Source organism: Elephas maximus, chromosome 13, assembly GCF_024166365.1.
Source record: "Elephas maximus indicus isolate mEleMax1 chromosome 13, mEleMax1 primary haplotype, whole genome shotgun sequence".
In the NCBI taxonomy this organism is placed as follows: domain Eukaryota; kingdom Metazoa; phylum Chordata; class Mammalia; order Proboscidea; family Elephantidae; genus Elephas; species Elephas maximus.
In genome coordinates, this window is record NC_064831.1 from 40,827,069 (window position 1) to 40,971,247 (window position 144,179).

Consider the following 144,179-nt stretch of genomic DNA (forward strand, 5'->3'; position numbering starts at 1 on the left):
ATTTGATATTAGGAACTCTTTTGGTGATAGTGGTATAGCTCTCTGAATTTAGAGGTATAGTCCATCCCGCATGTCCTCACTACAAATTCGCTTTTCAAAAAAAGTCTACAGACAGATTAATGGTATATTGTTTTTCTGTAACTCTCTGGTTGCTCTAACAGAGTCAGGGTAAATTTGAAGAGAAGAAATGCAAACCAGCTTGAGGCAACACTGCCCAATTTGATCAAAACTAAATGCAACCATCGTGGGTTCGAGTTTGGTGGTCCAAAACACTGGAATGTTTCAAAGACGTCTAAAATGCAATGCCAGTGTTGTTTTATTTGGTTTGGGGTTTTCTCTCCCTTTATGTTAAACAGGAGTTTGGAAATCTTGCACAAAAGGCTCACTGTCTATTTTCATAGATGCCTACATACTAAGTAGCCAGTGTTACTGATAAATGAAAACATCAAATAGACATGGACAAAATTTCCACTCATCTACTTCGTGAGGTTAGAGGAAGCTAAGGATGAAACACATCTAATCTTTATTTAGGATCCTACCTAACTCCAGCAGTTCTGTCTGAGGACCTGGATTCTGAGACTTGGAGCTGCTACATAAAACAGAGATTCATCTCGGTCCTCCTGTAGTAACCCATGTAATACTTCTGTCAGGTCCTTTTTGCATCAAGGCAGTTCTCTTTGAAGCTCTACCAGAGATTAAATTTAACACCATCTAGATCTTCTTAAGGAAGGTACAGGAACTATGTACCATCTTTGAACCCTGGAGAAATTTTGCACCATAATCCAGGTTTGAGGAAAGGAAGTTAAGTTCAGAATTCAGGTTTGTGAATTTTACCTTTATAATTCACCAAGACATATTCTTCTAAAAAACTATTTTTAAATGTTTTATTTTGTTTGTTTAGCCCATAGAGCAACATCCAGTCTTGTCAATCAAGACAGACTTCGAACTGCCTCAGCCTGTTAGAAACGTTTCATTAATAACATATGTTTACCATTGAGAGAAGTAGAATTCGTGTGCTAAGATTTTGTCAGTCATTCATTGGAACCCACTGTTAATAGCATACAATGGTTTGTGGTTATGCCACAATTTAACCCAGGTTTAAAAATACAAACTAGAGCCCTGGTGGTCTACTAGGAACAGGGAGTGAGTGAACGTATTGGCTCAACCTGCTTTGTGGTGGGCTGGTGGCTTGTAATGCTTTACAAACTAATCAAATTTATTGACTATGATCCTGAGGAACAAAAAAAATCGCATGCTGGAGTGTGCGTCCTGGACTGCAGTTTGGTGAGGTTCTGAATATTTCAAGGGGGAAGCGAGGCAACTATTTGGCATTCCTTTCCCCAAAAATAAATTAGAAACAGATATCACAGAATACAAGGTTGTTTTTTTTTTTTTTCCCCAGCAGCCTAATAAGGAAAAGAGCTTTTCCTCTGTAGTTTTAATTCTACTGTGTGTTAAGCGTAAGTAAACAGAATTGTTGCACTAGGCTAGATAGGCAGTGAAAACTCTATTAATTCAGTAGTTTGATGGAAAAGCAATTGTTCCAAGTGCAACAGATGAAAAAAAAATCAGTTTTGTGTATACTATCAGTTTATCTTAATAGGACTGTCTGAAGGGTCATTGGGATTAAACACTGCCAGTTATATACGCCCGTATATCATACAGATATTGGAAACACTGGTGGCACAGTGGTTAAGAGCTATGGCTGCTAGCCAAAAGGTTGACAGTTTGAATCCAGCAGTCATTCCTAGGAAACCCTACAGGGCAGTTCTACTCTGTCCTACAGAGTAGATGGTCTTAGCTGGATGGCAGTAGGTTTGTTTTTGGTTTCCTCATACAGATATATAGCCCAGGAATAAAAAATTGCATTCTGCACAGATCTGTGTGTAAAATTTTCTTTAAAATACACCAAACCATAGCTAACTACACTTGTAGGTAGACAATGCTTGTGTTTAATAAGCCTCCCCAGTGCTGCCAAAGCATACTGAACCACAAATAATTGCTGTCAAACAGGAATATGTGTTTATGAAATCCCTTTGTCATGGAAATAACACCATGATGCTAAGCATTTGTGAAATTTTTTATCACTATCACATGCATTTAAAACCAATTTTCCAGGTGCTTATAATGTATACTTTGAAAAATATTTGTATTTCAAAATAAAGCAAGGTCATGTTTAGAGAAAATGCAGCTTATACAGAAATTATGTTAGGCCATGCTTAAATTATCTCTATACACATTCCTAGAGGAGAAATTTGGTACTTTGATACTTTTTTAACAGTTTAAGTTGATTTTCTTTTCTTTTTACCACTTTTGTTTTCAGAAAAAAACTTATTTAAGGAAAAATGTTTACTACTAATAGATCTACTTTCTAAATTTTGAGTGTTTGAAAATGAAGGAGCGCAAGAGACAACATCTGTTATACTCATAACTGTTCCATAGGGTTTTCTTGGCTGTAATCTTTATGGAAGCAGGTTGCCAGGCCTTTCTTCCATGGTGCCACTGGTGGGTTTCAACCACCACTCTTTAGATTAATAGACGAGTGCAAACTCATAACTTAGATTTCCAAAAGCTAAAGTTGACATTCATTTATTCCACAAGTGTAAAATGTGCATGTGCTCTATGTGAAGACATATGCTAGAAGCAATGAAGGCAACAAAGATGGATAAAATTATCTCTGCCTTTGAGAAACCTAGGATTTACAAAGGGCACAAACACCATCTGGTACTTAAGCAAATTTTTAAATATCTGAAAGAATAAAATTTGAGTCTCTTATTTTTATGCATATATGACTCTTGAAGGTATTTCCTCTGGCACTATTTTTATTTTGTTATTTCTAGTAGAACTTTGCACATAACAAAACTTTTTGTAATTAACTAATGGAAAAATCAAAAGGGCCCAGATGGTATTTAGGGCAATTGGGCCTTTCCTCAGGAAATAGGGGAGACAACACACAAAGACGATGAACCTGCAGGCCTGTCGAAGGTGTAAAATAGCTAAATGAACCTTGACATGAGGGCTGAAGGAAAACATTTCTAGAAACTGTGTCCCCTGCTTAAACTCTGACCAGACCACATTGTATTCAACCTTATGCCAACTTCTAGCTGGTCTACTGTAAAACAGTATTTTGAGATTGTAAAAGGCTTAATAATACGACAAGAATATATTTTGCCTTACGAGGAAAATAATAATTTCACCAATCACTTCAGAGCCAAGATTTTTTTTTTTTTTAATACACCTATTTGCAAGATTCCACATAGTAAATTCCATTTGCCAGGGAATGTGTTCGTTTCATTCACATTATTCAAAGAAAGTTGTAATCCACTTTGCTTGTTTGGTTGTTGTTTGTTTTTCCCAAAATAAATCTCACATTGAATTTAAACCAATTCTAGGCATTAAAATAATACTGTCTTATGCTCCAATTTCCTTTAAATAAAAATATCACTGGTTATAGAATCTGACAACTCAGGGCCTGAAAACTCTCATGGGTAAATTTTGGACCTAAAATCGTACCTTTTTGTGCCATCTTCACCGCACTGTTGAAAACTGGAAATGGGTTTTCTGATTTCTTATTTTCAGAAGACTAACAGTTCCCTGAAGGAGCCCATAACTCGTATCACCTTGATGATGGAAACCGTGTATGCCCCTACTAATCATCTTCGCTATGATTTTTCATGTTGTGCAAATCTTTAGATGGAAATTCTTTGATGGAAATAAGCCCTGGTGGGGTAGTGGTTAAGAGCTCGTCTGCTACCCGAAAGGTCGGCAGTTCAAACCCACTCTACGGTGGTAATAACATTTCAAAAATCATACACATCATTTCTATGAGAACCTGGGGCAATTATTGTTTTTTCAGCATTATGATTAGAAAGAGTAATTTATAAAAAGATGTTAAGTGGCTTCTAGGAGTTCGATACCTAGCCTAACAGTGCTGGTTCTATTAATGTGAAGCCACATTGCCTCCTTTTAAACCTTATTCTAGTCTCTTTCTTACCTGATAAACCAAAAAAAAAAAAAACCAAATGTGTTGCAGCCCAGTCTATTCCCACTCATGGCAACACCATATGTCACAGGGTAGAACTGTGCTCCATAAAGTTTTCTTTGCTATAATCTTTATGGAACAGATCAACACGACTTTATTCCCTGGCACCAATGAGTGGGTTTGAACTGTCCACCTTGTGGTTCCTAGCCAGGAACAAACTGAGCTACCCAGAGACACTTCCTACGTAATGTTGTTGTTGTTAAGTACAGTTGAGTTAGTTCTGACTCATAGCAACCCTATGCAAAACAGAATGACACACTGCCCAGCCCTGCACCATTGTCACAATTGTTGCTTTGGTTGAGCCCACTGTTACAGCCACTGTGTCAATCCATCTCATTGAGGGTCTTCCTCTTTTTGGCTGACCCTTTATTTTACCAAGCATGATGCCCTTCTCCAGCGATTGATCCCTTCTGATAGTATGTCCAAAGTATGTGAGATGTGGTCTTGCCATTATGGCTTTGAAGGAGCATTAAGGCTGCACTTCTTCCAAGAAAGACATGCTCATTCTTTTGGCAGTCCTTGGAATACTCAATATTCTTCACCAACACCACAATTTAAAGGCATCAATTCTTCTATGGTTTTCCTCGTTCGTTGTCCAGTTTTTGCATGCATATGAGGCAATTGAAAACACCATGTGTTGGGTCAGGTGTGCCTTAGCGCTCAAGATGACCTCTTTGCTTTTCAACACTTTAAAGAGGTCTTTCGTAGCTGATTTGCCCAATGCAATGCATCTTTTGATGTCTTGACTGCTGCTTCCATGGGTGTTGATTGTGAATCCAAGTAAAATGAAATTCTTGACAACCTAAATCTTTTCTCCATTTGTCATGATGTTGTTTATTGGTCCAGTTGTGAGGATTTTTGTTCTCTTTGTGTTCAAGTGTAATCCATACTGAAGGCTGTGGTCTTTGATCTCCCTCAGTAATTGTTTCAAGTCCTCTTCACTTTCAGCAAGCAAGGTTGTATCATCTGCATAACACAGGTTGTTAATGAGTGTTTCTCCAATCCTGATGTTCCGTTCTTCACAGAGTCCAGCTTCTTGAATTATTTGCTCAGCATCCAGATTGAATAGGTATGGTGAAAGTATACAAGCCTGACACACTCTTTTCCTGACTTTAAACCATGCAGTATACCCTTGTTCTGCTCAAACAGCTGCCTCTTGATCCATGTACAGATTCCTCATGAGCACAATTAAGTGTTTTCTGGAATTCCCATTGTCTGAAATGTTATCCACAATTTGTTATGATCCACATAGTCAATAAAACACGAGTAAACATCTTTCTGGTATTCTCTGCTTTCAGCCAGGATCCATCTGACATCAGCAATGATATCCCTGGTTCCATGTCCTGTTCTGAATCCGGCTTGAATATCTGGCTGCTCCCTGTAGACATACTGCTGCAGCAGCTTTTGAATGATCTTCAGCAAAATTTTGCTTGCATGTAATATTGCTGGATAATTTCTGCATTCAGTTGGATCGCCTTTCTTGGGAATAGGTGTAAATATGGATCTCTTCCAGTCAGTTGGCTGGGTAACTGTCTTCCAAATTTCTTGGCATATACAAGTGAGCACTTCCAGTACTGCATTCATTTGTTGAAAAATCTCGATTGGTATTCCGTCAATTCCCGGAGCCTTGTTTTTCGCCAATGCCTTCAGTGCAGGTTGGACTTACTTCTTCTTCAGTACCATCGGTCCCTGATGATATGTTACCTCCTGAAACGGTTTAACATTGATCAATTCTTTTTCATATAGCAACTCTGTGTATTCCTTACATCTTCTTTTGATGCTTCCTGAGTCGTTTAATATTTTCCCCATAGAATCCTTCAGTATTGCAACTCAAGGTTTAAATTTTTTCTTCAGTTCTTTCAGGTTGACAAATGCTGAGCGTGTTCTTCGTTTTTGGTTTTCTATCTCCAGGTCTTAGCGTATGTCATTATAATACTTAGTCTCCTTGAGCCACCCTTTGAAATCTTCTGTTCAACTTTTTTACTTCATCATTTTTTCCTTTTGCTTTAGCTACTTGATGCTCAAAAGCAAGTTTCAGAGTCCCTTCTGATATCCATTTAGGTCTTTTCTTTCTCTCCTGTCTTTTTAATGGCCTCTTTCTTTCTTCATGTATGATGTCCTTGACGTCATTCCACAACTCACCTGGTTTCCAGTCATTAATGTTTAACTTGTCAAATCTTTTCTTGAGATAGTCTCTAAATTCAGGTGGGATATACTCAACTGAAGCTCATACTTTGGCTCCCCTACCTAACAGCTTTTTTCTAATTGAGATTAAGAACTTCTATTCCTCAAAAGACATTAAGAGAGTAAAAGGAAAAACTTCAGAATGAGAAAAGATAACCACAATACATATGTCACAAAGGACTGTTGTCTAGAACATACAGATAACTCCTACAAACCAGTAAGAAAAACAAAGACAACTCAATGGTGAAATGGGGAAAAGAAATGGGTAAAAGATATAAGAAGGTGCTTTACACAAGAGGATATCCAAATGGCCAGTAAACATAAGGAAATATTCTCAAACTCATTAGTTATCAGGGAAATGCAAATTAAACTGCAATGTAATATCTTTAAACATCCACTGGACTGGCTAAAATGATGTTCTTGTTGGTTCCTACTCATGGTGACCTCATGTGTTGCAGAGTAGAACTGCTCTGTAGGGTTTTCTTGCCTGTAATCTTAGCAGAAGCAGATCATCAGGTCTTTTCTTCCACAGTACCACTGGATGGGTTTGAATCATCAGCCTATAGATTAGCAGTCAAGTGCAAACTCTTTGCACCACTTAGGGACTTTTTGACTAAAATGATAACGACAGAAAATTCCAAGTGTTGACAAAAGATAAGAAGAAACTCAAATTTCCATACGCTACTGGTAATAGTGTGAATTGGTACAACCACTTTGGAAAACTGTTTTGCAGTATCAACTAATTCCCCTATTGGTATAGATCCAACAAAAGTACATAGTTTACCAAAAGATATAACTAGCATATTCATAGCAGTACTATTTGTAATAGCCTCAAACCAGACTTGGTAATACCAAGATGTTGATTAGCAGTAGAATGTACAAATAAATTGTGGCATATTTACTCAGTGGAATTTTATGCAGCAGTTGAGAATGAATGCTTTACAATGGCATGTAACACTACAGAAAAGCTTGCCAATAAAACATTCAGCAAAAGAGGTCAAACACAAAAGAGCATGTGCTGTATGATTCCATACATACAAATTATAAAAATAGACGAAGCTAATCTATGTTGCTAAAAGTCAGGACAGCGGTTAATCTTGTGACGAGAGAAAGGAGTACGAAAGGGTTTCCACGGTGTTGCTTATTTATGTTTGTTTTTTGATATGGATGCTAGTTTGTGTTCAGTTTGTGAAAAATTTGTCAAAATGTACACTTGTGATAAATACACATTTTGACTACGTATTTGGTTTATTTTATATCACTAAGATGTTTTTAATACAGCTTTGTCTTTTCTGTTCATATTGCTTAGGAAAAGAGATGTGATGCGTCGTCTATATTATCATTATAATAATACTGAAAGATGAGTATGATAGCTGACAAAATCCAACATGTGGACTTCAAGTTCATTTCCTTTTTAACCAGCTTTCTTCCTTCATTTTTTTGTTTACTTAATGAAAGGGCAACATTAAACAAACTTTGTCTAATCCCTGAAAACAACATTGTACTGCCTCTCCTGCCTAGATTAGTGTAATTAGCTGGTCCACCATATACTGGCTCCTGCTCAAGGACAGGGCAGAAGTGGAAATCAATCCTAGTGATGAGGGAACTGACAAAGCAGAGAAAGAATATAAATAGTTTCTACCTGTATCCACCCTTTGACACCGAGACAAGGGGAACATCCATGTCCCGTAGAGAGCCCTTAATACGGAGAATCTACCAAATTAATGCTTAATTGGTATGGGCCTACTTCACCTGTATGAAGATGTGTAATAGAAATCAATAAAGTCTTTCGCAGAAATGCAAAGCTTGAGGATAAAAAATTAACATTCTTCTTTTAAAGGTTTATAACAAAAGTAGTATCAGAACCAATGGTACTACAACTATTATTATCTGACCTGAAAACAGGGTTCTGTGTGGGATCCCTAAAAGTTGAGTCCAGGGATCTCAATCAAATTTAATGGAAAGGTATTCGTAGATATTTAACCCATGGAAGCACAAAACTAATGTCATAGATACAAGAGTTGATTTGGCCTGGCTAGACATTTCCTACTATCTTTAAAAGTCTTTATTAACATATTCCTCTCACTCAGCTCTTTTGAATGAATAAGCGGGAATTTATTATTATATCAAAAAATGGTAAAACAGTAGTATTGATTCCTTTTAAGAGATTATTCTTTTAAGAGTACACAAACTTACAAATTAGCAGCTGGAAAAAGAGAAAGTCCTTTTGACACTTCTTCTAGTCCAAAATGACTACAAAATGATTTCAAAATTTCCACCAAATACTCTGCTTCTAAAATATTACTTAAACGTTGTATAAGTGTGGGTAACACTAGATGTTAAAACAAACAAACCCTAAAATTATGATGACGTAACCTAACAGAAGTTTATTTTTCATTCACTTGAAATGTGGGTGTCCCACCTAGGGATGGCAGGTGATTTTTCCTCTATGTGCTGATATAGATACCCAGACTTCTACCATCTTTTGGATCCAGCAACCCTAGGACTTCATCATCACCTACATTAAGCTAGAGGAAAGGGGACAAGTGTAGAAGGTATATTTGCTTCTTAAAAAATCTATTCCGGAAACCACCCGCTCCACTTCTGTTTATAATCCATCATTGAGAACTACTCATGGCTGCCCAAAGGCAAGGAGAGGGGAGTTGGAAATGTAGTTCCTGGCTCGGCAGCCACCTCCAAACTATAATTTCTTGTGACAGAAGGGGTTTGGTGGATATGTAGTCATCTGTTCCGTAATTTTCTTCACCCAACATTGGCAGTGAATTTTAGCATCATATAAGATGATGGATAAACTAAAGCTAAGCATTTCAGTTAAATACGGGAAAGGAAGTTTATTAGGGAAGGGGAGAGGATACAATCATAGATTTTAGGTTGCTCATGATTTTTCTCCCCTACTTAAATATTAAGGTCAAGGGAAATATCTGGAGTAACTTGTTTATTCATTCATTGATGCATTTATATTTATAGAACATCCCTTAAATGCCCACCACTGTATTAGGCTCTGTGGTGAACATAACAGACAAAGTCCTTGCCCTCATGAACTTTACCTTCTAATGTGGGACTCCAAAAAATAAGCAAATATACAAATAAATATATAGTGTCAGGCCGAGGTTAGTGTTAAGAAAAAAGCAGAAGTTAAGGGGATTGTGAATAACAGAATAACAGAAGTCATACTTTTAATAGGAAGGTCAAGGAAGATCTCTGTATTTAACTCAAATTTTTAATATAATAGGCTTTATGGCAGCCCATTCTTAAGTATGAGCTCTCTGTAAGTCAGACATGCATAACCTGGAGACTGCCTATGAAGACTGAATGAAATGAGGGAGTTGTCTTTTAGGATACCTGGGAGGAAAGCAAGGCCTTCAGGTGAAAGCAAGCCTGATTTTTTCCAAGGAAGATCAGAGCATCTGACCCCATCAGAGTAGTGCTGCATGGGCCAGTTCATGCAGAGCTGCTTTGGAAGGAAGCATGGCAGAATGGAAACAGAATGAGATTTGGAGTAAAAAGACATGGTTCAAAAAGAGAGGTTGTCGCTTGTAGCCGGATACTATTTTTGGCAAATTACTAATATATCTGAACCTCTGATCATTCATTCCCAAAATGAAGGGACCCACTTCATTAAGTTTCTATGAGGTTTATATTTGTTGTTGTTGTTTGTTGTTGTCTAGTCAATTCTGATTCATGCTGACCCCATATGGAGAGTAGAACTATTCCATAGGGTTTGGGGAGCAGATCAATAGGCCTGTCTTCCGAGGTGCCTCTAGGCATGTTTGAACCACTAACCTTTTGGCTGGTAGTTGAGTGCTAAACTGTTTACATCACCCAGCCACCTGAAGTTTATATAACACACCCAAATTACTTCCACTATCTGGTACATTGCGAACATTTGTTAAATATCAGTTAGACCTCCTTTTTACATGTAATGCTAGGGTAGTTGTCGTTGTTGGGTGCCATCAAGCAGGTTCTGACTCGTAGTGACCTTATGTACAACAGTACAAAACATTGCCTGGTCCTACGTCATCCTCATAATTGTTGCTATGATAGAGCCCATTGTTGTAGCCACTGTGTCAATCCATCTCATTGAGGGTCTTCCTCTTTTTCACTGACCCTCTATCAAACATGATGTCCTTCTCCAGGGACTGATCCCTGTAAATCTAGGGTAGTAGTGGAAGAAAACCTCTTTTCCCTCTTTTCATTATTCTGCAAGCTGGGTAACTTTCATGTGTTGCTCATTTTAAATTTATGAAATCCTTTTCCCACCCCAAAGAGCCATCCTTGTATCACAATGATAAAGATAATGATGAGGGAGAGTGATCAGTTGTTCTAAAAGAAGATAGGCAGAAATATAGTCACCTTCTTATCTGCAGACCTTTCCTTATTAGTTATGCCATGTTTATACATTTAAGGATTTGGTTGGGAGAAGCCAGAAATCCAGGGCTGTGAACCACCTCCCACCTTGGGTTCATTATTAATTGAATTAATTTAAGCTCTGGGGAAGGATGTTGACTTTTGGAGAAGGCCTGTGAAAAGATGAGATCAGTGTTTAACTTTTCTCTTCTCGGGTTAACCTTTGTGAATTCTTTATCAGCCTTGTGATTAGACCAAGGCCAAGAAATTTCTGTCTTCTCTTGCATCCTGATGGACTCTTTGGTTTATGTTAGAACAAATACATATATATAAAACCACACTGTGCTTGCATTGGAACCAGTCTGTGTCAGCCCACAAACCAGAGTCCAAATACTTTGTGGGCATTGATCTATATGCCATTTTGAGAGTAAAGAACCCCTTCTTTTAGGATATATTTATCATCATAGTATATACAGGTTCTACTAAATTTGTCTTTTTAACTTAGTCTCTTATCAGTAACTCCTCAAGGTATTTCTCCTACTCTATTTTTTTTAGTAAGTCCTTGGCCCCCTGAAACAAAACTCAGTGCTTTCCAACTTCAAGGAAGCACCTAGTTATTCTCAAGAGCACAATACACCACAGGTTACCAGTTGCCATCAAGTCGATTCCTACTCATGGTGACCTCAACTCATGGCAACTCGGTGTGTGTCAGAGTAGAACAGTGCTCCATAAGATTTCCAATGGCTGTTTTTCAGGATCTACAGGCCTTTCTTCCAAGATACCTCTGGGTAGAATTGAACTTCCAATCTTTTGGTTAACAGCTGTTGACGGTCAAGCCTGTTAACCATTTGCACCACACAGACTCGCACACCACAGATTACTAACATTTAAACACTTTCTTTGCACATTGTAGCCACCTACACCCCCCGAGATCTGGTTGTAAATCTCTTCAGTGTCTGCAGCTTTATCATAAAGGAAGCACTTTGAGATATGTTTTTAGAGTTCTTTTGATCAGAATTTATAATCATCTTACTGAAAAAAAAAAAAAAAAACCCTTTGCCATCAAGTTGATTCCAACTCATAGCAACCCTGTAGGATGGAACAGAACTCGCCCATAGGATTTCCGAGGCTGTAACCTTTGCAGAAGCAGACTGCTACTTCTTTCTGCTGCAGAGCAGCTAGCTGGTGGGTTCAAATTGCCAACCTTTCAGTTAGCAGCTGAGTACTTAACCACTGCCCCACCAGGGCTTCCTTATCATCTTACTTGCTCATAGTCAAATTGTCTCTTCCTTTTTCCATAGCCTTTTTTTTTTTTTTTTTTTTTTCGTATCTCCAGATCTCCTGTATTTCAGACACTGAAAAATGTTTTGGTAATTTCAGTTTTTTTTTTTTAACTCACCCATTGAAACACACTGAATTGCAATGTCAGAACCTCAGTGGGACAATCCGAACAACCAGGTTGTCATCTGGACACTCTGGGGACGTTTGGGAACATTGGAATTTTGAAAATTTGAAAGCATTCTAGAACATCTCTGGTCTCTGTGACAGCAAGAGTCCATTCTCATGGAAAGAAAGGAAGCTGTTTCCTAGAGAACAGCTTATGTTTCAGTGGCCTGGAAACCCCTGCCCAGCTGCCTTCCTCTCTCCTGCCCTGACAGCTCCCATCAAGTATTGCCCCTTCCCTTAGCATCTTGCTTCAAGTAAATCCATGCAACGATGCTTTCAGGAGCATCTGCACTCTCTCATGCGGGAAGACAAGCAGAGCGGACATCCTGCAGAAGGAAATACCAGTAAACACTAAAACATTCAGGAAAGACCTTTGTTGGGGCACCTGTAGACACTGCTCAGGACTAAATGAATCCATTAATAGGCCCCATTCCACGCGGCAGGCTATGGAAACTCTGTTACAGCTTCCGAAAACTCCTGCATTACTTTTCACATCTTCAAATGCCAACCTCTGGTGTCTCGGGGCAGGGCCTAGATTTCACAGTGCAGGTAAAAAATAAACATTTGCACCAACCTTCTTTCCAAAACACCTTCAAATTCCTCATGAATCTTGGATTGTAGTACAGTTGACTAAGAAATACTGTGCCTTGTACTTACTAATTAAGACTTTAACAAATATCTGCTAAGCATCGATGAATTTTAAAACTACAAGTTACTTGGAGATTGGCTAGCCTGGGCACAGAGTACCTTTTTACGAAGCAGGCAAATTGAAAAGCAAAAAACATATTGTCATCAACCCGAGAGAGGAGAACTAGTTGCCATTGATTCGTCTCCAGCTCACGGCAACCTCATGTGTGTCAGAGTAAAACTGTGCTCCACGGGTTTTCAATGGCTGGTTTTTCAGAAGCAGATCTCCAGGTCTTTCTTCCAGGGAGTCTTTAGGTGGACTTGAGCTTCCAGTCTTTTTGTTAGCAGCCTAGTGCTTTCCTGTGTGTGCCACCCAAGGTCTCTGTTACAACTTGGGAGCCTAGTTATTACATCTATATTTCCTGCAAAATGCTTATTCTAGGAAATATATGGAACTGTTCAAAAAGAAGCCAAAGTATGATTTCTTAATACTAAATTAATTGCACTAAATTAGTAGGCTACCTCAGTATTTTTTAGTAAAAGGTGTGAGTTTTACTGGAGCATCCCTGGGGTCAATAGCATAGGGCAGAAGTGGGTATGAAGACTGTAACCCCAGCCCAAAGCTTTACTGCAATCTCCTGAGATATTCTAAGCTACAATCATCAGAAAAGTCACACTTAGATTCCTGACCCAAGAATTTGGGTGAGAGAATATACTGTTTGTTGTTTTAAGCTAATATGTTGTGAAGGGATTTTTTGCGCAGCGATAGAAACTGAAGGGCACCCGTGTTTTCAAAAATTTTTCAAGACAACTATTTACACTGGTTTCCTAATGTTCTAGGTGGCATAAGCCATTTGCAATTACCTGGTAACTTAAAGGTTGATGGTTCAAATCCACTCAAAGGCTCCATAGAAAAAAAGGCCTAGTAACCTAGTTCCATGAAGATCATTGCCAAGAAAACCCTGTGTAGTTCTTCTCTGTAACACATGGGATCACCATCAGTCAGGGGTTGGCGACAACAGTGTTCTGTCCTATAGATGTATCATGATTTGACTACATTGTTATGGGATTTCCAGGTTAATTCCAAATTTTTGCTCCTTTAATTAATATTGAAGTATACATTTTTTGCACAGTGTCTATGTCTATAATGAGTTTCTTAGAACAGGCTCTTTGAAGTAAAATCATTGAATCAAAAATATTAGTATTTTCAAATATTAACATTAATATTGATATTTATTGCAAATTGTTTTCCAAAATTATTGCACTAATGAACAGCCCCATTGACTTAAATTTTATTGACACACAAAAGGCAAATCTGAGATATGACTGAATTGTATCTCTGTATAGCATCAAATGTTCTACATTTGATTGCCTTTTATTTTAAATGCTACTCAAGAAAAGACATACGCATCTGTTTATCCATTTTCTTATTGGTTATGCCCAATGATTCAACCTGCCCAATGCAAACTCATTATCTTTCCCACCAAGCTATTCTTTTTTCCTGTTTTTTCTCATTTTAGGAAGTAGTGCCGCCCTTGTCCCAGTCTGCCAGTCCAGAAGCCTGAAAGTCATCCTAGACTATGCCCTTTATCTCGCCCCTTAAGTACACTTTACCCTTTAATTATCTTTACACCTCCTAGGCGGGCAAACACTTAACACCCTTAGCTGCTAATCAAAAGGTTGGAGGTTCGAGCCCACCTAGAGGTTCCTTGGAAGAAAGACCTAGCGATCTACTTTTGAAAAACGAGTCACTGAAAACCCTGTGGAGCACAGTTCTACTCTGACACACGTGGGGTCTCTATGAGTTGGAATAGACGCAACTGCAAAAGGTTTGGTTTCCTTTCCAGCCCCACTGCTACTACTTTAGTGCAAACCTTGGTCAGCTCTCTTTGGATTGTCCTCCCTGTCTTTATTCTCAATCTTTTCTTACCCATTGCTCTACTTTGCCACAATGGATATGTTTTTCTGGGAAGAACTAATAACAATTTGATTGCATTCAGCTTTAATTCCTTATCGTCTCTACTTTTATTGTTTTTGTTTTTGTTAATTGCTGTGAGTTGATTTCAACCATGGAAACCCCATGTGTGCAGAGTAGAACTGCTCTATAGGGTTTTCAAGGCTGTGACTTTTCAGAAGCAGATCACCAGACCTATCTTTCAAGGCACCTCTGGGTGAGTTCAAACTGCCAGTCTTTTGGCTAGTAATCACTTAACTGTTTGCACCATCCAGGGAACATAAACAATGTAATGTTCAATATTTTATGTGCAAAGATCATCAATAATTTCATGTAAAAGCCATTTGGACAAATTATACCCGCTGACAGTGGCAAGGCACGAACTTCAATGACCATGTCAATGAACCATCCAAGATGACTCTGGAATTAGGGAAACAAGCCTAGGTAGTGTCAGAACAAAATCCACCCTGAGGGAGGAGAATCATTCCTTCTTCCACATCTCTCAAAACTTGCACTTTCCTTGGGGATTTGTTTTGTCTTCCTATGGGAAACTCTCTCACCCCTCCAGGTAGATTTCACAGTAGATATGGCACAGACCACAGGACAGGCGGCAAAACGTAGGAGCCCCAGAGTTAAGTGTAAACAACGGGGAAAAGTAACACATTGAAGTTGGCTCATCATTTTCCCCACGTCTTTTAGCAGTTGCATACGCTCAAATGAATTCTACAGATATATATCGTTTTTAATGCAGCTTCTGAATGATTGGGTATAATAAAATATATTTTAAAATGATGCCTTCCCCAGTGCTAAAAACAAATAGTATGTTTTAAGTTTTATGGGCACAAAGACAATTTTCACAGTTCAGGAAGATGCACCTTCCAGGATGCAGGCGGTTTCTACTTAGTGTAACGTGACTATTCTTTTAAGAGACATTCAAAGAGCGTATGAGATGCGATTTCCATTTTGTTTGGTTCTTGTTATCTAAGCAGTCATTTTTCACTCTCAGTTAAAATTAGCACAGAACATTCTTCAGGATAGCCTCTGCATTCCTGACATATTTCCACGAAGGGTCCCTGGTTGGAGGCTCCTACCCTCACGACAGAGTATTTTTGCAAGCATTGTATTAATGCTGTTATTCATCCTCATAGCCATTTATTATGTGTCAAATATGGTGTTAAAAACTTTACCTATATTCTCATTTCACCTTCATACCATTATTATTATCTTTATCTCCTAGATGAAGAAATTGAAGCTCATAGTTTGAGCAAGTTGACCAAAGTCACAAAGTAAGGGGAAAAAACAGGCTGGTTTGACCCTAAAGTCTCTCAGTCTTGATGCTATTTCTTCTCTTGTGGCTCACTGCCTTGTAATTCCATATCAGACTGACTTATGACCTTGATTCTTCTAAGATATCGTAGCCTCAAACAAGTCACTGCACATTAGGACCGCGATTTATGAAGAACACCCCCGCATAGTATTAACTTGGATTTAGGGAACTCCAGTTGTTTCCTGTTCGCAGGAGAGAACTGTATATATTCTATGCTCTGTGGCTTATATGCTCAATTTCTATTTTTAGTGCCCCCTCACAGGTACACCACAATATTTCTCCCAGGGCACTCAATTCTCAGGGTCTAATCCTGAAGGGGAGCCCTGGTGGTGCAGTGGTTAAGAGCTTGGCTGCTAATCACGAGGCCGGCAGTTTGAATCCTCTGGCTGCTCCTTGGAAACTCTGTTGGAATCAACTCAACAGCAGTGGGTTAACCCTGAAGGGGCATCAGCTTTTGCCAGGGTGGATCTATGGCTTAACCCATACAACCCGAAATTTTATGGCACAAGCAAGTGGGAACTTCAGTACTAGGCTTCTGCTCCCCCAAACTAGGAGCCTTTTGCAGGCCTGTTTGTGGTATTTGTCTAGTTGTAGGTATCTAATACATACATCCTTCAAAATAAACTACATTTGACAAAAGTCTTCCGTTCCTTAAAGTAATTAAGATCACAGTCTATCTTTGATTGCTTATGTGGTAGAGAGTTCACTGCCTATATTTTCCTTCTTGCCTTTCTTTCTCTTGCTCCTGCCACCCCTAATCCTTGTTTTTCTTACCTAACTTTGGAGCATTTTGGTGTTCAGAGGTAGAAAGATGGCAGTTATCTAAATAATAAAGTCAGTTCCTTATTAATTATTATAAATTTGTTCTTGGAGGGAAAATAGATATTCTCTTAAATTTGATGCCATATTATCTGGTAGAATACCTATTGCAATTCTAGGCCATCTATTTTGCTGGCTGAAGTTCCCAAAAAGAACTAAATGCACACCAAGATGACATTGATAATAGTGGTTTAAGATAACATTGATAATAGTGGACGTTTGATTAGCCCTTTGTAATTTACAAGGCTCTTTTACAAATATTAAGTCATTTAATTCTACAACAACCTTTTGTGGAAGAAAGCAAACTTTTATTAAATACTTACTGTATTATAAACCAGATGTATGTGCGTGCTTCACTTTTAGACTCTTGCATAGTCTTCACAACAGCTTTTCAAGGCATGGATTATCTCCACTTCACAGATGATGAAACTGAGGTTCCAAAAGATTAAATATCTTGCAGTAGGATTCTAGCCAAGAGTATCGAGACCCAGCATCCAGTGCCTCCCCCTGTGCTGCCTCTGACACTCCGGTCTATGAACGTCATCACCAGCATCATATTCAAAGCCACGGTAGCCTTGTTGTTCTTATCTGCCATCGAGTTGGCTTTGACTCATGGTGACCTTATGCGCAACAGAATATAATGGTATCTGGTCCTGTGCCATCTGCGTGATTGGTGGCATGTTTGAGTCCATTGTGGCTATTGTGTCAATCTATCTAATTGAGGGTTTTTCTTGTTCTTTGTTGGCCTTCTACCAGCCACAATGTTCTTTTCTAGTGATTGGTCTTTCCTGATGACATGTCCTACGGTAGCCTTAGCCTGTACCATGTAACTAATTCTTCTAGTACCAGCTTTTATGTAGAGACTTAAATATTTGTATCCACATCACCATAATGTCTCGATAACTGTTGCAGGAGCGAGACCTTCTATCTCTACATAGAAGACTTTTTATTCTGCTTCATAGTGGTTTCTCAAGCCCACAGGTAACCAAGTACACGTGTGCGTCGCTGTTGAGATTCTACGTCCACCAACCATACTGGATTCATACTTTGGTAAGATCAGACTTACTCAAAAGGTACTTTGACCTTTTCCAGATAACCTGAAAGGTGAAGCATACTTTTTGTTTCTTTCTGGGATAGGCTGGAAAAGGACGGAAACAGTAGCATGAACTGCCCTGGACACCTTGCCCGTGATCAAGTGTAACAGAAACTTGCTGTTTTCTGTAATACACGGAAATTCACTTTGCAGGCATAGAAAAAGGAAGGTAACTAGGTGAGTACACTATCAAAGAAGAGAGAAATGGTACATGCATGGTACCACTGAATTTAAAAATCTATTAAAAAAAAAAAGTACCCTTGTAGAAAAAAATTTTATATTCAATACAAAACTAATTCTATTCTTTTCAAAATGATATGTGTCTGTTGTTGTTAGCTGCCTTAGAGTTGGCCCTCGACTCAGGGAAAGGGCACATTTGTGATTCATAGGGTTTTCATTGGCTTATTTTTTGAATTAGATTGCCAGGCTTTTCTTCCTAGTCTTCTTATCTGAAAGCTCCACTGAAATCTGTTCAATACCATAGCAATATGTGAGCCTCCACTGACACACAGTGGTGGCTGTGCACAAAGTACATTGGCCAGGTGTCCAACCCAGGTGTCCTGCATGGAAGGTGAGAATACTGCCACTGAACCACCAATACAAGTGTCTCATTTTGTGCCACTGGGTAGATCCCAAGCCATAACGACCCTATAAACCAAAAAACCAAACCCACTGCTATCGAGTCGATTCTGACTCATAGCGACCCTATAGGACAGTGTAGAACTGCCCCACAGAGTTTCCAAGGAGCGCCTGGTGGACTTGAACTGCAGACCTTTTGGTTAGCAGCCGCAGCACTTAACCACTAGGCCACCAGGGTTTCCTAGTGACCCTATAGGACACAGTAAAACTTCCCTATAGGATTTCTTTTTTTTAATCTTTAGGGGAGCAGATCACCTGGTCTTTTCTTCCGTGGAGCCACACTAGGTGAGTTTGAACTGCTGAACTTTTTGTTAGAACTGGGCTCTTAACCATTGCACCACTAGGGCTCCATATGCACGTGTATAGGTACTTAATTATTAAATGACATTGTCTTTAGGATAATCAGAATAATAGCCTCTTAAATCTGAAGTGTAATAAGAGTAAAATACAAACGAGTGTTTAAGGTATGGTTCTGAATCACTTTATAAATAAAAATCCAGACAGGAGTTTCTAGCAGACTTTGGAATACATAGTCTATGAACCTCCATAAAAGAGCCTCCTTTCAGATATAAGATCTCCAACATTAGAAATCTTATGCAAATATTTCCTTTAAGGTAACAGCTATTTCATTTCATGGTAATAGTTTTTAGGACATCGTTAAGTACTTGTAATCTGCAGTTTGGCATTTAACTAAACCTTTCACACGAATCATACAACGGGTACCCAAAAGTATGTTTCCAAATGTGTCTCCTAAGATACACTGGAAAATGTGACTTTTATTTACAACTTAATAAATAACTCGCTGATGTGAAGTGTTTTAAGTACGAAAATGTGCTACTTTAAACAAAGTAGTGAAAATACAAAATGCGCTGTGTCTAGTTGTTTTCACTTCTTTTAGGGTTTAGATTTTCTTTGCCTGCCTGTCTGATTTAACTTAAAAAAAAAAAAAAAAACTTATGGGAAGTAGGAACCTTGGCTACTTCAAAGTTAACCAAGATCAAAGTCAAACGAAGTCCCCTGAATAAGGAACAAGCCTGAATGCAAAATGCATCACGTTGATATTGGCTTGAAATCTCCTGTGCCAAAGCCCTAACCTTGGACTTGTCAGGTAGTCTTTATGGAAAAGAACGGTTTGCTTAGTTTATCCAGGAGATCATTCAAACACAGGCTCATCTACATGCCCAGGTAATTAGGTATTGTTGAAATACTGAAAATGTGAGGATTCTCACCTATTACATCTTTGTCCTCTGGATTAAATTCCTGACAAATATACACCTTCCACACAACTACATCTTGTTTAATTACGGAAACCTCATCTCTTGATATGAATTCTCCCTCCCTCAAATGTGAGCATACTAAACCAAAAAAAAAAATAAAATAAAAGAAAGAAAGAAAAGCCCAACCTGTTGCCATCAAGTTGATTCCGACTCAGAGCGACCCTCTAGCACTGAACTTAGTTCTCATATCTTTCTATCGCTGCTTGAAGAGCCCTTTGAAGTAAGGAAGACAGTTTCTTGGAATGTTTGGAGGATTCCAGTCTAGTGTTTGAATCTTTCCCACGTTTCCATAGTTTAAGGATCTAGTGTATTTGGGCTTTTGTTGAATTCAAAAAATGCAGGATTATGAACATTGGAAACGGTAGTGTGGTCTGTTATTCAAAAGATCCGATGGGTGTTCTTGAATGTTCTGCTTCATTGAAGCCCTCATACACCACACATGTTACCAGTAAAGACACAACCTTTTTTCCTTGAAATGGTCCATGCTGTTTCATTTGAAACGGTGTGTGCTGCCTCTGGGTGTTCTGTGGTTCTGTCTCAACAACATTACTCAGAAGTCACATTCAGCAGGTATCAGCCAATAAGCCCTTTGGTATCAGAGAGGAAATAAATCACATTCTCCAGAAATAGCCATCTGTTTTGAATAGCCCCATAGATAGATGGCTGTCTGTTTCATGGAATATTTAATGTTAGAAAAAAATAGTCCAAACAGTTTACTCTCCTTAAGACTAAGAAGCAAGAGGGCTTCCAGTAAATGCTTAAAACTGCATAACAGGAGAGGCCAGAAACATCCCTCTGTGACTCTCAAAAGAAAAAGGAAAAACAAAAACAAAAACAAAGCAAAACAAGGAACCACTAATAATCCCTATGACTTTGCTGACCTCTAGCGATCATAAGGGAAAATAGTTTTGTTTTGTTTTCTCCTAGAAGAGCATGATCTACAAAGTCAGAACTTAAATATTTGTTTTGTACTTTTTTCTACTCATTCTTTAAAAAAAAAAAACTGTCACAGATTTCTTATCAGTAAATGACAACGTATTTTCATGATAGCAAATGTAATAAGCAAAAACAGAAAATGTTATTATTTGAGAATGTATCCTTTTCAGTCTTTTTTGCTATGAATTTGTGTATATACAGTAGGTTTCCACAAGAGTGGGAGTATACAAAGCATATTATTTTGCAACCTGTGTTGGTTTTTAACAGTAGATGGTGAATATCTTTCCATGTTATTACATATCCTTCTACCATAATATTTTTACTGGCCACTTAAGAGTTTGTCTTAATTTATCTAAACATTTCTCTATTACTGGTTATGTAGGTTATTTTTGAAGCCCTGGTAGCATTTAACATTAAGCTGAAGATCATTGCTGTCAAGTTGATTCCAAGTCATATCAACCTTATAGGACAGAGTAGAACTACCGCACCGCACAGGGTTTCCAAGGAGCAGCTAGTGGATTCGAACCACCGACCTTTTGGTTAGCAGCCAAGCTCTTAACCCCTGCACCACCAAGGCTCCAAGATGAAGTCTTAGAGGGGAGTTTTTTGGTTCAAAAAATACATATTACCAAATTGCCAGATAATTCTGTAAAACAAATGGTCAGCCAGATATTATTACCAGGATTTATGTCAAATGAAAACAGTGTCATCCAAAGGGAGCATGTGGTAAACTGGAAACTCTTTGGCAGTCTACGTACAAAGCATAGCTACTTCCCAACTACCCAGGTATTCCTTGAGGAAACTGCAGCTAAAGAGGGAACCAAGAATACCCAAAAAAAGCTATAGTGTGTGAGCTGTATGATAACCCTGGTCAATTAATTCAAGGTGATGCCGCTTGAAAAAAAAAAAAAAACGGATTGTTAGAGAGTTATCAAGTTCCAAGGAACTCTATTTGGTAAACCCATATAAATATATGGCTTCCACTGTTGCAACTTCTAACCCTAACAAGGTCTCCATTCACTAGATAGCAGCTAAAGGTTATATGCAGAGAGTGCTTCCTGAAGGTTTAACTATTTTGCATGGTTTTTGCACAGGGTAAATACAAAGTTCCTCTTTTCTTCTGTTAATAAGATAATACTCGGGTAAAGTTTGCCATATGGAGTAAGCAGGAAGAAGAGAACTTCTGGACATGTTTTTTTCAGTTACCAAAGTAAGAGTAGCACATTCTCAAATACTTGCTAAATGTAGAAATTAAATTTCCTGACTATTCTGTTCTATGAGTTTACACTGTCAAAGAGATGTATCAGCAACTGCCTTAACAGTCTCCCAAGAGTACAAGAAGCCTATCTCCTTACCAGTCTCCCAACAGTACGAGAAGCCTATGTCCTTAACAGTCTCCCAACAGTACAAGAAGCCTATCTCCTTACCAGTCTCCCAACAGCACAAGAAGCCTCTCTCCTTACCAGTCTCCCAACAGTACAAGAAGCCTATCTCCTTACCAGTCTCCCAACAGCACAAGAATACAGATGCCACAAAGATAACGATGCTTTTATTAGAAGACGTAGGCTAAATGTGAGCACCATGGCTCTAAGGTATGGCATCACCACTGACATCCTGCCTTCTGCAGCATGAAAAATCAGTAAAACCAGTTGGTGTGGAGTCAACTCCTACTCTTGGAGGCCCCACGTTTGTCAAAATAGAACTGTGATCCGTAGAGTTTTCGATGGCTGATTTTTCAGAAGTAGATCACCAAACCTTTCTTCCAAGGCACCTCTGAGTGGGCTCAAACCTTTAACCTTTTGAGAGTGCGTTAACCATTTGCGCAACATAGGGACTCTTCTACTGCATTAAATTAAACCAAAAACCCGTTACTGTCGAGTTGATTTCAACTCATAGTGACCCTGCAGGAGAGAGTAGAACTGCCCCATAGGGCTTCCAAAGAGTGGCTGGTGGATTTGAACTGCCAACCCTCTTGGTTAACAGCCATAGTTGGTCGCGGCTCTTAGCCACTTCACCCCCAGGGCTCCTTCTAATTAAGGAACTAATTAAGATTATTTGATTGCAAACAAAATAAACCAGTACTGGCTAATTTAAGCCAAAACAATAATAAATTAATAAACAAAAAGAGCAGTTCAAAGAATCCAGAAAGAAGCTACTAAAGGCTAGTATCTTCAGGCCTGGTTAGGAAGAAGCGGCTCAAACCATGTTCTGTCTATGGGTCTCTCTATTCAAAAGACCATGTGGAATATACACAGGCATCTCCTTCAGTTCTGCTCATCCAAAGCAAATACTCTGCATAGAGCCAAAGTAATTTCTACTTACTGAACAGTACATATTAGCAAAGTGAGGCCTTTATTTTGTACCTTAAAGTTCTCTCCAGGTATATATGATGTCACTTAGCTGTCACATTGATAGTCTTATGTCTTTTGGAGAATAACTTTTAGGTTATTATTTCTAGGTCTAATTTCCTGGAGGCATGTGTGTTTGTTTTGTCCTTCTTTTACCAGCTTTGGTATTTTGCAGAGTAATTAAACAAATCTATAATATTTGACCACCACTCACCTGTCAGTTTGTCACTTTGTGGTGGCTTGGATGTTGCAGAAGGTATGCCACCAGTATTTCAAATACCAAGATGGATGGGTTTCAGTGGGGCTTTCAGACTAAATCAGATTAGGAAGAAAGGTCTGGCAGTCTACTTCCAAAAATTAGACAATGAAAATCCTGTGGATCACAAGATACATTGTCTGATACAGTTCTAGAAGATAAGGCCCCTAGGTTGGAAGGCACTTAAGATACACAGCAGCCATACCAATGGACTTGAGCATCCCAACAATCATGAAAATGGCACCTATGGAAAGACCTCACTGGCAGGGGTGGGGGCACTGCCGGCAAACAGATGCAGGAGACACGCATTATTTGCATAAAAATGCGGTACATTCCCGAACCTGGTTTTACTTTTTATGACATCGGATCTTCTTGAATAGTCTTTTAAGCTATATTTAGCATCAGTCACAATTTTTGTATTGAAAGCAGTGCACTAGAAACATTACCATAATGACTCTTAATAAGCCATATGGACTAACAGGATATGAGACTGGGAGCAGAGTGATTAACCGAGTATTTGCAAACGCCTTCTTCCATCATTTCTTACTGCAAGACTATTTTTACTATGAAGAAAGACATCAGAATTTTCCAGTCATTTCTTCTCCTTACCCTTAGGTCCAGGATCTGAGTGGAATGCCCAAATAAGAAGGGTGCTGGCCTTGTCTACTGTCACATTTTATGAAGGAAAAAACAACAACAAAAAACCCAGCCCTGGTGGTGAGGCTGAACCACATAAATGAGAAACAGATTTGTGCACTATGCTTTTGCTCCAAGCCACAGAAGGCCAGCATTATCCTTTGGCATATTTTTAAGGCCAAAGGGTAATTGAATCCCTTCTACCCTAGACAGATAGTAAAAAAAAAAAAAAACCAGCAGGGCTTGTCTGGAAGAGACAGTTCAGGCTCACATCTCATTTATGGGAGTGTGGAGGAAGGACTGAGGGGCATATTTAGGATTGTGCTCAATATCCCCATATGATTAGCCATGCACAAAAGAGCCCCTTTAGTCATTTGAAGCCAAATTATCTGCAGTAGCTTCAGTGAGTGTGGTCCCCACGGTCTTCAGTCCTGTCATGTAAGCTTGTAAAGCTGCCTATCTTGGTCTCTGGCCAGTTCAGCTTAGCCTCAGTCTTTGCTGAATTCTGTTAATAATCCCCTAATTAGATACATCAAGGCCTGTCCTAATTAAGACTCTTTTGGTTACAAGTATCCCAAACCCACTTCAAAATAGCTTAATAGAACAAGAGAATTGATTGGAAGGACATTGGCACACCGGACAGATTCCAGGCGTCAGAAAGGGTGGGAACCCAGGCAGTTCAATGGAGTGCAGGAGATTTTTGCAGATGTTCACCCGGAAATTGCATCATTAGTGGGGCTTAGCTTTCAACTCCCAGTCTTCTGTCTTTCTCAACAAAATACTCCCCAGAAGAGAATCAGATGAGCTCAGGTTGGATCGGGAGTCCATGCCTGAGCTAATCAGCCATGGTCCAAATCAGGGACCATGTAATAAATTAAATGTCTACAGAGTATCCAACCCTGAAGGGGAAGGAAGTACTCCAAGAAAAGAGATGGGTCTGGGCAAAAGGTAGCTCTTATTAGGCCCCAGCTGGATGCAAGGAAGAAACCTGGCACTTACTTAGGTAGATATGGCCTGGGCCACCTATATATCTCTGGTTCCCAAAGCTGGGCTTAGAGACAATCTGGGGCCTGCGCATCCAGTCTGAGGGAACTGCAAACCTAGCCTAACCATATTCCTGCCCAGCAACACCTCTGTGTAGAAAACCCATGACTGTTGCATTTCTTTCTCCAGTCCAGACTCCTCTCCCAAGTGCCGAATTCAATAATCCATCTTCCTACTAGGTTGTTCCAGAGAATCCTCAGACTCAGCATATTCAGAATGAAACTTGTGATCTTCCTTCACAAAATTGGCTTGCTCCTGGAATTTCCTGTCTCAATAAATAAGATCACTCCTTCCCCTGTCGTGCAAGCTGGAAACCTCGAAAGCAACTTTTATCCTCCCTCCCTCCCTCATCCCCCTTACCCAATTAAATAACCAATCAATATTAATTTCTAATTAGTATTCTTGAATCTATTCACTTAACTTCACAATAGCTACTTAACGTCAAATATTTGACTTTAATATTAACTCGATTTCTGCTAAGACCTTTTTACTGCTTTCCTTGTCTCCATTGTTTGTTACCTCTTAGTGTCTGCTCTCTATCTTATAAACAGTATGGCACTACCCTGCTGCAGACCCTCCAACAACTTATCAATCGCTCATGAGATGAAGCCCCACATCCTGACATGGCTTATGATCTCACTGACCACAGCCTTTAGCCTCATCTGTCACAACTGCCCTCACCTCTCACTCTATTTCCCAGCCATAGCAAGTCAATTTCATTCCACTGAACAGTATGCACCTATCCCAGGGCACAGAGAGAGGTCTGTATTCATAAATCTCTTCAGCTACTCTTGCATGCAACTAAGGAACAATGTCGTAATTTTAGTATTTGAGCTATTCCTGGCTCTCTGAAAACAACAAAAAAAAACCAAACCTGTTGCTCTCGAGTCCATTCTGACTCATAGCAATCCTACAGGACAGAGTAGAGCTGCCCTGTACGGTTTCCAAGGAGCGCCTGGTGGGTTCAAACTGTCAACATTTTGGTTAGTAGCCGTAGGCACCAGGGTTTCCCTGGCCTTTCTACACCATGCTAAAGAACATTTCATCACACTGTCTAGTCCAGCAGGAGGCAGTATAGCTTACAAGGTATATATCTAAGCTTTGGAGACAGACTGACTGGGTTCAAATCCTGACCCTACCACATGCTAATGGAATGGTACTTACCTCATAGAATCCTGATGGGGATTAATATATTACCCACAAGAAGTAATTAGTACAATGCCCGACAGTTACTAATCAATACATTTTAATTAATATCATGGGTTTGTCAGAAAAAAACAGTAACAATATAATGGGCATCTCACTGTATTATAATATGAACCTAAATCTATTGTCTTTGGGGTCAGCCGGCTCTCAGCACCAAAAAAGGAAAAATAAAGAGATTCTGCTTTTTATAGTCCCAGAGCTTTGGAAAATACCACCAGTTTCTTTGAGTCAATTTTTAGTTTTTAACGAATTGGAAGTTGATCACTAAAAATGATCTGTGGCTATTGCTCATTGGTCATTTGAAACATATGATATAATTGCTCTTCCAGATTTGGTATATTGGGGAAAAGGGTGGGGATATCAGCAAAAATTTTCTGGAATTGTTACCTGTTATTGGCTGGCATCATACGCAGGCATGAGAGGCAATTGGGAGTTAAAATTACACTGGGGGTCTTCTACTTCTGAATAGGACATAACAGGTTGTGGCAGGTCATCCCTTCTGCTAAAACAAAGAAAAAAAATGGCATATTATATCTTTAAAGACATCTAAGAGCTATAGTGGAGTCCCTGGATGGCAAAAATGGTCCACACATTCCATTATTAACCAAAAGGTTGGTGGTTCAAGTTTACCCAGAGGCTCCTCAGAAGTCCTGGTGATTCACTTCCAAAAAAACAGTAACCGAACACCCAGTAGACCCCAGTTCTACTTTGACACACGTGGGGTTATCACGAGTCAGAGTCGACTCAAGGCCAGCTGGCTGAGCTACAGAAATAAAGACAAGGATACATTAACATTCCAGAGAAGAAGACACCCTTGTTAGGTGAACTGACAATTGCCAGCCATTTCCTTTCCCTGGAAGAACTTGCCTGTTCACTGATTTCATTTCTAGGGATATTAGTAGATTCTGCACAAGACAATTTTAAAGGAGAAAGAAAAATTGTCAGAGTTTTGGTGGTTAGTCAGAGATCGTTACAAAACTAGAGGATCCTCAAACACAAAGCCTGTTTTCCCCGCAGGACATTTCCTAAGTGTTGGGCTAAGCTCAATGTTATATGTGTGTGTATGCACTCATACATATATATGTATATACATATATACATATTGTGTATAATATTTTCCTGCTTCTTTGTTCATATAGTTTTTGTTATATCAAGCCATCCTTTTAGGCATGCAAAAAAACAGGAAAATGTGACAATCAGGAATTTTTTAAAAAATAGATGTTAAACAGGATGGCAAGGCTGAGTCTCACATACTTTGGACATGTTATCAGGAGAGCCCAATCCCCTGAGAAGGGCAACCTGCTTGGTAAATTACAGGGTCAGCGAAAAAAGAGGCAGACCCTCAATGAGATGGATTGATACAATGGCTGCAACCATGGGCTCAAGCATAACAACGTTCGTGAGGGTGGCGCAGGACCGGACAGTGTTTCATTCTGTTGTATACAGGGTCGCTATGAGTTGTAACCAACTTGACAGCACCTGACAACAACAACAAACAAGATGATCCAGATATTGGAGTTAGCAAAGACATTAAAATAGCTAGAATTAGTACTTTCAAGAAAACAGGTGAAAAGGTACATAAAGCAAATTAAAATAAGCAGAATTTTAACTGTGAATCTGAACCTGTAAAAAGAATGAAATGTGCATTATGAATTGAAAAATGCAGTATCATAACCTAAGAACTCATGGTATAGGTTTAACAGCAGACTAGATATAGCAGAAGACAGGGTTATAAGAGGTCATTAGATATTATCCAGATTGAAGCACAGTAAGAAAAAAAAAAAAAGAATGAGGGAAAAAAAAATAGAACAGACGTATATGAGTAGCAGAGACAAAGAGCAACACTTCATTATGATGAAAGGGCCATTCAACAGTAAGGCAACTTTTCCTAAATGCACATAATGACATACCTTAAAAATATATGAGAAAAAAATTTTTAAATTTTTTAAAAAAATTTTATTGAACTTTAGATGAAGGTTTACAGAACTAGTTTCTCATCAAACAGTCAGGTTACACATTGTTCTAAGACACTGGTTAACAGCCCCACGACATGTCAACACTCTCCCTTCTCAACCCTGGGTTCCCTATTACCAGCAATCCTATTCCCTCCTACCTTCCAGTCCCTGCCCCAGGGCTGGTGCACCCCTTTAGTCTTGTTTTGTTCCACTGGTCTGTTCAATCTTTGGCTGAAGGGTGAACCTCAGGAGTGACCTCATTAGTGAGCTGAAAGGGTGTCTGGGGTCCATACTGTCAGGGTTTCTCCAGTCTCTCTCGGGCCAGCAAGTCTGGTCTTTCTTTTTGAGTTAGAATTTTGTTCCACATTTTTCTAGCTCTGTCTCTGGGTCCTCTATTTTAATCCCTGTCAGAGCAGTCAGTGGTGGTAGCCGGACACCATCTAGTTGTAAGGGACTCAGTCTGGTAGGGGCCATGGTAAATGTGGTTCATTAGTCCTTTGGACTAATCTTTCCTTTTTTTTTTTTTTTAAGAGAAGAAATAGATCCACGGTTGTAGGTGGATATTTAGGACACTCCTTTCAGTTAATGATAGAAAAGCAGGCAAAATATTAATAAGAGCATTTTAAATTTTTTGAAAAACAGGAATAACTAATGACCTAATTTACATATACAGAATATTACATAAAATCCTACACAAATTCAGAAAATTAAAAAATATTTTATAATTAATTTTATGAGGCTGGCATTACCATGTTACCAAAAACTGACAAAGAGATTAAAAGGGAAGTTACAAGCCATTATCTGTTGTAAATAAAAAGTGCAGAAACCTTTAAAAAATATTACAATACTGAATCCAACTATATATAAAAAATGATAACATACCATGTCAAGATTGGCTTTATTTTAGTAAGAAAAAATTTTTAATTCAAATGTAAATTGATATAAATTCATCAAATTAAATGCAAAGTATCATTGCAACAAATGTAGAAAAAGCATTTCATAAATTTAACAACCTTTCATGATAAAAACATTCAGAAACTAAGAATAAAACTTTCTTATTTGATAAAGTATACCTACGATAAAAGCCTACAGATAATGGCATATTAAAATATTGAATCCTTTACTCCAACAATTAATTTTATGTACTATTTGGTATTTTACTGGAGGTCTTATCCAGTGCAACAAGCAATATACACACATATACATGTATATGTGTGTATATGAATATGTGTATATATGTGTATATGCATGTGGGTGTGGATGTGTGAATATGTTTGGCAATATCTGCAGATGACAAGATTATATACATGGAGAGCACAAAAGACTCTACAAAAACAACTAGAATTAATATGTGAATTTTAGCAAAGTCACTAGATATAAGATCAAAATAAAAATCAATTGTATTTCCATCTATATAATAACAATGAAAAATTGCAAACTTAAATTTTAAAAACAATTTGGAATAGCATAAATCTAATTTGTGATGAGCAAGACTTCTATGCTAATTATTATAAAACACCGTGGAGAGAAATTAAAGAAGATCACAATATATGGAGAGAGTGTATTCATGGATGGAAAAATACAATATTAAAATATATTTCTTCCCCAAATGATTTATAGATTCCGTGCATCCCCAAGAGATTGTTTCTATAGAAGCAGACAAGCTAATTCTAACATTACTATGGAAAAGGCCATCCCCTCTCACCAAAACGATGAAAAATAGCCAAGGCAATAGTGAAAAAGAAAAAAATGAAAGAACGAGGAGACTGACACTACAACGAAGCTATAGAATCAGAACCATACGGTACTGTCACAAGGAGAGAAAAATCAATACATGAAACAGAATGGAGTCCAGAAAACACCTATATACGTGGTCGCTTGATTACAACAAATCTCCATAGACAATTCAGTGGGGAATGGGTAGTCTTTTCAGTAAAAGATGGCCTTTTCCACAAAGGCTGCTGGATCCCTTGGATAAATACAGTAACATAAAAGAAAGATCTACTGAGCCAAGAAAGAAAAAAAAACCTGAATGAGTCTCCCAGACCTTATGTAGAAGGAGAAAAAAGCGGTACACAAAAAAGTTCATAATGAATCATTTGATTTATATGAAGTTGAAGTAAAGGCCTAACTAATTTATTAGAAGCGTTAGATGTCAAAATAGTGATTACCTCAGTATAGGGGTAGGGATTGACTGCAAAGGAGCAAGACAGAAATTTCTGGGGGTGTTGGAAATGTTCTATATCTTGATGCGATGGATGGTTATACACATTTATGTGTGTATGTGTGTGTGTAAGTGTACATATGTATATATAGTAATGGGTCGAATAGTGTCCCCCCAAAATTCATAAATGCCTGAACCTCAGAATGTGCCCCTACTTGAAAAGAAAATCTTTGCAGAAGTAATTAGTTAAGATGATGTCATACTGGATTAGGCCCTAAATCCAGTAACTTCGTGTCCTTATAAGAAGAGAAGAAGACATACAGAGACAGAGAGCAGAATACCGTGTGAAGACAGAGACAGAGATTGGAGCGATGTCTCTAGAAATCAAGGGACACCAAGGATTGCTGGCAACCATCAGGATCTAGGAGAGAGGCATTGAGAAAATTCCCCTTCAAAACTTCTAGAAGCAACCAATCCTGTTGACATCTTGATTTCAGACTCCTAGCCTCCAGAAGTTTGAGAGAACACATTTCTGTTGTTTTAAGCCACCAAGTTTGTAGTAATTTGTTATGGCAGCAAAAGGAAATGAGTATATAAATATACACATACACATATACCTACGAACCATCAAATTATACACTTAAGATTTGTGTAGCACTATCTCAAAAAATAACTCCTTCTCAGACATTACTATATATTTGTTCATTATCTTTTGCTGATACCCCATTACCGTCTAGTTGATTCGGATTCTTAGTGATCCTACAGGACAGAGTAGAATGGGCCCATTGGATTTCCAAGGCTATAAACTTTATCAAAACAGACTGTCACATCTTTCTCCCTTTGATCGTCTGGTGGGTTCGAACCACAGATCTTTCGGTTAGCAATCAAGTTCCTGTTTAAGCACTCAGCTGCCAACTGAAAGGTCGGTGGTTCAAACCCGCCAGCCACATCTGAGGAGAAAGATGTGGCGGTCTGCTTCCATAAAGATTTACGGCCTAGGAAACCTATGAGGCAGTTCTACTTGCTGATACGTTGTTGTCAGGTGCTGTTGAGTCAGTTCTGACTCATAGTGACCTCATGTGCAACAGAATGAAACAGTGCCCTGTCCTGCACTATCCTCAAAATCATTGTTATGCTTGAGCCCGTTGGCAGGCTGTGTCAATCCATCTTGTTGAGGGCCTTCCTCTTTTTCACTGACCTCTACTTTACCAAGTATGATGTCCTTCTCCAGGGACTGGCCCCTCCTGATGACATGTCCAAAGTATGTGAAACAAAGTCTCGCCATCCTTGCTTCAAAGGAACATGCTAGCTGTACTTCCTCCAAGACAGATTTGTTCATTCTTCTGACAGTCTGTGGTGTATTCAATATTTTTCACCAATGCCAAAATTCAAAGGCATCAGTTTTTCTTTGGCCTTCTTTATTCCAGCTTTCTCCAGCTTTCATGTGTATATGAGACTATTGAAAGCACCATGGCTTGGCCGATATAAAAAAAAAAAAAATTTTTTTTTATATACTTCCCCCAATATTTCTTCATGCACAGAATGAAGGCCACATCTTTGTTTACAAAGGCAAAGGGCAAAGTGGATTGACATCCTAGACATTGAAAAAGGCAAATGTGTACATTTGTGTTTTTGTGCATGTCCTTCTGGAATTTCAAACAGTTTTGCAAACTCCTACAATGCTCTCTCTCTGTTGCAAACCATTACTCATGCTGCTTTCCAAGCCTGAGATGCTCCTTCTTCTACCTTGACCTGAACACTCATCTTTTAGGTCTTAGACATAGCTTGCTCTGGAAAAACTTTAAATAACACCAAGTCAGAGAGAGGTATCCTTCTTATTTGCCCCCTTATTATCCTGTACCAAACAAACAGCAACAACAACAACAAACACCAAACCCATTGCCATCAAGCTGATTTTGACTCATAGCAGCCTTATAGAACAGAGTAAAATTGCCCCATAGGGTTTCCAAGGAGCACCTGGTGGATTCGAACTGCCAACCTCTTGGTTAGCACCCATAGCTGTTAACCACTACAACCACCAGGGTTTCCTTTTTTACCCTGTGCTCACTGCTATACGTCTCTTGATACTCAATATTGCAAGTGTCTTTTTACTTATCTGTCTCCCAAGTAAGCTGTAAGTTCCTGAGGGGTTGGGAGGAAGACATTTTGAGTTGCTGGAAATGTGTCTCCAGAACCTGGCACATTCAGCATTTGTGGGATGATTAAATAAATGAGGAACTACCTGGACCCACCAATTCTTAACAGAAAGGTCATTCATGGTACCTGATCCCAGCAGGTCAGCACAGTGGAACCAGAAGTGACCCGAAGCAGTTGTTTGCTGCTTCTGTCACCATTTAGTGATGACAGTTTTTGACTTCTTGGGCATCAATGAGCACCCCTCCAACACACATCACAACATTATACTTGTAAAGAAAAGGAACTGGGACCTGAGCTGAATTTAGTTCTAAAAGACCTTGATCATGTCTCCTAGCTATCTAAGTTGGATTCACAAAATCAGAGATGGAAAGGAGCTACTAGTATACTATAAATGAATGTGGTCGCTTGCATTATTGCTCTCAGTGACTTACTGGCCTTTCTGTAAGCATTTTATAAATCCTCCCCATTGCCGTATGACCTGCAGGACTTCCCTTTGGAGGAAGAATACTTCCTTGTCCTATTGATATCTCCTTCGCCTGTGATTTTCTTTGGCCAAAGAACGTGAGCAGAAGTGACACATACTGTGTCTGAGCAGACACGTTTGGAGCCATTGTCTCATTTGGCCATCTTTCCTTTCCTTCTGCAACAAGAACAGCATAATCCAAATGGGGATTGCTCCTTCAGCCTGGATCCTGGAACACAGCCCCTCTGTAGCTATCACAGATGAAATGTAACGTGAGCACGAAATGAACAAGTGCTGCTGTAAGCCAGTGAAGGCTTGAGGTTTCATCACAGTATATCTTAGCCTAAGCTGGCTGATGCGAAGATCAGGTGGAGAACTTGGGTAACTCAAGCAAACCTGCCTGTCCCAAGGGACCGCCAATCCGCAGCTCCAATGTATTGTTGCCATGTGGAAACAGAAACCAGGTCTTCCTGTTGTTTAAGAGAAGCCTGAAATCCTGATTTTTAATTAAAATACATCTTCCTTTAATGGTTGGCAATTAGATCAATATTGGTTAAAAAAACACTTCTGGCCTAATCAAGTAACACATTTGCAATCTCTTATTTACCCCCTAGTTTCCTCAGCTATAAAATTAGAATGATAATATTTGTTCCACCTCTCTAACACAGTTATTTTGAGCATCAGATTTGTCTAACCATGTGTCTGGTGGTAGTTGTTTTCTAAATGATAAAAAAAAAAAAAAAAGGAACAAAGGAAAGTCCTGAAAGAAGTTTGTTCACCCTGGCAAAGGAGGTTGGTCATTCCCAAGGTGACAAGTACCAAGGAGACCAGTGGTACAAACTACTATGTTTCAACCTTCTTGTCCCTCCCCATTTTCCAATGCTCCATACAAAGCATAAAAAATCAAATTTCTCCACTGGTTGATCAGACTAACACTCAACCATCTTTGGGAATAGTTGGGCCTGAAATAGTTGAGGGATAAGTAAGTTGACAAGAGCAACAATTGCCGGTCATGAAATGGGTCAAATTCAGTTCTATGTTGGTCACACCAAGTTGACTTTCCTAGCTTGCCACATTGTACCCCATTCTTCTCCTTGACTTTGTCATAGCAGTGATTCATCCAGTGATAATAAGAAAAAATACCCCAAGGACATATCGTACCAAGAGATTGGGATAAGGTTGCTATGTTTGTTTAAACGTCTCAATCATATCTGTTTTGCTTTAGGCACAGATTCAAAATTTTCTGAAGTTATGTCTATTTTTCTACACATTTGTGCTATAAATCTCACAGATGGGATTTCATCATGATGATCCTGAATGTGAGTTTCCATAGGAATATAAGAAAGATTGGGGAAATGCCTGAAAGGGAAAAGTGTAATGTGATCAATATACGTATGTTTTTTTCTGTTATGCCACTAGGGGTCACCGTGTAGTTTTACTTCCACACACCCGATGTGTGACTCTGGGTCTGACTTCCAGTTTACACATTGAGGACCCTTCTGATTCTTTAATGTGGCCTGGCTGGTGTCAGCATGTCATCCTGAAGGAAGTTACAAATACATCCTGGACAAGCTCATTTCCCACCCCTAAGGTTAAGACTTAACAAGTCCTCCCAAGTGACCTCATCCGAAGCATTCATTTATTTCTTGCAGCCTCACAGACATGCAGGCAGCCCCTATGTAAGATGGTCGCCATCACTGATGACGGGAGTTTCCTGACTGCTGCTCAGCCTCTGTAGGACATACTGGCAGATGCTGGGACTGCAGTAGGGAGGCAGAACCTACAGACACAGAGCAACATGGCCATGCAGGACATCCTGAGACAGAAATCAAATGAACTGGCATGCGTAAAGGCTATAGGAGTTCTAAGAATGATTCGGAAGGAAAATGCAAGGTCACATGAGGTAAAGTGTTCTGTCAGAGACCAAGAGGGTATGAAATCTGGATTTTAGGCTGATTTTCTTTTACTCCTTTCTGCCTTAGGGAGGGACCCCCATACTGGAGGAAACCTGATTCAAGGATATAATAGAAAATACAAACCAAACCCATTGCCATCGAGTGTATTCTGACTCATAGTGAAGCTGTAGAACAGAGTAAAACTGCCCCATAGGGTTTCCATGGAGCAGCTGGTGGATTCGAATTGCCAACCAGGAGATATATATATATTAGTTTCCACTCTCAGGACTGCCTGAGAGAAGCTGCCTCCCTTTGGACTGCCATATTCATATGTCCTTCATGATTTCACAAATCTGTATTGACTCTCAACTGAGTTCCAAGCACTCAATGGTAAATAAGAGTCACAGACAAGGTGTGCCCGCTTAGCATTTTATAGTCCGGTGCCCCACTTGAGACATTCAGCTGATTAGAACGCAGTATGGCAAGTCTTCTGATAAGTGAAGAAGAGCAGAAAATGTGAGTACAGAGCTGGGACCCCTGGCCCAGACATAGGGAGTCAGGGAAGACTTTCTGGAAGAACTATTCTTTGAGACACAAAGGAAAGTAAGTGTGCTCCAGGCAGATGTAACACAGCCCAGGGGGGCAAAAATATCAAGTAGAATTTTATTTTTGTATATAAAGTTTTGAATCTTGCTGTTTTCCATTTACCCATTTTATCCTGAGTCACCATTTGTTAAATATTTTGGAAAGCATGGTTTTAATATCTGCCCAATATAGCCACAACAATGAACTCGAGCTTATTGACAATCATAAAGATGGTGCAGAGCCCAGCAACGTCTTGTTCTGTCATACATGTGGTAGCCATGAGTCGGAGCCAACTCGACCGCAATGAACAACAACAATATTCCATTGTGAGAATAGTGATTAATTTATTTCCCCATTGTCCTACTGTTGGACGTTGTCTCAAAAGGATTCAGCATTTTTAAGGCTCATGCTAATGGCTTTCCCCTAATCATTTGTACTAATGTGAAATCATTCTTTATTGCACTAAATTCCTTTTATTTGGTTGTCTCTTAATAATTTCTGCAATCCAGCCTGATATCCAGCCACAGAAAATACTCAACTTATGAAAGGTATGGATTTACCAAATATTAATCAAATATAACTATACATTTTGCATTTGTTTTGGATGAATTGGCAGGGATTTTTTTTTTTTTTTTTTTAAGAGAGCTCTAGCATTTTGGGGCTTTAAGATGTTTGCACTGCCCCTCAGATTGTTCCATCTATACCCCTCAATCTCTATATCCCCCAAATCTACCTCTCAGTTCCTGATATTTATCTCTGTCTTTCCTCCAGTAAATGACATTCCCCTCTCTGGCCCTGTTTCCTAAAATTGCAAACAACAGCTTCATAAATAGTTTTGAAAACACACACACACACACATTTTGGGTAAATGTGTAAATACAGTGTTGTTGTTGTTAGATGTCGTCAAGTTGGTTCCAACTCATAGTGACCCTAGGTACCAGTCCTGTGCCGTCCTTAAAATCATTTTTATGTTTGAGCCCATTGTTGCAGCCACCGTGTCAGTCCATCTCGTTGAGTGTATTCCTTTCTTTTGTTGATCCTTTCCTTTACCAAGGATGATGTCCTTCTCCAGGAACACTGGTCTCTTCTGATAACATGTCCAAAGTATGTGAGACGAAATCTCACTATCCTTGCTGTACTTTTTCCAGGACAGATTTGTTTGTTCTTCTGGCAGTCCATGGTATATTCAATATTCTTCATCAACACTATAATTCAAAGGCATCAATTTTTTTTCAGTGTTCCTTATTCATTGTTTAGCTTTTGCACGCATATAAGGTGACTGAAAACATCAGGGCTTGAGTCAGGTGCACCTTAGACCTCAAACGAATATCTTTGCTTTTTAACACTTTAAAGAAGTCTTTTGCAGCAGATTTCCCCAATGCAATACACCATTTGATTTCTTGACTGCTGATTCCAGGGGCTTTGATTGTAGATCTAAGTGAGATGAAATCCTTTACAACATCAGTCTTTTCTCCATTTATCATGATGTTGCTTATTGGTGCAGTTGTGAGGATTTTTGTTTTCTTTATGTTGAGGTATAACCCATACTGAAGGCTGTGGTTTTTGATCTTCATCAGTAAGCACTTCAAGTCCTCTTCACTTTCAGCAAACAAGGTTGTGTCATCTGCATATCAAAGGTTGTTTATGAACATTCTCCCAATCCTGATGCCATGTTCTTCTTCATATAGTTCAGTTTCTTGGGTTATTTGCTCAGCATACAGATTGAATATGTATGGTGAAAGGACACAACCCTGATGCACACCTTTCTTGGCTTTAAATCATGCAGTATTCCCTTGTTTTGTTCAAATGACTCCCTCTTTGTCTAAGTACACATTCCTCATGAGCACAATTAAGAGTTCTGGAATTTCTATTCCTTTCAATGCTATCCATAAATTGTTATGATCCACACAGTGAAATGTCTTTGCATAGTCAATAAAACACAGGTGAACATCTTTCTGGTATTCTCTGCTTTCACCGAAGATCTGCCTGACATCAGCAATGATATCCCTTATTCCATGTCCTCTTCTGAGTTTGGCCTGATTCCAAACTTTTTTTTTTTTTGCTTTCAAAACTTAGAGCACTGAAATGGTAGTGGAAATTCTCAAATAAATTTCTTTCACGTATTACAAGTCACTTTCATCTTGAACCACAAGAGTCTCCACATTAAAAACGAGAAAGTTCTTAGCTCCACAGCAGTGACCTCAATCTGGCTTATGCCCTGGCCTCGGGCTTTCCTTGTCTGATTCTTGTTTGTCCAATGGGACAGATCCTGACTCTACTCCCTTGCAATGCCTACTTAATGTATGTAAAGTAAATTTAATACATAACAGCCAGTTCCTTGAACTGAAGATTTTATTTTAACACTTTAATAGATGGAGTAAAGCAGCTATCCATGTATCGTTATTGACAGGCATTTAGCAACTTTGCATAATTTATAGTGCCGCTTATGCTTATCAACAGATGGCAGCTTCAGGAAACTGGGCCTGAAAGATATGCAGCATCTAGACTGGGGCCAGAGACTGACAGCTTTGGTTGCCTTGGTGGTTTTCTTGTACCAACCTTTGCGAACCAACTCATGATCTCAAAATGTGTGAAAAAGTAGTAATTGTATTACTATACAAGTGAATTTTTTTTTTTTTTTTTTTTAGCTCGATGCTGTTATATTGGGCATAAGAATATAAGCTAAAATATTAATTCCCCTTTTTGGTTCTAGCTTACTTAACTAAATAAGTAAATGAGGAGTAATTATCCTAGATCCCAGGCTGCTGGCTAGGTTTTATTGTGACTGAGCTAGCAAGGAAGGCGGGGGCTGGGAATTGGTAAATGGGAGCTGAGTAATTGTGACCTGACCAGTTTTCCAGCCTGAGCAGCGTGCTTCAAATCCATGCCCAGCTAGGAGTAAGAGAATTTTACAAATATGATGAGAAACATCTTTGTGTGGATAAAAATATTGCTTTGTTTGAATTACAGTGAGATTAACTTCCAATTTCAAGACTAATTAATGAAGATGATGATAGGTATCTGGTCCTCAGTTTTCAAAAACTCTAATTTCCTACTTTTCCTGCCAGAAAGGCACAAGCCACAAACATAAGCTCTGAAGCAGTGGGGGAGTGGTTTCTCCCCTGCTGTGGGTCCATTTACAGGAGAAATAAAAAGCAGCTTTTGTGGGCTGAGGTGCTATGTGGCTTGGGAAGAAACCTAAATTGATTTAATAAAATAGAGAAATAATACAGGGGTATTATTAAATTGTATTAATTGCTATCTTTGGCCTCTTCCTGAGAATATTATGGCTAATATCCTCTAAAATGTGGTATATATGTGTTAGAAATGTTAGTGCTTGGAACACAGATAAGGAGCAGGTAGTTACTTGAAATGTATTTAATCCCTCAGACATTGCTCTAATCAAAGTATTTCAAGTAAAAGAGAGAAGAGTATTCTAAAGGCGTATCTGGGTGCTTTTGTTCCATCATTCACACCTTTACCAATGATCTAGCAAGCACTCTGTGAGAGACAGAGAAGAGATCCATAATTTTCTGAGCTACTCTAGGAGATAAAATAATGTAATGGTTAAGATCTCCGGCCTGAGGCACAGACAGAACTGAGTTCAAATCCTGGATCCAGCCCTTAAATGAAAAACCCGTACTTACCATCTCTTCACTTCAAGGTCCTTATCTGAAAAAACGGGGCTAATGTTGGTACTACTTCATAGTAAGAGCATAAGGATTGAATGTGGTAATTAATGGAATGAACTTGCTCCAGTGCCTGGCATATAGTGAAAAAAAAGTACTATATAAGTATTAGCTATGATAGTAGTTGCTGACTATTGAACAAACCTAGGGATGTGATCCGTGATTTCTGATAAGTCAAGGAGAAGAGGAAAATTATAGGAAAACAGAAGACTGACAGAGCTATTATAATTTTTTAAAATAGAAAACTATGAAGACATTTAGAGAAAACAAATGGGCAGGGAGGAGGGAAAGATAGTGTAATATTTAAGTAAGTCCAAAAATTTGTAGCACTATTAGAAACAAGAGAAAAAAGGTATCCCTTGTTTGTTCCAAAGAACAAATTGGTGACCTCTCAGTCAGAATTAGACATACCACACACTTTTTTGTGGGGAGACACAATATTTGAAAGATCTTTGTGTAACTTAGAGCATCCCAACATTTGGAAAGGGTTCCTGGAAAAGAAAAAATGTTCATGGCTCCAACTGCTCAAGCAGACAGTGGATAAGGTCTTAAATGACGTTTGATGAGGATCTCATTGAGGCCGTATGACTCAGAAGGCTACAGTGGCCTTCACTGTGCTGCTGTTAACTATCATCTTTGCATCTTCTGAGGACCTCCAAGGAAACTACTTTGATATGGCTACTTTACAGAATAATAGAAAGATGTGAGAGGAGCTTTTTACCCTTTACTCATTAGTTAAGGAAGAGAACCTGGAAAGTAGTTAAATATCTTTGGCTATGGCGGAAAAAAAAGAAAAACATTTTGCGCTCTCCACAAACCAAAAAAAAAAAAAAAACCCAAAACTCATTGCTGTAGAGTCGATTCTGACTCATAGCAACCGTATAGGACAGAGTAGAACTGCCCCATAGGTCTTCCAAGGAGTGGATGATGGATCCAAACTGCCAACTTTTTGGTTAGCAGCTGGCCACTTAACCACTGCACCACCAAGGCTCCTGCTTTCTAAAAAAACCCCAATATTTCTAATAGATTGTGTCCTCCAAATGGAGCATAAGTTTTTTTGTTGCTGTTGTTTTTTTAATTGTACTTTAGATGAAGGTTTAGAGAACAAGCTAGCTTCTCATTGAACAGTACACACATCGTCTTATGATATTGGTTGACAACCCCATGACATGTCAACACTGTCCCTTCTCAACCTTGGGTTCCCTATTACCAACTTTTCTGTTCCCTCCTGCCTTCTAGTCCTTGCCCTTGGGGTGGTGCTCCCTTTTAGTCTCGTTTTGTTTTATGGGCTTGTCTAATCTTTGAATGAAAGATGAACCTCAGAAGTGAGCTAAAAGGGTGTCCGGAGGCTGGAGGGTAAGTTTGTTGGAAAATTATTTGATTCCCAATCCCTGAATTCATCCATTCGTTTGTTCATTTCCTAATTATGTGCAGGTGCAGAACCAGGCACCGAGGGCACAGCAGTGAGACAAATGAACCCTCCACTATCATGGAGGATACATTCTGGGTGGATAGGGGTGGGTGGTGGGAAGGAACAGAAAGAATGGAAAAATAGGTAAATTATTAAAACAAGGGCAGACAGCAAAAAAAAAAAAAAAAAAAAAAAAGCAAGAAACTAAAACCAAATAAGGTGATCAGCATGAAAGAAGAAGTCTGCTTTGGAAAAGGGTGGTAGGAAAGTTTTCTCCAAATAAGCAGCATTTAAGCTGAGAGCTGAACAATGAGGTGAAGCCAAGCTGACACAATCTGGGAAAGGTCACTGTGGGCTGAGGGAACAGCAAGGGCAAAAGCTTAGTGTTTTCAAGGATGAGCTGAAGCCCAATGTAGTTAGAGCATGGTGAATGAGGTAATGAGGGACTGGATGCCATATCTATATGTGTATGTCCACCATGGGTCTGTCAGTTTGTCGTACTACGGTGGTTTGTGTATTTCAAATACCAGTAGGGTCGCCCTTGTTGAACAGGTTTTAGCAGGGCTTCCAGACTAAGATAGACTAGGAAGAAGGACCAACCTGGCAATCTACTTCTGAAAAATTTGGCCACTGAAAACCTTATGAAATGCAGGGGAATATTGTCTGAGATAGCACTGGCAGATGTGCCCTTCAGGTTGGAAGGCACTCAAAATATGACTGGGGAAGAGCTGCCTCCTCAAACGAAAGTCAACCATAATGACATGGATGGAGTCAAGCTTTTGGGACGTTCATTTGCTGATGTGGCATGACTCAAAATGAGAAGAAACAGTTGCAAAAATCCATTACTAATTAAAACATGGAATGTATGAAATATGAATCTAGGAAGATTGGAAATCATCAAAAAGGAAACAGAATACATAAACATTGATATCCTAGGCATTAGTGACCTGAAATAGATTGTATTGGCCATTTTGAGTTAAACAATCATATGGTGCACTATGCCAGGAACAACAAATTACAGAGGAATGACGTGGCATTCATTGTCGAAAAGAACATTTCAAAATCTGTCCTGAAGTATAACACTGGCAGTGATAGGATAATATCCATACACCAACAAGGAAGACCAGTTTTATTCAAATTTGCCCACCAACCACTAATGCCAAAGATGAGAAAATGGAAGATTTTTACCAACTTCTGCAGTATGAAATTGATCAAACATGCAATTAAGATGCATTGATAATTACTGGTTATTGAAGTGGGAAAGTTGGAAACAAAGAAGGGATGGTAGTTGGAAAATATGGCCTTGGTTATGGAAATGATGCCAGAGATCACATGACAGAATTTTGCATGACCAATGACTTCTACACTGCAAATGCCTTTTTTGAACAACATAAATGGCAGCTATACACATCAACCTCATAAAATGTAAAACACAGGAATCAGATCAACTACATTTATGGAAAGAGATAATGGAAAAGCTCAATATCATCAGTCAGAATAAGGCCAGGGGTGACTACAGAACAGACCATCAGCTGCTCATATGCCAGCTCAAGTTGAAGCTGAAGAAAATTGAAAGAAGTCCACCAGAGCCAAAATATGAACTTGAGTATATCCCACCTGAATTTGGAGACCATCTCAAGAATAGATTTGACACATTGAACACTAATGACTGAAGACCAGATGAGTTGTGGGAAGACATCAAGGACATCATACATGAAGAAAGCAAAAGGTCATTAAAAACACAGGAAAGAAAAAAAAAAAAGATGAAAATGGATGCCAGAAGAGAGCCTGAAACTTGGCCTTGAAGATAGAGTAGCTAAAGTGAATGGAAGGAATGTGAAGTGAAAGAGCTGAACAGATTTCAAAGGGCAGCTCAAGAAGACAAAGTAAAGCATTATACTGAAATGTGCAAAAACCTGGAGTTAGAAACCAAAAGGGAAGAACACGCTCGGCATTTCTCAAGCTGAAAGAACTGAAGAAAAAATTCAAGCCTCTAGCTGCAATTCTGAAGGATTCTATAGGGCCACTATGAGTTGGAATCAACTCGATGGCAACAAGTTTGATTTTTTTTTTTTTTGTTATGGGCAAAGTATTGAGTGGTGCAGGAAGCATCAGAAGCAGATGGAAGGAATACACAGAGTCACTGTACCAAAAAGAACTGGTTGACATGTAACCATTTCAGGAGGTAGCATATGATCAAGAATCTATGGTATTGAAGAAAGAAGTCCAAGCTGCACTGTGCTCATGAAGAGCCTGTACATAGACCAAGAGGGGATATGGAGTGGTTTAAAATAAAAAAAGTTGTGTGTCAGGGTTGTATCTTTCTACTATGCTTATTCAATCTATATAATGAGCAAATAATCTGAGAACCCAGGCTATATGAATAAGAATAGGGCATCAGGATTAGAGGAAGCCTCGTTAACAACCAGTGATATGCAGATGACACAAGGTTACTTTCTGAAAGTGAAGAGGTTTTGAAGCACTTACTGATGAAGACCAAAGACCACAGCCTTCAGTGTGGATTACACCTCAGCATAAAGAAAACAAAAATCCTCACAACTGGGTCAATAAATAATATCATGATAAATGGAGAAAATATTGATTTTTTTTTTCATTTTACTTGGATCCACAATCAACGCCCATGGAAGCAGCAGTCAAGAAATTAAACAATGTATATTGCATTGGATAAGTCTGCTACAAAAGATCTCTTTAAGTGTAAAAAGCAAAGATGTCACTTTGAGGACTAAGGAGCACCTGACCCAAACTATAGTATTTTCAATTACCGCATATGCATGCAAAAGATGGACGGTGAATAAGCAAGACTGAAGAAGAATTGATGCATTTAAATTATAGTATTGGAGAAGATTACTGAATACACCTTGGACTGCCAGAAGAACAAACAAATCTTTCTTGCAAGAGAAGTACAGCCAGAATGCTCCTTAGAAGTGAGGATGGTGAGACTTTGTCTCACATACTTTGGGCATGTTATCAGGAGAAAGCAGTCCCTGGAGAAAGGCATTATGCTTGCTAATGTAGAGGTTCACTGAAAAAGAGAAAGATCTTCAATGAGATGGACTGACACAGTGGCTGCAACAATGGGCTCAAGCACACGATCTTGAGGACAGTGCAGTACCAGGCAGTGTTTCATTCTGTCGTACATGGGGTTGCTATGAGTGGGAACCGACTTGATGGCACCTAGGAACAAGAACAACCCTTTGAAGTTATCATTTATTTCCCAATCATGATTATACTTAAAAATCAAAATAAAACAAATAAAAAACACAAAATATAAATAGTACAGCTATTCTAGACAACTGGGAAGGTAGATCATAAAGGTGAAATTGCACCATGCCAGAAGTGAGAATTTGTCTCTTAGAGGTTTTCCTGAGCTATTCGGTTGAGTATATTGTTGTTGTTAGGTGCCATTTAGTCACTTTTAACACATAGCCACTCTACGTACAACAGAACGAAATACTGCCCAGTCTTCACAATTGTTAGTATACTTGAACTCATTGTTGCAGCCGCTTTGTCAATCCATCTTGTTGAGAGTCTTCCCCTTAGTCACCGACCCTCTACTTTACCAAGCATGATGTCCTTCTCCAGGGATTGGCTCCTCCTGATAACATATCCATAGTATGTGAGACAAAGTCTCGCCATTTTGGCTACTAAGGAACGTTCTAGCTGTACTTCTCCCAAGACAGATCTGTTCTTTCTTCTTGTAAAACCAAACCAAACCAGTTGCTATCAAGTCAATTCCAACCCATAGTGACCCTAAAGGACAGAGTAGAACTGCCAGATAGGGTTTCCAAGGAGCACCTGGTATGTTCCAACTGCTGACCTCTTGGTTAGCAGCCATAGCTCTTAACCACTATGCCACCAGGGCTTCTTTTCTTCTTGCTGTACATGACATATTCAGTGTTCTTTGCCAACACCATAATTCAAAGGCATCAATTCTTCTTTGGTTTTCCTTATTCATTGTCCAGCTTTCACATGGATATGAGGAGATTGAAAACACCATGGCTTGGGTCAGGCACACCTTAGTTCTTAAAGTGACTTCTTTGCTTTTTCATATTTTAAAGAGGTCTTCTGCACAGATTTCCCAAGTGCAATGAATGAATCATTTAGTTTCTTGCCTGCTGCTTCCCTGGGCGTTGATTGTGAATCCAAGTAAAATGAAATCCTTGACGACTTCAATCTTTTCTCCACTTATCATGATGTTGCTTATTGATCTGTCAAGAATAGACCTCGAAAACATTTTGTCAGGGAATTTATCAATGTCACTTCAAAACGAGTGTATGAGAATGAAGAAACCTATAATGAAATTTGTCTTCTTTGATTTATGGCTAAAAAGAAGTATAAACCAATCCCTTGTGATTATGAGGAAGACAATTTTTCAGATCTTCTCAGTGTGTATTTTTTGCCTCCATGATCATTTCATAATTGGAGAAAACTGGTAAAATTTCTCACTGTGATTGTATTTCTGCTAATTTCTTTTTTTTTTCTTTATGCTTTGTTTCTTTTTGCAATGTTATTAGAATATAATTCTCCATATTTACTTGCCTATTATTGTGTAACTCATCCCTTAATAATATAAATTTATCCTCTATGTTCCTTTTAGTATCTTTTGCCTTGTATTCTACTCTAATATCAATATTGTGGTTCTTGTCTCATATTTCTTTTATTTGTCTAATATTATGTTTACTCACCTTACATTTTCATGTTATTTTTATACATATATTTTATTTTTACAAATGGTTATTTTCAATTATTTGTGTTCCTTGTGTAGTAGCATATATTTGTTGTCTTTTCACCTTCTGTTTTAACTCAATATAAATTTCTTGTCTTTTAATCTGGAATTTTAATACATATGCATTAAATTTAATATATATGCATATGGATTCACAATTGGTATTTAGTATCTCATTTCTGTTATCTTTATTCTATACTTTTTTTTTTTAATGTGATTTCTTGTTTCTGGTCTTTTAATATATGTACTATATTTTATTTGCCCTTGTCCTCTTATGTTTTTCGAAAGACATATAACATGCTTGTAGCTATTCCCTTGGCTACCTTTATGTTTTTAAAAGCATTCAGTACTCCCAAACCATTTCAATGGCACAGCACACATAGGAAATCTAAATGCTTTTATGCACCCTATGCAAGTTGGATAAGGTTACTTTAGGCTGAAGGCTACTGGCCTTGAGTGGATTTCTGGTGTGTCATGAGCTATTGATTTCCTTGGCCCTTCTAGAAACCAAGTATTTAGATAGAGTGTAGGCAGGTGTATCAATCTCAAGACAATTGTCAGGTCTGATACTGCAACTCATTGCACACTAAGGCACACGTGCACACACACACACACAAAGCAAAATTCCACTAAATAATATCTGTCCTTACTGTGTGTGATGCACTTAAATGTACTTTCTTCTGTTTTATACAATTAAATTTTTTAACATCAGTGATGCCCAGTGAACTGATTCCTTAGCTCTCAAATGCAGGAATTCCCAAACTTGTCTTTATGTTAGAATCATCTAAGGAGCTCTAAAAAGTACTTATGACTGGGTTCCACATCAAGACATTCTAATGGGACTAACACAGTGGTTAGCAAACAATAGCCAATGGACCCAACCCAGCCCACTGCCTGGTTTCAAACAGCTTGCCAGTTACAAATGGCTTTTACATTTTTAAACGTTTTTAAAAATCCAAAACAAGAATATTTTTTGACATGTGAAAATTATATGAATTTCAAATTCTAGTGTCCATAATGAAGTATCATTGGAACGCAGCCATACTCATTCACTTATGCTTTGGTTTACATATAGTCTCTGGCTTCTTTTGCACTATTATAACAGAATTAGTTGCAATAGAGACCCTATGGTCCACCAAACTTAAAATGTTTATTCTCTGTCCCTTTATAGAAAGTTTGCCAACCCTTGCACTAATGGATCACAACCTCAGTTTTAGACTGAGAATTTTTAAGCTAAATTTCAGTGGGCTTCCATCTTAATTCCCCAGGGCTTGTCGTAATAAACTACCACAATGCAGGTGACTTTAAGGACAAGAAATTTATTTTCTCACAATTCTGGAGACTAAAAGTCCAAATCAGCATTTTGGCCATGTCAGTTCCTCCTGGGGGCTTTGAGAGGAGAACTATTCCATGCTGGTAATCCTTTGCATTCCTCTGGTACTTATAGATTCATCTGCCTCAGTCACCACATGGCGTCTGTCTTCCTCTCGGTGTAACTCCCTGTTTATAAGAACAGAGAGAGAAACCACTCAGAAGGGATTAGGACTCCCCTACTCTTGTATGACATCATTAACTTAACTGATAACATCTGGCGGGGGGAACACTCTATATCCCCAAACAAGGTTACATTCACAGGTTGAGGGCTTAGAACTTCTAAAATGTCTACTCGATGGCACAATTCAATCCATAACAGCTTCCTTAAAGCTGCTCCAGAGTAGTGGTGGACTCAGGGTGATAGGCTCTAGGCTGGTAACCCAACTTTCACCAGAGCCACCCCCCTTTTGTCTCCTTCACACATTGATATATTTACACTTAGAATGTGAATACGAAGAAAACCAAGAACAAACCCATTGCCATCGAGTCGATTCTGACTCATAGCAACCCTATAGGACAGAGTAGACCTGCCCCATAGAGTTTCTGAGGAGTGCCTGGAGGATTTGAACTGCTGACCTTTTGGTTAACAGCCATAGCACTTAACCACTACACCACCTGGGTTTCCAAATGTGCATACAGTTACATCAAATTTGGAAGAGAGGGGGTCTTTAAGACAAAACCACAAGAAATACCAACATTGAAGATGGGAAAAGGCACATGTCACTTCTCACAAAAATGAGGCTTGAAAACAAATTTAATTGTCTTCCGAAGCTGTTCAAGCCCAGGAGAAGATTAATATAAGAACCCTAGAAAATGTAAGCATCCATCTCAAAAACCAGGAAAATGAAATGTATGTATGTTAATCTAGTCCAGAACAGCAATTCTCACTGCTAGCAACACATTAAGACTCAATGCTTGTGTGCCACAGGTGATTCTAATAGTCAAGAAGGAGAATGACTGGTCTACCATCGAGATAATCCTGAGAAACTTAACGTATTTCCACTGTCGTTTATTTGTGGTTGTTTCAACCACAGACAGAAAATTTCAGTGGTCTGAGAACTTTTGAGATAAAGTTCTCATTTTTAATCAAAATAGTTTCCATCCTTCCCTGCTTTCTTAAGCCTAAACTTAATGTGTGTAGAGGTCTCAGCTAGATAAAGGCCAATATCCTAAATAAAAACTGGTGACCTAAAGTAAGTAAAATCCATTCTGTTCTGAGGATTCTCCAATAGGTAGGAGTAACAGGATTGGAAGATTCTTCCCTGGAAAAAGTGAGATTTCAGTGAACAAATTGTTACTCTCCAGAAACATCCATCCTCCCATAACGTGGTTACACTACTGAAGGTCACCCTGCAACTCTGTTAGACAGACAACACTCTCATCCTCAGGCTGAGCACGAGGTGAATTACTACTTTTACATCTTTTAGTTAGCCCTGATTTCCTCTCCCATCTCACAGTTCAGCCTTCTCCTCTTAAGTGGACCAAAATATCCCTTATTTTCTATGCTGAAGAATGCGCAAAGGCAGGAGTTGTGGACTTGCCTGAGAGTTAGTTGCCCCATCATTGGATGAGAATTTACTCTTCTGAATGAATCTTATTTGGTGCTCTCAATATTGTTATTCTGCAAAAAAATAGATAATGGTAAAACCCATTAACATCAAGTCTGACTTATCCCAGCCCTATAGGACAGACTAGAACTGCCACACAGGGTTTCTCAGGAGCAGATGGTAGATTTGAACTGCCGACCTTCTGGTTAGCAGCCACATTCTTAACCACTGCACCATCATGGTAGAATGTGGCAGATAGTTTTGCACTCAAATAGATGTGAATTCAAAATCTAGCTTAGTCACCAGCTAGGTGACCTTGGGCAAGTTAGACAATGCTTCTGATCTTCGGTTTTTTCCTTTACAAGTAATAATTAATATATAATAATATGCCCTCAGAGACCTTTGTTCTGAAGATGGCAAGAGAGGATGCCTGGAATGTAGGAAGTGCACACTAAATGCTGGTTATGAATGTTATCTTTAGACATGTAATTTTCCATGAGTTTGGAATTGCGAAGGACCTTAGAAGACATATGTTTCATTGCTCTCATATTACAGGTGAGAAAACTGAAGCCCAGATAAGTTCAGTGACTTGCTCAGCTCTCCCAGCCAATTGGTAGCAAATACAGGACTAAAACTGCAATCTCCCTTTTCACAGTTCAGCCTTATCCTACTGAACAGTAGACAGAAAAATCTGCTTTCTGTCTGTCTGTATTTGTTGTCAGCCCCTGACTCATGGAGACTGCATGCACAATGGGGCAAAATGCTGCTCAGTCCTGCACCATCCCCATGATCAACTGTGATGGGACTGTTGTGATCCATAGGCTTTTATTGACTGAGTTTTTAAAGTAGATTGCCAGGCCATTCTTTCTCATCCATTTTAGTCCAGAAGCTTCACTGAAACCTGTTCAGTATCAGAACAAGCCTCCAGTGACAAACAGGTAGTGGCTGCACATAAGATGCATTGGCCAGGAATCAAACTCAGATCTCCCACGTGGAAAGTGAAAATTCTACCAATGCCCCTCCATCAGTCGAGGCTGAAGAATACACAGTGACTGAGATTATGGACTGATCTTTCTCTGTATCCATCCTGCCTTAGCCATGGTTTGGGACAACAAAGATGACCAATAATGAGCAGTGCACAGTCAAAAAGTACATGTTTCCTGAAGGAAGCTACTATCCTCTTAGACCACAGCAGCTTCAAGGCAGGCTCCATGAAAAACTGTTCTCCACCAAGATAGAAAGGCAAAAATGTGACCAATTAGCTTCATGGGAACTGCCAAGCCATTGCCACTCTGTAGGTGAGAACAAACTAGACCACTGGCAATGGACATCTGCCCTCAATTGCACCAGTTAGCAGTCCATGCTCTTCTTTAAGAGCTATCAACTGGAGAGTTGAAAAAAAGAAAAAAAGTACCATTAGTGTTTTGAGTATAAAACGCTAATCCCAAATGTTATCAGACAAAGCACTCTATCTTTAAAAAATTCATTTTTTAAAAAATTGTAATTGGTTGCTTTGGCTTAATAAAACCCTCCCCAAAAAAAGAAATAAAAATGGTAACAGAAGGCATGTGACTCTGACTACAAAATTATAGCCTGACCCAGACTGAGCTTGGCAATCCTTTGGACAAAAATCGAACTATTTCCCTTTAAAAAATTGCTTCATGGTAATAGCTTTCTCCAAACATCATTTGGCACAGGCAGATTCCCTTTATACCTTTGTTCTGTGTAAGATGATAAGATGTGGGAGAAGAGGCATAGAGTTGGAAGTCAGCCGATGTGAGTTTTTGTCCTAAATTTACTAATTACTGTGCAGAACTTCTGTAAATAAGTTGATCAGTCAATTTTCATAGTCATCACAGGGTGAAAATGTATAGCACATAGAAAAATGTAGTTTTCCACCTTGGAAACCATTTAAGGCATTTCATATAAAGGGTATATCCTTGTTAAGAGTTTGCTTTGGCAAGATAAGCCTTCGCCTGTCTACTGAAAATCGGGAGGGAACCCAAACCAAACTCAGCCCCTGCAAGAGCTGACTTTATCACACGTTAGGAGCTCAGCTATTGGGATATTTGGCATAAAGCAAAATTGCAGGGTATTTGTCCAGCACCTCATTTTACTTTTGTTCTTTCTAATAACATTTCATGTTAGAAATGCCAACTGTTTGGGAAAGTGTTATAGTTAAGTGGGTGGAGTGTAGAGCAGAGAAGTAGACGACTGGGGTTCTAATCCCCACTCTATCCCTAATGTATTATGGGGCAAGAAGTCTCTCCACCTTGTTGGTAGAAAGAGAACAGTGGTAGGAGCCCTCTCATGATCACCCTCCTATCACACCAACATCATACACAGAATGGTGGCGTTTTTGTTGACCAAGAGGTCAAAGCAATGAAGATAAAAGATGATAGAGGTGAAATGTTTTCAAACACTTCAGATGCCATGTAAGTATAAGCTGTGAGAAGATGTTACCATGCAATTTTGGAAGATTTAATTTTCTAGATGGTGTATCAATTCATTCAACATTCCCCAAACCTAAATTTATATGATTCTGTTCAAGTCACGAATATGTAATTTGTGCAAAGTACCACATAGCAAATGCCATTTTAGCATCTGAAGATTGAAAAAACATTTTTTTTTTAACCAGGAGTTGAGACCTCGTTAATCTGACAGTCTTTCTATCTTTATTTTATACTAATTTGCCACTTGAGTTTTAAACTCTTGCCAATCGGAGAGACTTAGCAAATTTATCTGCTAGCTGTGCCCCATCCTCCACATGAATATCCGTTATACTTTCTTTTCTCCATTTGTTAGTCCATACTATTCCTTCATCTTAAACCCATCCCCCAACAGCTCCACCTAAAACTCTACCCGTCCTTCGAGGTTCAGCCAGTGATTCATTGCAAGTGGGCATGGGATAAGGACTTCAGAGCACTTTTTCAGAGCCTGATGCAGCTAAGCAAATGTGCTGTGCTAGCTCAAGCTCCCTACATTCTTTAGTAATCAGATGCTGGGTACAGCATTCATAATAACTCAATACACTTCACTGAGGGAGAGGGGTGGAGCTTTTCAGGTGTAGTCTGAACGTGTTTCTGTTAAAAACAAAGAACAGTTGCTGTCAAGTCAGCTCTGACTCTTGTCAACCCCATGTGTATCAGAGTAGAGCTTTGCTCCATAGGGTTTTCACTGGCTAATTTTTCAGAAGTAGATCTCCAGCCCTTTTTTCTGAGCCATCTTGGGTGTACTCAAATCCCCAACATTTTGGTTACCAGTTGAGCACTTAAATCATTTGTACCACCCAGGGACTCAACATTCATGCCAGAAGGATTAAGAATATGGCCCATATGTCAGTATCACTAGAACAGAAAATAGTTTATCTTAGGGGTTATAACAAGGGGACACTGAAGGCTAAAAGACATACCTAAGTAATATAAGAAGTGGGTGTCAAAAAATTTTCAAAATTGAGTCTACGTGATTATTATTAAAGTTCTAGCTTGTAGGATGTTGGGAATTTCAAGGAATTTAATTGCCCCTTTTTGTGTACGGTGCACCCTGATGCTCTCTGACTGATATGCTAAAACATCAAAGAAATCTTGCTGTCAAGATCTCAACCCTGTGGTGAAATCTTGGAGGAGAGTGATATTGGGAGTCAGTAGAATTAAGTTTATCTGTTCTGTTCCTTATCAGTTCTTTTAATCTGAGCCAATCATTGAATTTTTACGATATCAAATTTGTTATCTGTAAAATAAGGAGGTTGGATTAGATAGTCTTTAAGTATAAAAATGGTGGGGCAGGGCCTCTGACTTCCTCTAACTTCACAAGAGGGAAGGAAAATTAAGATCAACAGCCCAAGGCTGATTTATATGAGGTGGAAGTCAGACATACCTCCTCTTTCTACCATTTTTACCAATTCTGATACCACCTATCCCTCCCACAGCCCCCTCTACTTCTTCGCTGAGTTTGATAATTCATTGCAGTGGCCACACAGAGCTCACAGATCATACTCACAGTTACGGGGTTTATTAGGGAAGTAACAGGTTACAATTTAGGTTTAGGAATGCTCAGAATGCAGTTCTTCAATCAAGACAGTCCCTTCAGTTGTGCTGCAAGTGCGTTTCTCTCTGGCCTTCAGCCCCTTGGCCCCTAAGCCAGACCTCTGCCCTGCTCTGGCAAGTGTTACAAAGCTCTTTTAGCTCAGCTGATAAGTGCCCAGAGGCACCCTGCTCCACCACTAAGCCTCAGCCCTAAGGCACTCAGCTTTAGCTTCATGGGTCAGCAAACCCAGCTCCACCAAGAGCCCAGAGGCACCCTAATCTGCAGGCAAGCCTCCTGGCCTAAGGCATTCAAGTTTCTAGCTCCATGTGCTGGGAAGCACACCATGCCGTTTCCTGTCTGTCTCCTGCTGCTGTTTCTCTGCCACTGCTTCTCACCTTCTCTCTCGGTCTCCTGGTACCAGGAGCTTCTCAGCACAGGGGTCCCAGTTCTGCAGGATGTACTCCACTCCTGGGTCTTCTATCTTGGTGGTGGTAAGACCCTCTCCTCTCTGCCTCTGGGATGACTCATTGTAAGCCTAGTAGGATGGCAAAAATGACCAATCCCCTAGTTGTGGTCCATATACCTTATTTGCATGGTCCCACCCCCACAAGGGTGCCATGCAGCATATTTGCATTATTGCCAAGCTCTACAATCCCTTTGATGGGCCACAAGCACCTCATTTGCATCTCACCCAGTCACTTGGTGGGAGTTACAAAGACTATGGCTAGGAGGGCCATGTTAAGTAATTCACTGCACCACAGGCCACCCCCTGGCTCTTCTAGCCATTGGCCCTTTCATACTTGAAAGATTACCCCCTCTCAATCATTTTACCAGCTCAAAGCTGTCATTAACAATTAGTATTTCAGTAGGACAAAGAGTCCTCAGGGTGAGGCTACTCAGGTACCAACCATTCAGGTTTGCTGTTAGTGTCCATCTGGCCTGGTCAAGTTCTCCGAAAGTCGTATCAGTTTCACCCTCTCTGGCCTCTGATAAAATTTAACAGAGAGAAGGTTATTCCCTTGCTCTGAGTCTCTCTTGAGGTATCAGCATAGCAAAACTTTTAAGAGACTTTTGGTTCAGCCACTGTACTTCAATCCAGCAGTGCCTCCCTTTAGTCCACGCTTTTAAGTTACTGCTTCTACAATTACACATTTTACCGTCACAATTAATCCTGTTAATAATCAACACTCACAACTGAGTCATGTAATACTATCAACATCTTCCCCCACCCTCTCTTCCCCAGACCCATCGGGAAAAGAGGAATCTATTCAGTTGGGATCCTTCTTGTCCCCCTCATTTTGAGCATAAGTGAGACAGATAGGGTTAACTGTGCTGGCAGAACAAAAGAGCTGTTAAAAAATTACCCTCTAGAAGTTGGGTAAACAGGAACCACACCCATCAATGTGAGATAAGGTTGAAACAACCCGTGAGTTATTATCTCCTTCTTAGTGTTTTTCTAGTTCGTTCCCCCTTTACAGGCTCCCGCATGTGTATAAGAACAAAGTGTGACTGCTGTTTAACCTTCTGTAGCCCTCCGAAGATGGCGATGTAGTAGCAAAGATCAGTGTACTTGCGCTATATCCCATAATAAGTGTTGCCAAGGGCTGCCAAGAGGACTCTATCTTGAATATCAGCGGGTTCCATCTTGGATTCCAGATGCGCCCACAACCTAATTAGCATGCACTGCCATTCTGAGAAGTACCTGTCCCTTGAAAGATGACCACTAAATATTCATTACTCTGTTGTCTCCACCAAACCCATATAAACCCTAGCCTTGCTTTCCTTTTTGAGTCAGCCTTTTAGAGAGGCTTAGACTCCTGCTGACTCCTTTTGCTTAACTCAAGCAAAATTAAGCTTTCTGAAGATAAACTTTGTCTTTCACGTGTATTTTTACTCTGGAAAAGACAGGACCCTTCATGTCAGATTGGCAATTGGTAACATAAGTACACCCACAAAAAAGTGTAAGTCGGCCACTTCATGCCTTTATCTCCCCCCATTTTAGATAGTCAATGTTTAAATTGCCTGTCACAATCAAACCAGTACTCAGAGGAGACAAGTATGTTGCTTGGTGAAGAATCTTCTGTTCCAATTAGAACTTTAAGCATGCGCTTCCATAAGCAAAGTCTAGTCCAGAGCAAGCCATCGAACTGCAGCAATTTACACGAGTTTACCATGTCAAACATCTATCTCTTCATTCAGTTGGGTTCTGGTCAGCTCATCCCTAGCCATTCAAGCTAGGTCACAATGGGTATATACCAGCCATAGGCTTGGGAGTTCACACACACCTCCCAGGACTTCAGAGCACCCAAACCCTTCTCTCTCTCTCATCCCTAGTCCCCATGGTCTAGGTCAATGGTGCCAACGGAAAGTGGCCAAACTCAGCCCCTCTCTTCATTGCTGCACCTCCCCCACTTCCACTCATTAAGCGGACCCAGGTGGTAACCACAAATGAGCATACCAGGCTGTCTACTCACATGCTCCCTTTAACTTCCAGCCCTGGAAGGGTTTTTTTTTTTTTTTTTTCCTTTGATGAGCACTGACATTTCCTGCCTCAATGCATCCAGCAGTAAACCAATTGCTCAAAATTTTAAAAAAGCAAGAGTCACTTTTTTTTCTGCAGGCCCTTCCTTCAAAAGCAAATTTCCTGTTTTCTAGGTGGTTCTGCATGCCTTTTCAAATGCAAATTTTCTGACTGAAGTATTCTGGGTGGGGCTCATATTTTCTACATAAGCCCCTGTTTTAGTCATCTAGTGCTGCTGTAACAGAAATACCACAAGTGGACGGCTTTAACAAAGAGAGATTTATTTTCTTACAGTCTAGTAGGCTAGAAGCCCAAATTCAGGGTGTCAGCTCCAGAGGAAGGCTTTTTCTCTCTGTCTGCTCTGGAAGAAGGTCCTTCTCATCAAGCTTACCCTGGACTTGGAGCTTCTCTGAACAGTAACCCCAGGTCCAAAGGAAATGGTTCTGCTCCAGGTGCTTCTTTCTTGGTGGTATGAGATCTCCTCCCAACTTTCTGCTCACTTCTCTTTCCTTTTAGCTCTTGTAAGGTTAAAAGTGGTGCAGGCCACAACCCAGGCAAACTCCCTTTACATTGAATCAGGGATGTGACCTTAGTAGGGGTGTTACAATTCCACCCTAATCCTCTGTAACATAAAATTACAATCACAAAATGGAAGACAACCACATAATACTGGGAATATGGCCTAACCAAGTTGACAGATATTTTGGGGGAAACAATTCAATCCATGACAGCCACCAGCACAGGGCTACCTATTCAAACCAACAACCTGTGTTTCCCTCAGGCAAATCCTAGCTACTGTTTTAGTAAATCCAATCAGATATTGGCTGAAGGCAGAGTTATGCACTCTCTGTAATCTATAATACCTAATATTCATTTCTACCATACATTTAAGTTTGTTTTACAACACTAGGTAGGAGAAACATTCAATATCCAGAGTGCATTCAGATAAACAGATAAACACTTTTTAAACATTCCAGTTTTTTATTCTCTATACCTTAACTATCTTTCCATTCATAGGTATATGGCCATGGACCTCAGGCTGGCTGGAACCAGAAGTCCCTGGCCCCCTATCAATCATCCAATTTAACTGGTTTGGCCCTTTCCCTGAGTGACTCCAAATGTCGCCTTTCTTCCCTCAGCTGCAGGATAACACTTCTTTCCTTTCAGCCATTACAGGTAACAACAACAAAAGTAACCATGTAACAATCAAACATAACAATATTTAAATTGACTTTTAATCTGTGAATAGTGTAAAACAGACTTTTTCAAGGCAGAATTTAGCTATGGAAGGCTAGGGGCCCTGTACACAAAGAAACCCCAAGTACAGAAAGAGAGACTCTACTCATGTCCTAGTCTGTGAGGGTTGAGGCAAACTGCCTGTTGTTTAGTGGTTCTAAATTTGCTTGGATACTTTCTACCCAGTTTACTCAACTGAAGATTCTACTGTAAAAAGCCCTATTTAACAACCACTTATTCACTTTTTTTTTTGTTTTATTCACAGAAGTTTTGCAACAGATGTCTATTGGCTGATTAGGGCCATAAGAGCCTGGGAGAGCCAGATAGCCATGTGGGCTGTCATTGCCAAGCATAGCATTTGGACATCCTTGGTGGTTGTTGGGGGAGCGTACTGTGGGATTTTCATGTCCTTACCTTGAATTTTGAAAATGACATAAGCTCCTCAGGATGTACAAAGAGATATTTCTTTGGTTACTCCTGTCAGGTAAGAAGTGACTTTTTTTCAACCAGATGCTGATTCATTTCATTTCAGGCTATTGCTAAAATTCTTTATATTGCTCCATATGAATCTATGTGGGAATAATTAACAAGTTCTTTAAAGTTTAACTAAATATTAGAAAATATAAAAGCCTAATTATGAGTCAGAACTGTTGCCCTTTAAAGCTAAAAGTGTTTTATAAACCATGGATTTTCGGTAACAAGTCCCAGGGCATTTTAGTTTCCTCTAAGCAAGGTAATTCCTTGTCTGAAAAGGAATAAGTTTATTTTTTCGGAAAATGGAAGAAAAACTAATTGCAAAAAAAGCCATTGTATAGCTAGGTACAGCTATTAGACTGTTGGAAGAAAGGACATTCAAAAACTTTTTTTTTTAATCAGATTGTTCTTAGGGCATTTATATTTTTATTTACTTGCTCTGTTTGTGGCTTTAGTCTGTGATTAGAAAATGCATCAAAAAACTAAATCTGCAGAATTAAAACAAATGTCCCTAAGAATGTAGGTGGCAAATTTTAATCTCAAATCAACTAGGCCAAATCATTTTTTGAAGTGTCTAAGTAGAAAATGCATAGACAGTCTTGGATACTTTTGGAAATTAACTCAAGAATTTGTTCCTGTAAGCAATGTGCTGTACTCGGTGTTAGATATGCTCAAGTTCCGGTTATGGCTTAGAGCTTTCCCTAAAACCAAGGGTAGAAAGCATGTACACCGGAGTTGGAAAGAGGGGTACTATGGTCTAACTTTAGATGGATTTTAAGGTCAATGTCAGAGCGCATGAGTCCTGCTCTGTAAACTTGGGTGCGTCTTTTTTTTTTCTTCTCTTTGGGCTTCAGCCTCTACTTCAGAAAAAAAATGTCTACCAGATGATCCTTTCCTGGGAGGAATAGTTGCTGGAGAAGAAAGAAGTCTATTTATTTGCTAGAGGATTACACTTGTTTGATAAAGTTCAGAACTTAGTTGAATGAGCTCTCTTAAGAATTTTCTCAAGTTTATACAAATTTGCATGTAATGGTAAATTTGCTTATATTTTGAAATTTTATGTACGTATGTATATTTGCAAATTTGCTTATATACTTATAATTTGCTTATAAAAACCAAACCCAAACCCAGTGCCATCATACAGGTAAAAAAAAATTTTTTTTCACCCATATCTCTCTTCTCTGACTTTGTTTAAAGTAAAAAGCATTAAAGTGCCAGTTTTAAGAGATGTTAGAGCCTATTGCTGGGCCTTTGCCATACCCTTTTCGCTACTTGCTATCATTTTCTGTCTCTGTAGGCCCTTTGGCTACAGGTGTTCTCCAGCAAATGCAATACGGAGACGTGATAAGGGCTACCTCTAAGGAGGAGTGACTCGTTGGCAGAGGGACTACTTGGCCGCCCTTGAGCACAAGATAGGATCCTTTTATGAAGAGCACATAGTATGGGCATGCTCTTTTTCCCAACATCATTCTCCATACTGTTGACAGTGAGTTTCCCAAAATGAAAGTCTGATTAAAATTACTTCCTGATTTTTCTTTGCCTTAAGGACAAAAGTCCAGATTCCATGACATGGCACAGAACATATGGTGCTTCGCTACTTCTTCAGCCTTTTCCCATTCCTCTATTCCTCTCCTTCTCACATCTTATGTTGCAACCACCTAGATAGTGGCAGTCCCCCTGCTTGCAGTGATGTCTCAAAGTGGAGGCCATTGCTGGCACTGCTGACTCTGTATCTAAGTGCCCACACAGCCTATCTGGTGAATACCTAAACTTCTTTCAAGATAAGTTCAAGGAACAGCTCTTCAAGTCTTTCTACCTCTTCCTCCATTAAGTAGAATTGACCACAACCTCCTTTGCGCCTTCACTTTCACCCCAGAAAACCCAGTACCATTGGGTCGATTCTGACTCAAAGCGACCCTATAGGATAGAGTAGAACTGCCCCATAGAGTTTCCAAGGAGCACCTGGCAGATTCGAACTGCCCACCCTTTGGTTAGCAGCCGTAGCACTTAATCACTATGCCACCAGGGTTTCCTCACTTTCACCATCACCATGAAATACTTTATTATACATAGATTAAATATTTGTGTTGTCCTATTAAACTGGAATTTTTTTAAAGACAAGACAGTGAATTATTTGTCATTGCATTCATAAAACATAGCACATAGTAGGTATTATGAATTGAATCCTGTACCCCCAAAATATGTGTCAACTTGGCTAGGCCATGATTCCCAGTATTGTGTGATTGTCAACCATTTTGTCATTTGATTTGATTTTCATCTGTGTTGTAAACCCAATCTCTATGATGTTAATGAGGCAGGGTTAGAAGCAGTTATGTTAATGAGGCAGGACTCAATCTACAAGATTAGATTGTACCTTGAGTCAATTTCTTTTCTAAGATACAAAAGAGAGAAGCAAGTAGAGAGACAAGGGGGACTCATACCACCAAGAAATGAAAGCAAGGAGATTAACGCATCCTTTGGGCTCAGGGTCCCTGCTCCTCAACCAAGGGAAGATTGATGACAAAAACCTTCCCCCAAAGCCTACAGAGGGATAAAGCCTTTCCCTGGAGCTGGCACTCTGAATTCAGGTTTCTAGGCTCCTAGTCTGTGAAAAGCCATCCGCTTGTGGTATTTCTGTTAGAGCAGTGTTAGAGAACTAAGACAGTAATCAAAAACCAAACCAAACCTGTTGTTGTGGAGTCCATTCTGACTCGCAGCGACCCTATATAAGCAAACAAAAATCAAACCCGTTGCCAGTAGAGTCAATTCCGACTCATAGCGACCCTGTAGGTCTGAATAGAACTGCCCCTTAGAGTTTCCAAGGAATGCCTGGTGTATTTGAACAGCTGACCTTTCTTGGTTAGCAGCCATAGCACTTAACCACTATGCCACCAGGGTTTCCGCGACCCTATATAGACCTGCTAAAAACTTTTGTAATTGAATGAACAAATGAATGAATATTCAAGACCCTCAGTAAAACCATCAAGGCCAAAAGAACACATATCTTCCAAAGAGACAAAAATAAAATCCTAAGATTTTACTAAGCCTTGGTCCTACCATGCTAAGCACTGGAGACTTTGTGGAAGTTTTATTCTGTATCTAATTTGGAAGTACCAAGGACGACCTCGCAAAGGAAGCGACATTTAAACTGAGACGTAAAAAAAGTTAGCTAGTCAAAGATAGGGCGAGAGATACTTTAGGCAGAGGGAAGATTAGACACAAAGATCTGGGCATGGAAAAGTGTATGATGCATTCAAGGAATCAAGAGGTGGCTAGCATGGCTGCAGCCCCCGGAGGGAGAGGAGAGTGGGAAGCAATGAGGGTGGGGATGGACACTGGGGCTGCACTGTGCAGGGTCTTGTAGGTGTTCACAAAAATGAGTGTGATACCATCCCATGGACTGAACACACTTCCTAAGGGACCCTTGTAGAATTTCAACTCAGGTAGCTCCTCTTGTCCTGCTGGAACAATCAAGAAACCTGAAGGAGGAATATTTGTAGTAACAACCACAACTCTTAGTCTCAGAAAACTTTTAACATTTTAACTCCTTTAAGACCTATAAACTTTAAGTTTGGTGTATTTCTTTTTCACTTTTAGATTCTTCTGCTTGTAAAAGCACGTACTCATTGTTGAAAATAATTTCTGTTGATGCACGTGTTTGCCACGTGGCTTGCCTAATTCATCGTTATTTTCCCAATTAGGTGAAATCTGAAAACTCACCTAGTTCTTTCTCCAGAATAATATGCCCAAAAAGTTATAACTATTAATGTTTCACTGAACACTTATTATGTATAAAGCACTGTTCTAAAGCTGTGGAAATACAACACGAGGTAGTCCTGGGGATCTTGGATCCCTGGAAATAAGTTTTGTGTTTCAGAAGAGCTCATTTGGAATCCATAAAGATTATAAAGGTGTGTCTTAAACGGAAATGAATTACACTGGATTTAATGGTGTAAAGAGGAAATGGAGGATAAAAGCAAGGAATCGAAGTGAGGAATGAAAGTGATGACTGGGGCCAGGGCCCCAGGTGCCTTTTCCAGTGAGATTTCTGTGTAGCTGAACCTTAGGCTCACCCCAAGTTTTTGTTAAATTCCTATAACATGTTTCTGGCCATTGACACTCCTTAAACTATTTTTACTAGATTTTTTATTAGCTGTTTTCATAACACTTATATAGACAGATTTTACTCAGATTGTGCACCTTTTTAAAAAAACAGTGGAGAGTCCATATTCCATTTTCTAGGAATAAGGTAGAGCTCCTATCTGACATTTTCTAAAAGATAATAGATTATTTTGTATTCATTAGTTATCCTTTTTTTATAGCTTTTACATACTTTTATTGGTTTAACAAAAACATTTCTTTCTAAAATTCTAATATTAATATTTGATGAACCTGACATGAGATTATTGCTTAAAAGAATCCTTGGTGGTCAGTGGTTAAGAGCTCAGCTGCTAACCAAAAGATTGGCAGTTCAAATCCACCAGCTGCTCCTTGGAAACCTTATGGGGCAGTTCTACTCTGTCCATAGAGTTGCCATGAGTCCTAATTGACCAAATAGCAACGGGTTTAGCTTGTTTGGTTTTACTATTAAAAACACTTGTTCATCTGTTATCTTAAAAACTATTACACCAAAGTGTAGAAAAAGAACTTAGAGACGTTAATTAGTTATTTTGCATACAATTAAGTTAATATATATAATTTAGTTAATTGTTTACATACATGTGAGGGAATTAGCTGGTTAGCTGAGTCAAGGAACAAGGTGAATATACGATTTAGAAAAGAGTGTATAACATCATAGACAATTTTGGAACATAAAACTTGTCTGCACAATTTGAGGGTAAATAAGTAGTTGGCAGATGGCAAAATGAGGTCATGGCTTTCTGTCCTTGAGTAGACTGACCAGAGGTGTCAAAGAAGACATTTTCAGTTGTTTTGTGGATTCTCCAGGAAGCCTTGATCATTTAGCTGAGTAGCAAATGTGACAGCTGTCTCTGAGTAATGTCTGCAGGCATCCTTACCTCCCTACTCCATCATACGTGGGCATCATTTCCTTCAAGAGAATGTCTCAGAGAGAATGATCAGAGATACATTCACAGAGTTGAGTACACACGTTTATCTCAGAATCATTTATAACTCTTGGAAGAGTGAAAATAACATGAAGGTTCAAAGTAGGAGATTGATAAATAAACAGTAAATAAAGGTACATTCATAAAATGGAATACTATGAGGCCATTAAAAATCTTGTTGTAGAATACAATTCAACAACGTGGGCGTGCCCACAGTATATTAAACAGGTAATCAGGATGTAAGCACTATTGATACATATTTAAACACGGTAATCCCATACTTAAATGTAATAGCTAAAAATTTCAATGGCTATATACCAAAATGTTTATCTTTGTCTAGTTGGATTATAGATGACTCTTTGTGCTTTCTTCTATTCCCAAATTTCCTTCACTGAATCTATTTTACTTTTCTAATGAAAAAATCTCTTACTGATTTTAAATTCATAAGACACTTAATGAGATCTAAGGGGGATATATGAGAATGCATGTCTGTATTCATATTCGTGTGCATATATTTTTACATTAAAGAAAAACCATGATCTAGAATTAGTTATATAGCTTGATTTTCTTAGCCAGTAACTTAGACTCTTACATTTCTAAGATAACTTGGAAGTTCTACTATTGAAAGAGAAAAAAGAATTATAGATGGGAAACATTAGAACTGACTCACCCCCTTTCAAGCTAGAAAAAAAAAAATTGAATTTAACACTATTTTTGTTCAATTTTTTTTGTTATTGTACTTCAGATAAAAGTTTACAGGACAGACTAGCTTCTCATTAAATTGTTAGCACATGTATTGTTTTATGACATTAGGTATCAACCCCACAACATGTCAACACTCTCCCTTCTCAACCTGGGGTTCCTCATTAACAGCTTACCTGTCCTTTCCTGCCTTCTAGTCCTTACCCCTGGGCTAGTGTGCCCCTTTAGTCTCATTTTGTTTTATGGGCCTGTCTAATCTTGGCTGAAGAGTGAACTGCAAGAATGACTTCATTAGTGAGCTAAAAGGGTACCCGGGGACCATACTCTCAGGCTTTCTCCAATCTCTGTCAGGCCAGCAAGCCTGGTCTTTTGTGAGTTAGGATTTTGTTCTACATTTTTCTCCAGCTCTGTCCGGGACCCTCTATTATGATCCCTGTCAGAGTAGTCAGTGGTGTTAGCCAGGCACCATCTAGTTGTATTGGACTCAGTCTGGTGGAGGACATGGTAGTTGTGGTCCATTAGTCCTTTGGACTAATCTTTCCCTTATGTCTTTGGTTTTCTTCATTCTCCCTTGCTCCCAAAGAGCTGACACCAGTAGAGTATCTTAGAAGGCTGCTCACAGGCTTTTAAGAGCCCAGATACTACTCAACAAAGTAGAACGTAGAGTATTTTCTTTATAAACTATTTTATGCCAATTGAGCTAGATGTTCCCCAAGACCATGCTCCCCACAGTCCTCAGCCTAGTAATTCAGTCCCTCAGGGAGTTTGATGTGTCTATGGAGCTTCTATGACCTTGCCTTGTACAAGTTGTACTGGCTTCCTCAGTATTGTGTACTGTCTTATCCTTCACCAAAGTTACCACATATCATCTATTTAGTGTTCTTCCATCCCACTCCTCCCCTCCTTCGTAACAATCAAAGATTGTTTCTTTTTGTGTATAAACCTCTTCAAGAGTTTTTATAATAGTAGTCTTAGTCTCATAAAATATTTACCCTTTTGTGGTTGACTTATCTCACTCAGCATAATGCCCTCTAGATACATCCATGTTGTGAGATACTTCAAGGATTCATCATTGTTCTTTATAGTTGCGTAGTATTCCATTGTGTGTATGTACCAGAGTTTGTTTATCCATTCATCTGTTGATGGGCATCTAGGTTGTTTCCATCTTTTTGCTCTTGTGAACAACACTGCAACGAACACAGGTGTGCATATGTCTATTTGTGTGACGGCTCTTATTTCTCTAGGATATATTCCTAGGAATAGTATTGCTGGATCATATGGTATTTCTATTTCTGGATTTCTAAGGAAGCACCATATCATTTTCCGAAATACTTGTACCTTTTTGCATTCCCACCAGCAGTGCATAAGAGTTCGAATCTACCCACAGCCTCTACAACATTTATTTTTTTGTTTTTTTGGTTTGCACTTGTAGTGCCAAGGTGAGATGGCATCTCATTGTGGTTTTGATTTGCATTTCTCTAATGGCTAGTGATCACAAGCATTTCCTCATGTGTCTGTTGGCCACTTCAATGTCTTTGGTGAACTGTCTGTTCATTTCCTTTGCCCATTTTTTAATTGGATTATTTGTCTTTTTGTTGTAGAAGTGTTGGATTTTCCTGTAGATTTAGAGATTAGACCTTTAACAGATTTGTCATAAACAAAATTTTTTTCCCAGTCCGTAGGTTCTCTTTTTACTCTTTTGTTGGAGTCTTTTGATGGGTATAAATGTTTAATTTTTAGAAGATCCCAGTAATCTAGCTTACCTTCTGGAGTTTGTGTGTTGTTAGTTATGGTCTGTATCCTATTAATGCTGTGTATTAGGGCCTCTAGCATTGATTCTTTTTTTTTTTCTATGATCTTTATAGTTTTTAAGGGTTTATATTTAACTCTTTGATCCATTTTGAAATAGTTTTTGTGTATGGTGTGAGGTATGGATCCTGTTTCATTTTTTTGCAAATGGACATCCAGTTTTGCTGGCACCATTTGCTTAAAAGGCTTTTTTCGGGAGGAGAAGTTGCCGGGAGACAGCGACTGGTTTTGGAGCCGGGAGTGCAGCATCCCAGGCAGGGAACCTTGGCGCGGGGCTTTGGACTGGGCGCAGGGGAGCTGAGCACCACATCTTGTGATGGTGCAAACACAGGGCGCAGCCCTACCCCCCTGAACTGACCCCAGGAGAGGGCCCACCTGGTCCACGCCGGCGGTGCAGCGACGCGGCTGGTGAGAGGAGAAATCCCCGGGAGGCAGCGACTCGTTTTTGAGCCGGGAGTGCAACGTCCCAGCCAGGGAACCTTGACGCTGGGCTTTGGACTGGCAGCGGAGGAACTGACCGTGGCTTTTGCGGGCCTGACCCTCGGGGGCAATCTCTACCCAGCCAGCACACATAGGCGACACGCCCCTCGGGAATCTCAGATAAAATAGTCATCCCAAGCAAGATATAACTTTGTCTATATTCGGGGGTGCTACTCTCTCCTGTTTTTCTGAACCCTCCCCTCCCCTTCCCAGGAGGCTTCATTAACATTGGAATTTCCTGAACCAGACCGAGAACTGCTCCGCGGTTTTTCTTTTCCTTTTTTTAGGTCTTTTCCTAACCCATTCTTCCAGCCTGAGAGAAGAAACCACAAAAAACCCATGGACCAAAAATCCTTCCCTAATTGGACTAAAAACACAAACCAGCTCCAGCCAAGTATATGTGATCCACAGTCTCCGGCTTTCAACCCTACAGGGAACAAGAGAGCTATTATAATGCAAAGGCATTCCTGATAGGGATCTAACTGCATTTTTTTTTTTAGCGGATTTACTGAAAAAACAAGTTTCCCAGGTCTGATATCTCTGCGTATTCAACAGAGCCCTCACTGACCCACAACAGGGAACTGAGGGCTGAAGCTCCCCCCGGACCACCTAGCCTCCTGCCTTAGGGGTCTAAGGAGGGTGACACCTACCAATCTGTAGAGGTACTTGCATTGGGGGCCTAAGGCACAGCTGCAGAGCCCACCCACCAAGGTGCTTTAGGAATAGAGACACACCTACCTCACTGACACTTGGGGGAAGCCTGTCAGCATCCTGCCCCCACCCCCCCGGAGGATGAACCCCAGCTGCTACTAGAATCTGGTGCACACAACTATCACCACTACTTCTCAAGGTAGATAGGTGATAGGGTGCATCACACACTTGATGACCTAAAATCAGATTCTACTCAAGAATAGTGAATGGACTCAGGCATATATATCTGGTAACCGCCCAAACCAGCTGGTAATAGGTCATAAGTAAGTCAAGGGCTACAACAATCAAGACAGCACAATCTAGTAGCCCATCCACGTATATTGAAAGAAAACAAAACAAGATAAGATTCAGTGAGCAAATACAGAATAAATCACTACAATATCTTAGTGATGGCTTGGAGACAGCAGTCGATATCAAACCACATAAAGAAGCAGACCATGACAGCTTCTACAACCCCCCAAACAAAAGAATCAAAATCTTTCCCAAATGAAGATACAATCCTGGAATTATCAGATACAGAATATAAAAAACTAATTTACAGAATGCTTCAAGACATCAGGGATGACCTCAGAAATGAAATAATGCAATCTGCAGAAAAAGCCAAGGAACACACTGATAAAACAGTTGAAGAACTCAAAAAGATTATTCAAGAACATAGTGGAAAAATTAATAAGTTGCAAGAATCCATAGAGAGACAGCATGCAGAAATCCAAAAGATTAACAATAAAATTACAGAATTAGACAACGCAATAGGAAGTCAGAGGAGCAGACTCGAGCAATTAGAATGCAGACTGGGACATCTGGAGGACCAGGGAATTAACACCAACATAGCTGAAAAAAAATCACATAAAAGAATTAAAAAAAATGAAGAAACCCCAAGAATCATGTGGGACTCTATCAAGACGGATAACTTGCGTGTGATTGGAGTCCCAGAACAGGGAGGGAGGACAGAAAACACAGATAGAATAGTTGAAGATCTGCTGACAGAAAACTTCCCTGACATCATGAAAGACGAAAGGATATCTATCCAAGATGCTCATCGAACCCCATTTAAGATTGATCCAAAAAGAAAAACACCAAGATATATTATCATCAAACTTGCCAAAACCAAAGATGAAGAGAAAATTTTAAAAGCAGCCAGGGAGAAAAGAAAGGTCTCCTACAAGGGAGAATCAATAAGAATAAGTTCAGACTACTCATCAGAAACCATGCAGGCAAGAAGGCAATGGGATGACATATACAGAGCACTGAAGGAGAAAAACTGCCAGCCAAGGATCATATATCCAGCAAAACTCTCTCTGAAATATGAAGGCGAAATTAAGATATTTACAGATAAACACAAGCTTAGAGAATTTGCAAAAACCAAACCAAAGCTACAGGAAATACTAAAGGAAATTGTTTGGTCAAAAAACCGATAATATCAGATACCAGCACAACACAAGGTCACAGATCAGGACATCCTGATATCAACTCAAATAGGGAAATCACAAAAACAAATTAAGATTAATTAAAAAGAAATGCTCAAAAGAAGGAATCATTGAAGTCAATATGTAAAAGATCACAATAAAAAGAGGGACTAAATACAGGTGGCATAGAACTGCCATATGGAGAGGGATACAAGGCAATATAGGACAATACAAGTTAGGTTTTTACTTAGAAAAATAGGGGTAAATATTAAGGTAACCACAAAGAGGTATAACAACTCCATAACTCAAAATAAAAACCAAGAAAAACATAACAACTCAGGAAACATAAAGTCAAATACTATGAAAATGAGGAACACACAATTTACAAAGAAAAACATCTCAGCACAAAAAAGTAAGTGGAAAAATGAAATTGTCAACAACACACATAAAAAGGCATCAAAATGACAACACTAAACACATACTTATCTATAATTACGCTGAATGTAAATGGACTAAATGCACCAATAAAGAGACAGAGAGTCCCAGACTGGATAAAGAAACACGATCCATCTATATGCTGCCTACAAGAGACACACCTTAGACTTAGAGACATAAACAAACTAAAACTCAAAGGATAGAAAAAAATATATCAAGCAAACAATAAGCAAAAAAGAAGACGAGTAGCAATATTAATTTCTGACAAAATAGACTTTAAACTTAAATCCACCACAAAGGATAAAGAAGGACACTACATAATGATAAAAGGGACAATTGACCAGGAAGATATAACCATATTAAAAAGTTATGCACCCAATGACAGGGCTGCAAGATACATAAATCAAATTTTAACAGGACTGAAAAGTGAGATAGACACCTCTACAATTATAGTAGGAGACTTCAACACACCACTTTCGGAGAAGGACAGGACATACAGTAAGAAGCTCAATAGAGACACGGAAGACCTACTTACAACAATCAACCAACTTGACCTCATTGACTTATACAGAACTCTCCACCCAACTGCTGCAAAGTATACTTTTTTTTCTAGTGCACATGGAACATTCTCTAGAATAGACCACATATTAGGTCATAAAACAAACCTTTGCAGAGTCCAAAACATCGAAATATTACAAAGCATCTTCTCAGACCACAAGGTCATAAAAGTGGAAATCAATAACAGAAAAATTACGGAAAAGAAATCAAATACTTGGAAACTGAACAATACTCTCCTGAAAAAAGACTGGGTTATAGAAGACATCAAGGAGAAAATAAGGAAACTCATAGAATGCAACGAGAATGAAAATACTTCCTATCAAAACCTCTGGGACACAGCCAAAGCAGTGCTCAGAGGCCAATTTATATCGATAAATGCACACATACAAAAAGAAGAAAGAGCCAAAATCAGAGAACTGTCCCTACAACTTGAACAAATAGAAAGTGAGCAACAAAAGAATCCATCAGGCACCAGAAGAAAACAAATAATAAAAATTAGAGCTGAACTAAATGAGTTAGAGAACAGAAAAACAATTGAAAGAATCAACAAAGCCAAAAGCTGGTTCTTTGAAAAAAATAACAAAATTGATAAACCATTGGCCAGACTGACTAAAGAAATACAGGAAAGGAAACAAATAACCCGAATAAGAAACAAGATGGGCCACATCACAACAGACCCAACTGAAATTAAAGAATCCTATCAGATTATTACAAAAAATTGTACTCTAACAAATTTGCAAACCTAGAAGAAATGGATGAATTCCTGGAAAAACACTACCTACCTAAACTAACACAATCAGAAGTAGAACAACTAAATAGACCCATAACAAAAAAAAGAGATTGAAACGGTAATCAAAAAACTCCCAACAAAAAAAACCCCGGGCCTGGATGGCTTTACTGCAGAGTTCTACCAAACTTTCAGACAAGAGTTAACACCACTACTACTAAAAGTATTTCAAAGCATAGAAAATGACGGAATACTACCTAACTCATTCTATGAAGCCACCATTTCCCTGATACCAAAACCAGGTAAAGACATCACAAAAAAAGAAAATTACAGACCTATATACCTCATGAACATAGATGTAAAAACTCAACAAAATTCTAGGCAATAGCATTCCAGAACGTATCAAAAAATTAATCCACCATGACCAAGTGGGATTTATACCAGGTATGCAAGGCTGGTTTGATATTAGAAAAACCATTAATGTAATCCACCATATAAATAAAACAAAAGACAAAAACCACATGATCTTATCAATTGATGCAGAAAAGGCATTTGACAAAGTCCAACACCCATTTAGGATAAAAACTCTCACCAAAATAGGAATTGAAGGAAAATTCCTCAACATAATAAAGGGCATCTATACAAAGCCAAAAGCCAACATCACTCTAAATGGAGAGAGCCTGAAAACATTTCCCTTGAGAATGGGAACCAGACAAGGATGCCCTTTATCACTGCTCTTATTCAACATTGTGCTAGAGGTCCTAGCCAGAGCAATTAGGCTAGACAAAGAAATAAAGGGCATCCGGATTGGCAAGGAGGAAGTCAAATTATCTCTATTTGCAGATGACATGATCTTATACACAGAAATCCCTAAGGAATCCTCCAGAAAACTACTGAAACTAATAGAAGAGTTTGGCAGAGTCTCAGGTTATAAGATAAACATACAAAAATCACTTGGATTCCTCTACATCAACAAAAAGAACATCGAAGAGGAAATAACCAAATCAATACCATTCACAGTAGCCCCCAAGAAGATAAAATACTTAGGAATAAATCTTACCAAAGATGTAAAAGACCTATACAAAGAAAACTACAAAGTACTACTGCGAGAAACTAAAAAGGACCTACTTAAGTGGAAAAACATACCTTGCTCATGGATAGGAAGACTTAACATAGTAAAAATGTCTATTCTACCAAAAGCCATCTATACATACAATGCACTTCCGATCCAAATTCCAATGTCATTTTTTAATGTGATGAACAAACAAATCACCAACTTCGTATGGAAAGGAAAGAAGCCTCAGATAAGCAAAGCATTACTGAAAAAGAAGAAGAAAGTGGGAGGCCTCACTCTACCTGATTTCAGAACCTATTATACAGCCACGGTAGTCAAAACAGCCTGGTACTGGTACAACAACAGACACACAGACCAATGGAACAGAATTGAGAACCCAGATATATATCCATCCACATATGAGCAACTGATATTTGACAAAGGACCAGTGTCAGTTAATTGGGGAAAAGATAGTCTTTTGAACAAATGGTGCTGGCATAACTGGATATCCATTTGCAAAAGAATGAAACAGGACCCATACCTCACACCATGCACAAAAACTAACTCCAAGTGGATCAAAGACCCAAACATAAAGACTAAAACGATAAAGATCATTGAAGAAAAAATAGGGACAACCTTAGGAGCCCTAATACAAGGCATAAACAGAATACAAAACATTACCAAAAATGACGAAGAGAAACCAGATAACTGTGAGCTCCTAAAAATCAAATACTTGTGCTCATCTAAAGACTTCACCAAAAGAGTAAAAAGACCACCTACAGAATGGGAAAGAATTTTCAGCTATGACATCTCCGACCAGTGCCTGATCTCTAAAATCTATATGATTCTGTCAAAACTCAACCACAAAAAGACAAACAACCCAATCAAGAAGTGGGCAAAGGATATGAACACGCACTTCACTAAAGAAGATATTCAGGCAGCTAACAGATACATGAGAAAATGCTCTCGATCATTAGCCATTAGAGAAATGCAGATTAAAACTACGATGAGATTCCATCTCACTCCAACAAGGCTGGCATTAATCCAAAAAACACAAAAGAATAAATGTTGGAGAGGCTGCGGAGAGATTGGAACTCTTATACACTGCTGGTGGGAATGTAAAATGGTACAACCACTTTGGAAATCTATCTGGCATTTTCTTAAAAAGTTAGAAATAGAAGTACCATACAACCCAGAAATCCCACTCCTCGGAATATACCCTAGAGAAATAAGAGCCTTCACACAAACAGATATATGCACACCCATGTTTATTGCAGCTCTGTTTACAATAGCAAAAAGTTGGAGCAACCAAGGTGTCCATCAACAGATGAATGGTTAAATAAATTGTGGTATATTCACACAATAGAATACTACGCAATGGTAAAGACAGTGACAAATCTGTGAAACATTTCATTACATGGAGGAACCTGGAAGGCATTATGCTGAGCGAAATTAGTCAGAGGCAAAAGGACAAATATTGTATAAGACCACCATTATAAGATCTTGAGAAGTAGTATAAACTGAGAATACATTTTTTTGTGGTTATGAGGGGGGGAGGGAGGGAGGGAGAGAGTTTTTTCTGATTAGTTAGTAGATAAGAACTGCTTTAGGTGAGGGGAAGGAGAATACTCAATACATGGAAGGTCAGCTCAACTGGACTGGACCAAAAGCAAAGAAGTTTCCGGGATAAACTGAATGCTTCAAAGGTCAGCGGAGCAAGGGCGGGGGTCTGAGGACCATGGTTTAAGGGGACTTCTAAGTCAATTGGCATAATAAACTCTATTATGAAAACATTCTGCATCCCACTTTGAAATGCGGCATCTGGGGTCTTAAATGCTAACAAGCGGCCATCTAAGATGCATCAATTGGTCTCAACCCACCTGGAGCAAAGGAAAAGGAAGAACACCAAGGCCACATGACAACTAAGAGCCCAAGAGACAGAAAGGGCCACATGAACCAGAGACCTACATCATCCTGAGACCAGAAGAACTAGTTGGTGCCCGGCCACAATCGATGACTGCCCTGACAGGGAGCACAACAGAGAACCCCTGAGGGAGCAGGAGATCAGTGGGATGCAGACCCCAAATTCTCACAAAAAGACCATACTTAATGGTCTGACTGAGACTAAGGAATGCCGGCCGTCATGGTCCTCAAACCTTCTGTTGGCCCAGGACAGGAACCATTCCCGAAGACAACTCATCAGACATGAAAGGGACTGGACAGTGGGTAGGAGAGAGATGCTGATGAAGAGTGAGCTATTTGTATCAGGTGGACACTTGAGACTGTGTTGGCATCTCCTGTCTGGAGGGGGGATGGGAGGATAGAGAGAGTTGGAAGCTGGCAAAATTGTCACGAGAGGAGAGACTGGAAGGGCTGACTCATTAGGGGGAGAGCAAGTGGGAGTACGGAGTAAGGTGTATATAAACTTATATGTGACAGTCTGACTTGATTGATAAACATTCACTTGAAGCTCAATAAAAGTTAATTAAGAAATGTAATAAAAAAAAGTCTTTTTTCTCCATTTGATGGACTTTTGGCTTTTGCAGAAGATCAGGTGACCATAAATGGATAGATTTACTTCTGGGTGTGGTTCTGTTCCATTGGTCAATGTATCTGTCATTGTACCAGTACCAGGCTGTTTTGACTAAAAAAGAAAACCATAGATATATTGTAGGTTCTGAGGTTGGATAGTGCGAGCCGTCCTATTTTATTCCTCTTCTTCAATAGTGCTTTACTTCTCTGGGGCTTGTGCCCTTCCCATATAAAGATAATCTTTAGTTTTTCCATTTCTTCAGAGAATGTTGTTGGTATGTAGATCAGAATTACTTTGTATTTGTAGATTGCTTTGGGTAGAATTGAGATTTTCACAACGTTTAGTCCACCTATCCATAAGCATGGTATTTTTTCCATTTATGTAGTTCTCTTTTGGTTTCTTACAGCAGTGTTTTGTAAGTTTCTTTGTATGGGTGTTTTATATCTGTGGTTAGATTTATTCCTAAATATTTTCTTTTTTTAGGAGCTATTGTAAACGGTATTGTTTTCCTGATTTGCTTTTCGTCATTCTCTTTTTTCTTGTATAGGAATCTAACTGATTTTTGTATGTTTACCTTGTGTCCTACTCCCCTGCTGAATCTTTCTATTAGTTACAGCAGTTTTCTTGTGGAGTCTTTTGGCTTTTCTATGTATAGTATCATATCCCCAGCAAATAGGGACAGTTTTACTTCTTCCTTACTGACCCTGGTGGGGTAGTGGTTAAATGCTATGGCTGCTAACCAAGAGGTCAGCAGTTCGAATCCACCAGGTGCTCCTTGGAAACTCTATGGGGGAGTTCTACTCTGTCCTGTAGGGTGGCTCTGAGTCAATTGACTTGATGGCAACAGGTTTGGCTTTTTTTTTTTTTTTTTAACCAATTTGGATTCCCTTTATTTCTTTTTATTGTCTTATGGCTCTAGCTAGAACTTCAAGCACAATGTTAAATAGGAGTGGTGATAAAGGGCATCCTTGTTTGTTCCTATTCTCAATGGGAATGTTTTCAGCTTCTCTGCATTAAGAATGATGTTGGCTGTTGGTTTTGTATAGACGCCCTTTATCATGTTGAGGAATTTTCCTTCTATACCTATTTTATTGAGAGTTTTTATCAGGAATGGGTATTAGACTTTATCTAATGCCTTTTCTGTGTCAATTGAAATGATCATGTGATTCTTTTCTTTCCTTTTATTTATGTGGTGGATTACGTTGATTGATTTTCTAATGTTGAACCATCCTTGCATACCTGGTACGAATCCTACTTGGTCGTGGCTAGAATTTTGTTGAGAATATTTGCATCTATATTCATGAGAGATATTGGTCTGTAATTTTTTTTTTTTTTTTTTTTTTGGTGTCTTTGCCTGGTTTTGGTACCAGAATTATGCTGGCTTCATAGAATGAGTTTGGAAGTATTCCTTTTTTTTCTGTGTACTGAAATAGTTTGAGTAGTCCTGGTGTCAGCTCTTCTCTGAATGTTTGGTAGAATTCTCCAGTGAAGCCATCTGGGCCAGGGCTTTTTTTGTTGGGAGTTTTTATTATTATTATTATCTTTTCAGTCTCTTGTTATGGGTATGTTCAGATTTTCAACATCATTATGTGTTAGTTTGGGTAAGTAGTATGTTTCTAGAAATTTGTCCGTTTCCTTTAGGTTTTCAAATTTGTTGGAGTATATTTTTTCATAATACTCTGTTATGATCGTTTTTATTTCGGTTGTGTCTGTTGTAATGTCTATTTCTTTTCTTATTTGGGTTATTTGAGTCCTCTCCTGTTTTCCTTTTGTCAGTTTGGCCAATGGATTGTCAATTTTGTTGATCCTTTCAAAGAACCAACTTTTGGTTTTGTTGATTCTTTTTATTGTTTTTCTATGCTCTATTTCATTTATTTCTGCTCTGATCTTTATTATTTCCTTTCTTCTGGTGCCTGTGGGCTTCTTTTGCTGTTCTCTTTCTATTTGTTTGAGCTGTGTAGCTAATGTTTTTATTTTGTCCTTTTCTTCTTTTTTGATGTGTGCATCTGTTGCTGTAAATTGACCTCTGAGCACTGCTTTTACTGTTTCAAAGATTTTGGTATGATGTGTTATCATTCTCGTTTGATTACAGGAATTTTTTTTACTCCATCTTTGATTTCTTCTATTACCCAGTGGTTTTTAAGCAGGGTCTTATTCAGTTTCCATGTAGTTGATTTTTTTGTTCCTTGCTCTTCCTGTTATTAATTTCTACTTTGATGATGTTGTGATCAGAGAAGACACTTTGTATTAACTCAGTGTTTTGGATTTTGTTGAAGCTTGTTTTGTGGCTTAAGATGTGGTATATTCTGGAGAACCTTCCATGTGTGTTTGAAATGAATGTCTATTTTGCAACTGTTGAGTGGAGTGTTCTATATATGTCTGTGAGTTCAAGTTGGCTGATTGTGGCCTTTAGATCTTCTGTATCTTTGCTGAGTTTCTTTCTAGATGTTCTGTCCTTTACTGAAAGTCATGTGTTGACGTTTCCTACTATTGTGGAGCTGTCAGTTTCTCTTATCAGGATTGTTAGAATTTATTTTATGTATTTTGGAGCCATGTCATTGGGTGTGTAGATATTTAAAAGGGTTATGTCTTCATGATGAATTGTCCCTTTAGTCACTATATAGTGCCCTTCTTTGTCTTTTATGGTGGATTTTGTTTTAAAGTCTATTTTATCTGAGATTAGTATTGCTACTCCTGCTCCTTTTTGGTAGCTGTTTGATTTCCATCCTTTGATTTTTAATAAATTTATGTCTTTGTTTCTAAGGTGTGTCTCTTGTAGACAGCATATTGGTGGATCCTATTTTTTCTTTCCATTCTGTCACTATCTGTCTCTTTATGTGTGCATCTAGGCCATTTACATTCAGTGTAATTATTGATAGGTATGAGTTTATTGCTGTCATTTTGTAGTGCTTTTGTGTGTGTGTGTGTGGTTCTAGCATTTTCTTTGTTCCTCTTACTCTCCTCTGCTGAGTCCCTTTTGTTTGTGGATTTCTTTTTCATTTCTTTTGTTTTTGTAGCTTTTGTTTTTATTGAGGCTTTGTTTTTCTTCTTTATTTTGAAGAGTAGGTTTGTTAACTTTTTTTGTTGTTACCTTGAAATTTACCCTTCTCTTCCTAGGTTTAAAAAAAAAAAAAAACTAGACCAGTCTATTATTACTTGGTATCACCCTGCCTTCCTCTCCATTAGGAAGTTCTATACCTATACCGTTTACTCCGTTTTATTGCTCTGACATTGTTGTCATTTACAGATTAACCTCTCTGGTCCCCTGTTGCAATTGTTTTGGTTTTGGATAGCCCTTGAGAGTTCACTTCCTAGGTTTGCATCTGGCTGGTACAATCTTGCATCCTAGATTCAGGCTCTGCTCTGATGTTGTTTGTTCTCAGACTGGAGGACTCCCTTTAATAATTCTTGTAAGTTTGGTTTAGTTTTTATATATTCCCTTAATTTCTATTTATCTGGAAATGGAAACCCTGGTGGTGTAGTGGTTAAGTGTTATGGCTGCTAATCAAAGGGTCAGCAGTTCAAATCCGCCAGGCACTCCTTGGAAACTCTATGGGGCAGTTCTACTCTGTCCTAATAGGGTCTCTATGAGTCGGAATCGACTCGATGGCACCGGGTTTGGCTTTTAGTCCTAATTTCACCACCAAATTTGAATGAAAGTTTTGCAGGCTATATTATTCTTGGTTGGCAATTTTTGTCTTTCAAGGTTTTATATATCATCCCATTGCCTTCTTTCCTGCATGGTTTCTGCCAAATAATCAGAACTTAGTCTTATTGTTTCTCCTCTGTATGTGACTTTTTGTTTTTCTCAAGCTGCACACAGAATTTTTTCTTTGGCTTTAGCGAGTGTGATTGTGATATGCCTTGGTGTTTCTCTTTTTGAGTCTATGGTATACGAGGTTCATTGAGCTTCTTGGATGGTCAGCTTTTCATCATTCATGGTATTAGGGACGTTTTCTGTCAGCAATTCTTCACTGATCCTTTCTGTGTTTTCCATTTTCTTTCCTGCTCTGGTACTCTGATCACTTGCAGATTTTTGCTTTTGATTGTATCCCACAAAATTCTCAGGGTTTCTTCATTTTTCTTCATTCTTTTTTCTGTTTTTTCCTCAGAGTTATAGCCAAGTGTTTGTCTTCAATTTCCCTGATTCTGTCTTCCATCATTTCAAACCTGCTCTTCAGCCCTTCTATGACACTGTCCATTTCTGAAATCTTATTGCTTATCTTTTGGATTTCTAATTGTTGTTTTTGTATGATTTCTAGTTGTAAATTTATTTTGGCATTTTGTTCCTGTATTACTTTCCTGAATTGTTGTCTTTTTCTGTCTGTATTTTCCATGAATTTGTCTGCCTTTTTCACAAATTTGTCTATTTTTTCCTCATTTTTATCTGCTTTTTGCTTCAACTCTTGGATTACTCTGAATATTAGAGATTTGAATTCCCTGTCAGGTAGTTTTAGTGCCTTTTCTTCTGCTGGAAAGTCACCTGGTGTTTTATGTTGGATGCCTACTGGAAACATCCTGTCCTTTTTTTGTATATATATTTTGATATTGTCTGTTGTCTTCAGCGCATTCAGTAGTTTTTTTTTTTTTTCCTTTATTTATTGATTGTAGATTTGTTTGTTTCGTCCTGCCTCTTTGTTTCATTTGGTTATGTCTGAGCAGGTAGGCTGTGCATTCTTTGTTGTTTGCTCACCTGTGGGCATGATACTTTTCACCTCCTTGTAATGGACAGGACCAGTTGCTCAGCTATGGTGCAACAGAGCAGATCCAGCTGAAGGAGAGAGGCCGGGATAAGTTGTTTGTGGCACGTACTGGGCCAACAGGGCAGGCCAGGAATCAGTGTAGGGCAGGTTCCAGTAGGCTGTGCCTGTGCTACTAACCCCAGTGCCATCGAATCTACTACGAAGTAAAATGTTCAGCACAAGGTGCAGATAGGCAGGCAGGAGCAGGAAGGTTGTGATGGGTGAAGCTGTGTAGGTATAAGAAAGAAGAGAAATAGTACAGAGAGATGGGAGCCTAAAAAAAAAAAGCAAAAAAATTGCTGAGTGAGCCTGCCATTGGAGTGGAGAGATGAGACACCAAAAAATGACAAAAAAGAAAATCAACAACAACAACAAAAAAAAATTTAAAAGTGCCCCCAAGGATCACACCAATGACAGGCAAAGTGGCTCCCAGGCCTTGGGGCACAGCGAGCCTAGAATGGGAGGAGACACAGTACCAGGTATCCAGGAGTCCAGAGTAGAAGGAAATTAGAGAGAGGTGAGAAACTGATAAGTGAAGAAAAGTAGAAAGGAAAAAAAAAGAAAGAAAGAAATGCCCCTAGGTATCCCACTGATGATCAGGGAAGTGGCTCCCAGTCCTTAGGGCACAGCCCATCTAGCAGGTGCAGAAATGGCACACAGCACTAGGTATTCAGGAGGCAGGAAAAGATGGAAAGTAGAGAGAGACCAGAAAATGAGAAACAAGGAAAATAGAAAAATAAAGAAATCCCCCCAGGGATCCCACTGACTTTGCTTTGCAGACGAGGGAAGTAGGTCCCAAGCCACGTAGTACAGCCCATCTAGAAGAGGCAGAGATGGCACACAGTGTTAGGTAATCAAGAGACAGGAAAAGAAGGTAAATAGAGAAAGACAAGAAATGAAGAAAAAGAAAACAAACAAACAAACATAACAAACAAAAAGTCCCCAGGGATCCCACTGATGTGGCAGCACTGACCAGGGATGCAGTTCCCCAGCCAAGCAGCACTTCACAACCTATCAAGAAGAAGAAGAGATGGCACACAGAGCCAGGTGTTCAAGAGGAAGGTAGGACAGGAGATGAGAGAGAAGAAACCAAAAGAAGCCAAAAAAAAGCAACATTAGCAACAAAGAAATGGCACTGAAGGAGCCAGCCACTGTGGACCAGGCAAATCCAAACAGCAAGGATTTGGCACCTCCTGGCTGAAAGACTGTAGCCTGCCAGGAAGTAGCAGAGGCCAAGCAGGGGCAAGAAGGGGGGGGGGGCAGGGAACGCATGTATTGCTGGTTCCAGGTGCTCTGTCTCCTTCTGGGAGCTCTGTGAAGGTGCTTTCCTGTATTCGCTGTCCACTGATCTCCAGTAGGAGTCCAAGATGATGAATCCAAGCTACATTAGCTGATAATGGATCTCCATTCCATGGTTCTCTTCGCTCTTTGTTCTCTGTCACTTTCTTATTCCATTCAGTGCCTGGTTGAGGGTTGAGTTCTCTATCTCTTCACTTGATGCTTAGGGTTCCAGGACTGATGTTTGTTTTACTTAGTTTTTTGAGTCTTTGCTGTGGGAGGAACAGTGTGGTGCTTCTGTCTATAGTGCCATGTTGGCTCCACCTCCTATTTTTATTTAATTTTTATTGGGGAAATAGGATTGTACCTAAGACATAAAAATAGGAGGCATGGGGTAGAACTTAGTCCTATATAATCCCCATCAGCTTCTACCTTATTTTAACATGGATAATTTGGCAAAATTATGTAAATGCCATGCAAATGAAGCTTCAAGTTACCATTTTATAAGAATGATCACAATAATAGCCAACATGAATGCAACGCTCACTATGTGTCAAGTACTATACTAGCTGATATATATATGTGTGTGATTGTGTGTGTGTGTGAGACGCTTATTTACACATATGTAAGGGAATCAGCTGGTAGGCTGAACTGAGAAACAAGGTGGATATAATATGTAATTTATAAGAGAGGATATAACATTGCAGACAGTTTTGCAACATGAATCTTATCTGTTCATTTTGGGGATAAGCAAATTCTTGTCATACATATATACGGCATATAGAGAGAGAGATGTACATGTCTATATATATAAAAGATACACATATATATGGCATTAATTTGTTAATGTATTTATGTATATTTGCTGAACCTCAAAATTCCTGTCATCAGGTTTCTGTTTAAAAATTCTTATTCATATATTATCTTAAAAACCATTACATCTAAATGTCCAAGAACAAGAGGAATTAGTTATGTACATATGTGTATGTGTATATGTTTTGCAGATGAGGAAGCTAAGGCACATTTTCCTCATCTGTAAGCTCCTCCTATGGAGAAATTATAGAGCTACCGCTGGGAGGGATGTGGAATAAATTTGCCTTTAGTGAGGTGCTTTATGCTCTGCTTAGTCAGCTCATTCTTGACCCCATTCTCAACTTCTGTTCCATACAGGTTTTATTTCATCTCAGATCCGTACTGATGCCCTGAGTCAAGAAGAAACTTTTGTTACTGGAGGCCAAACCTTTCCAGGTTTATTCTGTATTTTAAAATAGCTTCTCTGGAATCATTGTTATGATACTACTGCAGTTAATGGGTACTCTGATTGTGGGAAAATTGTGACAAATACTGAGAAATGTAAACTGAATGAGTAGACACAGTCCCTACTCCAGAGAAATTCTCACCACACAGAAAAATCATAAACAATCTAGTAAAACACATAAATGCTGAATGTGACTGTGAGCTTACAGAGATCCTATGTGTGATGGTGAGTAAATCTTGTGGTCAGACTGACATGGGCTCAGACCTGGACTAGTCTTCTTCCCAGCTGCTGAACCTGGGTGAATTTTTCCACCAGACTTCTGCCCCCTTAATTGTAAAATGAGGTCAATAATACTCACTCATCATCCTCGCCAGATGGAACACACAGAAATCATATTGACTACATCTGTGGAAAGAGACAATGGAAAACCTCAATATCATCAGTCAGAACAAGGCCAGGGGCAGACTGTGAAACAGACCATCAATTGCTCATATGCAAGCTGAAGCTGAAACTGAAGAAAATCAGAGCAAGTCCATGAGACCCAAAAATATGACCTTGAGTATATCCCACCTGAATTTAGAGACCATCTCAACAATAGATTTGACACATCGAACACTAGTGACCGAAGACCAGAAGAGTTGTGGAATGACGTCAAGGACACCATCCACGAAGAAAGCAAGAGGTCACTGAAAAGGCAGGAAAGAAAGAAAAGACCAAGATGGATGTCAGAGGAGACTCTGAAACTTGCTCTTGAGCCTCGAGCAGCTAAAGCAAAAGGAAGAATTGATGAAGTAAAAGAACTGAACAGAAGATTTCAAAGGGCCTCTCGAGAAGACAAAGTAAAGTATTATAGTGACATGTGCAAAGAGCTGGAGATGGAAAACTAAAAGGGAAGAACATGTTCGGTGTTTCTCAAGCTGAAAGAACTGAAGAAAAAATTCAAGCCTTGAGTTGCAATAGTGAAGGATTCCATGGGGAAAATATTAAATGATGCAGGAAGCATCAGAAGAAGATGGAAGGAGTACATAGAGTCATTATACCAAAAAGAATTAGTCGATAGTCAACCATTTCAAGAGGTGGCACATGATCAGGAACCGATGGTACTAAAGGAAGAAGTCCAAGCTGCTCGGAAGGCATCGGCAAAAAACAAGGTTACAGGAATTGATGGGATATCAATTGAGATGTTTCAACAAACAGATGCAACGCTGGAGGTGCTCACTCGTCTATGCCAAGAAATACGGAAGACAGCTTCCTGGCCAACTGACTGGAAGAGATCCATATTTATGCCTATTCCTAAGAAATGTGATCCAACCAAATGTGGAAATTATAGAACAATATCATTAATATCACACACAAGCAAAATTTTGCTGAAGATCATTCAAAAATGGCTGCAGCAGTATATCAACAGGGAACTGCCAGAAATTCAGGCTGGTTTCAGAAGAGGACATGGAACCAGGGATATCATTGCTGATGTCAGATGGATCCTGGCTGAAAGCAGAGAATACCAGAAGGATGTTTACCTGTGTTTTATTGACTATGCAAAGGCATTCGACTGTGTGGATCATAACAAACTCTGGATAACACTGCGAAGAACGGGAATTCCAGAACACTTAATTGTGCTCATGAGGAACCTTTACATAGATCAAGAGGCGGGTGTTCAGACAGAACAAGGGGATACCGATTGGTTTAAAGTCAGGAAAGGCGTGTGTCAGGGTTGTATTCTTTCACCATACCTATTTAATCTGTATGCTGAACAAATAATATGAGAAGCTGGACTATATGAAGAAGAATGGGGAATCAGGATTGGAGGAAGACTCATTAACAACCTGCATTATGCAGATGACACAACCTTGCTTGCTGAAAGTGAAGAGGACTTGAAGCACTTACTAATGAAGATCAAAGACCACAGCCTTCAGTATGGATTACACCTCAACATAAAGAAAACAAAAATCCTCCCAACTGGACCAATGAGCAACATCATGATAGAAGGAGAAAAGATTGAAGTTGTCACGGATTTCATTTTACTTCGATCCTCAATCAACAGCCACGTAAACAGTGGCCAAGAAATCAGAAGACGCATTGCACTGGGTAATCTTAGACTGGAGACAGCAGCTCTTACATTTCTATGACAACTCTGAAGTTCTGCTATTGAAAGAGAGAAAAGGGTTATGGATGGGGGACCTTAGAATTGACTCACCCTCTTTCAAGGAAAAAAAAATGAATTTGAGGGTACATTTGTTTAATGTTTATTGAGGAAATAAGATTGTACCTAGGACATAGAGATAGAAGGTATGGGGTAAAATTTCATCCTACATAATCCCCATCGGCTTCCACCTAACTTTAAAATGGACACTTTCCCAAAATTATGTAAAATGCCATGTCAATCCAGCTTCAAGTCATCCCTTTGTGAAAAGGATCACAATAATAGCCAACACAAATGTAATGCTCACTGTGTGCCAAGTACTGTACTACCTGATATATATACATATATTTATGTATATTAGTGTGATACTTGTTTACATACATTTGAGGAAATCAGCTGGTAGGCTGAACCAAGGAATAAGGTGAACATAATATAGAATTTATAAGAAAGGATATAACATTGCAGACTGTTTTAGAACATGAAATTTATCTACTTATTTGGGGGATAAACAAATTCTTGCCATGTATATATATGTGTGTGAGTACGTATATGTATATAGGAAACACTGTTGGCATCGTGGTTAAGTGCTAGGGCTGCTAACAGAAAGGTCAGCAGTTCGAATCCACCAGGTTCTCCATGGAAACTCAATGGGGCAGTTCTACGCTGTCCTATAGGGTCGCTATGAGTCAGAATCGACTCGATGGCCACGGGTTTATTTGGATACTTGTATTTTTTTTTTTATGTTTGTATGTATGTATATATTAATATTTGCTGAAACTCAAAAGGCCTGTCATCATGTTATTGGTGAAAAATACTTATTCTTATATTATCTTAAAAACTATTACACCTAAATGGAAAAGAAACATTTAGTTACATACATATACGTGTGTGTGTGTGTGTGTGTGTGTGTACATTTTGCAGCCGAAGAAACCATCTGTAAGCTCTTCCTATGTAGAAATTTTAGAGCTACCACTGGGACGTACAAAATATTGGCATAAATTTACATAAATTTGTCTTTAATGATGTGCTTTATGGTCTGGTTAGTCACCTCATTCTTGACCATATTCTCAATTTCTGTTCCACACAGTTCCTGTTTTCTCGTGGAGCACATCTGCTAATAAACCTACTAATACTGCAGAAGCTTCTTCTGCTCCTGCACCCCTGTTCACCACATGTTTGTTCTGTATTTTAAAATAGCTTCTCTGGAGTCACTGTTATGATACAACTGCATTTAATGAGTGGGTTATCACTGTAGGCAAACTGTGACAAACACTGGGAAATAGAAGCTGAGTGAGGAGACACAGTCCCTACTCCAGAGAAATTCTCACCACACAGAGAAATTCTAAACAGTCTAGCAAAGCACATAAATGGTGAATGTGACTGTGAAATGGCCAGTGAGCTTACTAGGATCTTATGTGTGATGGTGAGGAAGGCTTGTGGTCACACTGACGTGGGTTCAGGCCTGGACTGGGTTCTTTCTCAGCTATCGAGCCTGGATGAATTTTTCCACCAGACTTCTGCCTCCTTAACTGTAAAATAGGCCCAATAATACTCACATCACAGTGTTTCTCTCAGGATTAAATAAGAAGATGTATGTAAAACTGCCTAACTCAATAAATTATTAAGTTATCACTTAATGAACCAAGTAAGTGATAACTATAGGGCAAGCTGGGTGCTGAGATAAGGGTGGGATCAGGCAAATTCACTGTCTCTCTGTTGTTTTTCTAGAGAGATGTCATGAGAGGAGCTGGCTGAAAGTAGAAAGGGAGAGAATCTTTTGGAGGTGGGGCTTAGGGAAGATGTTGCAAGTTTAAAATAAATCCTAAGAGAAGACTTGAAGTGGCTATAAGCTAACAGACATATTGAGAAAATGTATTGAGATAAATGGAAGAAACAGATTTTAAGAAGGACGGAAACCAAGGGAAGAAAATTAGATTAAGTGCTTGGGACTACTTATAAGGCTTCTGGATCCAACTAGATGATCTAATTTTCAAAGTAAATTCAATGTGAAGTCGACATGATAGTGTCAAACCAGAAGGCATTTTAGGGACGACTCTGGACCCACACTTCCCAAAAGAGCTAGGTATCACAATCTTCTTTTTTCCCAAAGGGATACCAAAGCACAAAGAAGTTAGGTAACTTGCCCAAGGCCACACAACTTCTAAAAGGCATTCTTATGACTGAAACCCACAGCTGTGTTACTCCAAACCGTGCAGCTACCTACCGCCACAGAAAAGGAGAAGACAAGTCCCAACTAACCTTTACACATAGCTCCAAAAGAATGACATGAAACATAATAGAGTCCTTGACTGATACAATGTACTCAGATATGGTGTTTAAAATAATTAAATTCAAGATATACTTATGGATTTTGTAGTGAGAGTGCTTCATGATGTAAAATGGCGTGTTGATACAGCAGAAATGTCAGAACTGAACTGATGAGGGGAAGGGTAACTCTGGTGGAGCATTAAGGCCATACTAGAAACTTGTGCAGACAGGAGATTCAGTGGGACTGTTGACCAAAGCTTGGCTGAGACACAACAAGGGTTTGGATTCAGACAGTGACTGTGGCATAAATCTGGAAAATTGACAGCAACATGACACCTTTTCAGATTGGACTGGAGCCTATGTAGTATGATGGCTCAATGTGTCTCCTTTCTTCTCACTATTTTTAGTTTTTCAAATATACACTGCTTGTAGTGGAAGTAGATAGGTGATTCTTCCAACGTTTTCTCATATCCTCCCCCTTAGTTAATGAGATGCTTTACTGATTTCTGACTAAAGAACACGTATCGAGTATTTGAAAGTCAATATTGGCATTACTAAGGATAAGACTGACATATTACATAGTAAATTTTACTAGCATATTCTTGAAGGTTGACCAATAACTCCAAAAACACTGATAAGAAAAAGTATCACTGCTACCACCCAAAAAAAATCTAATTCCAAAGGTTTTTTGTTTTGTTTTGTTTTTGTTATGTGCAATCGAGTCAGTTCCAACTCATAGTGACCCTATGTACAATAATAGAATGAAACACTGCCCAGTCCTTACTTCCAAGGAACACTGTGGCTGTACTTCTTCCAAGACAGAGTTGTTCATTATTCTAGCAGTCCATGGTATATTCAATTTTTTTCACCAATACCATAACTCAAGGGCATCAATTTTATTTTGGTCTTCCTTATTCATTGCCCTACTTTCATACACATATGAGGCAATTGAAAATACCATGGCTTGGGTCAGGCACACCTTAGTCCTCAAAGTGGCGTCTTTGCTTTTCAACACATCAAAGACATACCCCATTTTTCTGACTTTCTTTTGAAATGTTGTTTTGTGTTTTTTAGGAGTAAAACGACAGGTTGTCGACATTTTCTCAGAACCAGGTTTGTTTATATTTGACATGGAATGACAGTCATTCCATGTCAAATACGCATTGCTAGTTAAAAAAAAAGCCTCAATTTTAAAAACAGAAGAGAATATGTAGTTGGCTTTAGTTGCACAAAATTGTAAAGGCAAACAAAATACCCCGTTTTTAAAATTAAAATAGGCGTTTCTTATACTCTTCAACATTCTGGAATAAATATATAATTCCATAATTATTTTCCTTTTAAGTGAGTTTTTTAGTTTTTTTTTTTTAACAAACCATGGATACTTAAGAAAAGTCTCTTAAGAACTTACGAAACTATGCAACTCTCTTCTTCCCCACTGTAAAGAAATCAAAGAGTTTAAAACTGTCTAATTGGTGTCATCATATCAAAAATAAGTGCAGACCATTCAGGCCTCAGTCCCGACTCATTTTTGTCCCTGCACTAGCACTACCAGTTCGGGGCTGTCTTCATAACCTGCCATAGGTGGTGACGGTCACTTTCCCTTTCAGGGCTTTAGTCAATTGATGTGCTCATTTACTAGTTAGCATTCTAGTCCTTCCTTCACACCTGCCCTGTGTCCATGCTTCACCCAGGAAAAGTGAACTGTAGAACTGAATCACTATTCAAAAGTTATAGCTAAGTGGACAGGAAGGCTGGATAATACCAGTGGGAGGAAAAGACACATTTATGTTTTTTTTTTAATTAATAATAAGGCTTTTAAATAGAAATTAATTGATATAAATATTAATCAGTATTAATTTAATTAAATGACATTCACTTAATATAAATATAAATTAATAGGACCTTTTTTTTTTTTCTACCTGTGTGTATAGACTTCCATTCTATTTACTTCATTTGAAAGCATTACAGGCATGCTACGAATATGTAGAGAGGACTGGTAACTTAATTGATTAAAATTTTGTTTCATTCTCAACATGTAAAAGATTTGAAAAACATTTTTAGTGACTATATTATAACAAATTATGGACAATATTGCAAAGAATGGGAATTCTAGAACACTTAGTCGTGCTCTTGGGAAACCGGTACATCGACTAAGAGGCAGTTGTTTGAACAGAACAAGAGAAAACTGAAGGTTTAAAATCAGGAAATGTGTGTGTCAGCGTTGTATCCTTGCATCATACTTATTCAATCCATATGCTGAGCAAATAATCTGAGAAGCTGGGATTTATGAAGAAGAATGCAGCATCAGGATTGGAGGAAGACTCATTAACAACCTTAGATATGCTGATGACACAACCTTGCTTGCTCAAACTGAAGAGGACTTGAAGCACTTACTGAGGAAGATCAAAGACTACAGCTTTCAGTATGGATTATACCCCCACTCAAAAAAAACCAAAAATCCTTACAACTGGACCAATAAGCAACATCATGATAAATGGAGAAAAGATTGAAGTTGACAAGGATTTCATTTCACCTGGATCCACAATCAACACCCATGGAAGCAGCAGTCAAGAAATCAAAGACCGTATTGCATTGGGCAAGTCTGCTGCAAAAGACCTCTTTATAGCGTTAGAAAGCAAAGATGCCACTTTGAGGACTATGGTGCACCTGACCCATGCCACGGTATTTTCAATCTTCTCATATGCATGTGAAAGCTGAACAATGAATAAGGAAGACAGAAGAAGGATTGATGCTTTTGTACTGTGATGTTGGTGAAGAATATTGAATATACCTTGGACTGCCAGAAGAACAAACAAATCTGTCTTGGAAGTAGTACAGCCAGAATGCTCCTTAGAAATGAGGATGGTGAGACTTTGTCTCACATGCTTTGGACATGTTACCAGAAGGGATTAGTCCCTGGAGAAGGACATCATGCTTGGTAAAGTAGAGGATCCTCAAAAGAGAGGAAACCCTTAACGAGATGGATTGACACAGTGGCTGCTACAGTGGGCTCAAACATAGCAAAGATTGTGAGGATGGTGCAGGACTAGGCAGTGTTTCAGTCTACTGTACATAGGGTTGCTATGAGTGAGACCAGACTCAACGGCACCTGACAACAACAACAATATTATAAAACATGCATTAAGATGCACCCCAATGCTCTCTGACTGATACGCTAAAACGTCAAAGAAATCTTGCTGTCAAGATCTCAACCCTGCAATGATATTTTGGAAGAAGGAATAATATTGGGAGTCGGTACAATTATGTATTGGTTCAGTTCCTTACCAGTTAGTTCTCTTAATCTGAGCTGATCATTGAATTTTTGTGATATCAAATTTCCTATCTGTAAAATAAAGAAGTTGGATTAGATATACTGTAAGTGAAATTCGAGGCTCAAAGCATATTCTGAATTAAACAGGACAATATTTAAATTGACTTTTAACCTGCTAATGATGCAAATAGGCTTTTTGAAAGCTGATTTACCTACAGAATGCTAAAGGGATCTGTGCACAAAGAAACATCAAGTGCCAAAGAAGAAAGACCCAACTCTTTTTTTTTTTTAATTTTTATTGTGCTTTAAGTGAAAGTTTACAAATCAAGTCAGACTCTCACACAAAAACTTATATACACCTTGCTACGTACTGCCAGTTCCTCTCCCCCTAATGAGACAGACAGCCCGCTCTCTCCCTCCACTCTCTCTTTTCGTGTCCATTTCGCCAGCTTCTAACCCCCTCTACCCTCTCATCTCCCCTCCAGGAAGGAGATGCCAACATAGTCTCAAGCGTCTACCTGATCCAAGAAGCTCACTCCTCACCAGCATCCCTCTCTAACCCATTGCCTAGTCCAATCCCTGTCTGAAGAGTTGGCTTTGGGAATGGTTCCTGTCCTGGGCCAACAGAAGGTCTGTGAGCCATGACCGCTGGGGTCCTTCTAGTCTCAGTCAGACCATTAAGTCTGGTCTTTATACGAGAATTTGGGGTCTGCATCCCACTGCTCTCCTGCTCCCTCAGGGGTTCTCTGTTGTATTCCCTGTCAGGGCAATCATCGGTTGTAGCTAGGCACCATCTAGTTCTTATGGTCTCAGGATGATGTAGTCCCTGGCTCATGTGGCCCTTTCTGTCTCTTGGGCTTGTAATCGTCTTGCGTCCTTGGTGTTCTTCATTCTCCTTTGATCCAGGTGGGTTGAGACCAATTGATACATTTTAGATGGCCACTTGCTAGGGCTTAAGACCCCAGACACCACTCTCCAAAGTGGGATGCAGAATGTTTTCTTAACAGATTTTATTATGCCAATTGACTTGGATGAAAAGACCCAACTCTTGATCTAGTCTCTAAGAGTTGAGGCAAACTATGTCAGCTGTTCAGTAGTTCTAAATTTGCTTGGCTACTTTCTACCCAGTTAAGTACGGAAGATTCTACTGTAAAAAGCCCTGTTTAACATCCACTGATTCTCAGAAATTTTGCAACTTTGCATAGCTGACTGTGCCTACAGATGTCTATTGGCTGATTAGGGCCATAGGAGCCTGGGAGGGCCAGATAGACATGTGGGCTGTCTTGTCAAGTATAGCATTTACACATCCTTGGTAGTTGTTGGGGGAACGTATTGTGGGATTTCATATCCTTACCTTGAATTTTGAAAGTAACATAAGCACCTGAGGATGTACAAAGAGATATTTCTTTTGTTACTCCTGTCAGGTAAGTGATTTTTTTCAACTAGATGCTGGTTCATTTAATTTGAGCTTATTGGTAAAATTCTTTGTATTGCTCCACATGAATCTTTGTGGGGCTAATTAACAAGTTCTTTAAATTTATAGTATTAGAAAATATAAAAGCTTACTTGTGAGGTCAGAACTATTTTGTCTTTTAAAGCTGACATGGACTTTTAATAACAAGCCTTCATGCTCTCTTTCCTCTGAGCAAGGAAATTTCTTGTTTAGATGCAGTAAGTTTACTTATTTTTTCAGGAAATGGAAGAAAAACTGATTGTGAAAAAAGTCATTTTATAGGCTAGCTACAGTTATCAGATTGTTGGAAGAAATGACGCTTAAAAACTTTCTTTAACCAAAATTTTCTTAGAACGTTTATGTAGTCATTTACTTGCCCTGTTTGTGGTCTTAGTTGACTGTGATGAGAAAACTGCAGCAAAGTAACTAAACCTTTGCCATCGAGTCTACTCCGACTCATAGAGACCCTATAGGACAGAGTAGAACTGCCCTATAGGGTTTCCACGGAGTGGATGCTGGATTTGAACTGCCGACTTTTTGGTTAGCAGCAGAGCTTTTAACTACTACACCACCAGGGTTCTATTAAAGTAACTGAATCTGCAGAATTAAAGCAAATATCTCTAAGAATGTAGGTGACAGATTTCAAACTCAAAACAACTGGGCCAACATTCAGTTTTTGAAGGGTCTAAGTAGAAAACGCACAGGATAAAGTGTATGCAATTTTGGAAATTGACTCAAAAACTTTGTTCCTCTAAGCATTGTGCTGTACTCAGTGTTAGACATGCTCAGGTTTTGGTTATGGTTTAGAGCTTTCCCTAAAAGTAAGGGTGGAAGAGAGCATGTACACCTGGGTTGGAAAGAGGGGTACTATGGTCTAACTTCGGATGGATTTGAGGCCAAAGTCAGAAAGTGAGTCCAGCTCTGTAAACTTGGGCACTTTTTTTTTTTTTAAATCTCGTTGGGTTTCAGCCTCTCCTTCTTCAGAACAAAATTTCCAGTAGACAGTTCTTTCCTGTGAGGAATAGTTGTTGAGAAGAAAGAAGTCTACTAATTTGCTAGAGGATTAGAGGGTTAGATTTGTTTGATACAGCTTAAAATTTATTTTAGTGAGCTCTCTTAAGAATTTTTACAGGTTTATGCAAATTTGCATGTAATGGTAAACTTGCTTATATTTTGAAATTATATATATGTAAATATATATATGCATGTATGTATATGTAAATTTACTTAAAAGCTTATAATTTGCTTACACAGGTAAAATGTTTTTTTCACCTCTTCTTCTCTGACTTTGTTTAAAAGAAAAAGCATTGAAGTGCCAGTTTTGAGAAGGGTTAGAACCTATTTCTGGGCCTTTGCCAAACCCTTTTCTCTACTTGCTATCATTTTCTGTCTCTGTAAGCCCTTTGGCTACAGGCGTCCTCCGGTAAATGCAATGTGGAGAAGTGATAAGGACCTAGGCAGAGGAACTACTTGACTCAGCCACTCTTGAGCGCAAGATGGGATGGGTTCTCTTTTGAAGAGCACGTAGTATCGGCATGCCCTTTTTTCCCCACATCATCCTCCATACTATTGACAGTCAGTTTCCCAAAGTGAAAATCTGGTTCAAACTGCTTTCTGATTTTCCATTGCCTTTTTTTTTTTTTAAGGACAAAAGTCCAGATTCCATACCATGGCACCGAACATATGGTGCTTCGCTACTTCTTCAGCCTTTTCCCATTTCTCTATTCCTCTCCTTCTCACATCTAATGTTGCAACCACCTAGATAGTGGCAGTCCCCCTGCTTGCAGTGATGTCTCAAAGTGGAGGACATTGCTGGCACTGCTGACTCTGTATCTAAGTGCCCACACAGCCTACCTGGTGAATACCTAAACTTCTTTCAAGATAAGTTCAAAGAAATCTCAACAGGCCTGTCTCTCTTCCTCCATTAAGTAGATTTGACCACTGCCTCCTATGCCTCCACTTCCACCATCATCCTAAAATACTCTATTACACATACATTAAATATTTGTGTCTTTATACTAAACTGGATTTTTTAAAAAGACAATGAATTGCTTATCATTGCATTCATATTACATAGCACACAGTACATACCCATTGCTGTCGAGTCAATTCCAACTCATAGTGACCCTACAGGACAGAATAGGGTTTCCAAGGAGCAGCTGGTAAATTGGATTCGAACTGTCAACCTTTTGGTTAGCAGTTTTAACGCTTAACCACTGTGCCGCCAGAGCTCCATGTAGAAGGCAAGATAAAAGCTTTCGTAATTGAATGAATATTCAAGACTATCAGTAACCATCAAGGCCAACAGAACACATATCTTCCAGACAGTCAAAAACAAAATCCTAAGATTTTATTAAGCCTTGGTCGTACCTTGCTAAGCACTGTGGACAGTGTGCAAGTTTTATTCTAAATCTAATCTGGGAGTACCAAGGATGACTTCACAAAAGAAGTGACATTTAAACTGAGACCTAAAAAAAAGAGTTAGTTAGGCAGAGATGGGGGAGAAATACTTTAGGCAGAGGGAAGATTAGACACAAAGATCTGAGCATGGAAAAAGTATGATGCATTTGAGGAATCAAGAGGTGGCTAGGATGGCCAGAGCCCCAGGGAGAGTGGGAAGCAATGAGGGTAGGGAGGGACGCTGGGGCTGGACCATGCAGGGTCCCCTAGGTGTTCACAAAAATGAGTGTGGCACATCCCATGGACTGAACACACCTGCCTAAACCGACCTCTGTGGAATTCCAACTCAGGTAGCTCCTTGCGTCCTGCTGGAACAATCAGGAAACCTGGAGGAGGAAGAGTATTGTAGTAACAGCCACGACTGTCAGTCTCAGTAAACTTTTAACATTTTAACTCCTTTAATGCTTATAAACTTTATGTTTGGTGTATTTCTTTTTCACTTTTAGATTCTTTTCTCCTGCTTGTAAACACTTTCTGTTGATGCATGTGTTTCAACATCATTGCAATCCTTCTGTACATGCCACTTTGCCACGTGGCTTGCCTAATTCATCGTTATTTTCCCAATTAGGTGCAATCTGAAAACTCACCTAGTTCTTTCTCCAGAATAATTTGCCCAAACATTTATAACGATTAATGTTTCATTGAACACTTATTATGTATAAAGCACTGTTCTAATGCTGTGGACATACAACATCAGCTAGTCCTGGGGATCTTGGAGCTCTGGAAATAAATGTTATATTTTAGAAGAGCCCTGTTGTTATCCATGAGGATTATAAAGGTGTGCTGTAACTGGAGGCGAATTACACTGAATTTAATGCTGTAAAGAAGGAATGGAAGATAAAAGCAAGGAATAGAACTGATGACCAGGACCAAGAGAAGAGAGCTCTAGGTGCCTTTTCCAGTGAGAGTTCTGTGTAGCTGAACCTTAGGCTCATCTCAAGTTTTTGTTAAATACCTATAACACACTTCTGGCAGTTAACACTTCTTGCTTATTTTTATTATTTATTTTATTAGCTGTTTTCATAACACATAGATAGACATATTTTATTCAGATTACACTTTTTAAAAATGCAAATAGATAACCTATACTCCATTATCTATGGATAAGGTAGAGCTGACATTTTCTAAAAGACAAATTATTTTTGTTCATTAGTTATATTTTTTAAATAATTTTTGCATATTTTTATTGGTTAATGAAAATATTTCTTTCCAAAATTCTAATCTTAATATTTGCTGAACATCAAATATCATGAGGTTATTGTTTAAAAAGGGCCTTGGTGGCACAGTGGCTGAGAGTTAAGCTGCTAACCAAAAGGTCAGCAATTTGAATCCACCAGCCACTCCCTGGAAACATTATGGGGCAGTTCTATTCTGTCCTGTGGGGTCACTGTGAGTTAGAATCAACTCAATGGCAAGGAGTTTGGTTTGTTTGTTTAAAAAAATTTCTTCTATTATCTTAAAAACTATTACAACTCTGTATCCATAAAGGCCTTAGGGACATTGATCAGTTATTTGCATGCTATTTACTTAATATGTGTAATTTAGTTAATTGTTTACATCCTTGTGAAGGAATTAGCTGGTAAGCTGAGTCAAGGAACAAGGTGAATACAGCATTTATAAAAGAGGATATAACATTGTAGACAATTTTGGAACATAAATCTTGCCTGTACAATTTGAGGGTAGACTAGTAGCTGGCAGATGGCAGAAAGATAGACTGTGGCTTTCTGTCCTTGAGTGGATTGACCAGAGGTGTCAAAGAAGACATTTTCAGTTGTTCGTGGATTCTTTAGGAAGCCTTTGAGCATTTAGCTAAGAACCAAATGTGACAACTGTCTCTGAGTAATGTCTGCAGGCATCCTTACCTCCCTACTCCATCATACGTGGGCATCATTTCCTTCAGGAGAATGTCACAGAGAGAATGATCAGAGATACATTCACAGCATTTAGTACACACATGTTTATCTCAGAACCATTTATTACTCTCAGAAGAGTGAAAATAATATGAAGGTTCAAGGTAGGAGACTTATAAACAAACTATAAATAAATAAACAAACTATAAAATGGCATACAATGAAGCCATTAAAAATCTTGTCATAGAATGCTATTCAACAACATGGGTGTGTCCATGGTATATTAAACAGATAATCAGGATGTAAGCACTACTGATACATATTTAAACACGGTAATCCCATACTTAAATATAATAGCTAAAATGGCTATATACCAAAATGTTAAAAGTGTTTATCTTTGGATACTTGGATTATAGATGATTCTATGTGCTTTCTTCTATTCCCAAATGTCCTTCATTGAATCTATTTCACCTTTGTAATGAAAAAATCTCTTAGCACTTTTTAAAATAAGTTGTAATCCACTTAATGAGATCTAAGAAAGATATATGAGAATACATATCTGTATACATATTTGTGTGCATATATTTTTATAGTAAAGAATGACCAGGATCTGAAATTAGTTGTATAGATTGGTTTTCTTAGCCAGTAATCTTAGACTGGAGACAGCAGCTCTTACATTTCTATGACAACTCTGAAGTTCTGCTATTGAAAGAGAGAAAAGGGTTATGGATGGGGAACCTTAGAATTGACTCACCCTCTTTCAAGCTAGGAAAAAAAAAATGAATTTCATGGTATTTTTGTTTAATTTTTATTGAGGAAATAAGATTGTACCTAGGACATAGAGATAGAAGGTATGGGGTAAAATTTCATCCTACATAATCCCCATCGGCTTCCACCTAACTTTAAAATGGACACTTTCCCAAAATTATGTAAAATGCCATTCCAGTCCAGCTTCAAGTCATCCCTTTGTGAAAAGGATCACAATAATAGCCAACATAAATGTAATGCTCACTGTGTGCCAAGTACTGTACTAGCTGATATGTATATATATATATTTATATATATTAGTGTGATACTTGTTTACATACATTTGAAGAAATCAGCTGGTAGGCTGAACCAAGGAATAAGGTGAACATAATATAGAATTTATAAGAAAGGATATAACATTGCAGACTGTTTTGGAACATGAAATTTATCTACTTATTTGGGGGATAAACAAATTCTTGCCATGTATATATATGTGTGTGAGTACATATATGTATATAGGAAACACTGTTGGCATCGTGGTTGAGTGCTAGGGCTGCTAACAGAAAGGTCAGCAGTTCAAATCCACCAGGTTCTCCATGGAAACTCAATGGGGCAGTTCTATGCTGTCCTATAGGGTCGCTATGAGTCAGAATCGACTCGATGGCCACGGGTTTATTTGGATACTTGTATGTTTTTTTTTTTTTATGTTTGTATGTATGTATATATTAATATTTGCTGAAACTCAAAAGGTCTGTCATCATGTTATTGTTGAAAAATACTTATTCTTATATTATCTTAAAAACCATTACACCTAAATGGAAAAGAAACATATAGTTACATACATATACGTGTGTGTGTGTGTGTGTGTGTGTGTGTGTACATTTTGCAGCTGAAGAAACCATCTGTAAGCTCTTCCTATGTAGAAATTTTAGAGCTACCACTGGGACGTACAAAATATTGGCATAAATTTACATAAATTTGTCTTTAATGATGTGCTTTATGGTCTGGTTAGTCACCTCATTCTTGACCACATTCTCAATTTCTGTTCCATACAGGTCCTGTTTTCTCACAAAACACAACTGAGGCAGGTTCTACTGATACACCTATTAAACCTACAGAAGCTTCTTCTGCTCCTACACCCCTGTTCACCACAGGTTTGTTCTGTATTTTAAAATAGCTTCTCTGAAATCACTGTTATGATACAACTGCATTTAATGGGTGGGTTATCACTGTAGGCAAACTGTGACAAACACTGGGAAATGGAAGCTGAGTGAGGAGACACAGTCCCTACTCCAGAGAAATTCTCACCACACAGAGAAATTCTAAACAGTCTAGCAAAGCACATAAATGGTGAATGTGACTGTGAAATGGCCAGTGAGCTTACTAGGATCTTATGTGTGATGGTGAGGAAGGCTTGTGGTCACACTGACGTGGGCTCAGGCCTGGACTGGGTTCTTTCTCAGCTATCGAGCCTGGATGAATTTTTCCACCAGACTTCTGCCTCCTTAACTGTAAAATAGGCCCAATAATACTCACATCACAGTGTTTCTCTCAGGATTAAATAAGAAGATGTATGTAAAACTGCCTAACTCAATAAATTATTAAGTTATCACTTAATGAACCAAGTAAGTGATAACTATAGGGCAAGCTGGGTGCTGAGATAAGGGTGGGATCAGGCAAATTCACTGTCTCTCTGTTGTTTTTCTAGAGAGATGTCATGAGAGGAGCTGGCTGAAAGTAGAAAGGGAGAGAATCTTTTGGAGGTGGGGCTTAGGGAAGATGTTGCAAGTTTAAAATAAATCCTAAGAGAAGACTTGAAGTGGCTATAAGCTAACAGACATATTGAGAAAATGTATTGAGATAAATGGAAGAAACAGATTTTAAGAAGGACGGAAACCAAGGGAAGAAAATTAGATTAAGTGCTTGGGACTACTTATAAGGCTTCTGGATCCAACTAGATGATCTAATTTTCAAAGTAAATTCAATGTGAAGTCGACATGATAGTGTCAAACCAGAAGGCATTTTAGGGACGACTCTGGACCCACACTTCCCAAATGGTACAAATAATTTACACACTTGTTTTTACCCATTATCTAATTCTATCCTCTCAACACATAAAGAGCTAGGTATCACAATCTTCTTTTTTCCCAAAGGGATACCAAAGCACAAAGAAGTTAGGTAACTTGCCCAAGGCCACACAACTTCTAAAAGGCATTCTTATGACTGAAACCCACAGCTGTGTTACTCCAAACCGTGCAGCTACCTACCGCCACAGAAAAGGAGAAGACAAGTCCCAACTAACCTTTACACATAGCTCCAAAAGAATGACATGAAACATAATAGAGTCCTTGACTGATACAATGTACTCAGATATGGTGTTTAAAATAATTAAATTCAAGATATACTTATGGATTTTGTAGTGAGAGTGCTTCATGATGTAAAATGGCGTGTTGATACAGCAGAAATGTCAGAACTGAACTGATGAGGGGAAGGGTAACTCTGGTGGAGCTTTAAGGCCATACTAGAAACTTGTGCAGACAGGAGATTCAGTGGGACTGTTGACCAAAGCTTGGCTGAGACACAACAAGGGTTTGGATTCAGACAGTGACTGTGGCATAAATCTGGAAAATTGACAGCAACATGACACCTTTTCAGATTGGACTGGAGCCTATGTAGTATGATGGCTCAATGTGTCTCCTTTCTTCTCACTATTTTTAGTTTTTCAAATATACACTGCTTGTAGTGGAAGTAGATAGGTGATTCTTCCAACGTTTTCTCATATCCTCCCCCTTAGTTAATGAGATGCTTTACTGATTTCTGACCAAAGAACATGTATCCAGTATTTGAAAGTCAATATTGGCATTACTAAGGATAAAAAAAAAAAAAAGGATAAGACTGACATATTACCTAGTAAATTTTACTAGCATACTCTTGAAGGTTGACCAATAACTCCAAAAACACTGATAAGAAAAAGTACCACCACTATCCCCCCAAAAAAATCTAATTCCAAAGTTTTTTTGTTTTGTTTTTGTTATGTGCCTTCAATTTAGTTCTGACTCATAGTGACCCTATGTACAATAAAATGAAACACTGCCCAGTCCCACACCATTCTCACAATCCTTGCTATGTTTGAGTCTATTGTTGCAGTCACTATGTCAATCCATCTCGTCAAGGGTCTTTCTCTTTTTTGCTGACCCTCTACCTTACTAAGCATGATGTCCTTCTCCAGGAACTGGTCCCTCCTGATAACATGTTTGAAGTATGTGAGACAAAGTCTCACCATCTTTCCTTCCAAGGAATGCTTTGGCTATACTTCTTCCAAAACAGACGAGTTCATTATTCTAGCAGTCCAGGTTCAATATTTTCACCAACACCATAATTCAAAGGCATCAATTTTATTTTGGTCTTCCTTATTCATTATCCAACTTTCATACACATATGAGGTGATTGAAAATACCATAGCTTGGGCCAGGCACACCTTAGTCCTCAAAGTGACATCTTTGCTTTTCAACACATTAAAGACATACCCCATTTTTCTGACTTTCTTTTGAAATGTTGTTTTTTTTTTTTAGAAGCAAGACGACAGATTGCCCACATTTTCTCTGAACCAGGTATGTTTATATTTGACATGGTACGGCAGTCATTCCATTTTAAATATGCATTGCTAGTTAAAAAAAAAAAAAAGCCTCAATTTTAAAAACAAGAGCATATGTTGTTGGCTTTAGTTGCACAAAATTGTAAAGGCAAACAAAATACGCTGTTTTTAAAACTAAAATAGTCATTTCTTATTCTCTTAAACATTCCAGAATAGGAATATATAATTCAATAATTATTTTTCTTTTAAGTCAGTTTTTTTTTTTAGCTTTCTAACTAATCACGGATGCTTAAGAAAAGTCCTTTAAGAACTTATGAAACAATGCAACTTTCTTCTTCCCCACTGTAAAGAAACTAAGGAGCTTAAAAGCATCTAATTTGTCTCATAAAAAGACCAGACTTAATGGTCTGACTGAGGCTAGAAGGTCCCCAGAGGTCATGGCCCCCAGATCTTCTGTTAGCCCAAGGCAGGAACCATTCCGAAGGCCAGCTCTTCAGGCAGGGATTGGACTGGACTAAGGGATAGAAAATGACACTGGTGAGGAGTGAGCTTCTTGGATCAAGTAGACACATGAGACTGTGGGCAGCTCCAGTCTGGAGGGGAGATGAGAGAGCAGAGGGGATCAGAAGCTGGCTGAACGGACATGAAAATAGAGGGAGGAGAGAAGGAGTGCGCTGTCTCATTGGGGGGAGAGCAACTAGGAGTACATAGCAAGGTGTACATAAATTTTTGTATGAGAGACTGACTTTATTTGTAAACTTTCACTTAAAGCACAATTAAAAAAAAAAAAAAAGAAGTGTCTAATTAGTTGGCACCATATCAAAAATAAGTGCAGACCATTCAGGCCTCAGTCCTGACTCATTTTTGTCCCTGCACTAGCACTACCAGTTCAGGGCTGTCTTCATAACCTGCCATAGGTGGTGACGGTCACTTTCCCTTTCAGGTGCAGCTGCAGACCTGCCTTTAGTCAACTGATGTGCTCATTTACTAGTTAGCACTCTAGTCCTCCCTTCACACCTGTCCTGTGACCATGCTTCACCCAGGAAAAGTGGCCTATAGAACTGAATCACTGTTCAAAAGTTATAGCTAAGTGGCCAGGAAGGCTGGATAATACCAGTGGGAGGAAAAGCTAACTTCACTTTTTTTTTTTAATTAATAATAGCGCTTTTAAATAGAAATTAATTGATATAAACATTAATTAGACATTAAAAAAACATTAATTGGTATTAATTTAATTAAATGACATTCACTTAATAATATACATATAAATTAATAGGACATTTTACCTGTATGTGTAGACTTCCATTCTATTTACTTCATTTTGAAAACATTACAGACATGCTATGAATATGCAGAGAGTACCAGTAACTTAACTCATTAACATTTCGTTTCGTTCTCAACATGTAAAAGATTTGAAAAACATTTTTAGTGACTGTATTATAAACTATGCAGTAAGATGCTAAGGAAAGTACACAAGCTTGGAATGTTGGTGTCCTGGATTATAGTTATCACTCTACCTCCAACTGGCTATCTGACCTAGGCTAAGTAAGTTAACCTCACTAGGCTTCTTTTCCTCGTCTGTAAACAGTTTATACCAGTTTACTTCCAAATTTATGATTCTATGATCTAATACTCTTTTGTACATTAGGACATTATTTTCTGTCATAATTTTCAAACTATGTAGGAGTTTATGAGTTTTTTCTATATCACAGTAGAATCTCCACATAGTTACTTGGCATCGGAACCCTTGGGTCTTAGTTCTGTCATTAACGAGTCATGTGACCTTGGACAAAAGACTTCAGCACTCAAAGTTTGGTTTTCCACATGGTTACTGTGAAAGATTCAGTTTTTTAATGGATAAATATACATAAAATAATGTATATTTTATAAAAAGACAAGACGATAGTACCTTCATTTTTCCTGTATTATTTTTCAGTCGATTGTGGTAGTTTATTTGACACTTTTGTTATTTTCTGCTTTCTTTTTCTCCCAAAGAGATAACAGCCATTGTTTTCGGGGTGATGGCTGTTATTGTTGGAATTATACTCTCCGTTGCTTACGGTGTTGGCTTACTGAGAAGGGTGAGAATTCAATTTTTAATTTCTCTTTAAGTTATTCATGTGAATAGCTCTATAAGGAGCCTTACTCTTTTGTGTTCAATTAGATGCAAAAAGAAAAAAAGATCTGCATAAAACTCAATCATTTTCAACCGGATACATAGAAGTCACTGAGTTACTCTCACAGAATTTTTGTTTGCATTTACCCAATAAACCAAAAAAAAAAAAAAAAACCTGCTGCCATCGAGTCCATTCTGACTATAGGACAGAGCAGAACTACTCCATACAGTTTCCAAGGAGTGCCTGGTGGATTTGAACTGCTGACCTTTTGGTTAGCAGCTGTAGCTCTTAACCACTACGCCACCAGGGTTTCCTATCCAAGAAAAGGGAATCTCAAATATAAATATGGTAAGAGATCACACTTTTATTTATATCTATCCATTTCTTCAAGAAAGATCCCCCAAAGTGTTTATCTAACTTGATTAAATAGATTTTGATGGATACTGGTAAAACAGCCAAATTTCTACTCTATTCACCCTCTGTTCTGGATCTCTTTGTGATCCCCCCCACACCATAACCACTAAATACATTGTTTTAAAAGGCTTATTAATCATGCTTCAATGGTGGGCCCATAAAACAAGAATAACAGAAAAATCTACACTAAGTTGTTTTGTCTCTTTTGTTTTTCAACTACTTTTGTCAGGTGACTTCTATAATCATCCAAACTTTTGATATAGTGCTATTACTCCATGTAAATGTGTTTTATTTAAATAATACCTTAACAAAAGTGAAGTGATTGAGTATGTATGCCATTATATACGAGAGATTTTGTTGGGACTTGAGTAAAAAATGTGTCCTCCCATCTAAAGAGTAAATATTGGAGAAAAATCTCCTTCTTGTGTTTGGGTATACATGGCAATTGAGTTAGCTTCTTGATCAATATTCTGAAATCTGAAAATGGCAATGAAATACTAAGTTGGCAAAATTCAGAGAAGATTTTCTAAACATAGATACATATATAGATACAGATATTTAGAAGAATTAAGAATTTGGTCACGGTCAACGTGTCTAAAAGATCTTACCCTCCTTTTTTTTTTTTCAATTAATCTTAGCTATTTGTCACAGCAGGGAAATATATGAGAAGTCCCATTTTGGGAGTAATAATTCACCTGCTGAAACACCAAATGCTATTTAGAAATACAAATACATGTTTAAATCTATGAAATAGTGACTTCTTCAAAAAACATTCTACAAAGTGAATTACATCTGAAAGAAAAATTATAACTTTTGAAAAAATATTTTTAATCTGAGTCATTTTTCTTCTTAGTGCCTTAAGTTTGAAAAATTGTGTATTAATATTTTTCTGGTTTTTATTCGTAGAAAACATCACACGAATCAAAATCGCAATCGTCAGTTGACACAGGTGCCACTTTACATTCTGTTGAAACAGGAAATTCAGGTTGGTGTTAACATTCTCACTGTACTTTACCTTTTTGGAAGGGAAATAAATGATGTGTTACTTCTTTCTGCATTCTGGGAGGTGAGGAATACTCAACTGAGATTCGTTTATGTTCCATTTCATCAATACTACCTTAATCCCATTTTTCATTTTTACATGAACATTAGTCTGTAGCACAGTAAAATTCTTCCTTAGGATAATTTTTTTTAAAAAGTTTTTTTTTTGTTTTTTGTTTTTTTTTTAGGTAAAACAAGTGCTATAAGTTAAAAAGAAAATCAAGTTCTTCTGTGTGCTCCTTATTTTTCAAACTGCAACATGATGTGTATACCTTAGAATAGGTATAGTTTAAGAGCTTGGTAGATGGTCAGCGAAAAGGAGGAAGACACTCAGTGAGATTCATTGACACAGTGACTGCAACAACGGGCTCAAGCATAGCAGTGACTGTGAGGATGGTGCAGGGTAGGTCAGTGTTTCGTTCTGTGGTACATAGGGTCACTATGAGTTGGAACTGACTCAACGGCACCTAACAACAATGACAACATAGTTTAAGAGCCCTGGATTTGGAGCCAGACCTGGATTTGAATCCATGCTCCAACACTCACTAGCTGTATAACCTTGAGAAAGCTACTAAAATTCTTTACAACAGAGGTGATAATACTGTGCTCTCATAGAGTTTAATGAGGATTAAACAAGCTCCTTCAGGTCAGCATACAGGACTGTTCATTGTCATAGTAAGTTCTCATGCCCTTTAGCTGTTACCGACATTACAATTCTGTTCCCAACTGACCTCCTCTGCATACAGCTGGTCAGTCATCCAGCCTCCTTTCATTTCCACCCCCAGGTGCTGAGTAGATACACAACAGGTGGAGGACTGCAGGTATGTTTTGTACATCCAAAACAGTATTGATATACGTGAGCATTTATTACTATCTTTAAGAAATGGAAAATTTTTACATAAAAAAAATCAGATCTCAGCAGGCTCTTGGGAAAAAAAAATGTAAAATCTGACAATGCCAAGAGCCTCCATATTAGCATGAGAGAAATTCACAAGAACTGAGTGGCTCTGCACCTCTAGCACATCTCCTCCAATTCTATTTAGCTTTTCTTTTTCTTTTTTAAAACATAGCCAACTTCATTTATGTCATTCCTTATGGCCCCCATATACCTTCACTAACTGAGTTCCTGCTGGACTTTGCCTGAAGCATAAACCTAGGTGTTCAGGAGATGGCCACAAAGAACGAGTCTCTGGAATGGGTCTTATTGTTCAAGCAAAAGGAGTGCATTCTGTTCTATGGGATTTTTGTAAGGACCTGGTTCTGCCTACTACAAAACCAACTGAAGATTTTACCAATAATTACCAGGAATCATGACAGAACTAAGGTCCTGTACATTTCCAGATTTCACTGTTAATCCTGGACCAAACACATATCATCAAAGGACTTGCTAGGTTTTCTAGACTTTAAACCCATTAACCTGTTGCCATCAAGTAAATTCTGACTCATAGCGCCCCTATAGGATGGAATAGAACTGCCTTATAGGGTTTCCAAGGAGTGGCTGGTGGATTTGAACTGCAGACCTTTTGGTTAGCAGCCAAGCTCTTAACCACTGTGCCACCAGGGCTTCTAACAGACTGAAGCAGATAGGAAAACCTTCTGGAGATGGAATCACTTGGGGATAGTATTGAAGGACAAATACAGGCAACCCAGGGCAAAGTGGTTACAGTTAGAAGGACAAGGCAGTTCCAGGCAGAAGGGCCGCGGGACAAAGACGTGGAAGAAGACAGAATACAGCATACCTGAAGAGTTATGTGCACTTCCACCTTAACAGGATTAATACTTCATTTCTCTGCTCGTGTCTCAAGTACATATAACCCAAAAATCCAAACCGAGCCCATTGTCATTGAGCCAATTCCTACTCATAGTGACCCTATAGGGCAGAGTAGAACTGCCCCATAGAGTTCCCAAGGAGCACCGGGTGGATTCAAACTGCCAGCCTCTTGGTTGGTAGTCATAGCTCTTAACCACTATACCACCAGGGTTTCCGGTAAAGGCAGTGGAAATTCAGATGAATGGATTTTAGATTCATTTCATTCCATATTTCTACAAATGAAGTTGTTAAGTGTTTTAGTAAGTCAGTGAAATGAGGTTATAAAATCTGACCCTACCTCACTGGAAATGCAGGCAGACACATATGGTAAAAAGGTGCTTTTAGTCCTATTTTTATAGACTACTGTTCTCAAGTCATTTACAAGCCAAAGGCACTAAGAGATTAGAGTTAACAGTGCCATCTCAACAAGAACTAGAGACGTTAGTGTATGATTAAAGTTTCAATTTCTTTAAGCTCCTTGAATCTGCACATGATTTAAGTTTGGTGGGAGGTGAGAATAAATGAATGTGAGTCTGCTGCCCACTGTGGCAGCCACATATGACCCCGCCAGCCCGTGTCTCCCAGAAGATTGGTTGGGATGCACCCTCCCTGTGATACTCAATAAAAGAAAACTGGAAAGGGCTCTGCTTCAATGAGAGGAAAGGTGCTCTCCATGCCTTCCATATACTCTGTGAGGGTAACGTAAATCCAGTCCTCCAACCAAGAAAGGTGGAGAGTAGGGTTTGAATGGTGAGATAAGCCTGGTGCTCTTTTCTTAGAATCAAAGAGGAATTTAGCAGGAATAGTTTCTGTTCAGGTTTCTCTTTTCTTCTGTACAAGACAAAAAGTTTTATCTTAAGAGATATTACAAACTGGGGAGCTTGCCTTAAAGGCCAGCATGCATACTTCATCCAAGTTGCTTATCATTCAGTGCCTTGGCATTGCATTCTGCCTCTATGCAAGTTCTCTGTTAGCCTCTCTCTTCACAGAATCTAGGACCAGGGCAATAAGTTTCTTCCTTGCCTGAGGTTTTTAGGTTTGCTGAGAAAATCTGTATCTGTCTCTACACAAAACTCCCTGGAGCTAATCTGAAAGGAGATTCTTTTTATTTCCTAAAAGTTATATTCAAGGGCAACTCCATAAGGATGTAGAATTTTAAAGTTTACTCATGCATTAATTAGCTTTGTGTTTAAATACAACTATTCCTCATACTACTGTTCCTGTTTTTTCTTTTATCCCTATAATTCTTCTACAGAATAAAAACCAATGATAATCTGCTCACCGCACCAAATTTTGGAAGAAGTCTAAGAAGGCAGGAAGACTTCAGTCAAGTAAAAAATGAACATGTAAATTGGACATTCCAATAAATTTTATACCTGCCTAAGCTGTACAATTTCAGGGTGCAGGTTTCATCATAATGGGTTCCAGTGACTCAACAATAAAAAAAATGTGTCTGCTCATTAATATTTCAAGATTAAAAAAAAAAAAACTACTATTTCCTTGCAGGCTTGCTTTTGTGTTTTGGCATAATTTTTATAATTCATTAATTGCAAATTGTAATCCAAAACTGCACCTGGTCCCACCATCCATAGTTCTTGAAGACTGACTTATTCTATTGTATTGTATTTTCAAGGTTGTATTTAGGTGAACTCTAACCTAGATTTTCGTTTTGAACTTTGGAGTCTGTTTTCATTTTGTTCTAAATAAACTAAGAGGACCCTGAAGTCCTGTCATTTCTTTCATTGCTGAATAGGCAAGATATGCTATTTTGCTAGTAATGATATTTCACTCACAGTAATAAAGCTTAACGAGCCCTGGTGGTGCAGTGATTAAAGCCCTTGACTGATAACCTAAAGGTCAGCAGTTTGAACCCACCAGGTGCTCCACAGGAGAAAGATGCAACAGTCTGCTCTTGTAAAGATTACAGCCTTGAAAGTCCTATGGGGGCAGCTCCACTCTATCCTACAGGGTCACTACGAGTCAGAATTGACTCGACAGCAATGTGTTAATAAAGCTTATGCTTGAAAATCCCGTGTGTGTGTGTGTCCAAACAAAAAAAATCCACACTCATTGCCTTTGAGTTGATTCCAACTCATAGCTACCCTATAGGACAAAGTAGAACTACCCCATAGGGTTGCCAAGCAGCTGCTGGTAGATTCGGACTGCCGACAGCAGCCGTAGCTCTTAATCACTACACCAACAGGGCTCCATATATATACAAGTATTATTGCACCCATATTCATCATTTAATTGCATAAATCAAAACAAAATTTTTTTCCCTTCAAATAGTGAGGTGTTACATATGTTTGGCAGTAGAGGATCAACTCCTTCAGGACATTGACTGATGTGTTGTGTCCTACTGAAAGAATTATTTACATAAGTGCTCAGGGTATCCTGAGAAAGCAAAGAATTCATAACCTTCCCTTACAGAAGAAACTAAGTAGCGATGACTGCAACAAGATATGCAAACTTACATGCAGGTGAATATTTTAATAAGTCGCTTTGTGTTCTCAATTAAACTTCCTAATCTATCTGGTCCCATTTTCTTTTCTATTAACAAAACTTTGGAAATAAGTCCAAATTATATAAAAGAAATTTCTATGTATATGAGTCTAAAACTGTGAAGCTATAGAATACCCTCCACTCAATTGTAGTAAAACTTAAAAAGCAGTATTTAAACAAGAAATTACCTTCCTGTGATACTCTATTTCCAATTTCATATGAATCCATGTGGCTTTCCATTGTCATGTAATAGTTAATAATACTATTCACATACTTGGGTCTGGCAGTTTATATTTATTTTTTTATTGTTATAAAAGTATAATTAACACAACATTTGCAAATTTAAAAATCTAAATATCTTCTTGCAAGTTCAGAGAATATTTTTGCAATAGCTAAATTGGCTATTTAAAATAAGAAATGAGAACAAAAAACAACAGCACATCGCTGTTGATGTATGTTTTAAAACATATATAACATTATTATTAGGTTAATTTAATCAAATGAATTATCCAGGCACCAACAAAATTTTAAATGTAGGTCTTTTCAATAAAATATGTTGAACCAAGAGAGAACATGAGACTAAGCTTGTCTCTAAAATAATTTGCAAGTCAAAGGCTTTAAGATATTAGAATGAATGTGTCATGTCAACAAGAACTAGAGAATTTGGAGAATAATTAAAGTATGAATTGCTTCAACCTCCTTGAACTTTTCTAGGCATTTTTGCTGTGCTTCTACCTATGTACTTTGCACATTTAAATTTACTGCTTGTGGGAAGGAATAACCTTTACTCTCTTCTTATTTTCATAATTAAATCAGAAAAAAAAGGTAATAAAAAAATGACCCCATGGAGGTTCATGTTGAATTTCTTAAAGTCTGACACTGGAATAGGAGTGGATGAACCTGATTAGAAAATGTATCTCCATTCCTGGGTGCTCGTGTTGGTGTAAGCAAAAGCTTTTAACAGGATATTGGGCTGTTACTTGCTCTTTAGCATGCTATGGGAGTACTGGTGGTTCAGTGGTAGGCTTCTCACCTTCCACGTCAGAGAGCTAAGTTCAATTCCTGGCCACCTTTGATCTGCCAGTGGAGGCTTGCATGTTGCTATGAAGTTGAACAAGTTTCAATGGAGCTCCCAGACCTTCATGGAAGAAGAAGAAAGGCCTCGCAATCTACTTCCAAAAATCCCCCAATAAAAATCCTATGATCAGAACAGTTCAATCTGCATTTTGTCTGGCAGCCAACAATAGCACGCTATATATCTTTCTATAACCAGAAAAAGCAGAATGTATAATTGAGATACAAAATGAAAACCGATCATTAAGGAGAGGTGGAACTTTTAAATATTGAAATGCATCACATTAGTAGAGATTCCTTGCCATCCTTTGAAGACTTCCTATATCCAACTTCTTGAACTGTATTTCTTTATTCCATAGAAACCAATACTGTATTTCAGCTTCTCTAGGTTCCATTTATCTGTAAAAATCTGCATATCATAGCTACGATAACAGGTTGCTGTGGATTGAATTGTATTCCCCAAAAATATCTATCAGCTTGGCTAGGTCATGATTCCCAGGACTGTATGATTGTCTAGCATTCTGTCATTTGATTTCCCAGTGTGTGATAAATCCTATCTCTATGATGTAATGAGATGGATTAGCTGCAGTTACATTGATGAGATCTACAAGATTAGACAGTGTCTTAAGCCAATCTCTTTTGAGATGTAAAAGAGTGAAGTTAGCAGAGAGACAGAGGCACCGCATACCACCAAGAAAACAACACCAGAAGCAGAGCTTCCTTTGGACCTGGGGCTCCTAAGCAGAGAAGCTCCTAGACCAGAGAAAGATTGACAACAAGGACCTTTCTTCAGAGCTTACAGAGGAATCCTTTCTCTAGAGCTGACACCCTGAATTTTGACTTCTAGCCTACTAAGACTGAGATAAAATAAATTTCCTTTGTTAAAGCCATCCACTTATGGTATTCCTGTTAAAGCAACACTAGATGACTAAGACACAGGTTTTTTTGCTTTTTAACTAGGTTTGATTTTTAGGTAGCATCTAAATTTTCTGACTTCAATTCCTTTGCTACCACAGAGAGTATAATCCTTAATCTGGGCAGTAATCTGTGGAAATTCAGACCATGCACTAAACAAACAAACTCACTTTTTAATTTCTTTCTCTGAAACAAAGATATGTTAAACTTTTATCTCAGCATTGAAAACATTTACTGCATAAGGTATCAAACCAGATTTGGGATTTCTATTTTTCCCTTAATTTCAACTCTTGTCTTTTTCTTTTGAGTTGTAGGTATTCAAGTTGTACCTGGGTGTATGGTTTCCCAGCTCGGCCCTATGTCTCCCAGCCTCCTCTATGTGACTTCAGTGTGTTGCAAACTAAAATGATGGATGCAACTTCAGGATCATTTCTTTAAAGACAAGCTGCTTGCCCTGGATTTCCCCATTCTACTTTTCATTAATTGGAAACAATCTCCTTACAGGGAAGCCATATACAGGCATAGCTTGTAGGTATTTCAGGTTTAGTTCCAAACCACTGCAACAAAGCAAATATCACAATAAATCAAGACACATGAATTTCTTGGTTTCCCAGTACATATAAAAGTTATGTTTAGGAGGCAGGGCCAAGATGGTGGAATAGCCAGGTGCTTCTGGCAATTCTTCTTACAATAAAGACAGGAAAAACAAGTGAAATGATTATGTTTATGACAAGCTAGGCGCCCTGAACATCAAAGGCAAAGTCAGAAAACAGACTGAGTGTCAGGAGGAGGAAGAGGCAGTTCAGAAGCAGAGAGGAGTTACTGGACCCGAATTGCAGGGATCCCTCAGGAACTATTCCCAGGAGCAGATACGGCAGTGGTAATAGCGTTCGGCACACTTTCCTCAGGGAGAAAGAGCCAGCCGCACAGCCTACTCACACCTCTGGAACCAGAGAAGGATAGCGCTCTCGGCCATAGCTAAGCACTTTCATACATTTTACTGGGCTCCCCACGCCCAAGCAAGCTTCAGTGGCTGTTGATGTCCTTGGGCCTGAGATAGGTCCTGTTGAGCACTCAGAGCCATTCTCCTGGCCTTGGAGCAAAGAATAAATTCACAATTGGAGAAAAAGATAATTTGCCAGCTCCACAAATAGGGGAAGCTCAGGACAGAAGTGGCTGCTGCCCAAGTATAAATGGTCCATGGGCTTTGAATACATTTCCCCCCTGCATGGACCTATGTGGGCCTATTTCAGGAGAATAGGCCCTTGTTGGCAGACTGCAAGAGTTTCAGCTGTGCAGTGGAGAGGTGGGTGTTTGATATTTGACACTACTTTTTTTTTTTTTTTTTTTTGCCTATTAAACAGGATCCTCACCTACCCACATGAGGGACACAAGGACTGGTGGCTCCACTCAGGTCACACAGCCACCCATGACAAGGGTCCAAGGATAACTGGTACCTCCCAGTCCTTACAACCGAAAGCATTGGGTGCTCATGGTCTGTCTGCAGAATGCACTCACCTGTATCCTCTAGGGAACAAGGACGAGCTTTCCTCACAGACACTCCGGGGATGGTTCTTAGCCCCCTGACTTGTTCAGGGCATGACACCCAGCTGCAGCCAGATACTGGTACCTATGCTAATCACCCTACCCCTCTAACACTGTAGGACAGAGCCTATAACACATACTTGATGACCAATTACCTGGACACCTGAGCTGAATTCATACAAGAAAAGTGAATGGAATCCTAGACTGATATACCTGATAAAAGCAATACTCATCTGGTGGCAGGACGTCAGAGCTTCAAAGGTAAAAATAATCAAGCTGGCTCACTCACTCAAGGAATGCATTTAGGCATATCAAAACAAAACAAATCAAGAAGCTAGGATACAGTAAGAAAACATAAAATAAGCTAATACAATAACTTATAGATGGCTCAGAGACAACAGTCAATATCAAGTCACATAAAGAAACAGACCATGGTAACCTCAACAAGCTCTCAAAACAAAGAATCAAGGGATCTTCTGGATGAAGGTGCCTTCCTAGAATTAGTGGATGCAGAATTCAAAAGAATAATATACAGAACTCTTCAAGACCTCAGAAAAAAGACTAGGAAGAAAATCAGGCAATATGCAGAACTAGCCAAGGAACACAGAGATGAAACAGTTGAAGAAATGAAAAATCTTATTCAAGAACATAATGGAAAATTTAATAAGCTGCAAGAATCCATAGAGAGAGAGCAATCAGAAATTCAGAAGATAAACAATAGAATTACAGAAATAGACAACTCAATAGAAAGTCAGAGGAGCAAAATTGGGCAAGTGGAAGTCAGAATTTCTGAATTTGAAGATAAAGCGCTTAGCACCAAAATATTTGAAGAAAAATCAGATAAAATGATTTTAAAAAATGAAGAAAACTTAAGAATGATGAGGGACTCTATCGAGAGAAATAACCTATGAGTGATTGGAGTACCAGAACAGGGAGGGATAACAGAAAATACAGAGAGAATTGTTGAAGATTTGTTGGCAGAAAAATTCTCTGATATTGTGAAAGACGAGAAGATATCTATCCAGGATGCTCATCGAACTCTACATAAGGTAGATTTTAAAAGAAAGTCACCAAGACATATTATGATCAAACTTGCCAAAACCAAAGATAAAGAGAGAATTCTAAGAGCAGCTAGAGATAAATAAAAAGCCACCTACAAAGGAGAGTCAATAAGTTCGGACTACTCAGCAGAAACCATGCAGGCAAGAAGACAATGGGATGACTTATATAAAGCATTGATGGAAAAAATTGCCAGCCAAGAATCATATATCCAGCAAAACTGTCTCTGAAATATAAAGGTGAAATTAGGACATTTCCAGATAAGCAGAAGTTTAGGGAATTTGTAAAAACTGAACCAAAACTACAAGAAATACTAAACGGGGTTCTTTGGTTAGAAAATCAATAATATCAGGTATCAACACAAGACTACTGGATGGAGCAATCAGAAGTCAACCCACACAGGAAAATTCAAAAAAATAAATCAAGGTAAACAAAACATTCAAAACAGGGAAACAGCAATGTTATTATGTAAAAGGCAACAACATTAAAATACAAAAGAGGGAATAAGAAATGTAGCCATAGATCTTTCATATGGAGAGAAAGACAAGGCGATATAAAGAAACAAAAGTTAGGTTTAACTCAGAAAAATACAGGTAAATATTAAGGTAACCACAAAGGAGGCTAACTATCCTACTAAAAAAAAAAAAATACTCAGCAGAAAAAAAATCAACAACACAAAATAAGAGGCAAAGACAATATATAAAGATTAATGAGCACAAAAAACTAAGTGGGAAAAAGAAATTGTCAACAACACACAAAAAAAAGACATTGAAATGACAGCACTAAACTCGCACCTATCTATAATTATGCCGAATGTAAGTGGGCTAAATACACCAATAAAGAGACAGAGAGTGGCAGAATGGATTAAAAAACACAATTCATGTATATGCTGCCTACAAGAGACACACCTTAGGCTTAGAGACACAAACAAACTAAAATTCAAAGGATGGAAAAAATATATCAAGCAAACAACAATCAAAAAAGAGCAGGAGTGGTAATATTAATTTCTGACAAAATAGACTTTAAAGTTAAGTCCATCATAAAGGATAAGGAACGACACTCTATAATGATTAAAGGGACAATTTTTTATACCAGGAGGATATAACCATATAAATATTTATGTACCCAATGACAGGGCTGCAAGAGACATAAAACAAACGCTATCAGCATTGAAAAGTGAGATAGACAGCTCCACAATAATAGTAGGAGACTTCAACACACTGCTTTCAGTGAAGGACGGGACATCCAGAAAGAAGCTCAATAAAGATACGGAAGATCTCAATACCACAATCAACCAACTTGACCTCATAGACATGTACAGAACACTCCACCCAACAGCAACCAAGTATACTTTCTTTTCTAGTGCACATGGAACATTCTCTAGAATAGACCACATATTAGGTCATAAAGCAAGCCTTAGCAGAATCCAAAATGCTGAAATATTACAAAGCATATTCTCTGACCATAAAGCCATAAAAGTAGAAATCAATAAGAGAAAAAGCAGGGAAAAGAAATCAAACACTTGGAAACTGAATAATACCCTGCTCAAAAAAGACTGGATTATAGAAGACATTAAGGAGGGAATAAAAAAATTCATAGAATCCAATGAGAATGAAAACACTTCCTATCAGAACCTTTGGGACACTGTGAAAGCAGTGCTCAGAGATCAATTTATATCAATGCACACATCCAAAAAGAAGGGCCCAAATCAAAGAATTATCCCTACAACTTGAACAAATAGAAAGAGAGCAACAAAAGAAACCCTCAGACACCAGAAGAAAGCAACTAATACAAATTAGAGAACAGAAAAGCAATTGAAAGAATTCACAAGACCAAAAGCTGATTCTTTGACAAAACTGATAAACCACTGGCCAAACTGACAAGAAAAACAGGAGAGGAAGCAAATAACCCGAATAAGAAATGAGATGGGTGATAGATATTACAACAGACCCAACTGAAATTAAAAGAACCATACTGGATTACCATAGAAAGTTGTAGTCTAATAAATCTGAAAACCTAGAAGAAATGGATGAATTCCTAGAAACACACTATCTACCTAAACTAACACAAACAGAGGTAGAACAGCTAAACAGACCCATAACAAAAGAAGAGTTTGAAAAGGTAATCAAAAAATGTCCAACAAAAAAAAAAGCCTTGACCCTGACAGCTTCACTGCAGAGTTCTACCAAACTTTCAGAGAACAGTTAACACCACTAGAGCATAGAAAAGAACAGAATACTCCCAAACTCATTCTGTGAAGCCAGCATATCCCTCATAACAAAACCAGATAAAGACACCATAAAAAAAGAAAATGAAAGACCTATATCCATAATGAACTTAGATGCATAAATCCTCAACAAAATTCTAGCCAATAGAATTCAACAACATATCAATAAAAATAATTCACCATGACCAAGTGGGCATCATACCAGGCATGCATGGATGATGGTTCAACATAAGAAAAACAATTCATGTAATCCATCACATAAATAAAACAAGAATCACATGATTTTATCAACTGATGAAGAAAAGGCATTTGACAAAGTTCAACACCCATTCATGATAAAAACTCTCACCAAAATAGGAATAGAAGGAAAATTCCTCAGCATAACAAAGGGCATTTATACAAAGCCAATAGCCAATGCCATTCTAAATGGAGAAAGCCTGAAAGCATTCCCCTTTGAGATCGGCAACCAGACCAGGATGCCCTTTATCACCGCTCTTATTCAAGATTGTGCTGGAGGTCCTAGCCAGAGCAATTAGGCTAGATAAAGAAATAAAGCGCATACAGATTGGCAAGGAAGAAGTAAAAGTATCTGTATTTGCAGATGATATGATCTTATACAGAGAAAACCCTAAGAAATCCTCAAGAAAACTACTGAAGCTAATGAAGAGTTCAGCAGAGTATCAGCATACAAGATAAACATACAAAAATTAGTTGGATTCCTCTGCACCAACAAAAAGAACATCGAAGAGGAAATCACCAAATCAATACCATTTACAGTAGTCCCCAAGAAAATAAAATACTTAATAAATCTTACCAGAGATATAAAAGAATTATACAAAGAAAACTACAAAACACTTCTGCGAGAAACCAAAAGAGACCTACATAAGTGGAAAAACATACCTTGCTCATGAATAGGAAGACATAACATTATAAAAAGGTCTATTCTACCAAAAGCGATCTATAGATTTAATGTAATTCTGATCCAAATTCCAATGACACTTTTTAATGAGATGGAGAAACAAATTACCAACTTCATATGGAAGGGAAAGAGGCCTCACGTAAGTAAAGCATTACTGAAAAAGAACAAAGTGGGAGCCCTTACTCTACCTGGTTTTCAAAACTATTATACTGCCACAGTAGTCAAAACAGCCTGGTACTGGTACAACAACAGATACATAGACCAATGGAACAGAATTGAGAATCCAGACATAAATCCATCCACATATGAGCAGTTGATATTTGGCAAAGGCTCCAAAACAGTTAAATGGGGAAAAGACAGTCTTTTTAACAAATGGTGCTGGCATAACTGGATATCCATCTGCAAAACAATGAAACAAGACCCATACCTCACTCCATGTACAAAAATGAGCTCAAAATGGATCAAAGACCTACATATAAAATCTAAAACGATGAAGATCATGGAAGAAAAAATAGGGACAACATTAGGAGCCCTAATACATGGCACAAACAGTATACAAAACATTATTAAGAATGTAGAAGAAAAACTAGATAACTGGGAGCTCCTAAAAATCAAATACCTATGCTCATCCAAAGGCTTCACCAAATAAAAAGATTACCTACAGACTGGAAAAAAGTTTTTAGCCACGACATTTCCGATCAGCATCTAATCTCTAAAATTTACATGATACTGCAAAAACTCAACTACAAAAGAACAAATAACCCAATTAAAAAATGGGCAAAAGATATGGACACACACTTCGCTAAAGAAGACATTCAGGTAGCTAACAGATAAGTGAGGAAATGCTCACAATCATTAGCCATTAGAGAGATGCAGATCAAAACTACGATGAGATTTCATCTCACGCCAACAAGGCTGGCATTAATCCAAAAAACACAAAATAATAAATGTTGGAGAGGTTCTGAAGAGACTGGAACACTTATACACTGCTGGTGGGAATGTAAAATGGTACAACCACTTTGGAAATCCGTTTGGCACTTCCTTAAAAACAAACTAGAAATAGAACTACCACATGGTCCAACAATCCCAGTCCTTGGAATATATCCTAGAGAAATAAAAGCCTTTACACAAATAGATATACGCACAGCCATGTTCATTGCAGCACTGTTTAAAATAGCAAAAATGTGGAAGCAACCAAGGTGCCCATCAATGGATGAATGGATAAATAAATTATAGTGTATTCACAGAATGGAATACTATGCATAGATAAAGAACAACGATGAATCTGTGAAACAACTCGTAACATGCAGGAATCTAGAAGGCATTATGCTGAGTGAAATTAGTCAGTTGCAAAAGGACAAATATTGTGTAACACCACTATTATAATAACTGGAGAAATAGTTCAAACAGATAAGGAAATATTCTTTGATTGTTACAAGAGGAGGGAGGGAGAGAGGTCCTCACTAATTAGATAGTAGATAAGAATTATTTTAGATGAAGGGAAAGACAACACACAGTATAGGAGAGGTCAGCACAACTGGACTGAAGTAAAAGCAAAGAAGTTTTCTGAATAAACTGAACGCTTCGAAGACCAGCATAGCAGGGGTGGAGGTTTGGGGACCATGGTTTCAGGAGACATCTAAGTCAATTGGCATAATAAAATCTATTAAGAAACGTTCTGCATCCCGCTTTGAAGAGTGGCGTCTGGGGTCTTAAACGCTAGCATGCGGCCATCTAAGATACGTCAATGAGTCTCAACCCACATGGATCAAAGGAGAAGGAAGAACACCAAAGACACAAGGTAATTATGAGCCCAAGAGACAGAAAGGACCACATAAACCAGAGACTGCATAGCTTGAGACCAGAAGAACTAGATGGTGCCTGGCTACAAACAATGACTCCCCTGACAGGGAACACAACAGAGAACCCCTGAGGGAGCAGGAGAACAGTGGGATGCAGACCTCAAATTCTCGTAAAAAGACAAGACTTAATGGTCTGACTGACCCCGAAGGCCATGGTCCTTAGACCTTCTCTTAGCCCAAGACAGGAGCCATTCCCAAAGCCAACTCTTCAGACAGGGACTGGACTGGACTATGGGATAGAAAATGATTCTGGTGAAGAGTGAGCTTCTTGGATCAAGTAGACACATGAGACTATGTTGGCATCTCCTGTCTGGAGGGGAGATGAGAGGGCAGAGGAGGTCAGAAGCTGACCTAATGGAGGTGAAAATATAGAGTGGAGGGAAGGAGTGGGCTCTCTCATTAGGGGGAGAGCAATTAGGAGTAATTGACTGGAAAAGATCCATATTTATGCCTATTCCCAAGAAAGGTGGAAATTGAAATTGAAATTTCCAACTGAAAGTGGAAATTATAGAACAATATCATTAATATCACACTCAAGTAAAATTTTGCTGAAGATCATTCAAAAATGGCTGCGGTAGTGTATCGACAGGGAACTGCCAGAAATTCAGGCTGGTTTCAGAAGAGGACATGGAACCAGGGATATCATTGCCGATGTCAGATGGATCCTGGCTGAAAGTAGAGAATACCAGAAGGATGTTTACCTGTGTTTTATTGACTATGCAAAGACATTCGACTGTGTGGGTCATAACAAATTATGGATAACATTGCAAAGAATGGGAATTCCAGAACACTTAAATGTGGTCATGAGGAAAAAAAAAAAAGAACCTTTACATAAATCAAGAGGCAGTTGTTCAGACAGAACAAGGGGATAATGATTGGTTGAAAGTCAGGAAAGGTGTGTGTCAGGGTTGTATTTTTTCACCATACCTATTCAATCTGTATGCTGAGCAAATAATAAGAGAAGCTGGACTATATGAAGAATAACAGGACACCAGGATTGAAGAAAGACTCATTAACAACCTGCGTTATGCAGGTGACACAACCTTGCTTGCTGAAAGTGAAGAGGACTTGAAGCACTTACTAATGAAGATCAAAGATCACAACCTTCAGTATGGATTGCTCATTGACATAAAGAAAACAAAAATCCTCACAACTGGGCCAATAAGCAACATCATGAGAAATGGAGAAAAGATTGAAGTTATCAAGGATTTCATTTTACTTGGATCCACAATCAAGAGCCATGGAAGCAGCAATCAAGAAATCAAAAGACGCATTGCATTGGGTAAATCTGCCACAAAGGACCTCTTCAAAGTGTTGAAGAGCAAAGATATCACCTTGAAGGCTAAGGTGCGCCCGATCCAAGCCATGGTATTTTTAATCACATCATATGCATGTGAAAGCTGGACAATGAATAAAGAAGACTGAAAGAGAATTGATGTCTTCGAATTGTGGTGTTGGCGAAGAATATTGAATATACCACGGACTGTCAAAAGAAGGAACAAATCTGTCTTGGAAGAAGTACAACCAGAATGCTCCTTGGAAGCAAGGATGGTGAGACTGCGTCTTACATACTTTGGACGTGTTGTCAGGAGGGATCAATCCCTGGAGAAGGACATCATGTTTGGCAAAGTACAGGGTCAGCAGAAAAGAGGAAGACCCTCAAGGAGGTGGATTGACACAGTGGCTGCAACAATGAGCTCAAGCATAATAACAGTTGTAAGGATGGTGCAGGACCAGATGGTGTTTCGTTCTGCACAGGGTTGCTATGAGTTAGAACCAACTCGACAGCACACAACAACAACAACAACAATTAAGAGTATATAGCGGGGGGTGGGGCCAAGATGGCGGACTAGGTGGACGCTACCGCGGATCCCTCTTGCAACAAAGACTCGGAAAAACAAGTGAATCGATCACATACATAACAATCTACGAACCCTGAACAACAAACACAGATTTAGAGACGGAGAAGGAACAAATATGGAGAGGCAGGGATTGTTTTCAGAGCCTGGAGCCAGTGTACCAGTCAGGTGACCTTCGGTGCCCGATTTGGGTCAAAGCCCAGGGGGGCAGACGGCACAAACAAGGGGCCTAGCCCTAGCCCCCGAACTCATTCCGGGAGGGGGCCCAGCCGGTTAGCGCGGGCAGCATGGCAGCACAGCCGGTGGGAAGAGTCCCCGGGAGGCAGTGACTGGTCTTGGAGCGGGGAGACCAGCGTCCCAGCCGGGGAGCCGTCCCGCCGGGATTTAGGAGGGGAGGGGGTGCGGGGAGCTGCTCCACCCCCCTGAACTAACCCCGGGAGGGGGCCCAGCCGGTTCGCGCGGGAGGCGTGGCGGCGCACCCGGTGGGAGAAGTCCCCGGGAGGCAGTGACTGGTCTTGGAGCGGGGAGAGTGGTATCCCAGCCGGGACGCGCCGTCGCGGCATAGGTGCGGGGAACTGCTCCGCTCGCCTGAACTGATCCTGGGGGGGAGCCCAGGCAGTTCGCGGGGGTGGCACGGCGACGGAGTAGGCGGGACAGGGAGTCCCCGGGAGGCAGCGACTGATTTTGGAGTCGGGAGTGCACCGCCCCAGGCTGGCAGCTGAGGATCTGACCGTGACTTCAGTGGGCCAGACCCCCCAGGGGCAATCTCCACACAGACAGCACACATAGGCGACGCGCCCCGCGGGAATCTCAGATATAGTAGTCATTCCAAGCAAGACAAGCAACTCTGGCTATATTCTGGGGGCTACTCTCCTATCTCTCTGATCCCTCCCCCACCCTCCCCAGGCGGCTTCATTAACATCCGAATAGCCTGAGCCAGAGGAAGAATTCTGATAGGGATCTGACTGCATTTTTTTTTAGCGGATTTTCTGGAAAAACTAGTTTCCCAGTGATGGCTCAGAGGCAGCAGTCCATATCAAACCACATAAAGAAGCAGACCATGACAGCTTCTCCAACCCCCCAAACAAAAGAATCAAAATCTTTCCCAAATGAAGATACAATCCTGGAATTATCAGATACAGAATATAAAAAACTAATTTACAGAATGCTTCAAGACATCACAAACGAAATACGGCAAACTGCAGAAAAAGCCAAGGAACACACTGATAAAACTGTTGAAGAACTCAAAAAGATTATTCAAGAACATAGTGGAAAAATTAATAAGTTGCAAGAATCCATAGAGAGATAGCATGTAGAAATCCAAAAGATTAACAATAAAATTAAAGAATTAGACAACGCAAAAAAAAAAAATTTTAATAGGAAGTCAGAGGAGCAGACTCGAGCAATTAGAATGCAGACTGGGACATCTGGAGGACCAGGGAATCAACACCAACATAGCTGAAAAAAAATCAGATAAAAGAATTAAAAAAAATGAAGATACCCTAAGAATCATGTGGGACTCTATCAAGAAGGATAACTTGTGGGTGATTGGAGTCCCAGAACAGGGAGGGGGGACAGAAAACACAGAGAAAATAGTTGAAGAACTCCTGACAGAAAACTTCCCTGACATCATGAAAGACGAAAGGATATCTATCCAAGATGCTCATCGAACCCCATTTAAGATTGATCTAAAAAGAAAAACACCAAGACATATTATCATCAAACTCACCAAAACCAAAGATAAACAGAAAATTTTAAAAGCAGCCAGGGAGAAAAGAAAGGTTTCCTTCAAGGGAGAATCAATAAGAATAAGTTCAGACTACTCAGCAGAAACCATGCAGGCAAGAAGGCAATGGGATGACATATACAGAGCACTGAAGGAGAAAAACTGCCAGCCAAGAATCATATATCCAACAAAACTCTCTCTGAAATATGAAGGCGCAATTAAGATATTTACAGATAAACACAAGTTCAGAGAATTTGCAAAAACCAAACCAAAGCTACAAGAAATACTAAAGGATATTGTTTGGTCAGAAAACCAATAATATCAGATACCAGCACAATACAAGGTCACAAAACAGAATGTCCTGATATCAACTCAAATAGGGAAATCACAAAAACAAACAAATTAAGATTAATTAAAAAAAATAATAATAACCATACACATAACAGGGAATCATGGAAGTCAATAGGTAAAAGATCACAATAATCAAAAAGAGGGACTAAATACAGGAGGCATTGAACTGCCAGATGGAGAGTGATACAAGGTGATATAGAACGATACAAGTTATAGGGTAAATAATAAGGTAACCGCAAAAAGGTACAACAACTCTATAACTCAAGAAAAACGTAATGACTCAACTAACATAAAGTCAAACGCTATGAAAATGAGGATCTCACAATTTACTAAGAAAAACGTCTCAGCACAAAAAAGTATGTGGAAAAATGAAATTGTCAACAACACACATGAAAAGGCATCAAAATGACAACACTAAAAACTTATTTATCTATAATTACCCTGAATGTAAATGGACTAAATACACCAATAAAGAGACAAAGAGTCACGGACTGGATAAAGAAACAAGATCCATCTATATGCTGCCTACAAGAGACACACATTAGACTTAGAGACACAAACAAACTAAAACTCAAAGGATGGAAAAAAATATATCAAGCAAACAATAAGCAAAAAAGAAGAGGACTAGCAATATTAATTTCTGACAGAATAGACTTTAGACTTAAATCCACCACAAAGGATAAAGAAGGACACTATATAATGATAAAAGGGACAATTGATCAGGAGGACATAACCATATTAAATATTTATGCACCCAATGACAGGGCTGCAAGATACATAAATCAAATTTTAACAGAATTGAAAAGTGAGATAGACACCTCCACAATTATAGTAGGAGACTTCAACACACCACTTTCGGAGAAGGACAGGACATCCAGTAAGAAGCTCAATAGAGACACGGAAGACCTACTTACAACAATCAACCAACTTGACCTCATTGACTTATACAGAACTCTCCACCCAACTGCTGCAAAGTATACTTTTTTTTCTAGCGCACACGGAACATTCTCTAGAATAGACCACATATTAGGTCATAAAACAAACCTCTGCAGAGTCCAAAACATCGAAATATTACAAAGCATCTTCTCAGACCACAAGGCAATAAAACTAGAAATCAATAACAGAAAAACTAGGGAAAAGAAATCAAATACTTGGAAAATGAACAATACCCTCCTGAAAAAAGACTGGGTTATAGAAGACATCAAGGAGGGAATAAGGAAATTCATAGAATGCAACAAGAATGAAAATACTTCCTATCAAAACCTCTGGGACACAGCAAAAGCAGTGCTCAGAGGCCAATTTATATCGAAAAATGCACACATACAAAAAGAAGAAAGAGCCAAAATCAGAGAACTGTCCCTACAACTTGAACAAATAGAAAGTGAGCAACAAAAGAATCCATCAGGCACCAGAAGAAAACAAATAATACAAATTAGAGCTGAACTAAATGAATTAGAGAACAGAAAAACAATTGAAAGAATTAACAAAGCCAAAAGCTGGTTCTTTGAAAAAATTAACAAAATTGATAAACCATTGGCCAGACTGACTAAAGAAATACAGGAAAGGAAACAAATAACCTGAATAAGAAACGAGAAGGACCACATCACAACAGAACCAAATGAAATTAAAAGAATCATTTCAGATTACTACGAAAAATTGTACTCTAACACACTTGAAAACCTAGAAGAAATGGATGAATTCTTGGAAAAACACTACCTACTTAAACTAACGCATTCAGAAGTAGAACAACTAAATAGACCCATAACAAAAAAAGAGATTGAAACGGTAATCAAAAAACTTCCAACAAAAAAAAGCCCTGGCCCAGACTGCTTCACTGCAGAGTTCTACCAAACTTTCAGAGAAGAATTAACACCACTACTACTGAAGGTATTTCAAAGCATAGAAAAGGACGGAATACTACCTAACTCATTCTATGAAGCCACCATCTCCCTGATACCAAAACCAGGTAAAGACATTACAAAAAAAGAAAATTACAGACCTATATCCCTCATGAACATAGATGCAAAAATCCTCCAGCAAAATTCTAGCCAATAGAATCCAACAACACATCAAAAAAATAATTCACCATGATCAAGTGGGATTTATACCAGGTATGCAAGGCTGGTTTAATATCACAAAAGCCATTAATGTAATCCATCACATAAATAAAACAAAAGACAAAAACCACATGATCTCATCAATAGATGCAGAAAAGGCATTTGACAAAGTCCAACACCCATTTATGATAAAAACTCTTACCAAAATAGGAATTGAAGGAAAATTCCTCAACATAATAAAGGGCATCTATGCAAAGCCAACAGCCAATATCACTCTAAATGGAGAGAACCTGAAAGCATTTCCCTTGAGAACGGGAACCAGACAAGGATGCCCTTTATCACCGCTCTTATTCAACATCGTACTCGAAGTCCTAGCCAGGGCAATTAGGCTAGATAAAGGAATAAAGGGTATCCGGATTGGCAAGGAGGAAGTAAAATTATCACTATTTGCAGATGACATGATCTTATACACAGAAAACCCTAAGGAATCCTCCAGAAAACTACTGAAACTAATAGAAGAGTTTGGCAGAGTCTCAGCTTATAAAATAAACATACAAAAATCACTTGGATTCCTCTACATCAACAAAAAGAACACCGAAGAGGAAATAACCAAATCAATACCATTCACAGTAGCCCCCAAGAAGATCAAATACTTAGGAATAAATCTTACCAAGGATGTAAAAGACCTATACAAAGAAAACTACAAAGCTCTACTACAAGAAATTCAAAAGGACATACTTAAGTGGAAAAACATACCTTGCTCATGGATAGGAAGACTTAACATAGTAAAAATGTCTATGCTACCAAAAGCCATCTATACATATAATGCACTTCCGATCCAAATTCCAATGTCATATTTTAAGGGGATAGAGAAACAAATCACCAATTTCATATGGAAGGGAAAGAAGCCCCGGATAAGCAAAGCATTACTGAAAAAGAAGAAGAAAGTGGGAGGCCTCACTCTACCTGATTTCAGAACCTATTATACAGCCACAGTAGTCAAAACAGCCTGGTACTGGTACAACAACAGGCACATAGACCAATGGAACAGAATTGAGAAAAAAAAAACCCAGATATAAATCCATCCACGTATGAGCAGGTGATATTTGACAAAGGACCAGTGTCAGTAAATTGGGGGAAAAGATAGTCTTTTTAACAAATGGTGCTGGCATAACTGGTTATCCATTTGCAAAAGAATGAAACAGGACCCATACCTCACACCATGCACAAAAACTAACTCCAAGTGGATCAAAGACCTAAACATAAAGACTAAAACGATAAAGATCATGGAAGAAAAAATAGGGACAACCTTAGGAGCCCTAATACAAGGCATAAACAGAATACAAAACATTACCAAAAATGATGAAGAGAAACCCGATAACTGGGAGCTCCTAAAAATCAAACATCTATGCTCATCTAAAGACTTCACCAAAAGAGTAAAAAGACCACCTACACACTGGGAAAGAATTTTCAGCTATGACATCTCCGACCAGCGCCTGATCTCTAAAATCTACATGATTCTCTCAAAACTCAACCACAAAAAGACAAACAACCCAATCAAGAAGTGGGCAAAGGATATGAACACACATTCCACTAAAGAAGATATTCAGGCAGCCAACAGATACATGAGAAAATGCTTTCCATCATTTGCCATCAGAGAAATGCAAATTAAAACTACGATGAGATTCCATCTCACACCAACAAGGCTGGCATTAATCCAAAAAACACAAAATAATAAATGTTGGAGGGGCTGCAGAGAGATTGGAACTCTTATTCACTGCTGGTGGGAATGTCAAATGGTGCAACCACTTTGGAAATCTATCTGGCATTTTCTTAAACAGTTAGAAATAGAACTACCATACAACCCAGAAATCCCACTCCTCGGAATATACCCTAGAGACACAAGAGCCTTCACACAAACAGATATATGCACACCCATGTTTATTGCAGCTCTGTTTACAATAGCAAAAAGCTGGAAGCAACCAAGGTGTCCATCAACGGATGAATGGGTAAATAAATTGGGGTATATTCACACAATGGAATACTATGCATCGATAAAGAGCAGTGGCGAATATGTGAAACATTTCATAACATGGAGGAACCTGGAAGGCATTACGCTGAGCGAAATTAGTCAGAGGCAAAAGGACAAATATTGTATAAGACCACTATTATAAGATCTTGAGAAATAGTAAAAACTGAGAACACATACTTTTGTGGTTACGAAGGGGGGAGGGAGGGAGGGAGGGAGAGGGTTTTTTACTGATTAATCAGTAGATAAGAACTGCTTTGGGTGAAGGGAAAGACAACACTCAATACATGGAAGGTCAGCTCAATCGGACTGGACCAAAAGCAAAGAAGTTTCCGGGATAAACTGAATGCTTCAAAGGTCAGTGGAGCAAGGGCGGGAGTTTGGGGACCATGGTTTAAGGGGACTTCTAAGTCCATTGGAAAAATAATTCTATTATGAAAACATTCTGCATCCCACTTTGAAATGTGGCATCTGGGGTCTTAAAGGCTAACAAGTGGCCGTCTAAGATGCATCAATTGGTCTCAACCCACCTGGAGCAAAGGAAAATGAAGAACACCAAGGTCACACGACAACTAGGAGCCCAAGAGACAGAAAGGGCCACATGAACCAGAGACCTACATCACCCTGAGACCAGAAGAACTAGTTGGTGCCCGGCCACAATTGATGACTGCCCTGTCAGGGAGCACAACAGAGAACCCCTGAGGGAGCAGGAGATCAGTGGGATGCAGACCCCAAATTCTCATAAAAAGACCATACTTAATGGTCTGACTGAGACTAGAGGAATCCTGGCGGCCATGGTCCCCAGACCTTCTGTTGGCACAGGACAGGAACCATCCCCGAAGACAACTCATCAGAAATGAAAGAGACTGGACAGTGGGTAGGAGAGAGATGCTGATGAAGAGTGAGCTAATTATATCAGGTGGACACTTGAGAGTGTGTGGGCAACTCTTGTCTGGAGGGGGATGGGAGGATAGAGAGAGTTGGAAGCTGGCAAAATTGTCACAAAAGGAGAGGCTGAAAGGGCTGACTCAATAGGGGGAGAGCAGGTGGGAGTATGGAGTAAGATGTATGTAAACTTATATGTGACAGACTGATTGGATTTGTAAACGTTCACTTGAAGCTTAATAAAAGTTAATAAAAAAAAAGAGTATATAGCAAGATGTATATAAATTTTTGAATGAGAGACTGACTTGATTGGTAAACTTTCACTTAAAGCGCAATAAAAATTTTTAAAATAAGTTATGTTTACACTACACTGCAGTCTATTAAGTGTGCAATAGCATTATGTCTAAAGAAAAAATGTAGGTGCCTTAGTTAAAAAATGCTAACCATCATCTGAGCCTTCAGCAAGTTGTAATCATTTTGCCAGTGGAGGGTTTTGCCTCAATGTTGATGGCTGCTGACTGATCAGAATGGTGGTTGCTGAAGGTTGAGGTGTCTGCAGCAATTTTTAAAATAAGACAACAATGAAGTTTGCCACATCAGTTAACTCTTCCTTTTAGGAAAGATTTCTCTGCAAGCATGTAATGCTGTTTGACAGCATTTTACCCACAGTAGAACTTTCAAAATTAGAATCAATCCTCTCAAACCCTGCCACTGCTTTATCAACTAAGTTTATGTAATTTTCTAATTCCTTTATTGTCATTTCAGCATCTCCACCAGGAATAGATTCCATCTCAAGAAACCACTTTCTTTGTTCATCCATAGGGAGCAATTCCTCACCCATTACAGTTTTATCATGAGATTGAACAATTTAGTCACATATTCAGAATTAGTCACTTCTAATTCTAGTTCTCTTGCTATTTCTACCACATCTGCAGTTACTTCCTCCACTGAAGCCTTGAACCCCTCAAAGTCATCCACGAGGGTTGGAATCAACTTCTTCCAAATTCCTGTTAATGTTGATATTTAGACCTCCTTCCAGGAATCACGAATGTTCTTAATGGCATCTAGAATGGTAAATCCTTTCCAAAAGGTTTTCAATTTACTTTGCCCAGATCCATTAGAGAAATCACTATCTATGACAGCTATTGGCTTACAAAATGTATTTCTTAAATAACAAGAAGTGAAAGTCAAAATTACGCCTTGATTCATGGGCAGCAGAATGGGCGTTGTATTAGCAAGCATGAAAACAACATTATCTTCTTGTACATCTTCATTAGAGAGCTCTGGGGTAACCAGGTGCATTGTCAATGAACAGCAATATTTTGGGGGGAAAAAAAAACAAACCCATTGCTATCGAGTTGATTCCAACTCATAGCAACCCTATAGGACAGACTAAAACTGCCCCATAGAGTTTCCAAAGAGCACCTGGTAGATTCAAACTGCCAACCTTTTGTTAATTGCTTAACCATTATGCCACCAGTGTTTCCAGTTATTTGAAAGAAACCTTTTTTTCTGAGCAGTAGATCCCAATGGTGGGCTTAAAATATTCAGTAAACTATGTTGTAAACAGATGTGCTGCCATCTAGGCTTTGTTGTTCCATTTACGGAGCACAGGCAAAGTAGATTTAGTATCATTCTTAAGGGCCTTAAAACTTTCGGAATGGTAAATGAACACTGGCTTCGACTTAAAGTCAGCAGCTGCATTAGCCCCTAACAAGAGAGTTAGACTCTCCTTTGAAGTTTTAAAGCCAGACAATTGACTTCTCCTGACTGTGAAAGCCCCAGATGGCATCTTCTTCCAATATAAGGCTGTTTCAACTGCGTCAAAAATCTGTTGATTAGTGCAGCCACCTTCATCAGTTATCTCAGCAAGATCTTCTGAATAGCTTGCTGCAGCTCCTACGTCGGCACTTACTGCTTCACGTTGCACTTTTATGTTATGGAGACAGCTTCTTTCCTTAAACCTCATGAACCAACCTCTGCTGGCTTCAGACTTTTCTTCTGCATCTTCCTCACCTCCCTCAGCCTCTGGATTAGGATTTGGCTTAAGGGAATGTTGTGGCTGGTTTGATCTTCTATCCAGACCACTAAAACTTTCTCCATATCAGCGATAAGGCTGTATGACTTATCATTCGTGTGTTTGCTGAAGTAGCACTACTAATTTCCTTCAAGAACTTTTCCTTTGCATTCACAGCTTGACTGTTTGGAGCAAGAGGCCTACCTTTCAGCCTATCTTGGCTTTTGACATGCCTTCCTCACGAAGCTTAATCATTTCTAGCTTTTGATTTAAAGTGAGAGATGTGCAACTCTTCCTTTCACTTGAACACTTAGAGCCCACTGTAAGGTTATTAATTGGCCTAATTTCAATATTGCCGTGTCTCAGGGAATAGGGAGGCCCAAGAAGAGGGAGAGAGGGAGATGGCCAGTTGGTGGAGTAGTCAGAACACAAACATTTATCAAGTTATAGGTGCGGTTTGTGGCAATAGTAACATCAAAGATCGTTGATCACAGATCACCATAACAGATATGATAATAATGAAAAAGTTTGAAATATTCCCAAATGTGACACAGGGACACGAACTGAGCACACGCTGTTGGAACAATGGTGCTGATAGACTTGCTCGATGCAGGGTTACCGCAAAAGTTCAATAAGTAAAAAAAATGCAATATCTGTGAAGCGCAATAAAGCAAAGTGCAATAAAATGAGGTATGCCTGTATAAAGATGGCAGAATTACCCCCACCACCCTAGGTCACTGAATAACCTTGTGGAACAGAGTCTTGCTACTCTTCCTAGGTTGTTAGTTACTTGGAAGAGAAATAAGCTCCTATCTTATTTGAAGCCTCTTTGTTATAGATGCTTAACCTATACTTTAACACACTTTTGCAGTGCAATTATTTTATGTTGTTGTTGTTAGTTGCCATCAAGCTGGCTCTGACTCATGGTCATATTCATGATTATGGCTCCCCTATTTTTTTATATTATCTAGAGTTCTACTGACTTCAAATTCTCAATGTCTATCAACTTTCCTGCAGGTACAGAAAACTTATAAGCAATTTTCAACCTGTAAATAACAAACAAAGAGGACAGGGAGTCCCTGAATTATGATGGGGTTCAGTTCCAAAGACCCCATCGTAAATGCGTTCTGATGTAAGTCTAATACCTCTTTTTTTTTTTTAGTTTTCATTATTATTGCCTTTTATTATCAGTATCTTCATAAATCCAATCTTTGTCAGTGAGTAAACATCGAGCGTGACAACATCCCCAAATAATATGCTGCAACATTGTAATACATATAATTAATGATAAGATGTTCCCCCAAAAAAGGGAGGGGACAGTCTTAAGTGCAATTCGCTGTAAGTCAGGAAGTACCTGCATTTTCCCTGGTGCTAGAAAATAGACACGGTTAGAAATGAAACAGAAATGGCTTCATATTCTCTATACTGGATTGTCATGCTCAGCTAGAAAACTGCCTGCCTCTTGAAATTGTGAGGCAAAAACATAAGGCTGGTGTGTGTGTGTGTGTGTGTGTGTGTGTGTGTGTGTGTCTTCCTAAGGGAAAAAGCTAGCTGGAGGAGAAGATGAGGGCAGCCCAAAGCACTTGGACCAAAGAGAAAAAGACTGCATTATGCTATGGTGGGAAGCCCACTGGAATCAGGTAGTATCAGTTGAATCCCAGACTCTACAACTGATTAGCTGCTTGACTTTGAGTAAATTACTTAATCCATCTAAGCTTCAGTATTCTGATGTTTACATGTAAGTATATACTATCTTTGGTATTTAGCGTACGCAGGGCCAATTATTCCATTGAGGAATAGTATTCGGAGAAATACAACATGGGCAACTCGATGCCAGTGTGTCCAAATCCATCCTTCCTCCCAATCTGTCTCAGGAAACTTGTTTTGCTCTTTATGCCAATGACTTTCTCATTATACCAAATCAACATAGTTCAAAATATTAATAAAAGGAATAGAGAACATAGAATAAAAACCAAAAAACAAACCCATTGCCCTTGAGTCAATTCTGACTCATAGCAACCCTATGGAACAGAGTAGAACTGCCCCATAGAATTTCCAAGGAGCTGCTGGTGGATTCAAACTTAACCACTATGCCACCAGGAAACCCAGGATAGATCCACATATTATTAGTCCCATTAACTTTGACAAAAGCAACCCAAAAGGAAAAAGAGGGATACCCTTTTTAATAACTACTGCTGGAGCAACTGGACATACATCAGCAAAAAAGAAAAAAAAATCAACCTGGAGGGGCAGGAAGGGAAAAGCACTATGTAGACAATAGGTAAGTGGTACTTTGGTGAAGGGTAGGACAGTACACAATACTGGGGACACCAGCACAACTTGACCAAGGCAAGGTCATGGAAGCTTCACAGACACATCCAAACTCCCCGAGGAACTGAATTATTGGGTTAAGGACTGGGAATTATGCCCAATTAATTTTTGACAAAGGAGCAAAAGCAATACAAAATGAAAAAGAGGGATAACCTTCTTAATAAATATTACTAGAGCAATTGAACATAAAAAAAAAAATTACAGGCAAAAGAAAAATGAACCTCAACCCAAGCTTCACGAATTATGCAATACTTAGCTCAAAATGAATCATGGATTTAAATGTAAAACACTGATACCAGGGAAAATTATAAAATAAGGTAGAAAAGATAAACTAATAAATTATAAAGGTTCTTCAGTATTAGTTTTTTTTCAGTATTAGCAATGGGGAGCCAAGGAGTGATATGCTAAAATAAGGGTTTTAGATATACTTATACATATTGTATTCATTTTTTAATATGTGTTGGTACCACTTGTCTGTCAGTTTGTTGTACTGGTGTGGCTTGCGTGTTGCTGTGACTGCTGGAAGCTATGCAACCGGTATTTCAAATATCAGCAGGATCATCTGTGGTGGACAGGTTTCAGCAGAGATTACAGGCTAAGACTAGGAAGAAGGACATGGTGATCTACTTCTAAAAAATTGGCCACTGAAAACATTATAAATAGCAGTGGAATATTGTCAGATAATGCCGAAAGATGTGCCCCTCATGTTGGAAAGCGCTCTAATACTGGGGAAGAGGTGCTTCCTCAAAGTACAGCCAACCCTAATGATACGGACAGAGTAAAGCTTTAAGGACTTAATTTGCTGATGTGGCACAATTTAAAATTAGAAGAAACAGCTACGAACATCCATTAATAATCAGAATGTGGAATGAACGAAGCATGAATCTAAGAAATTTGGAATTCATCAAAAATGAAGTGGAACACATAAACATCAATATCCTAGGCCTCAGTGACCTGAAAGGGACTGGCATTGGCCATTTTGAATCACACAGTTATATGGTCTACTCTGCTGGGAATGACAAATTGAAGAGGAATGAATGGCATTTCATTCACTGTCAAAAAGAACATTTCAAGATCCATCCTGAAGTACAATGCTGTCAGTGATAGGATAATATGCATATGCCTACAAGGAAGACCAGTTAATAACAACTACTATTCAATTTTTTTTTTTTTACTATTCAAATTTACCTATCAACCACTAATGCCAAAGATGAAGAAATTGAAGTTTTTACCAACTTCTACAGTCTGAAATTGATCAAACATGCAATCAAGGTGCATTGATAATTACTGGTGATTGGAATATGAAACTTGGAAACAAAGAATAAGGATCGACATTTGGAAAATATGGCTTTGGTGATAGAAATGACCCCAGAGATCCCATGATAAAATTTTGTAAGACCAATATGGAGACTCAGGTTTTTATTGCAAATATCTTTTTCAACAATATAAACGGTGACTATACACATAGACCTTGCCTGATAGAAACACAGGAATCAAATCAGCTACATTTGTGGAAAGACACGATGTGGAAAGAGAGATATTGAAGTTCAATATCATCAGAACAAGGCCAGGGGCCAACTGCGGAACAGACAATCAATTGCCCATATGCAAGTTCAAGTTGAAATTGAAGAAAATTAAAACAAGCCCACAAGAGCCAAAGTATGATCTTGAGTATACCCTGAATTTAGAGACTGTTTCAAGAATAAGTTTGGCACATTGAACACTATTGACCAAATACCAGATGAGTTGTGGGATGATATCGAGGACATCATACATGAAGAAGGCAAAAGTTCATTAGAAAGACAAGATTAAAATGGATGTCAGAAGAGACTCTGAAATTGCTTTTAATGTAGAGTGGCTAAAGCAGAGCATAATAAAAACAAAGGCAATATATACTGACTGAGGAATAGCCTTCTGGTCTATTCTAAGTATTCATCCTGTCAAATGTATCAAATTTCTCACAAGAAACTCTTAAGAGCCAAATATCATGCAAGCAAAATAAGTATAAAATTCTACGCAACATCATCCATAAACCTGTCTTTCTCAACCCAGTTCTAAGGTGTCTCTATTCTCTCAGCTTTATTTAGCTGCTACATGTGCACTAACAACTGCTAAACCACTTTCAGATTCTAGATTTAAACATGTCTTCCTCTGAATTCTTATAGACTTACACCTATTTTGTAGCATTTGCTGTGAGCTGACTTTCATCCCCTACTTAACTGTGATTCATTGACAGCAGAGATTTTAATTAGTTTTTGTAACTCCTGAGAGGCTTAACAAAGTTTTCTTTTTAGTTCATGAAGCCTTTTTTAATATTTAAAATGACAATATATATGGTGATGTCATAGAGGTTTAGTCCAACATGATGTGAAAAGAGAATTAACTTTGGAGCCAGAGTATGAACTCTTGGTATTTATTCTTATAACTTCAGTGTGTTTGGCTGTAATATAAAGATAATAAAAACCACCTTATTATAAAATGTCTTAAGATTTATGTGAAATGCTGTATGTGGTGTGCCCAACACCAAGAAGGTGTTCAGCAAATGGCAGCCCTGATTTGCATCACCTGAAACAATACAACATGGTCTTTCATTAAGTAGAAGAGCAAAAAGAAATCAATCATCTTATAGTATTTCTGTTCTCATTAATAGCTTTAAAAATGTTTCTTGAAATTAAATTAAAAAGGTAATTTTGTTATGGAGACAATAGGCTTAAATAGCTTGATCTCAATGATAAAAGGAAATCATCTACTGATTTCTATCATTTTTTTCATACCTGGCACCATTACTTACTGTGGACTTATATAATTTGTAAGAGCCCTCTCTCCTAGAAATTCTGGCCTGCTCTGTTTCTGCCATGAGAGAATCAATTAAAAAGTATATGGACAAACCTAGAAGAAATGGATGAATTCCTGGAAAAACACTACCTACCTAAACTAACACAATCAGAAGTAGAACAACTAAATAGACCCATAACAAAAAAAGAGATTGAAATGGTAATCAAAAAACTCCCAAGATGGCTATACTGCAGAGTTCTACCAAACTTTCAGAGAAGAGATAACACCACTACTACTAAAGGTATTTCAAAGCATAGAAAATAACGGAATACTACCTAACTCATTCTATGAAGCCACCATCTCCCTGACACCAAAACCAGGTAAAGACATCACAAAAAAAGAAAATTATAGACCTATATTCCTCATGAACTTAGATGCAAAAATCCTCAACAAAATTCTAGCCAAGAGAATTCAACAACATATCAAAAAAACAATCCACCACGACCAAGTGGGATTTATACCAGGTATGCAAGGCTGGTTTAAGATTAGAAAAACCATTAATGTAATCCACCATATAAATAAAACAAAAGACAAAAACCACATGATCTTATCAATTGATGCAGAAAAGGCATTTGACAAAGTCCAGCACCCATTTAGGATAAAAACTCTCACCAAAATAGGAATTGAAGGAAAATTCCTCAACATAATAAAGGGCATCTATACAAAGCCAACAGCCAACATCACTCTAAATGGAGAGAACCTGAAAGCATTTCCCCTGAGAACGGGAACCAGACAAGGATGCCCTTTATCACCGCTCTTATTCAACATTGTGCTAGAGGTCCTAGCCAGAGCAATTAGGCTAGACAAAGAAATAAAGGGCATCCGGAGTGGCAAGGAGGAAGTAAAATTATCACTATTTGCAGATGACATAATCTTATACACAGAAAACCCTAAGGAATCCTCCAGAAAACTACTGAAGCTAATAGAAGAGTTTGGCAGAGTCTCAGGTTATAAGATAAACATACAAAAATCACTTGGATTCCTCTACATCAACAAAAAGAACACCGAAGAGGAAATAACCAAATCAATACCATTCACAGTCACCCCCAAGAAGATAAAATACTTAGGAATAAATCTTACCAAAGATGTAAAAGACCTATACAAAGAAAACTACAAAGTACTACTGCGAGAAACTAAAAAGGACCTACTTAAGTGGAAAAACATACCTTGCTCATGGATAGGAAGACTTAACATAGTGAAAATGTCTATTCTACCAAAAGCCATCTATACATACAATGCACTTCCGATCCAAATTCCAATGTCATTTTTTAAGGTGATGGACAAACAAATCACCAACTTCATATGGAAGGGAAAGAAGCCTCGGATAAGCAAAGCATTACTGAAAAAGAAGAAGAAAGTGGGAGGCCTCACTCTACCTGATTTCAGAAGCTATTATACAGCTGCAGTAGTCAAAACAGCCTGGTACTGGTACAACAACAGATACATAAACCAGTGGAACAGAATTGAGAACCCAGAGATAAATCCATCCACATATGAGCAGCTGATATTTGACAAAGGCCCAGTGTCAGTTAATTGGGGAAAAGACAGTCTTTTTTAACAAATGGTGTTGGCATAACTGGATATCCATTTGCAAAAAAATGAAACAGGACCCATATCTCACCCCATGCACAAAAACTAACTCCAAGTGGATCAAAGACCCAAACATAAAGACTAAAACAATAAAGATCATGGAAGAAAAAATAGGGACAACCTTAGGAGCCCTAATACAAGGCATAAACAGAATACAAAACATTACCAAAAATGACAAAGAGAAACCAGATAACTGGGAGCTCCTAAAAATCAAACACCTGTGCTCATCTAAAGACTTCACCAAAAGAGTAAAAAGACCACCTACAGACTGGGAAAGAATTTTCAGCTATGACATCTCCGACCAGCGCCTGATCTCTAAAATCTACATGATTCTGTCAAAACTCAACCACAAAAAGACAATCAAGAAGTGGGCAAAGGATATGAACACACACTTCACTAAAGAAGATATTCAGGCAGCTAACAGATACATGAGAAAATGCTCTTGATCATTAGCCATTAGAGAAATGCAAATTAAAACTACGATGAGATTCCATCTCACTCCAACAAGGCTGGTATTAATCCAAAAAACACAAAATAATAAATGTTGGAGAGGCTGCAGAGAGATTGGAACTCTTATTCACTGCTGGTGGGAATGTCAAATGGTACAACCACTTTGGAAATCTATCTGGCATTTTCTTAAACAGTTAGAAATAGAACTACCATACAACCCAGAAATCCCACTCCTTGGAATATACCCTAGAGAAATAAGAGCCTTCACACAAACAGATATATGCACACCCATGTTTATTGCAGCTCTGTTTACAATAGCAAAAAGCTGGAAGCAACCAAGGTGTCCATCAACGGATGAATGGTTAAATAAATTGTGGTATATTCACACAATGGAATACTATGCATCGATAAAGAATAGTGATGAATCTGTGAAACATTTCATAACATGGAGGAACCTGGAAGGCGTTATGCTGAGCGAAATTAGTCAGAGGCAAAAGGACAAATATTGTATAAGACCACTATTATAAGATCTTGAGAAATAGTATAAACTGAGAAGAACACATACTTTTGTGGTTACGAGGGGGGGAGGGAGGGAGGGAGAGGGTTTTTTACTGATTAATTAGTAGATAAGAACTGCTTTAGGTGAAGGGAAGGACAATAATCAATACATGGAAGGTCAGCTCAACTGGACTGGACCAAAAGCAAAGAAGTTTCCGGGATAAACTGAATGCTTCAAAGGTCAGTGGAGCAAGGGCGGGAGTTTGGGGACCATGGTTTAAGGGGACTTCTAAGTCAACTGGCAAAATAATTCTATTATGAAAACATTCTGCATCCCACTTTGAAATGTGGCATCTGGGGTCTTAAATGCTAACAATCAGCCATCTAAGATGCATCAATTGGTCTCAACCCACCTGGAGCAAAGGAGAATGAAGAACACCAAGGTCACACGATAGCTAAGAGCTCAAGAGACACAAAGGGCCACATGAACCAGAGACCTACATCATCCTGAGACCAGAAGAACTAGTTGGTGCCCAGCCACAAGTGATGACTGCCCTGACAGGGAGCACAGCAGAGGACCCCTGAGGGAGCAGGAGATCGGTGGGATGCAGACCCCAAATTCTCACAAAAAGACCATACTTAATGGTCTGACTGAGACTAGAGGAATCCCGGCGGTCGTGGTCCCCAAACCTTCTGTTGGCCCAGGACAGGAACCATTCCCGAAGACAACTCATCAGACATGAAAGGGACGGGTCAGCGGCGGGGGGGGGGGGGGGAGATCCTGAGGAAGAGTGAGCTAATTATATCAGGTGGACACTTGAGACTGTGTTGGCATCTCCTGTCTGGAGGGGGGATGGGAGGATAGAGAGAGTTGGAAGCTGGCAAAATTGTCATGAGAGGAGAGACTGGAAGGGCTGACTCATTGCGGGGAGAACAAGTGGGAGTACGGAGTAAGGTAGATATAAACTTATATGTGACAGTCTGACTTGATTTGTAAACGTTCACTTGAAGCTCAATAAAAGTTAATAAAAAAAAGTGTATGGAGACTCAGGATTTCATAAAAGACAATCTTAACAGTTAATAGTGGAACCAACATGCAAATTAAACACTAGGAAAATCTTAAGGTGTCAGCTACAATGTAACCTTCAAATAAGAAATCTTTTTTTTTTTTTTGATACTAAACACTTTTAAACAACTGAGGCATATTTCTCTCTTTTCAGAATCACTGAGTCTATTTACTTCTAAAATCCGATAATGTTGACCATATTCTCTTCAAAAAGGTGTTTCTCTAACCCCAGACCAAATATTCCCGTTTTGAAGAATGGACTCCAATAAAACACAAGAAGGTTCATTTGTAATTCGTTTTGTTATTTATTTTATATATTCATAAACCAAGAAAGCAATTGCTGTTAGTTCTGACACATGGCCACCCTGTGTATTGCAGAGCAGAACTGTGCTCTATTGGATTTTCAAGGCTGTGACCAGACTGCCAGGTTTTCTTCTGAGCTGCCTTTGGGTAGCTTCAAACTGCCAACCTTTCACTTAGTAACCCGCTGGTGTGGAGTAGGTTGCAACTCATAGAGACCCTACAGGACAGAGTAGAACTGTCCCATAGGGTTTCTAAGGAGCTGCTGGTGAATTGGAACTGCTGACCTTTTTTCGTTAGCAGCCGACCTCTTAACCGAGCACTTAACCAATTACGCCACCTGCAGACTCCCTGTATATTCATAGTCTAGAGAGCTCTGGTAGTGCAGTGGTTAAGCCCTGGGCTGAAAGGTTGGCAGCTGAAACCCACCAGCCACTCCGCAGCAGAGAGATGTGGCAGTCTGCTTCCATAAAAATTCCAAACCCATTGTCTTCAAGTCAATTTCGGCTAATAGCAACCTTATAGGGCAGAGTAGGAACGGCCCATAGGGTTTCCAAGGCTATAATCTGTACTGAAGCAGACTGCCATATCTTTCTCTCATGCAGCGGTAGGTGAGTTCCAACCACCTACAGTTCAGTAAGCAGCCCAGCGCTTAACCACTGCTCCACCAGGGCTCCTTAAGACGCGCTGCCACCTGGACTTATAACGAAACTATACGGCCTTGGAAACCCTACGGGGCAGTTCTACTCTGTCGTATAGGGTTACTACTAGTTGGAATTGACTCAACGGCAACCGGTTTGGTTTTGGTATCAACTAATAGCAGAAAGGGAGCCCTGGTGGTGCAGTGGTTAAGAGCTTCGGCTGCAAACCAAAAGGTCGACAGGTGGAATCCACCAGCCACTCCTTGGAAACCCTATGGGGCAGTTCCATGCTCTCTTAAAGGGTCACTGTGAGTCAGAATTGACTCGATGGCAATGAGTTTGGTTTTCTTGGTTTGAAATAGCAGAAAAAAATACAGCAAATGTTGAAAAATTTGGTAATGTCTACGTTGTTGGCCTCCTGGTTGCCCAGTGGTTAAGTGCTTCAGCTGCTAACCAAAAAGTCAGCAGTTAGAATTCACCAGATGCTCCTCGGAAACCCTATGGGGCAGTTCTGCTCAATCCTATAGGATCTCTATGAGCTGGAATCCACTTCACAGCAACGGGTTTTTTTGGGGGAGTCGGTTATGTTTTTGTTGTTGCTAGGTGCTGTCGAGTCAGTTCCAGCTCACAATGACCCCAAATACAACAGAAGGAAACACTACTGGGTCCAGAGTTATTCTCACAATCATTGCTATGTTTGAGCCCATTGCTATGTTTGAACCAATTGCTATGTTTGAGCCCATTGTTGCTGTGTCAATCCATCTCATTGAGGGTCTTCCTCTTTTTGCTGACCCTCTACTTTACCAAGCATGATGTCTTTCCCCAAAGACTGGTCCCTCTTGATAACATGCCCAAAGTACAAGAGACGAAATCTTGCAATCCTAACTTCTTTTAAAAAGCATTTTGGTTGTACTTCTTCCAGGACAGATTTGTTCACTCTTCTGGCAGTCCACAGTGTTTTACAGCCAATGTTCTTCGCCAACACCATAATTCAAATGCATCGATTCTTCTTCTATTGTCTATATATCAGTCATAATTTATTTGTTAGCATATTAACAAAATGAACTACTACCTTGCCATGAAAAATTACAAGTATATGGACTTTGTTTACATGGGTAAATGTGTGATAAATTATTTTAAGTGAAAAAACAGAGAACATGTTTACTCTGAACTCCACAAAAATACAGGTAAGCAGACTGACAAGTTTGGAAAAATCTACACAGCAGTGTTCAATTGTTTCTTTTTTGTTGCTGTTGCTTAAGAATCAGTGTCACTGATTCAAAACGAAATGACACCAACATTACTGGTTCCCACTGAATACAGCTAAACTAGGGATCTACCTCAAAAACGAAAACCAGAGGCATCTTGGTCTTGCATCATTGTTCATATCTTATGAAACATATGTTTGTTGGGTGTGACCAAAATGTGCTGCTGCTCCATGTAAATAATCTTTGCAAGTTGAAGGGTACATTTTCAAAGGGAGATCAAAATAGAAATATTTTTGCTTCCTGGCTCATTCATAAGATAAGTCTGTACACCTTATAGTAATGAGATTCTATTTTTTTAATGTGCTGTATTTAAAAAAACTATATGTTTCATATCCAAACATATATCACCCTGTTAGGAGCAGCTGTGTACATGATCTTTCATCAGCTCAACAAATTTTAATTCATTGTGTAAATCCTAGTTTGAAAGAATCAGGCCACTTCTCCCACTTCACACCTAAGAAAGCAGTAGTAGAGTGCCCTCTTTGCAACAGAAGGGAGAAACTCATGTGTCTCTTTCTCCCTCAAGTTAAGCCTACTCTAGGAAAGAATTTGTTTTAGACATCTAAGGGGCCACCCCATACCGTAGTTCTCACAGGGCATTATGAAGAAAATCCCAGTGGAAGCAAATGAAGCCCCCAGCTCTCTCACTGGGACCAATTTGAACAAAAGATGTAGGAACTTGATGTTGCCCATTTCTTCTGACATATAAAATTATTTTTCATCACTAAAGCTAAACACAATCCTCTAAGAAGTGATAACAATGAAATAAAAAAAAATAAACTTTAATAATTTGTTTTCATCTACTCACCTAAGATTTTAACAAATGCTCTGGCTCCCAGTTTTTTTGTTTGTTTGGTTGGTTGGATGGTTTTGTCTCTTTTTTTTTTTTTTTGCCTTATTCTTTTAAATACCAGTATATAATGAAACCTCTAGTATCATGTGATTTGTTTACTCATCTTGCTTGGCTACAAATGGAAAAGTTCCAATCCACCTAGACATGCCTTGGAAGACAGCTCTGGCCACCTACTTCCAAAAAATCAGCCATCGAAAATCCTATGGAGCGCAGTTCTACTCTGACTCACACAAGGTTGCCATGAGTCAGAACTGACTCTGTGGGAACTGGTTCTGGTTTACTTTCAATGTAGCGTGACAGTCTCAAGGGCAGTGCCAGGACTCCTTCACACCCTAGCTCCTGCACAGCACCTGGAAGAGATGCCACCAAAATGATTATTACATAGATGAATATACTAGTGACTCTTCTTGAAATCAAAGCTAGACAAGACCTAGAGATCACATAGTTTTTTCTCAAGCTTTTTTTTTTCTAAGCAGCTTTTATACATACTAGAATTTATTATACTAGTTATATACTAGAATTTATCTCTAAGAAATATATAATAAAATGGGGAGAGGGGAGAGAAAGACATACTTCAATAAAACAAAAAGGGGAAATGCAAGTGGAGGCCTGTGGTCTCCCCAAGTTGAGAACATAAAGTTGGGAGTTCAGGAAGGCAAGGAAGCAAGGGATTTCAGGGAAGATTACCAGAGAGAGGACTGTGGAGATCTGCAAGCATTCCCCATAAGTCTTTGGCTGAATATACATTAGCGCATGTATGTAAGAAAACTGTCTGAGAGCAGGGAAAGAGCTACCGGTGAAATAATCCTCAGAGTCACATGAATCTGGTAATATTATAATTCCCACCAACTGAAGTAGAAAATCTCATAATACCCGGGCATCAAGTTGCATACTCAGAAGCATATTGACTCAGTAGAGAATATTTTTATTCGTCATAAGTAGTTAGTGAATCCTATCAAATACCTTTTTTCTGTAACTATTGAGAACATATACATTTATATCTGTCTTTGTCTTAAAATTATTATTTGAACACAACTGTACCTGATTTCAAAGTCCATGCTTTTCCAGTACAGAAGGGTTTGCTAGCTGATCATAAGAAGCTTCTGTGCAATAAGGAACTGAAAATATGGATGGGGTTGATTACAATAGAAGATAATGCATGATACACACCAACAGCCAGGGGCCACAGGTGCTTTAGGAGTTGAGCTGAGGGAGATAGAGACCCTGGTCAGGTGTGAGTTTCAAGAAAGACTCAAACAGTAAAAGCTGAAAGGTAGAGGTCCAGTGTCAGGACACTATTGGGGCATAATAACCAACAGTGAGTTCAAATGGATTAGTAAAAATACATGGAGCTCAGTTTATGTTAATGTGGGCAGAAAAGGAGGGTGAGAGTCGTTGCACAACTTGGGGAATGTAATCAATGTCACTGAATTGTACATGTAGAAACTGTTGGATTGGTGTATGTTCTACTGCCTGTATTCTCAGCAACAACAAAATAAGTAAAATTAAAAAATATATGTATGGAGCTCAGGATAGTAGTGATAGATGCACAGCATCGCCACTGAATTGTACATGTAAAAACGTTGAATTGTCAATGTCAGGTTACAATGTCAATGTCGAATGTTGTGTTATATATATTTTTACAACTGAGGAAGAAAACATACTGTTCAAAGTAGGTGTTAATGTTCGAAAAGGCAGATGGGGTCAGGTCATGGAGTACTCTTGATGAACCCTAATGCAAATAGCATTTCTCTAGGTCTACAGTAAAAGCAGCCTTTTAGTTCAACATGGCACAATGATTATATGCATTTATATTCTCTCCCGTCTATGGGTCAAAGGAAAAAAAAATACAGAGAGCAGAAAGGAATCTATCAACAGATGAGTATTTTTTAATAAAATCAGAAACCAAACCCGGTGCCGTCGAGTCGATTCTGACTCATAGCAACCCTATAGGACAGAGTAGAATTGCCCCATAGAGTTTCCAAGGAGCGCCTGATGGATTCGAACTGCTGACCCTTTGGTTAGCAGCTGTAGCACTTAACCACTATACCACCAGGGTTTCCATTTTTTAATAAAGACCTAGAAAACTGAAAACGAAAGACCATTGACTGATGAATTAGAAAAGAGAAGGATAGGTGATTTACATACAAACAGGGATTTCGCTCCACAATGGATGAGCTACCTGGAGAAAATCAGGACTGCCTGTGTGCATGTTAGTTTGGGGGCCATGAAATAAACAGAAGAGACTGGAACAAGCAATTGTTGCAGAATAGCATAGTGGTTTAAAAACACTGTTTTTTAAGGCCGGAGCTGATTTAGGAGATAATATTGGAGCCATTATTCCCTGTCCTAAAATGTGACCCAGCTGGAGCTGGACTCACAAGCACTCACAAGAACACATCAACCGGGCCCTGAGGTATAAAGGCAATAACTAGGACTATCTTGGAAAACATCTTTTAGGGTACATTTCATATAAACTAATCAAGCAGAACACAAAAGAGTTTCCACTCTTATCTTTTTCTATTAGCATTTAGTGACTAGAAGACTTGTTGGACTAATGAAGACCCTCCTGACTATTGTTGCTGAAACCTGTACCAATAATTATTAAGAAAGTCAATTCAAAATGTAGAATGTAGAATCATGGACATTTAGCAGTTTCTAGCCAATCTGTGAAAAGGTGAGGCTTTCAATGGTTTTGTCAATTTTTGTAATATTAATATATACTGATGATTCTGGAAAGTTCCTTGGACTCTGACAGACATGGCTCTGTCAGCACACTTGTCCATTTTCTGATTTTTGCCTATTCTGTAGTATTTTCCTGGACTCAGACAGACATTAGCTCTGTCTGGCAGCATGCTTGCCCATTTTCCACTTTTACCTCTTTGAATATATGCCAAATAAAACCTTTCTTTTTGCTTTATTAAACTTTATGATGTTTTTACCCTAGAACAGAGCACATGGGTTAAATCCAAGTCCTGTCATTACTAGCTATGTGACCTTGGACATCTTCTTTAACCTCTCTGTGATTCAGTTGTTCTTATTTGCAAAACTGAGTGATAATAATAGTAGTGTCAAAGAGAGGCTGATAATAGAAATCTTGCTTTGATTTTGTGGGTTTCTTACTCATGAAACCAAAAATTCACTGTAAAGAAATTCCTGACCAAAATTAATCCCACCAGTGGTTTTTCTCTTACCCAAAACATGCAAATCATTTCTTTCCTTACCGAATTTGAATTTCAAAAGATACGGCTGGGTAGAGGGCCAGAGATCATCTTGTGACCTGATATCAGCTGGTCTCAGTAAAAGAGGGGGAAAAAAACCATTGCTGTCAAATTGGTTCCAACTCATAGCAACTCTTAGACATAGTAGAACTGCCCCATAGGGTTTCCAAGGAGTGCCTGGTGGATTAGAACCGCCAACCTTTTGGTTAGCAGCCACAGCTTGTTGCCAGGTGGAAACCCCAGGTTCTGGTCTGTGTGACTTGTTGCAGCCAATAAACAAGAGGCTGAGATGGGAGATCAGAAAGATGCCTTTATTTCGTTGCACAAGGAAAGGACCAATTGGGGTTGTTGCCTCCAAGACTGCTCGCAGGCAGCTTGGGAAGGTAGGCTTTTGCAGAGAGCAGACAAGGAAATCCAAATTCATCGTGAATATTCAGCATTGGCCTTTACATGGATGCTCAGGGCTTGGGGATGACTATGCATTTTCTCTAGACAAAGGTTGGATCCCCCTGGAATGGAAAAAGAGGTTGGTATGGTTTGGTTTGGTTTTCATTAGCATGTTAGTTCTCCACCCAGAGGTGAGGTACTTATATGCATTTTTTCATTTAATGAGCTGATAGATCACTTGCAGTGTTAAGATGATGCAGAAAAACTGCTAAAACCAGTTGAGGCTCCCCATGGCCGTTCTGTGGTTATCTCGTCAAGGACAATTTCAGAAGAATATGCTGCCTATTCTGCCCAGTGTAGGAGGATAAGCTAGAGCAGGTGTCTCTTAGAAGGGTCGGGTCTGAGGTTGCCTGCCTCAATGTTAAGATTAGCCAGTGGTTGATCTTCTATATTTCTCGCTCCTCTTCTATTTATAAGCCTTATTGTACATAGCTTCTTCAAGCCATTTGCTTTTTCTGGAATCAAAATCGTCTCTCTATATGCATACAGAATTACTGCTTGGGATAAACAGTCTGTTCAAATTTCACTGAGTTTTGTTTTTAACAGTAGTTATCAAACGGCTATTTTTTCTTTCTTTCTTTTTTGTCATCACCCAGGGACTCCCAAAGGGCTAAAAAAATCTGTTTCCGTAGAGTAGATTTCAACTTATAGTGACCGTATAGGTCTGAGTAGAACTGCCCCATAGGGTTTCCAATGAGCACCTGGTGGATTCGAACTGCCAACCTTTGAGTTAGCAGCCAAACTCTTAACCATACACCACCAAGGTTTCCCAGAGGTCTGTAGTGAGAATTAAATGAACTAACGTACACACGGAGCGTTTAGAACAGCGCCGAATGCACTAGCAGTGATCCCTTTATTAGCTGTTATGACTTAGTTATAATCCCATGGGTAGAAAAAACAAAAATATTTGATTTTTAAAAATGATGTACACATATTTTCATGATAATATGTGTTTCAATCATTTTGAAAATTTTAAGAGCCATTACAGTAGGACGGGTGAGAAGGAATGAGGATCTGAATAGAGCCAACAGCAAAGAACATGGAGAAGGGAATGAAGACATCATCTTGGGCTCTGTCTAGATGGTTGTCCAGGGTCAAACAAAGTAACATGTGACAGAGATTGGAAAGGAGTGTGACAGAAACTGTAAGGTTCAGTCAGCTACCCCATAGACCTGGGTACTGAAACTGCACTGTGATTAAAAATAAGAAAAAGACCAAGTGTATTATACTGTGAGCTTCTTGAGGGCAGGGACTGAGTTTTAGTCAAATCTTTGTGTCTAATCCAGAATTTTTGATAGGCTTCCGTTAGCATCAACCAATCTTCATTATAATTCACCTTCCTAAAGTTTACAGTCTACTTCAATAGTAAAGAAAACAACACACGTGAGGGGTAAAAGCACACAAAGGAGGCCCTAACTCATGAATTAACTCTGGAGAGTACCTTCTCTCCAAGGACATAGCACATCCTGCTGGGAACTCTCTGTCAGAAATATCTGAGAGACTACCTGAGGCCCACACCTCCCTTAAGTGGAAAAAAAATCTTGTGTCACAATATGAAGTACTTACCCTGGCCCTTCCACACACCAGACACTACTCTGCTCTATTTGGGGAGCAAGAGTGGGACATGTCTGAGGTTCCTTCTCTCCCATCCTAAAGGACAGGGGGTGGCAGGCACTGGCTGTGTGCCACAGGCCTTTCTTTCAACTGCATTTGAATAAATGAACATTACAACCTCCTAAAGTGACTGCTTAGAATGTATACATTCTAGAGAATTTCAAAAACCTCAGGACATTAAAATCACATTATGTTGTAACCTGTTAGGCTTAATGACAAGAAATGGTGTCTGTTGCATACTTTAATGATTACAAACTAGTCGTACTGTAAGAGCTTATTGTGTGTGTGTGTGTGTTATGTGTGTATGTGTAATATGCCAAGATGTTTGCAGAGCTTAGTTTTAGCTAATTTTGCTTTTTTTTCTTTTTAGTTTTTCTAGCTTCTTAACTTTCTATAATAAGCATCTATTACATTTTCAAAGAAAACACTACAATAAAGTCATTAGCTTTTTTTTATTTTGTCCTTTAGTTGAAAGTTTACAGCACAAATTAGTTTCTTATTCAAAAAACTTACACACGAATTATTTCGTGACATTGCAATCCCAGCTTTGTGTCAGCACTTTCCCTGCTTCCCTTTCCACCCTGGGCTCCCTGTGTCCATTAGTCCAGTTTTCCTGTCTCTTCCTGCCTTCTTCTATTTACTTTTGCGCCGGTGTTGCCCATTTGATATCCTATACTTAACTGAACTGAGACGCACGTTCCTCATGTGTGATACAGTTTGTTTTTGTGGCACAGTGATTAAAGCGATCAACTGCCAACTAAAAGGTTGACGGTTGGAAACAACTTTGGAAAACTGCCTTCAAAAAGCTAGAAATAGAAATACCATACCATTTTACACTCCCACCAGCAGCGCATAAGAGTTCCAATCTCCCCTCAACTTCTCGAACGTTTGTTATTTTCTGTTTTGTTTTGTTTAATTAGTGCCAGTAATATTGGGGCAAGATGGTATCTCATGGTAATTTTGATTTGCATTTCTCTAATGGCTAGTGATCTTGAGCATTTCCTCAAGTGTTTGTCAGCCAACTGAATGTCTTCTTTGGTGAAGTGTATGTTCACATCCTTTGCCCATTTTTTAATTGGATTATTTGTCTTGTTTTTGTTGAGGTGTTGAAGTATTCTACTGATTTTAGAAATTAGACCCTTGTCAGACATGTAGTAGCCAAATATTTTTTCCCAGTCTGTAGGCTCTCTTTTACTCTTTTGGTGAAGTCTTTTGATGAGCATAAGTGTTTAATTTTCAGGAGCTCCTGGTTATCTAGCTTATCTTCTGGTGTTTGTGCATTGTTAGTTATGGTTTGTATTCTGTTTTTGCCATGTATTAGGGCCCCTAGTATTGTACCTATTTTTTCTTCTATGGTCTTTATCATTTTAGCTTTTACACTTAGGGCTTTGACTCCTTTTGAATTAGTTTTTGTGGATGGTATGAAGTATGGGCCTTGTTTCATTTTTTTACAGACAAAAATGCAATTTTGCTAGCGTCATTTGTTAAAAAAAGACTCTTTTTCTCACTTAATGAACTTTGGGCCTTTGTCAAAAATCACCTGACCATAAATTGATGAATTTACATCTGGGTTCTAAATTCTGTCCCATTGGTCTATGTGTCTGTGGTTGTACCAGTACCAGGCTGTTTTGACTACAGTGGCTGTATGGTAGGTTCTGAGGTCA

The 144,179-nt window shown here is 38.9% G+C and overlaps 1 protein-coding gene across 3 annotated transcripts; it reads left to right on the plus strand.

Moving 5' to 3' along the window:
* Positions 1-56,322: 56,322 nt before the first annotated feature.
* Positions 56,323-104,371, plus strand: GYPA (glycophorin A (MNS blood group)). Of its 3 annotated transcripts, XM_049905793.1 has the most exons (8): positions 56,323-56,456; positions 79,118-79,195; positions 94,453-94,551; positions 96,970-97,008; positions 98,988-99,073; positions 100,430-100,508; positions 101,350-101,385; positions 103,630-104,371. In XM_049905793.1, exons 1-7 carry the CDS (start codon positions 56,420-56,422, stop codon positions 101,358-101,360), a joined length of 429 nt encoding a protein of 142 aa, XP_049761750.1. In that variant the 5' UTR covers positions 56,323-56,419; the 3' UTR covers positions 101,361-101,385; positions 103,630-104,371. The 3 variants fall into 3 exon arrangements, with proteins under 3 accessions (XP_049761750.1, XP_049761751.1, XP_049761752.1); XM_049905794.1 differs by lacking the exon at positions 101,350-101,385; XM_049905795.1 differs by lacking the exons at positions 56,323-56,456; positions 79,118-79,195 and adding an exon at positions 88,196-88,311.
* The last annotated feature ends 39,808 nt before the right edge of the window (positions 104,372-144,179 follow it).

Bases quoted from the DNA above. Each gene is read 5' to 3' on its own strand.
- GYPA (XM_049905793.1), top strand. From the start codon at position 56,420: ATGTACAAAGAGATATTTCTTTGGTTACTCCTGTCAG. The intron at 56,457-79,117 runs GTAAGAAGTGAC...TGTTCCATACAG, and splicing joins TCTTTGGTTACTCCTGTCAG to GTTTTATTTCATCTCAGATC. The intron at 99,074-100,429 runs GTGAGAATTCAA...TTTTATTCGTAG, and splicing joins GTGTTGGCTTACTGAGAAGG to AAAACATCACACGAATCAAA.